At 43.6% G+C, this 138,412-nt stretch overlaps 1 protein-coding gene across 2 annotated transcripts; it reads right to left on the bottom strand.

Annotated features, from left to right (window-relative positions):
- Positions 1-30,991: 30,991 nt before the first annotated feature.
- On the bottom strand, positions 30,992-121,533 carry IL7 (interleukin 7). 2 transcript variants are annotated; one of them, XM_075583059.1, is made up of 6 exons: positions 121,269-121,533; positions 74,145-74,281; positions 54,706-54,795; positions 45,532-45,609; positions 44,268-44,405; positions 30,992-38,221 (listed from the first exon to the last, which is right to left on the bottom strand). In XM_075583059.1, exons 1-6 carry the CDS (start codon positions 121,276-121,278, stop codon positions 38,093-38,095), a joined length of 582 nt encoding a protein of 193 aa, XP_075439174.1. In that variant the 5' UTR covers positions 121,279-121,533; the 3' UTR covers positions 30,992-38,092. The 2 variants fall into 2 exon arrangements, with proteins under 2 accessions (XP_075439174.1, XP_075439175.1); XM_075583060.1 differs by lacking the exon at positions 121,269-121,533 and adding an exon at positions 57,896-58,053 and having other exon boundaries at positions 74,145-74,282.
- Between the last annotated feature and the right edge of the window lie 16,879 nt (positions 121,534-138,412).

Genomic DNA, 138,412 nt, shown 5'->3' with positions numbered 1-138,412 from the left:
TTGTTCCCTTTCTAAATCAATTAAGCAGTTTTATTGGGGGCAGTCATGTTACTGTTTAGGCGCATAAGACAGCAACTATGATGATGATAATAATAATAATAATAGCATGTTCTTTTATAGCGCTGCTAGTTTTTCGTAGCGCTTTACAGAGACATTTTCAGGCACAGGTCCCTGCTCCTTGGAGCTTACAATCTTTTTTTTTTTTTTTTTTTTTTTTTTTGCCTGTGGCACAGGGAGATAAAGTGACTTGCCCAAGGTAACAAGGAGCCAACACCAGGAATTGAACCAGGTTCCCCTGCTCAGTGCAAGTCAGTGTCTTTACTCACTGAGTCAAGAAAGCACAGGGAGGGATAGACCACCTTTAAAGTGGGTACATTTCAAAGGGAACATTTATAAGGGAGAATAAGAGTTGTACAGGAGTTTGTCAGGAGCTTGATCTGTGTTTTCTTTATTCAACAATTTGACATCAACTAGGCAACTTTACTGGCCGCTATGAAAGTCTATATTTCAACTCGAGTAAGCCTTTTTTTTATCCACCTTTCTGAAAATGGATGTTCTTTACTGTGGCCTCGTGTAAATGTTACTCTCTATCCACTACAACCTCCCTACTGGCCTACACCCAATGTAATTATACACCCTGGACTACTCAAAAGCCTTGCATTATCTGCTGAATGGTGAAGGAGAGCTCTGAAAACCAACACACCAAGCACCACTCAGTGTAAATTTCTAACGCTTCCAACGACAGCGCTACACATCAGAGACAACTCTTAACACCATTCTAGCCCCTGTCACTAGTTTTAAGTATCTGGGAATTTGGCTTGACTCCCACTTAACATTCGGCTGCATATTAATACTCTGACATCCAAAATTTATGCCAAACTAGGTATTCTTTATAGCAGGGGTGCACATAACTGGGAGGGGGAAGCCCTGCGCTCTTCCCCAAGGCATTTAAATTAAATGCTGTGAGAACGCGTGTGGCCTCTGCAACTTAACTTACCGAGATTCAGAGGCTTGGTGTGACATGTTGCCAAATGACGCCGCATGGCCATGTCACGTCACATGATGTCTGCAAAAAAGGTAAGGGTGCGAGCACTGGGGGGGAGCAGGCAGGACGGTGCAGCTCCAAAAGCTTGCGCGCACCTACTTTATAGGAACAAATCCTCCTAAGCCCGTTGGTCAGAAAGCGCATCGCATCGCAGCTGCTATATTTTACAGATTTTAATAACTGCTCTATACTGTAATATGTTTGCTTACATAACTTCAGTAATAACAGCATAGGTGTTTTGTAACTTGTATTTCATAACTGTTTCCTTGTGTGAAAAGTGCTAATGGTGTCTATAAATTAGATACATAGAGATGACTCATGGCAAAAAAATTCCTTTAGAGCTCCAAAGCTAAAACTAAATTAGCCACAAAAAGGCCCAAGGTTATTGTTGCATGTATTTTGCATAGATCAGTTTGTGTGCTGATTAAATTCTTAACCAATGAATTATATATACTGTACTGGTATCTGCATGTGCTCCTCCACAGGAAGTATAATTCCCCTATTAGGGTATGTGTAAGGATCAGCTCAGTGCTCTAGCCACCGTGGATATAATAGAACAATCTACAAAGCATAAAGCTTTGATTGTATTACAACAATTGGTATTTGGCAACCCACAAATAACATTTACATATTTCAAAAAGTTCTTAGTCCATAGATGAGGATTCAGCTCTCTTCCTAGGATCCAACCCAGAAGGTCCAACAACAAACTAGAAGAAATGAAGAGCGCAAGGCTCATAGTGAAGACTGTTTAATAATTACAGAAGAAAAATGGTTAAAAATCACTCAAACGTTCGTGGTAATTGGGCACACAAAAGTGTAAGAAGTCAGGCTGGAGAGTTCGGGAAGCGCAAGACCATGTAAAACAGAAGAAAATTCCCTGATGGTGCAGTATTGTGGTTATTGTGTAAATGAATATTCAAGGTGCAGTGTGCTAAATACTCACAAGTATAGGGTGAGTATTGTTCCCATAAAGGTATCTTTTTAAATGACAGCCCATCGGACCATCAGACAGGTGAGTAAGGAGTGGTAAGTGCTGGAGACCTTAAACGAATAACATAAGAACGGACATAGTGCAGACTGTATAAAAATCTCTTTAAAAGTAAGTGTATGTGCAATGCACTCACATGGTATAAAAAGAGTATAAGCGTTTAGATCACACAGGTCAGATCTCAGCAATGTTACAGCTGTTCTCTCAGTCCCCCCACAGCTGTTCTCTCAGTCCCCCCTCCGCCTCGGCGTGCGTGTCACTGGTGCGTCTCACCCAAACCGGAAACCGGAAGTGACGTCATCTGCTCTGGGGGACTCCGATCCTGTGGGAATCTTCACTCATCAGCATCACTCTACGCGTTTCTCCGTATTGCGGTTTCTTCAGGAGTGTTAACTGACAGGTTCTAAGAGGCTAATATACGCTACGCTAGAGTCCCATTGGTTGACAATTAAGTATGGTAATCATATCGCGTGATTAAAAAAGAGACTTAATTGGTTGATATACAATAGTTATAAGACTCACATCAGACATATGTGAGTCTTCCAAAAAATGATTTTAATAAAATGATCTTTAAAACTAAGTAACATACATAGATAATATAATAAAATAATTAAAATAAATTAACTTTCAACATGATATATGGTTAACCCCTAAATAGAATAGGCTAATCAGACATCTTTAGAGACACAATATTGCAGCAAATCTAGTGAAGAAAAGAGAAGGCACGTTAGAATCATTCACAAAAAGGGTTTAATGTCGAACTCTAGATTTAAACCCTGAGGGGAAATGGTTTTAAGCTCGAACATCCAGAATGATTCCCTCTTAATTAAATTTAAATCTCTATTGCCCCCCCCTCCAATGGGGGCAAGACCTGTTCAATGGCTTTAAATGAGAAGCTAGCAGGATTAGAACTGTGTCAATAAAAAGTGATTTGAAACACTATGGGTTGTGAGTTTGCGTTTGATATTGATTTGGATCAGAACAATCGTCTGCAGAGTATCTGTCCCCGTCCAGATTATTTTCCTACGTAGGTAATGCGTGCACTGAGAAAAGATCACGCTGACACACGTTCAGTATGATAATGTCTGACTTTATTCCTACACAGCCTGCGTTCATATACAGGGGCTGTAGGGGAGGGGGTTTGTATGCAAAAGAGCTAGACAGCTCAATGATTCTTTGTTAGGTCTCGTCCTTATATGGTCTTGTTGTTATGATTTATGGTCTTGTTATTGTAGGTTTTCTTGGACACATCAGCATTTGAGGGGAATTCCTCGGTGCCATCTTCTTTACTTGAAGGGAGGGGTAGCTGCGGTAGCCATTTTGAGTAAGGAATCATAGCAAAGTATTACAGATGAAGAAATAGGCATTTTATCCAATCCATCACAGTCCCCCCTTGAAATATCTATTTCTGAGTCTGTCCCTAGATGTATACTAACTCATCTGTCCAGATGTGCCTGGGAACTCTTTTGTGCTGTACGTTAGACGAGTCATGGCTTGTCCATGACCCCCCTTGCCACAGACTTTGCACATAAGGAAGTCAGATGCTGTCCCTATGGGTTTATACTATTGTACTTAACTGGGAGGGACTGTAACGGAGTAAATGGACCATCTTCCAAGAGTGGAGTATTATTATCTGACTGCAGAAAAAAGGTAGGAGTGCTATTGTCAACAGCTTTGGTCATGAACTTTTTAAAACATGGGAGAACACAGCAGACAATAATCACAAACAAAACAAAAATAATAACTATTGCGATGCCTATTTGGGCAAGAATCTTTTGCTATCCCGTCTTTCCTTGCTAGACCATTTTGTGGTCGGTATCCCCAATCTGTTTCCGTGTTCCATCCTACTGCTCCCCAGTAATCACATTCCTTTCCCCAGTAGGAATCCGTTACGCATATATAAGTAGACCTGAAACCGACATTGCTGTATCGATTATATTGCCAATGTGTTGAGGGGCAGCGGACTATATTACAATAATCAAAGGAGAAGGTAGCTACATGAGTATTGGATGAATTATACCAAAACGTGACTACCCCTTCATGTTGGGTGATAGCAATCTCTTGTGCCCCCCCCTAGACCCAACAAGCAAAGGATATATAGCATCATTTTCCTTCTGAGGTGTCCTCGTTGGGAGCTGGAACCTTCTTGCAATGAGAGGCGTGTATCCAGGTGTTCTTGCCAGCTAGTTTGACTGATGTCGCTGTGGTCAACAGAACTTGGAAAGGACCATCATATCGGCTCTAGGGAATGTTTCCTTACAAATTTCTTCACAAGCACCCAGTCTCCGGGCACGAGTTTATGAGTCCCGGTATCTAGATCTGGATCTGGAATAGAAGAAAACACTCGACCATGCATATTGGTTAGTCCTTGCGCTAGGGCAGTTACATATTTCGTCAAAACATCAGACTGCATCTGTAACTGCTGTGGGTAGTAACAACCAAGTTTGGGGGCAGTACCAAACAGTATCTCAAATGGGGATAGAGCATATTCCCCTCGTGGGGTATATCGAATACTGAACAAAGCAATGGGTAGACTATCTGGCCAGGGCATATTTGTTTCCAGGGCCATTTTCAGCATTCTAGTTTTCAGTGTGCCATTCATTCTTTCTACCTTTCCGCTACTCTGGGGATGGTATGGGGTGTGGAAAGCAAGGGTGGTCCCTAGCGCGGACCAAATTTCTTTAGCTAACGTAGCAGTGAAAGCGGGGCCTTGCAAGGTGTTTCTGCTGTGGTTTTTCCACACATCCTGGGTTACACTTTGCACAAATTGTACATAATTTGCAGAAATTAATAGTCATTGGGGTAATTCCAGGCGCCACATAGTATTTGTCGATCAGTGCATTCATAAGAGTCTTCGAGAGATGTGCTGCTCCATGTGCCCATTGTACCACAACAGGATACAGTGCCCATGGCAGACAAAGTTTCTTTTTGTACTCATAAATTCCTTCTTGGGGCGATGCACCTCTTTTCTTCCAGCTTTCCTTTTCTTCCTTTGTTGCAGATTCTTGCAACTTCTTCAGATATTCTCGATTCACTGGGAGGTTCTGCATTAACGGAACCATCCTTGTCGTGTCCACTCGATCTTCCACTTCTCGTATCCCGCTGGCAGCTTGTTTTGCCGCAGCATCCGCCAGATGGTTTCCTCTGGCTTCTTCTGTGTTCAGTTTCCCATGGGCTTTACCTTCAGGATGGCCACATGGCTTGGAAGGAGTAGGGCGTCCATCAAAGCTTGTATGGCTGAGCTGTGTTTCACTGGTGTTCCTGCTGCTGTCAGAAATCCCCTGGTTTGCCAAATGATGCCAAAATCGTGTGCTACACCAAAAGCATATCTAGAGTCAGTGTAGATATTCGCCGTTTGTCCTTCTGCCAGTTTACACGCTGCAGTGAGAGCTTGTAGTTCAGCCTCTTGTGCGGATGCTGTTGACGGTAGTGTGCTTGCCAGTAGGACCACAGTGTCTGTGGTGACAGCATAACCCGTATAGTAGGTGCCTTGTTGATCAGCATATCGAGAACCATCCACAAACAGGATTAGATCTGGGTTCTGTATCGGCGTTTCACTCACCGTGGGCAGATGAGCAGTTTCTAGCTTCATGAGTTCGAAGCAATCATGGGGTAGGTCGACTCCAGCTGTGCTTTATTCTTGTTCGTGTCCCTGCACATCTCCCCCCTCGGGAAGTGGAAGAAGAGTGGAGGGGTTAAGCACTTGGCACCGGAGAAGGGTGACATTGTCTGGAATGAGAAGCGAGCATTGCAACCTGAGGTGTCTGGCAGCGGACAGATGTTTTGGCTGTGTCTGATTGAGAATAGCAGCAATGTCATGTGGTGCCAGGAGAATGAGGTCATGCCCTAGAACGATATCCGAAGTTTTATCCAGCAGTGCTTGAGCAGCAAAGACAGCACGAAGACAGGACGGTCCACCACGAGCCACAGCATCGAGACGGCTGGAGTAACAACCAATAGGTCGACATCGGCCAGCGTGTGGCTGCGTTAACACTCCAGTTGCATGTCCATTTCGTTCTGATACGAAAAGCTTAAAGGGTAAATCATAGTCTGGGAGGCCCAAGGCAGGGGCAGAGGATATTACCTGTTTGAGAACAGTGAAATTCTTGGAAGCCTCTGGTGTCATCTGAAAGGGATTTGTTGTTAAGACATCGTACAATGGTTGCATCATTTACTGCTCGGAGATCTTGAACCATTCTATACTTATCAGGTTCACCCTTCACGGTGCGTTTCTTCACAGGGAAAAGAAGGGTATTGCAGTTTACGGGGAAGCGGGGCCCCTTATTTGAGCTGTACAACAATGGGCGGTACCCTTAGGTGCCCGTTATCCTCAGGGCCGGTGGATCATAATTTGGACGGGATCCTATCCATGACAGCGGGTGATATACTGGTGTCTGAGGGTTTGTCTGCTAATGCCAAAAGTATTGGAAGGGAACAAAGGGCAGAGACATCTGACTCCCAGAGCAGGGAGGTTACATCAATGGTGCCGTCCTCTGAGAATATTATGGAGGCCTGTAACCTGGACAAAACATCAGTGCCAAGCAGATTAAGCGGGCAAGTGGAGGAAACTACAAATCGTGCAAATAGTTCAGGGTAGGGACCTATCTGCAGGGGTCGTGTTAATGGGCTAGAGCGCGGTGTGCCACACATAAAACATCAATATCAGACAAATAGGAAGGGTCAGGTATGTCTGCAGCTCTAATTACACTCCTGGCTGCACCTGTGTCTACCAGGAAGGGGGTGAGGTGACATACATTATTGGGGCGCCTTCTACCTGCTTGGGCGTCTGCCCATATAACCTTGGGTAGCGGTCGGGTACTGGGGGGTGTCTGGGGTTAGTATTCCAGGTCATGTTTGCCTCCTGTGCAACGGCCTGTGACTCACTATCTGAGTCAAAACTACCAGGCGTACTATAGTGGACACTGCTGCTGGGTCTGTGTGCTATTGTTGTGTCAGGGTAGACTTGAATCCCTACCGCCGGGGCAGTGATTCTTTGGGGTGAAAGGACTGGCATCAGGGGCATTAGGGGCGCAGTCGGGGTGTAATAGGAACCGTCTGCCTGCAGCACAGGATATAGTTCTGCTGCATGAACAGTCAAGGTTTGTTTGTCATCTGTGGGCGGGGTAGTGGGTTGTATAGGTGGGGGTGCTGCTGGAGCTGGGAGCGAAGGTAACAAAGGAGTGAGTATAGATAAATCAGTCACACCACAATTAAAACAATCTTCCCTCCCTTTTCTATCTCCTGCTTGGTCCATTTTTCTCTGGACAGCCTTGGTAACATTAAACCAGGCTTCTGCTATCTTCAGCAGGTTGTTATCATTCAAAATTCCTCTCTTTTCTTTCAATATCTTTCGCCACACTTCTGGTTGTAACCTGCCTTCTGCTGCAGTAATACTACATACTTTAAACAGCCTACTGGCTTTGTTTTTTCACTTGTTATTATATTAACTTCTATCCTGGCAATGATAAAATAAATGCAGCGGTACCCTTCTGTCCCTCAACAGAATTATTTTGACTCATACTAACGTAAGGTATGTTTCCCTGTGGGATTCAAAAAACACACAAGACTGCGCTCCCTGAACTTCTCCCTCCCACAGAAAAAGACCCCTCTTTCTAGTTGCCATTAGAACAGAAGGAAAAAGAATATTTTCTGGTTTTAAAAGACCCATTCGTGTGGCCAGTACGAACAAAGCTTTCAAATAAATGTTACCAGGGCTGTCCCATTCTTTTCCGTTCTGTTCTCTCTCTCGGCCACTAGGTGGCAGGCTAAGACTCCTTTCCCTGTCTTACTTGCCTGTGCTCAAATGTTAAAACTGCACCTTTTTTTTTTTTTTTCAAGCTACACTGCAATTACTTGCAAAAATGTCCTGCGTTTTTTCACTTAGAACACTTTCTAATTGTATCCCAATTTCTGCATATAAACTTTTCATAAAAATAACCCTCAATACTTACTTTCACAACACAATCATATGCCTTTATTATCTATCAGCAAATTCACTTGCCTATTTCTTTCCTATTCACTTTCTTTCTTACTGCAAAGCGTACCTTAACACGGAAAAAACAGGAGTTCGGGCAGTTTAACGTCTAGGGGTTATCGCCCAATCACCTATGGGCTATCTCTTCTACTCTCAACAATCCCCACCCGTCCTCATGAATTCTCAACACTAATACACAAACACATTTTGGACATAACATACAACTTGATTACGAGAGAGAGGGAAAGGTTGTTCAGGGATCAATCGACAGGATTCCGCGCAGTTACCAACCGTAACGCGCCTTTAACACCCCTCCCTCTGCAACGCGCCAACCACGCAGTCACTCCAGGGATCATGTGTTCCTCTCTGAACCGACTATACCTTACTCCCCCTTTACCCCTCCTTCCACCAAGTTTACAACGTACAATGACACGACCTCTAGTCAGCCGACAAAAATCCCACTCCACTCCGGGCTCCCACTTGCGGCACTGACTAACATATACAACATGTAAACATATACTGAGTGACAGATAGTCTAGGTAACAGGTTTGAGTTTAAAACGGGCTCTGGGCAAGATATCTACCTGTCTTTAGGTGACCTTCGGAGAGCCGTATGAGACACAGAAATAGACCAACAGCGGAGACAGTGCGTATCGGTAGATAATAAATGTTATCTTACCGTACTCCAGAGGTGATCAGTCTCCTGCCGCGTCCGCACTTGGTCCACCCCGGTCCCTCTGCGCACGGCTGTCCGTTGGTTCAAAACCCAGAGCCCCACGTTGGGCGCCAACTGATTTGGATCAGAACAATCGTCTGCAGAGTATCTGTCCCTGTCCAGATTATTTTCCTACGTAGGTAATGCGTGCACTGAGAAAAGATCACGCTGACACACGTTCAGTATGATAATGTCTGACTTTATTCCTACACAGCCTGCGTTCATATACAGGGGCTGTAGGGGAGGGGGTTTGTATGCAAAAGAGCTAGACAGCTCAATGATTCTTTGTTAGGTCTCGTCCTTATATGGTCTTGTTGTTATGATTTATGGTCTTGTTATTGTAGGTTTTCTTGGACACATCAGCATTTGAGGGGAATTCCTCGGTGCCATCTTCTTTACTTGAAGGGAGGGGTAGCTGCGGTAGCCATTTTGAGTAAGGAATCATAGCAAAGTATTACAGATGAAGAAATAGGCATTTTATCCAATCCATCACAATATTACCCAGATGTTCTAATATACGCGTTCTAAGCAGGCGTATGGTCTTACCAATGTATTGTAAGCCACACTCACATTCCGCAAGGTAAATGACAAAACTGGATCTACAGTTCAAATGCTGTTTTATATTATAGGATTTTTGTGTTACATTAGATTTGAAACTGTGTGTTACTTTGGAACTATGCTGGCAGGCAGTGCACATTTTACATTCAAAGAATCCTTTAGGTGGATCTAGCCAGGTGTGCTTTTTAACTATAGTGTTTCTTATTATATTCTCTATGTATATTACTTAGTTTTAAAGATCATTTTATTAAAATCATTTTTTGGAAGACTCACATATGTCTGATGTGAGTATTATAACTATTGTATATCAACCAATCAAGTCTCTTTTTTAATCACGCGATATGATTACCATACTTAATTGTCAACCAATGGGACTCTAGCGTAGCGTATATTAGCCTCTTAGAACCTGTCAGTTAACACTCCTGAAGAAACCGCAATACGGAGAAACGCGTAGAGTGATGCTGATGAGTGAAGATTCCCACAGGATCGGAGTCCCCCAGAGCAGATGACGTCACTTCCGGTTTCTGGTTTGGGTGAGACGCACCAGTGACACGCACGCCGAGGCGGAGGGGGGACTGAGAGAACAGCTGTAACATTGCTGAGATCCGACCTGTGTGATCTAAACGCTTATACTCTTTTTATACCATGTGAGTGCATTGCACATACACTTACTTTTAAAGAGATTTGTATACAGTCTGCACTATGTCCGTTCTTATGTTATTTGTTTAAGGTCTCCAGCACTTACCACTCCACTCACCTGTCTGACGGTCCGATGGGCTGTCATTTAAAAAGATACCTTTATGGGAACAATACTCACCCTATACTTGTGAGTATTTAGCACACTGCACCTTGAATATTCATTTACACAATAACCACAATACTACACCATCAGGGAATTTTCTTCTGTTTTACATGGTCTTGCGCTTCCCGATGATCTTCACCCCTTCACTGTCCACGGGATCGAGAGAACGACCCCACACTGGGTTAAGCAGCATCCATTTATGTTTGTATTAAGTATTACAATTTATTACACTTGTTTACATAATTTTTGAGCGCCACGTTTTGATATATTTGCTTTTCACAGGCTGGAGAGTTCCACTGGATCCTCTGTGGCATCCACGGCAGTCTGCAGAGTTTCTCTCCTGTCTCCTTGTTTACCAGCCCACAGCGAGCGCGATCATCCTGCCGAATCACATGATCATGCAACATCAGTGTGGTATGCAGTCCTTGTGTCGTCCAGAGGGTGGGTCTTAGGCAGGTAGCGATTAGATTCTCACAAGCATCCGTGTGAGCTGTAGACATTCCAGGAATTACAGCTGATAGACCATACAGAGAGACAGCCCTACGCGTTTGTAGGAGACTATGCATGCATGCGGAACATGTACACAAGGCAAACAAGGCATGCAAAAGCACAATATTACTCTGACAAGCTCCACCAAAATACATCAAACCCAGCTAACTTCTGGAAGGTTATCAACAATATATTCCAGCCTCCTAACCATCAACAACCAAGTAATATCACCAAGGGGGATATTACTCTGACAAACCCCACTGACATTGCAAATGCATTCAATGATTACTTTGTGGGGTGTGCCACTAACTTATTAGCAAAACGCAGCACAAACCCCAAACATGAATCTTATCCTGGGAGTATCCCTACAGTCCCACCCCCTCCCAACACTGCCCACAATTTTCAATTTAGCCCAGTATCTGAAGAGGAGATTACACAAGCGCTCGTCAAACTAAAACTAAGCAGCCAATGTGGACCCAACTTACTACAATCTAGGTTCCTACGACTTGGTGCCCCAGCCATTGCCAAACCAATTACGTCCATAGTCAACTCTATCCTGTCTGCAGGCCATATCCCTAAGACCTGGAAAACTGCCAGAGTTGTCCCAATCTTCAAAAGTGGGGACAAAAACACTGTCTCAAACTACAGGCCAATCTCACTTCTCCCAATTCTATCCAAAGTCATGGGAAAATGTGTCCACTCCCAATTAAGCGATTTCTACACCAAGACAAATTTCCCTAGCCAATTCCAGTCTGGGTTTCGTCCCAAACACTCCACCGTAACTACCCTGCTAAAAGTTTGCAATGAAATCCAGTGTGGAATGGAACGGGGTCAACTTACTGGTGCAGTATTCCTAGATTTTGCAAAGGCTTTTGACACAGTTGATCATGTTATCCTGCTTAACAAACTCCAGAGCTCTGGAATAGGGAAACATGCTTTAAACTGGTTTCAGTCCTACCTATCAGGAAGATCCCAACATGTGTCCATCTCAGGCTCTAACTCCAACCCCCTGGATATCACCTGTGGTGTCCCGCAAGGCTCTGTTCTGGGGCCCCTACTCTTCTCAGTGTTCATTAATGATCTTCCCACAGCTTGTAAGGAAGCCTCAATACACATGTATGCAGATGACACAATCCTGTATGCACACAGCCATAGCCTCTCTGACCTTCAACACATACTTCAGTCTGACTTTTTGAGACTCGAAAACTGGATTTCCCAAAACAAACTGTTTTTAAACACTGACAAGACTGTAACAATGGTATTTGGGACCAAGACTAAATTTGAAAAGCTTCCAGTGACTGAGGTCCTGATTAGAACCAATGCTAACACCACCCTAACACCTGTCACTAGTTTTAAATACCTGGGCTTATGGTTTGACTCCCACTTAACATTCGGGATGCACATTGATACCCTGACAACCAAGACCTATGCCAAACTAGGGGTACTTTACAGGAACAAATCCTCCCTAAGTCTCCTGGTCAGAAAGCGTATTGCACAGCAGATGCTAATGCCAATTATTGACTATGGAGACATAGTATATGGCTCGGCTCCTCAAACCCACCTTAGCAAACTTGACACCCTCTACAATTCAATTTGTCGTTTTGTTCTCCAATGCAACTACAACACACATCACTGCGAAATGCTCAAAGAACTAGATTGGTCATCACTAGAGTCTAGGCGCAAAGTTCACCTTTCCTGTCTCACCCTCAAATACTTTCTGGGCAAGCTACCCAGCTACCTTAACAAGCTCCTCACCCCTACCACATGCAGCACCTATCACCTGAGATCAGACTCCAAAAGACTATTCATGGTCCCAAGGCTCAACAAAGTATCCGGACGTTCCTCCTTCTCCTTCCGTGCACCCCAACACTGGAACAACCTACCAGAGACTCTCACATCCACCACCAGCTTAAGTTCTTTCAAATCTAAGGCTGTCTCACACTTTAATCTGGTCTGTAACTGTTTCATAAACCCATAATATATATTTTCTTTAACTGTGCACGCAATGTCTTGTATATAATGTATACCCTGTTCATTTATGTAACTATACTTGTAACCATGTATTATTTGTTTTACTCTGTGCCCAGGACATACTTGAAAACGAGAGGTAACTCTCAATGTATTACTTCCTGGTAAAATATTTTATAAATAAATAAATAAATCCTCTTCGTCACGGGCTCTGTGGCCTCGTAACACATTCTGTAACCCTTGGCAACAATCAATTGGGGAGATATATTGAAATCATAATCATTGTAAAGCTGTTAACTAAAAAATTGATGCATACAGCACATTAATTAGGATAACGCAATAGACAAAATAAAAATTCTTTAAAACCCACTCCAAAGAAATGGGAAAGATGAGGGAGATGTTGATAAAATAACCAGACAGAGAAGCCCAATGCTACATCCAACATGACAGAAATACACAGTAAAATACTTATATATTCTCTTGAAAAAGGGTCCTTTAATTTAACCCTTTGGCCAAAGCGTTGTAAGCTTGCGAGCCACGACAAGGCAGACACCCGTTCGCAATAAAAATAACCAGCCAGGAAGTATATGTAAATATAAATGTAATTCTCCAAAAAATGGGTATGATCAATCATGATAGTGATATGTGATGGAAGGAATTTTTCAGTTTGAATCATACTTGCCAATTATTACAGAACATGACCTAAAATTAATGGTGATTATTTAAAAAATATATAAAAAGTATATTATTGCAGTATTAACGTTAACTTAATTATTATTTGGTTTGATAAAAGAATATATATTATTCATTATAGGATAAATACATTTGAAATTCATAAAATTATTTTTAAATAAGTACATATGCCAATATTAATATCATAATAAATTTAATTTAGAATTTTTAAATTAGAATTGGGAATTTTAAATTTAAAATCAGTATGATTTATCTAAAAATAATCGGAACATACTTTTGAAGGGCTAGACTTAAAAGGATCTACAAAGGTTGTGGAATCCAACAGTAGGGAATCAAATACAATAAACATCATATACAATGTCAAATATAATTATAAATGTATCCACTAGCTGTGTAACGCTGAGGCTTAACCATGGATTTGGCCTTTTTTTTTAATTTTTTTTTTTTATATAGAGTTCCTAACTTGTGTATCCAATATATCTCCTGTCTACGAAGTTCAAGGAACCTGTCAGTGCCCCCCCCCCCGTCCTCCCCCCGCCCCTTCTCATATATCTTGATCAATTCTATTCCTATCACATGCAGTCCTTGGGGGTCCATATTGTGCTTGAGTTTAAAATGTCTTGATACTCTGTGTCATAACTCCTTTGATGATATTCCCTCTATGTTCTAAAAATCTCTGTTTAAGACTTTGTTTGGTACGCCCTACATATTGCAGGCAACATCCGTTTTCTAATAAATATAGGAATATGTAAGTAGAATTGCAATTGATAAAACTTTTTATAGGCTAATGTAGTTGAATGCTTAGACTTAAATGAAGTGACACCATTGGAGACAAATGTAGTATCTGCCTCCAACTGAAAATTCCCCACAATATTACTCATAGTACTGTAGGTCTATTCCCAGTGGGGCCTGCAGAATTCCTAATCCTAGATGGTGCGAACGTATTTTTTTAATGTAGTTGCTCTCCTATACACAACTTTTGGTTTGTCAGCTAAAATATTATTTAAAATAGGATCACATTGTAGGATACCCCAATGCTTTTTTATAATTTGGTCTATGTGTTTTGATGCTGCATTACATTTTGTAATGAATAGTACCTCATCTTTCCAGTCACTTCTAATAGTTTTACCTGTCGGTACTGCTGCCCTGTCAAGATTAAGTGCTTTTTCTTATTCCTTATTGATGTTTGCTAGTTGATGCCCTTTAATCAGAAACTTTTCTTTGAAAGTATTTGACTGATTGACAAAGTCCTCATCTTTGCTGCAGTTTCTTCTTAATCTTTGGTATTGACTATACGGAATATTTGAAATCCATCTATGGTGATGGTTGCTTCTTGTATCTAAGTATTTGTTACAATCTACTACCTTATAGCAGCGGTGCGCAAACTTTTTGAGCTGGGGCCCCCTTCCTGGGAGCCGCAGAGTACGCGCCCCCCTCTCTCCCAATATCTCCATGTCAAATGAAGTAGCGGGTCATGTGACGTCACGTGACCCCACCGCGTAATTTGACGCCACGTTGCCATGGCCCTTTGCCGAAGACCCGGCTGGCAGCAGGTATGTGAGTTAGAGGCCTCACCGCACCCCCGGCATTTCATTTAAATGCCGTGTGGAAGAGTACGGGGCCACTGTAACCGCCTGCGCCCCCCCCCCTAGATTTTCTTCCCCCCCAGTTTGTGCACCGCTGCCTTATAGTATGTTTTGGTAGTGATCCTAGAATGAGCTCTAATGGTAAGACTGCTTGAAGTGTCAATTACAAGAGTGACTACAGTAGAGGCCCACTTTGTATTCAAGGTTTACATTCTGTTAGAATGTAAAATGTGTAAGTAATGAAATTCACTGTTGGCTCAGAAACCTATGATTCACCTAATATATACTGTATGAATTAGTATGGCGAAGTCTCAGAATAGTGCAGGTGAATTTTGGAATCTAACTTCTAAAGGAATAGTGTGGCGTGTTGCCAGCACAACTCAACCAGAGTAAGAGAATATCTGAGATGGTGCGATCTGCACACTTAACCCTTTCTCTGCCAAAGGGGCCAGTAAAGCATTGGTGAGAATATAAAGGCGCAAATAAGTTTATAAAGTGAAATCCAGTGCAGTGCTAACATAAGTGAAAAAAAGCACTCATAACTGGTTGTGTTGGTTTGTTAAACCAAAAATGCAGTCCTTAATGTTGACTGCACACTGTAGTCCTCCTCAAATGAAAACAGATAAGGAGAACATAGCATAATAAAGTTTATTATGCATTAACAGCAGGGAACGTACAAAGTGCACTCACATTTTCCCAGTCTGTCTTGCGCAGGGCCTGTGCAACAGTGCTGGCCAGTCAGCCCATTTGAGACACCGTAGGTGCGCGCGCAGGCGCGGAAGGACCGACGGGGCAAAAACATTGCCGATGGTGCTGTGCGTGACATCTGAGGCAAAACGCAGCGGTTTAGTTGACTTTGCAGAGTTGCTGGAGTGTGCCCTTATAACACATTGCCCAAGACAAACTGGGAAAATGTGAGTGCATTTTGTACGTTCCCTGCTCTGTTAATGCATATTAAACTTTATTATGCTATGTTCTCCTTATCTGTTTTCATTTGAGGAGGACTACAGTGTGCAGTGAACACCAAGGACTGCATTTTTGGTTTAACAACCAACACGAACCAGCTGTGAGTGCTTTTTTTCACCTATAAAGCACTGCACTGGATTTCACTTTTTAACTTATTTGCGCCTTCATATTCACACCATATTTCTGCACACGGTACTAGTGACCGTTTCTGTAGGCTGCACTAGGTTTTTTTGAAGACTTAGTTTAGTTTGCGCTTCTTATTTTTGCCATTAATGCATTGCTGGATCCTCTGGCAACAAAAGGTTTAAACTAAACTTGTTGGCACCATTTTTTAAATAAAATTTGTGCTGTGCGTGCTATTTCTTTTACAGTATGTGGTTTCTTGCCATCTCTTCTACACTATAGCACAGACAACAGTAGTTCCTTGTATTTTGTTATTTCTTGGATAGTGTTTGATGTAACTATTGTTTCATCTCTCTGAAGAAATGCTGCCAGTTTATTAATTGCCTACTGTATTTAATGATGGAGATTAAAAAAAACATGGGTATGTATCATTTTATTTATATAGCGCCAACCATGTGTGCAGCGCTTTACAACATTACAATAGGAGGTCAATAATGTACATTACAAAAATGGAAATAAGTGCTACAGGTAAATAACAAAAGGATAAATGAGACCCTGCCATGAAGAGATTACAATCTAAGTGTTATGTTGGGACGATTACAGACACATTAGGGGTAAAAAAAGGTGCATTGTTGGAAGTGTAGACATGGGAGGTCAAGTGCATCTGTAGTTCGTAGAGGAGGAATAACTGGTGGTGGATGTGAGAGTCTCTGGTAGGTTGTTCCAGTTTTGGGGTGCACGGAAGGAGAAGGAGGAACGTCCGGATACTTTGTTGAGCCTTGGGACCATGAATAGTCTTTTGGAGTCTGATCTCAGGTGATAAGTGCTGCAAGTGGTAGGGGTGAGGAGCTTGTTCAGGTAGCTGGGTAGCTTGCCCATGAAGAATTTAAAGGCAAGACAGGAAAGGTGAACTTTGCGCCTGGACTCTAGTGTTGACCAATCTAGTTCTTTGAGCATTTCGCAGTGATGTGTGTTGTAGTTGCATTGGAGAACAAAACGACAAATTGAATTGTAGAGGGTGTCAAGTTTGCTAAGGTGGGTTTGAGGAGCCGAGCCATATACTATGTCTCCATAGTCAATAATTGGCATTAGCATCTGCTGTGCGATACGCTTTCTGACCAGGAGACTTAGGGAGGATTTGTTCCTGTAAAGTACCCCTAGTTTGGCATAGGTCTTGGTTGTCAGGGTATCAATGTGCATCCCGAATGTTAAGTGGGAGTCAAACCATAAGCCCAGGTATTTAAAACTAGTGACAGGTGTTAGGGTGGTGTTAGCGTTGGTTCTAATCAGGAGCTCAGTCACTGGAAGCTTTACAAATTTAGCCTTCGTCCCAAATACCACTGTTACAGTCTTGTCAATGTTTAAAAACAGTTTGTTTTGGGAAATCCAGTTTTCGAGTCTCAAAAAGTCAGACTGAAGTATGTGTTGAAGGTCAGAGAGGCTATGGCTGTGTGCATATAGGATTGTGTCATCTGCATACATGTGTATTGAGGCTTCCATACAAGCTGTGGGAAGATCATTAATGAACACTGAAAAGAGTAGGGACCCCAGAACAGAGCCTTGCGGGATACCACAGGTGATATCCAGGGGGTTGGAGTTAGAGCAAAATCTAGGAATACTGCACCAGTGAGTTGTCCCCGTTCCATTCCACACTGGATTTCATTGCAAACTTTTAGCAGGGTAGTTACGGTGGAGTGTTTGGGACGAAATCCAGATTGGAATTGGCTAGGGAGATGATTCGGGCAGCAGCATTTTTAATAGACTGTAAAGGAGAGAGATGTGAGGCAGGGAGGCCAGATAGAGGAATGTTGCACTAATCAATACGGGAGAGAACAAAGGCATTCATTAGCGTTTTAGTGATAATGGAACCTTATTTGTTTCTTTGAGGAGGTAAGTAGGAATTTAGACCAGGGTAATGCAGTTGATGTGGTCTACTTAGATTTTGCAAAATCTTTTGATATAGTTCCACAAGAGGTTGGTGAACAAAATAAAGCAAATTGGACTCAGTCAAAATATATGCACCTGGATTGAAAACTGGTTGAAAGACAGACAACAGAGGGTTATCATAAATTGAACTTTTTCAGGTTGGGCTAAAGTCGTGAGTGGAGTACCTCAGGGATTGGTACTGGGACCCCTGCTTTTTAGCTTGTTTATTAATGACCTTGTGGTTGGCATCGAGAGCAAAGTCTCCATCTTTGCTGATGATAATAAATTGTGTACGGTAGTAGAATCAGAGCAGGATGTAATTTCTCTGCAGAAGGACTTGGAGAGACTGGAAACGTGGGCAGGTAAGTGGCAGATGAGGTTTAATACAGATAAATGTAAAGTTATGCATTTGGGATGCAAGAATAAACTGGCGATTTACACATTAAATTGGGATAAATTGGGGGGATCCTTGATGGAGAAGTATTTAGGAGTGCTTGTAGACAGCAGGCTTAGCAATAGTGCCGAAAGTCATGCAGTAGCTGCAAAGGCAAACAAGATCTTATCTTGCTTTAAACAGGCAATGGATGGAAGGGAAGTAAACATAATTATGCCCCTTTACAAAGCATTAGTGAGACCACACCTTGAATATGGAGTACAATTTTGGGCGCCACTCCTAAGAAAAGACATTCTGGAACTAGAGAGAGTGTAGAGAAGAGCCACCAAATTAATAAAGGGGATGGACAATCTATCTTATGAGGAGAGGTTAGCTAAATTAGAGGTTTTACATTAGAAAAGAGGCGTCTAAGAGGGGATATGATAACTATATACAAATACAGTATATTTGGGGACAGTACAAGGAGCTTTCAAAGAAACTATTCATCCCAAGGGCAGTACAAATGACTCTGGGGCTCCCTTTAGGTTGGAGGAAAGGAGATTTCACCAGCAAAAAAGGAAAGGGTTCTTTACAGTAAGGGCAGTTAAAATGTGGAATTCATTACCCATGGAGACTGATGGCAGATACAATACATTTGTTCAAAAAAAGGTTGGACATCTTTTTAGATGGGAAAGGTATACAGGAATATACCAAATAAGTAAACATGGGAAGGATGTTGATCCAATGATTAATCCGATTGCCAATTCTTGGAGTCAGGAAGGAATTTATTTTTCCCCTTAATGGGGTTTTTGTTTGCCTTCCTCTGGATCAATAAGTATAGATATAGGATAAAGTATCTGTTGTCTAAATTAAGCATAGGTTGAACTTGATGGACGTATGTCTTTTTTTAACCTCATCTACTATGTAACTATATGTAACTATGTAACATAGAAAGTGGTATCTCATCGGATGTATCAGTCTCTCGGCAGCCGGGCCGGCCTTAGGGCATGGCAAGTAATGCGGCTGCCGTGGGCCCTGTGCTCCCTCCTCTGGGGATTGGGATCCATCCCGACCAGAGGGGGGATCTGGAGGAGAAAGTGCGGAGCCCCCCTCTTGTCAGAAATTAGATCCCGACACGACGATGGAGGGTGGGGCCCTGGACCGGCAGAGAGAGGTAGGTGTGATAGGTGTGTTTCTTCTCTTATACTTTTCCGGAGCGGGACCCCTCCTGTAGCGTCGCCATGGTGACTGATGGCATGACGCAGCTACCCTGCTGGATGAGGGCTGCTCATCAAGATAAGTCTCCTTAACTTTTTTTGCAGTTCTGATAAATGTCCTTTGTGTCATTTGCTCAGGTTTTCCACTAGGTGACTTCTAAACAATGCCATAGTGCAGAACATTTTTATGGGTGCTTTGGGTGCTTGTCTTTATCTCAAAAAAGTATTAGTCTTAGTCTAGTTTAAAAAACACACCATTTATTTACCACTATAAGCGCAAACAAATGCCATGAGTATATTTAGCTGCATATTGGGAAGTACGAAGGCACTGAGTTTTGAACAAACTATCATTTGGATCACATGGCCTTTTGAAATCTTCCAGTACTTGTCAGTATTTTGTTAAATGTGTACAGTATGTGCAAATTTATTTGGGATCCTTTGTAACCCAATCTGACCATGGTATCTTTACAATTACATTTTATGTTGTGTATGAGCTCCTTATTATAAAACAAATTTGGGGGTGGACGGGTGCACTTCAGTTAAGGTTAAATTTGTAAAGCTACACTAATAAGCATACTCATTTCTTAGGTCCCTGACTCTCCCCTTCCCCTATATTCACACAGCATACAGTGCTTCTACTGCAGCCCTGGATTCTGGGTAATGAGCATGAATGAATGGGAGCTGAGGCGTGCTAACGTTTAGCACCCTTTTGTGGATCTGGGCTTTAGTGCAGGGATAGGGCTTCATGTGAGGCCCTTGAAGCAAGTGTAGGAAGGCATTCATAAGCTGAAGAAAAATGCTCCAAATGCGTCCCCCCCCCTGCTGTCACTCCAACTGCCCCCCCCTCGCTGTCACTCTAACTTCCCCCCACTCGCTGTCACTGCAACTGCCCCTCCCCTCGTGCCCCACTCGCTGTCACTCCAACTGCCTCCCCTCGCTGTCACTCCAACTGCCCCCCCCCCACTCGCTGTCACTCCAACTGCCCCCCCCCCCCGCTCGCTGTCACTCCAACTGCCCCCCCCACTTACTGTCACTCCTACTGTCCCCCCTCGCTGTCACTCCAACTGCCCCCCTCTATGTCACTCCAGCTGCCTGCCCTGTCACACCCTTGTGCCCCCTCCCTGTTGTACTTTGTGTCAGGTTATGCTGTGTCAGTGTATACAGGTATTAATTAGATTTTTTTAAAATTATTATTGTGGCCCTTTGACAATGACACTGGTAAATTCTGGCTTCAACTCCCAGTCATGTTGGCTTAGTGTGTCACTACTTGCTTTATATCCACTTTATCATGGACCCTTTATGTTTATGCCTTTGTTTTACGCAGCTTTTACAGTCAATCTACTGACAGACATCCTGTATCGACATGTTATCAGTGTCATGTTATAAGTGCAAGATTGTGTACCAGTATACCCTTCATACAAAGTAATATCTACCTTTATTTTGAGATGTCGATATAGACACTAATAAATCTATCTTAGACACACATATTTATGTGAAAATAAGTTAATAAATATTGGTTGCAAATCCATGTCTACACACTCCAATAGGGATTTTAAACAATATACATTGTAAATAAAAGCACAGAGTCACTTATAATTTGATGTAATAAAATGTTATTGTTTTCATTTTAATTCTGGGTTTCTGATTTTGTACCAACAATAAGCCAATGCATATTAATGGAAATATGCTAGAACAATAGTTCTAACAGATACCTTAATAAAGAAACATGCAATTAGTGGAGGATTCTTTCGGATCTTCTTTTTTGTTCTCACCCTGTATATCAATCATTTATCCTCATGCACCATGTTATACACATGTACAACAAGTGATTAGAATTGGGATGAGCGGTTTAATTATAAAACAGTTTTGTAATACCTTTATTTATGGCCTGGTTACCCCTTCACCGTCACATGCTGTCAGAATGGTCCTGCCCCGATGCAGTAAAGAGGCAGAGGACCGTAGAGTGCTGCGGCCTCCCGCCGCCCATATAGTGCGATTTTATCGAGAATGTCATCCAGAAGCTGATGCTCAAGCAATAGTCTATGCTTTAACCAAAGCTTACAACGTTCCGGACTACGCCATCTCGCTACTGGCTCGGTTCCACGCCCTTACCCAAGCTGAGGGAGAAGACGTGTCGGCATTCCTCCGATGGCTTCAGCTGGCTCTATGGACCCTGGTACTGTACATAAGAAGGTTATCCGTGCGTCCGATGTTTATGACTTCTGTATCAAACAACTCTTGCGAGGAGCGTTGTCCATGCACCCGGTCGCCATCTGAATCAGCTGCACCCTCTCTCCGGAACATCCTCTTCCTTTTGAAGACCTAATGGATAGAGAGCAAGCTCAAGAGACCATCTTGTGAGCGCATCCTCCCAGAACGCCTCGTGACTCTGCCAAAGGAGAGAGATCTGCAACTCCCTCAAAGGAGTCTCGAAAGGAAGAGTCCTGCAAGGAAAAGCCCAAATAGGCAGAAAGTGCAGAGGACAGCTCACCTGAGAGGGCGCCTGTCTCCACACCCAGGATGCCCCGGAGAAAGACTCCTACCTCCAGGACCGGTGCAAACCAAAATAACGTTTGCCCAACTGTGGACAGGAGGGTCACTACTCTCAGGACTGTCCAAAGCCCAGGAAATCCAACCCTAAGTCCATGACCTGCAAGGTACAATCGACTGAAATACTCTCCACGTCATTGGAGCACGCCCCAGTGCCTTGCCCCGATGAAACACACCAACCAGATGCCTACAGTCGAGTGGACCGGCGGCCATTATACTCGTCATCGTGGAAGGCATATATTCCTCTGCATTACTGGATACCAGGTCACAAGTGACCATCATATACCGACCCTTCTACGATCAATATCTGAAGCACCTGCCCATGCAGTCGGTGAACCCATGAATAGGTTAATATCTCTTCTCCTCCCTGCTGGTGGTGTTCTAAAACACCCCTTGTCTAATGCTCAGCTTGCCAGGAAGCTACCGTATTTCCTCAATTGTAAGACGCCATTGATTGTAAGATGCACCATCGATTTGGCACTTCCAATTGAGGAAAATTACTTTTTCACTATGTTTCAGTAGATGTCCCGTGTTAGTGGACGAAGAAGCTGGCAGTGGCTGCGGCAGGAGAGGTCCCACATCTGCAGATGGTTCAGGATGGAAAGCGGGTGGGTGGGAGTGCAGCGGCAGGACACATCCCAAGTCTGCAGGTGAATGAAGATAAGAAGACAGCGGGTGTGCCGTGGCAGCAGCAGCAGGAGATCATAATAGCATGTGAGCTGAGAATGAGCAGAGTGGCATAGGGGAACGGCTTGGGAGGTGCACACTTTAACCGGAAGTCAGACACCAGTCAACTTCCGGTGTTACAGTGTGCACCTCCCAAGCTGTTCCCCTATGCCGCTCTGCTCAGCTCTCCTGTTATTATGATCTCCTGCCGCCGCAGCCACCGCACGCCCGCCATCTTCTTATCTTCATTCACCTGCAGACTTGGGACCTGACCTGCCGCTGCCGAACTCCCACCCACTGTCCATCTTCAACCATCTGCAGACGTGGGACCTCTCCGGCCGCCGCCGCCTGCTTCATCCTCCGCTGACATGGGACCTCTCCTGAGACATGGTAAGTGAAAAGAGGTAGTTAGTACTGTAGACACTTAAAAAAATATATATTTTTTTTAATACATCGATTCTAAGACGCACCCCGATTTCAGACATGTGAAAATTGGAAAAAAGGTGCGTCTTAGAATCGAGGAAATAGGGTATATGCTGAGTCTTCTACAGCCGTAACAGGGAAGCACTAGCGGGTTGATTCGCATAGAAGCGCTCGAGAGTAGAGTTCCCTGTGCGTGCATGTGAATGTGCTGATTGCTGTCGACGTGCGTGTTTCGCGTGATGACACGCTTTCTCATGGTGTTTGGGGGGGGGGGGGGGGTCCCATTCAATGCCTGGGGACTTACAAAGCCGCGTCCAGTATCAGTATGCGTTGTTAACAAGTTAAGCCTTAAGATGCCTATTCCTACTTACATAATGTGCAATGCTATTCCTAATCAGTGTGAAGTTTCAGCAGAATTACATAAGGGGATAAGGGGACAGGCACAACTCCCTATTTTGTCCGTGTTGTAGTAAGCACAGATAGTATCTAAGATATTATTTTGCAAATTGTATTGTTTTGGTTGTCATGATATTAGCAACCACAATAAGAGTTACTTAAGTGAATCTTTGCAACTCTGTTCATTTGTTGCTAAAGTCACTTGGGTACTTTGTTGAATAATTGAAGGCTAAGATTTTAGTTCAATCTACAAATTATTTTATGTTTGAATGTCATTTTTTTTTCAACCAGTAAAATGATTTAAATATGTGAGTTGGTAAGCATTTTGAAGCATAGGATCTCTATCAATTTGGGGTTTTAAGTAAGGTAAGTATGTATGCCCAGAAGGGGAGATATGATACAATATGTCTTAGTCCCTTGTATTCAAATTCTTGAACAAATAGAATATTTATTGTACTGAATTTGTGACTGAGGCTTCTGAGAGAATATATCCAGAGAGAAAGATGCTGTTAAATAAAGTGTGAAAACACAAACCCTTCATTAAGGCCTCTAGGTGACAATGTGCCCAGCATGTAGATCCACCTAGACGCCTTCTTTAAAATTCCTTGTCCCAGTCCCCTCTACGACTGCCTGGGGAAAATATGTAATATAAGCCCATTTGGCTACCAGAATAATCATGGTGGGAGATCTTTATATCTCAAGTCCCGATATAAACTAAAGGGACATTTATTTTTCATTATTGATCACTGTACCAGAGGCTGTTTAGTATTTATAAATAATAACAACCCCATTGATTTACAAAATCCTAACATTCACTTTTCTGTATATTCCATTCCAGTAAATGCACATTACCAGGTCTGTGGCCCTACGTTTGTTCATCCCAAGCTCAGTCTCAATCTAGTTAACAGCTTTGTAGAGAGAATAGGGAAACATATAGATTAATTTCAAAAGTTGTAAAAAACGGAAATCACTTAATGTGAAATGCATGCCTTCCTCAATGTCTGTGCACTCAATTTATGGCAGGTATGATGTAGGAAGCAGGAGGGACAAACATTGTAACTGAAAAACTGTTTATTTAAATATTGCAGTTGGTTTGTTTCATTCAATTGTCATTAAGATAAAAGACAAGATAGCCCAGACTTGAATGCTTCTTTGAGAAATATTTTCAAAGTGATACACGAAAAAAAATTACAGAATTAGTGTCATGGGAGTCTAGGCAATTTACTCCTTTTTATCCTTATAACATTGAGCAAAACAAGATAGTGAAATAAATTCTAAATTTAGTCACAAGAAAAGGCATGCACACAATAATACACAAACTACAGGCAAAAAACACACTTACTTGGGACTGGGGTACAAAGCTAGACTGTGCTAGGTGCAGGGAATTCTCATAAGGATTTTCCGCCGATCACAGTTGCAAAAACAGGACAGAAAATATTCCAGGCAGCTTTAGGTGAAGCAGCCTTTTTCTTGTTGGAGACTTGAAATTTAGAATACTAGCATCTATAGAAAACTTTGAGAATCTTTAGAACCTTGAGAGAACACTTGGAAAACACACTGTAGAACATGATATAAAGTACACTTTAAAAATTATCTTAAAAGTCGGTGGGTTATGGGAAATAGAATAAGAAGCTGCACATTATTTCTTACTAGCCAAATTCCCCACACTCTATACAATAAACTTAGGACTGGACTTTTAAAAGTCCCCTCCAAACCTTATATATGATTGGAGTAGCCCCAGAACCTCTATACTGGTTCTGGGTTACCTGGGCATTTACTGGGTATCCCCATTAACCTGGGGACCCCTTGACTGTTTCAGGAACACCTCACATCCCTATGCCCCATTAACCTTTCTGGTCTGTGCTGAAGCATGGTTGGAGCACCTCATAACCCCTACACAGGTTCTGGGTGACCTGGGCCTTTACTGGGTATCCCCATTAACCTAGGGACCCCTCACACCCCTATGCCTCAGTTACCTTTCTAGCCTGTGCTGAACGAACAAACAAGGTTGCATGGTGCTCTAAGACAAAAAATGCAGCAAATGTTGTAATAACAGCTAAGATTTAAAGTGGAGTACCCCTCCAAAGAAAGCAATGAATAAGGCTAGGATATAATACTCCCACAGGCCTAGTAGATGTGTAACTGGAAATAAAGTCCCACAGGCAATGAGGTAAGGACAATATATACCTGCCGGTGTCCAGCATCAGAACAACATCATGGCAATAACATGGGGTATTTGAACAATAATCCTTGCAGCCACTTGTAGGAAAAGGAGAGTGGAAAGGACTCACATTGGAATATAACTCAGGTGGTTGAAGAGCCTTAGAGTCCACTTTTCCTGGGGTATACCGTGCCTCCGTTCATGTAGATCAATACAATGAAGCAGGGACCCCTAGTGGTGAGTCACATAATTACAGGTAATGTTTTTACAGCAGTTGGGTCCAAGCGCGGACACTCCTGAACCCCAAAACATGGATCAGAGGTAACCAAATTGGCTTAATCTTTATTAGTGAGACTGGCTACCTCTTTACCGTCACACCTGCCCCTTCAAGATTAAAGCTTTGTGGCAGTCATCTCGTCCGGTGGCTCCGCAAGCCTGGAGTCTCTTGAGGTTTTTGTCTCATTGGAAATATCCTGTCGGGAGAGTCCATCAGCATTACCATGCTCACTACCCTTCTTGTGCTGTATGGTAAAGTCAAATTCTTGAAGGGCAAGGCTCCAGTGTAGTAACTTGCCATTCTCCCCCGACACCATCTGTAGACAACTTAAAGGGTTGTGATCAGTGATCACAGTGAATGACCGGCCGTACAGATAGGGCTACAATTTTTTTAAAGACCATACTATGGCCAGGCATTCTTTCTCAATTGTGGCATAAGTCACTTCCCTGGGTAGGAGCTTCTTACTCAGGTACACAACGGGGTGTTCACCCTTTTCCTTGCCCACCTGGCTGAGTACAGCACTGATATCATAGTCAGAGGCATCGTTCTGCCCAAGAAACTGCTTGGTGTAGTCTGGTGCAGCAAGGATAGGAGCACTAGCCAGTGCTGTCTACAGTGCCTGAAAAGCTTTTTCACAGGCAGGAGACCAGGCTACCAGAACCGAGAGTCGTTTCTGAGTCAAGTCAGTGAAGGGTTTAGCAATGGCGCTGTACTAGGGGACAAACTTTACGTAATAGCCAGCGGTGCCTAAAAAAAGCCATGACCTAGGAACTGGCCACTGAACTATAGCTTCAACTTTAGCTGGTTCTGGCTTCAGATGCCCTCCACCCACTCTGTGCCCTAAGTATAACACTTCTGCCATGCCCACTAGACACTTTGTAGGCCTCAGTGTCCACCCTGCTTCCCTGATTATACTTAGCACCACTGCTACGTGAATCTCTCAAGTATTGCTAAACACAGCAATATCATCCAGGTATGCCCTTGCGTAACCCTACACTGGCGACACACTTTATTCGAGCTCGGCTAGTCCCACGAATTCGGGTATACCCGGGTGTATTGAGGTTTGTGACTGTTTTCTGCCCGAGTGCATTGAGTTATTTTCCAGGCAGGGATTGAAGCATTTTATTCCCTCTGGCTGCAATACTGCACAGTATATATATATATACTGCATTACAATTCATGAATTTATACCATCTGGTAGACACGCGAAGCATTGCAGCCTATTAAATCCTAATCATTATCATTTAACAGATCAGCCGCCCATCAGCCAGGCATGAACCCAGGCTGGGAAGGCAAATGCAACGGGGCTTGTCAGAGGTGAGGAGCGGCGCATTCCAGGTATCTGCCAGGTACATACCGGGTATTTGCTCGAATAAAGTGTGTCGGTGCAGTACATCCCTTCCAGTAACCCATTGACCAAGCGTTGGAAGGTAGCCGGGTCACTCTTCATACCAAATCTCATCACTAAAGATTAATAGAGGCCACTCGGAGTGATAAATGCTGACTTCTCCCTAGCCTCCTGGGTCAGAGGGATTTGCCAGTAACCTTTAGACAAACCCATAGTTGTCAGATACTTTGCCTGTGCAAGCTCATCTAGGAGCTCATCCATGCGGGGCATGGGATAAGCATCTGACACCGTCTGAGCATTGAGCTGCTGGTAATCCACACAGAACCGTGTGGTTCCGTCCTTCTTAGGTACCAGAACTACCGGACAAGTCTCTCTGACAGTACAATTACCCCTAGGGCCTGCATCTTCTCCAATTCCATCTCTATACTGCCCTTTACCTCTACTGATATCCAATAGGCATGCTTATGCAGAGGTCGATGATCACCAGTGTTCACTGGATGGTCAGTAATATGTGTCCTGCCCAACTTATCTGTGAACAACAACATATGCTGCACTAACATAGCCTTTGCCTGCACCCTCTGCTGTGCACTGAGCTGAGACCCTATCTCAACCTGTGCTCCCTGCCTAGATTCCCCTAGGAGGTCAAGCAGAGCATTGCTCGCTGGGCCCCTCATCGGTGGGCTACATATAGCCATCACTGATGCCACACTGTTGAAAATATTCCTTAAACATATAAATATGATAAGTCCTATTTCTACCTGTCTCTCCATCTATTGTAGCTGCACAACATATTTGCACTCATTCATCCTCTTGAGTACTGTATACGGCCCAGACAAGGCAGCCATTAGTTTGTTCTGACGAGTGGGCTTCAGAACAAGCACTTGCTGCCCAGGGAGGAATTCTCTGCTTTGGTCATTCATTCTGATCATACCAAGTCTTCTGCTTGGTCTGAGCCTCCCTAAGATTGTCTTGTGCCAACCCCATAAGCATTTCTAACCGGTCCTTGAGATCTACCTAATACAGATGCAGCGGCCGTTATTCGAACATTTCACGCATTGTATACCTTGAAATACCCATGTCATGGTGCGTGATTTCTTCCAACCTTACCGCTTTAAGACGCGAGTGCAGAAAATTGCATTTTAATGTTCAGATTGTTAAACACCTGAAATTGACACAGTAGCACAGCACTGTACATATTACAATTCATTCATTTCTGCCATGGATACGCGAAGAATTGCACCCAAAGAAACAGAATCCATGAAATTCAAACAAAGCAACTGCGATAAACATGTGTGCCTTGTGTGATTGTCCGTGTGAATGCCACGTGGAATACAGCAAAGCACACGAAAACGGCTCCGTGAAATGTTCGAATAACGGCTGCTGCATCTGTACTTCAGCACAGAAGCATCAGTATTGGTAGTCTCCCTTTCCCATCCCTCATGGAATAAGTCAAGGGGCTCCCGTATCCTGCGACTATATAGGAGCTCGAAGGTAGAGAAGCCAGTAGATTCTTGTGGTACACTGGCGACACACTTTATTCGAGCTCGGCTAGTCCCACGAATTCGGGTATACCCGGGTGTATTGAGGTTTGTGACTGTTTTCTGCCCGAGTGCATTGAGGTATTTTCTAGGCAGGGATTGAAGCATTTTATTCCCACTGGCTGCAATACTGCACAGTATATATATATATATATACTGCATTACAATTCATGAATTTATGCCATCTGGTAGACACGCGAAGCATTGCAGCCTATTAAATCCTAATCATTATCATTTAACAGATCAGCCGCCCGTCAGCCAGGCATGAACCCAGGCTGGGAAGGCAAACACAACGGGGCTTGTCAGAGGTGAGGAGCGGCGCATTCCAGGTATCTGCCAGGTACAAACTGGGCATTTGCTCGAATAAAGTGTGTCGGTGCAGTACCTGTCGGTATGCAAACAGCAAGTGCTGCAGGTGAATCTCCCACTCTTTTCCATCAGCCTCTATAAAAGCTTGAAGCATCTGCTTCAGAGTACCATTGAACCTCTCACATAGACCGTTGGCCTGGGGGTGGTAAGGGGTCGTTTGCTGGTGCTTCACCCTGCACGAATCCCAGAGACACTGTAGCATTTCACTTATGAATTGTGACCTTTAATCAGTAGAATCTAACTAAGGAAACCTACTCTAGTGAATATGACTATCAATGCTTTAGCTACTTCCCTAGGGTCGATGGTGGCTAGTGCTACAGCCTCAGGGTACCTGGTGGCAAAGTCCACGACGTGAGAATGTAATGCTTGCCAGACCAACTGAGGATCATGAGAGGTCCCACTATGCCCATAGCTACTCTCTGCAAGGGTTCCCCTATTACCAGTAGTGGATTCAGGGGCGCCTTCACACGATCACCCGCCTTACCTACTCGCTAGGAGTGGCAAAACTCTGCTGCTGCCCTGGATGCCCCCAGCTAGTAGAAATGCTGCAACAGCCGGGCCCTCTGCGAGTGACCCCCTGATGCCCCGCTAGTGGTATGGAGTGGGCTACCTGCAGTAACTGCTGCCTATACTCCCTGGGTACTACTAACTGTTGCCTACCAGTCCATACCCTGTCTGGGGCAGTATAATCCTACTCTCTATACAAGAGCCCATGGTGCTATAAAAACCGGGCTGACCCACTCTCAGAAGCAGACTCGGATGCCTGAAGTCTCATGCCCCCTAAGCTGGGATCAGTCCACACCGCATCCTTAAACTGTGTCCCTAACACCGGCCATTCTAGCTTATTCTCTAAATCAGGTGGGAGGGGAACAGGTAAAGTGGTAGGTAGGTCAGTACATTGTCTCGACTCTGTCTAGCCTACCTGCCTGGTCTCCTCAGATACCTCTGGAACTGTTGGTCCCAAATGAAATCCTTTGCTCTAGCTCCTAGTAATCATTGCAACAGGAGCCATTTATGCAGTAAATGCAGAAAAAAGCGGACCTAGGTAGTTATCGAGGAGCACCTCAGTATCCAAACCAGGCAACACCCCCACCTCCCTCATGCCTCAAACTGCATCCCAATCCAAAATGACCCGGGCCACCTGGATGGACCGTGGTCCACCATCTGGCATGGTGACCTGCATCCCTGAACCTGGGAGCAGAGCCTCTGGTCTCGCCATATCAGGACCCACCAGAGTAACAGTGACACTGGAATCGAGCAAGCCGACTGCTTGGCGATCCCTGATGGTCACATGGCGCAGATGCCTGCACCAGACATCATTAAATTGCAGCACGACTGGTGCAATCAGATGTCCCCCGTCTCTGCTGCTGTTCCATCAGCTGCAGGTGTAGATTTCTCCATCTGAGTCTTTGGCTTGGCTTGCTGGACAGCTGCACTCTGCTCCTCTGTTTGTGCTTGTTGCACGGCGGCGACTGGCCTCGCAGCTGGGGAGTGTTGCCCCTGCTGTGGATTACAGGACTTTGGCTTGTCCGGACAGTCAGGTCTGAGATGTTATATCTTATTACACTGGTAGCACCTCCGCTCATGCTTAAACTCTGAAGGCACCCCCTTCAGCAGCTGGTTTAGGCTTCCATTGCGGCGTGCTTTTGGTCACTTGAAATTTAGAATACTAGCATCTGTAGAAAACTTTGATAATCTTTAGAACTTTGAGAGAACACTTGGAAAACACACTGGAGAACACGATATGAAGTACACTTTAAAAATTATCCTAAAAGTCTGTGGGTTATGGGAAATAGAATAGCTAGCCATAATAGAATAGCTAGCCATATTCCCCACACTCTATACAATAAACTTAGGACTGGACTTTTAAAAGTCCCCTCACAACCTTACAGATGATTGGAGTACCCCCCAGAACCGCTATATTCTGGTTCTGGGTGACCTGGGCTTTTACTGGGTATCCCCATTAACCTAGGGACCCCTTGACTGTTTCAGGGACATCTCACATCCCTATGCCCCAGTTACCTGTCTGGGCTGTGCTGAAGCAGGGACCCCTAGTGATGAGTTGCATAATTACTGGTAATGCTTTTACAACAGAAGGGGCCAAGAGCTGAAACTTCTGAACCCCAAAACATGGAGGAGAGGTAACCAAACAGGCTTAACCTTTATTAGTGAGCCTGGCTACCTCTTCACCGTCACAATTAGTTTAATATTGGACTTTGATAAATTGCCTTAGACAAAAACATTAATTATATTCTCATATAAACAGGTGAAACAGGAGTATCCTGAAAGGGCAGTGCTGCAGAGGCAATGTAGAGGCAAAATCCATGCTATTGATAATTCAGCACTTCTTGATAGATGAATCAGAACACTATTATCACATACACCAACAGCGGATATAATTGATAAAGTGAGTACCCCTGATGGGTTAAAGTCATATGAGAGAATGAGCAAACCTGACAGTTGTAGACAGGCTGTAAAATCCCCTCTCAATAAACAGACTGGTGACCGCCTGTTCGACAGTGTGGTCAGTTTTGCAGATAAGATTGATGAAGTAAATGGGGTACTCACAGCTTGGTGGTGTAACACTCCGGAGCGTGCGTCCTGCTTCAAAGAGATCAGCAAAAGCAAAGAAAACATCCACTGGCATACGGACAAAACAAACGGGCAAAGACAAAGTGCACCAGCACGAAACGCGTTAGAGATTATTTTGCCCGTTTGTTCTGTTATTAATAAATAGTGGTTTTAACCTTTTTGTGCCTCGGGCCATTCCTGCAGTGCACTGCTATTTTTCATCATTGGATGTTTTCTTTGCCTTTGCTATTCTCATATAAAGTTAAATGCTTTGATAGCAAAACTACTCTATATTAAAGTGCTTCTAATATAGGCCTAGATCCACAAATCGTGGCTCATAACATGAAGTTACCTAAAACAAGACCAGACATTATGTTCTCTGAGGTAACATAGTATCCGCCAAGCTAATTATATACAAAACAATGGCTGAACTACATATCATTAGCATCCGCTTAATGTCACGTTATTGTACCATAATGTTGCATTGTCTTCCAATTACGTGATTTGAAGTACATCTTAGTGCTACTCCGATGCAGATCCGGAAACAGGTCTTTAGCTCAAGTTGAGAAATAGAGGCGAGGGAAATAATGCTATAGTATACCAGTTCAATCATACCCAACTGTGGTGTTACTCCCATCTAGACCCTGTAAGAGCCCTATTTCAGGGTCTGGATATGAGTGATGCCAAGTTCAGGTTTGACTTAACATTTGATCCCTGCGTTAACCTTAATGGACTTTAGTGGATATGCAATGTTATGATAACACATAATTTGCATATAATTTGCGTCTCATTATCACCAACAGCCGTTCTAATGAAAACAATGCACTTTTTGGGAGACAATATGCCTTAAAGTTATGTCATTGTAGTTTCCATTCACAATGTTAGTCTTAATGTGGCCTTATATTAATGTCACGTTAAGTGATAACAGAGATTCGTGGATTTGTGCTAGAATATTTATAAAAGTATTTATTTTAGTAAGGTTGGGAAATGTCTAATTATGGTTCTGTTAAGACCAAAATCAGAGCACCAGATTATTTCCTATGGTATAAAAAGATACTGTATCCTTAATAAAGTTCTATTATGCAGTGAAATCTGTGATGGATTGATTACAGAAAAGGGACCACATTTACAGAGGCGAGAAAAAGTTTGTGAACCCCAATGATAATTACGAACATTCCATAGTTTTTACCATGAGAAACCTTCTTGAATCAAAACCAGTCGTTTCTTGAATATCCACTAGGGTTTATATTAACCAATTCCATGTCTTTTGAAACAAAATTATCTATGAATTAGACAATGAGTAATTAAGAGTCAGGATATGTGCAAAAGTAAGTGAAACCCTTGTTTTATCAGCTAAATTAAAGGGAATAATTAGAATCAGGTGTTTCAGAATATTAGGCAGCTGTCTGTCCGATTTTATGTCTGAAAGTTTAAAAAAAGGGAAAAAATGATCCATTCCACAGTTTCACATTTGCTGAGACTGTGGAATAGAAACTCCAGGTCAGAGATTAATGGTGCTTGTTGGTGCTTGTTTCCGTCACCTGCTCTCCTAATTACTAGAATTAGTAGTATTTAGAGCAGAGATGGTTGCTTTTTCAGTCTCTCTCCTAGAGCCTGGAGGCTGGGAGGAAAACTGCTGCTCCCCAGTATCCAGTTCGGGGTAGACGCCCCCCCCCCCCACACATGTTGCAGCATCTGAGGATCTAATGGGACGCTGTCCCCATCTCACAGTTAAGGACTCAATTTTATCTCTGTGTGTTATTTTAAGATGGTAACTGGCTTAGTCAGCCAATATTGCAGATAGGGATATGCATGTGAGTTAGACTCCTGACAGGAGTAGATGTTATTTTTATGAGTTTGTTTTGACTTAAAGTGATGGTATTTAAAAATATGTAGTGTCACTAATGGAAGAATAAATTACTGAAGGTTGAGGGCTGAGTGCTCCTTGTGTGTGTATACACGTGTTTGTCCCCCTTTTATACAAACCAAACCCTAGAAGACTATGTCACAAAGTGCCTAGGCAAGCGGCCACATTACATAAAGGGAGCAGTTTGCCACACACACACCCTATATAAAATACAAAAACTTCGTGAGTTCAGTATTCACCATACAGTTGTGTGGAAACACTTCATGCCACGAGCAAAAGAAATCTCTGAGGACCTTAAAAAAACAGTTATTAATGCTCATCGGTCTAGAAAGGGTTACAAAACTATTTCTAAGGATTTGGGGCTCCACCAATCTACTGTCAGACAGATCCAGTCTACAAATGGAGAAAGTTCAAGACCACAGTCACTCTACCCAGGAGTGGTTGACCTACCAAAATCTCTCCAAGAACAAACCTGCAAATCATCCAGAGTAACATCAAAGGATGTGCAGGCCACTCTCGCCTTGACTAATGTGTGTATTCATGACACATATATCAGAAAAAGACTGAACAAAATGGTGTTCATGAAAGGATAGCCAGAAGGAAACCACTGGTCTCTAAAAAGAACATTACTGCCCATCTGAAGTTTGGAAAGAGCACATAGATGATCCACAAGTTCTCTGGACAGACGAGTCAAAGGTAGAAATGTTGGCATCAATGAGAAATGTTATGTTTGGTGAAACCTAAGCACTGTGTTTGAACAGAAGAATCTCATACTAACCGCCAAGCATGGTGGTCTGGGTGGGATGGTTTGGGGCTGCTTTGTATTGTATGTCTTTATTTGTATAGCGCCATTAATGTACATAGCGCTTCACAGTAGTAATACATGTGGCAATCATATAAATAACAAATAATATAATATAAATAACAGGTCATGGGAATAAGCGCTTCAGACAAACGTAACATTTAGGAAGAGGAGTCCCTGCTCCGAGGAGCTTACAATCTAATTGGTATGTAGAAGGAACTTACAGAAACAGTAGGAGGGCATTTTGGTAAGTGCTTCTACAGGGGGCCAAGCTTTATGCATCATGTGTCTAGTAATATCTACGGTGCTACTCATGCTTCATTAAGCAAGTGTGTCTTAAGGTGGGTCTTAAAGGTGGATAGAGTGGGTGCTAGTTGGGTATTGAGGGGAAGGGCATTCCAGAGGTGTGGGGCAGTCAGTGAGAAAGGTTTAAGGTGTGAGAGAGCTTTAGATACAAAGGGGTAGAGAGTAGACATCCTTGAGCAGAACGCAAGGATCGGGATGGTACATAGCGAGAAATTAGGGATGAGATGTAAGGAGAGGCAGAAGAGTATAAAGCTTTAAAAGTGAGGAGGAGAATTGCATGTGTGATACGGGATTTGATAGGAAGCCAGGAGAGCGATTTCAGCAGGGGAGACGCTGAGACAGATTTAGGAAAGAGTAGAGTGATTCTGGCAGCAGCGTTTAGGATAGATTGTAGGGGAGACAGGTGAGAGACAGGAAGGCCGGACAGCAGGAGGTTAAAGTAGTCAAGACAGGAGAGAATGAGGGCCTTGCTGCCTCAGGAGATGGACATCATGCCATGGACACAACCATGAATTTTGAATTCTATCAGAAGATTCTAGAGGAGAATTTCAGGCCATCCGTCCGTGAGCTGAAGCGAACGTGGGTCATGCAGCAAGACAATGATCCTAAATATACAAGCAGATCTACAAAAGAATGACTGCAGAAGAAGAAATTCAGTGTTTTAGAATGGCCTAGTCAAAGTCCGGATCTAAACCCCATCAAAATGTTGTGGCATGACCTGCTGCTCAAGGGGGTGCCACCAGGTATTGAATCTAAAGGTTTACATATTTTTTCACACATGGATTTTGAATGTTGCATCTTTTGTGGATAAATAAATGTTGAAAAAGTATCATGTTTTTGTGTAATTTGTTTGATCAGGTTATATTTATCTATTATTAGAACTTAAATTAAGATCTAATAACATTTTAGGTTTGAAATATGTGAAAATCCTAAGGGGTTCAAAACCTTTTTCTCTCCACTGTATTTGACCAGAAAAAAAAAAAATCAATGCGATGTGCATCTTTTTTTTGTAATATTTTTGCTTATAATGTAGCTCCCTCAACAGCTCCACAACTATGTATTTCGGAACTTTTTTTCCTAAGACAACAACCTCTCATTTGCAATCATATCCTAATGTGTTTTTCTCCCTGCCCAATTATTCACACTTTAATATGCACATTGTGCCCATCCATGGTTTAGCTGCTTATGAACTGCTGGGAGAAAGATGACGACATGCAACATTTTCCAGTTATGTTTGCAAATCAGGCGAAATTTTCCATTGTTTTCGCAAAAAAACGTCATGCCTTGAAAACCCTTTTTGCCAAACATTAAGTCATTGTGCAAGAAAGGACATGTGGACCTTATTATATATTTACTGCAACTTACTCAACATGAAGCTACATTCTTTTGAAATTGGCACAAATGGCAACATTCTTTAAAATGTTTGCACTGCCAGAATTGTGTGAATTTTGCAACATTTAGAAGACTGCAAAAAATTTTGGGAACCAACTTTGAAGATATTTGAACAATTGTAGAAGAGACTTAACTTTGGCTTTCCCGTGCACCAGTACAGTACTGTTACAGTACCTCTCTCTGGACAAAGCTTAAACATTACCCACAATTCCTTATAACTTCAGAAAATTTCAAACTGGGAGAATTATACTTCAAAACCATCAAGTCAGCCCACTCTGCCCAGCACCATACAAACTCCTGATCTTCCTTACCGTATCTATGTTTATTTTTATAGCACCAACCAGTGCAGTATGTAGCACAGCCTTTAACTGATATTTTACTGGTCTTTGGGGAGTTGCAATTTAGATCTATTCTCAGCTCTTTCTTGTCTGTGTTAATATAAACAGTCCTAGATTTAGAAGCTGTAATGTAGATTTTGTGCCTCTGAGTTGAAAGAGAAAATTGGCCTCCTTGTAACAACCATCTAATATACCATCTGATATTCCAAAACCAACCAATTTATAATGGCAGCATAGCTAGACTGCCACATATAAATTCAAACCCATTTTAAATAAATAATGCGGAAGACAAAATTGAGTTGGTCAAGTGTAATCAAACACAAAGAAAAACATTGCTCACCTCACTCAAAAGGATAAAGGCGGTGCAGAGGGAAAATATAAACGCAAAAACACACAAAGTGACCAAGAGAATAGCTACAGTTAAACTGGTAACATTTAATGAAAAACTGAATGATGCAGTTTTTCATTAAATGTTACCAGTTTAACAGTAGCTATTCTGTTTCTATGTGTTTTGTGTTGTTAGTGTTTGTTTGTTTGTTTGTTTGTTTGTTTGTTTTATCAGTCTGCATTCCAGTGTTGCACTATGATTTGTCTTTTTTATTCCCACATGTTCTGAGACACCAAGCAAGCTATTTCTGGATATTACTTGGACTGTGAGGGCTGGACTGTCATTGGGTAATGATATATGTTCTATCTAGGCGCCGTTATATTCTGTTTGTTGTGGTTCTGTTAGTGATCTGTATTGGTCATTTATTTCAGACTGCCTTGTTCTTTATTTAAGTTTTTTTGTAATTATTTTTAGTAGTTTTTCACTAATTATATTTAAGCATTAGCACTTTTTTCACACACTATTTCAACTTTTCAATAATTGTGACAAACAACAAACCAAAATGTACCCTAACTTTGGAAAACAATAATTTATAGGTCCTACAACCCTGCTCCATTTTATCCACATCTAGCTTTTCTTACTAACTTTAAAAGTTAAAGTGGCCATAACTCTTTATGTTCACACCTGCACACATACATAGGCATTGAACATACTGTACAAGGAATCTATGGACAAGAGTTCAGCTCTATTGCAATTAATGGACTAACGTCTTCTCCAGCACTGGGGTTACATCTTCACAGCCCATTCAATCAGGGTCATAAATGTACATATCAGGCAAATGGTAACGGGTAAAAAGTTAGTAGATATTCAACCTTGAAAATGAAACATAAATGCTTTGAAAAATATGTTATTAAGGTTGAATATATATATATATATTAAAAAAAAATATTTTCTAAAAAAACCACCATTGTTACACCACCCTTTTCTCAAAATGTTGTCTGTCATAAATTGTTATCACACATAAGTAACTGCTGTGCAAAACTTAGAAAAATATTGCCACTATTCAGCAACAAGTGATCATCTGTGGTAATGTATAGTTATTATACTGCTTCCTCCGAGACTGTGATTTGACTCCACCGGTGCTAGTCAGCGCTCACCGCCTCTTTCAATCCAATTTTTTATTCCAGGCTTCTTGGCCTCACTGGATTCATAAATAAGTTCAAGAGTGTCATTCTATACATGACAAGAGTTTCTAAACCTGGAGATGTCCATCCAAAATGCAGAACCAGTAATGTATATTCCACCGATTATTATGTCCTCGTTACATGGATCAGCATTTTATCTCAGGTTTTTTGCAAATGTGTTCCAGCAAACCCTTAACTTGGTAATTGTTTCCTTTATTTCACATATTTCCCTGGAGCATTTTTTCTTGGTTCTTCGTTTATTGTTTTGTTTGCATTCAATTATCTGTATAATACAAGGATGAATATAAGGTTATTAAGAAGACATTCTTTTGCACACAGTGTAGTGTAGTATAGTGTCCTCTTCCACATTATTATTCCATAACCCATAGCACATCTTAAAGCCCCTTAACCTTTACAATGCCAGAAGTTCGGCAGCACCCTCCCAAGCGCCCCTGGGCTTCCAGGATCGTGACTGATCACATGGTTGCAGAAACATAGAAAGCCAGGCAGCAGTACTAAGCAACAACTCTATTATCAATAGAGATGGTGCACAGGGGTAAGATAATCTCCCCTAATTCTCACAGAGTAATATAATGAAAGTGTATCCATCGCACTCTATGTTAATAACTTGCACACACAAGTATGGAGAAGAACAATTCTCTAGTTATCAACAGTGTAAAAACACCACAAAAATGCAGTGAACAGGGTGATACTTAAGAGCAGTGTCCCATAGACCCCACTCGGGTCTCAGCGCCCAAATACTGGGAAGAAGCAGGGAAACAGTGAGCACTAAAACATAAAACATTCAAATAAGAAACACCAACCATAAGACAAATGATGGTAAAGTGCATACAAAACACAAATGCCAGGACAGCTATAGAAAAATTGCCCAAGTAAAGGGGTGCTAAGGGCAATGTGGCCGTTCTTCAAGCCCATCCCCACCTATCAGTGGTACTTTCCTCAAAATAAGTCCTCTGGCTCATCCTGGGAAAAAAATAAGATAATACTCCGTGCCAGGGGTTCAAAGTGCTGTAATCTGGAATCCACTGCATCATTGCTTCTCAGCATCACCTTGAACGTGCGCCTTGTAACATTCATGAAGAACACTGGACCCAGGCGGACGTTTGTGGTGATGCTGAGAAGCAAGTTACATTATTTAAGTGATACTGTACCTAAACGTGCCGTTATTCCTATCATGGCACTGAAATAGGACTTTTGCAGTGTGTGAACAGGTGAAACGCTACAATTAGGCATAATTTAAATAAAATAGTGTTACTTCCTGGCATAATTTACCTCTCCTTTTTCTCTCCACTTCAGTAAAAGCCCTCTTTCGGGTTTAGATAGAAGCAACTTCAAGAAGTAACACTAACACTGGCATAACGTTAACGTTACAACACCATGACATTAAGCCTATACAAATAAATGTAGTTTGGCCTTTGTTTATGCATATAATTAACTTTGCACATACTTTATAAACACAGGGAACATTACGTCCATTCCTGTTTTACAGTATGTAAAGTCACGCTATGAGTCCTGATTTAAGCAAGCTTTGGGAATCTGAGATTCTAATTCAAATTGCTTCTCTCAGGACACTGTATATATACACTCCGCCCCTGCCTATCAGTACACAGTCTATGTGTGATGACTCATTGCCTGCAGCCTTCCCATTGGCTCTCTGTTCTTTATACTGTATGCTCAGTCAGCCTTTATGCAAATTGGTGGCGCATAAACTACTGTTTATGTTTCTAGTGCTTGCCTCAAGCATCCTGCTGCTGTGCATTCTGTCTTGTTTTCTGTTACCTGTGACCTCATCTTGTATCCAGGCCGGTGCCTTCTCTGATCCCTGACCTCAGCTTGTATTTGGACTCCCACCTTCTCTGACCCCTGGAACTCAGCTATGCATAACGGCCATTCTGACCTCTCTACTCCTGGTAACCACTGGATACAAACTGAGCAACACACTAAGGAAACTGTTCTTGAACAAGTTGTGTTGGAACAATTCCTACAAGTAATAACCCCTTCCTCACGCTCTTGGGTAAAACGCCATGCTGCAGATACCCTAGCTTTGGAGGTCCGACTCATTGAGAACTTCCTTGGGGCCGAGGACCAGACAAGTGTCTTGGACCCGACGGATCCAGCTTTACCGGCACTTGCGGATGGCCAAAGAGGGAGATCGGACCAAAGGGGAAACAACAGCCCCTCCATACGCAACCGCCAAGTGCCTCGAAAGGAGCAGTCCTTCCAACAAGGAAGAAGTCAAAACGCCGGGCACCGCTGAGACCCTCATCCCCTTCCTGATGTCGGCTTGTCGCCAAAGGAGAGGAACTTCCGAGGACGTCGCCCACAGGACCCACAAGATGCCTGGTCTTCAGTATCCGGTCCAGCGGAATGCTATCTGCGGCACCCTCCTGCGAGGAAACCCTCTCTACGTTCCACCTGCGGAGAAAAGGCCACGGCATGTGGACTGTCAACAGATGGATTGTTCCTTCAGCAGGACCATCGCCTCTGCCTTCACTGGAGAAAATTACAAGCCCTGGCTACTTCCAGCCCAGGTTGGGGGAAAAAACATCCAGGCCCTTGTAGATTCGGGCTCTGGGAAAACTCTGGTCTTCCAGGAACTGTTACCGCCTAACGTGTGTTCTTTTGACTCCCCATGGAGTATAGAATGTATACACGGCAATGTAAAATGGTATCCGACGGCCAAAATCCGGCTACAGGTAAATGGTCAGGAGGCCTACCTCGAAGTAGGAGTCGCTCCTTTACTCCCTGCCCCCGTTGTGCTCGGCCAGGACTGGCCTTTCTTTTCGGACCTAATGGCTACAGTCTCTCATGAGGAGCCTTATTCTATAGCTCAGGAGAACCCTGGCAAACTGTTCCCCATCTCGGCAGACCTTTTTCCCAGTAGACACCGGGTTCCAAAGACTTGTAAGCAAAGACGCTCTGACAAACAGGACTGGTTGCAGAAATCTGGGTCTCAAGGTGACCATTCTAGTAGCCAGAAGTCACAAGTGATGGCTGGGGGAGGCCAGAGGGAGGGGGATATGGGCCCTGGAGATTTACCAGACCTATACCTCCCTGATTTTCACCAGAGGCAAAGGGAAGACCCAGTCCTTGCTAGACAGTATGATAAGGTGGTCAAAATTGATGAGCAGATATTGAATGCACAGTGGGTGATAGTATTCCCCCATTTTGAATTATCAAATGATATCCTGTATAGGGTGAATAAGCAGACACAAACAGGGGAGGTCACCAGACAGATATTGGTTCCCAAGGCGTTTGTTAAATCTGTGTTCACTCTAGCCCATACTGTCCCTTGGGGTGGTCACCTGGGCAGGGATAAAACATTGGACCGTATTTCGTCCCGATTCTATTGGCCAGGGATGCATAGTGATATTGCTAAGTTATGTGCAGCATGTCCGGAGTGCCAGCTAACTAGTCCGAAGGGACAAAAATCAGCCCCTTTGGTTCCTCTACCCTTGGTGTCAGTTCCCTTTGAGAGGATTGGGGTAGACTTGGTAGGACCTCTAGAACCTTCTGCGAAAGGTCACAGGTTTATTCTTGTAATAGTTGACTATGCAACAAGATATCCTGAGGCGTTCCCCCTGAGAACAGCAACGGCGAAGCAAGTAGTCAACAAGTTGTTGGCGCTGTTCTCACAGGTTGGACTTCTCCAGGTTGTGTTGACAGACCAAGGTACAAATTTTATGGCTAAACTGATGCAGGATGTCTTAAAATTACTAGAGGTCAAGTCTGTTCGGTCTACCATCCACAGACTGACGGATTGGTGGAAAGATTTAACCGAACTCTAAAAGGGATGCTGAGAAAATTTGTAGATTCAGAGAAGAGAGCCTGGGATGAACTTCTCCCTTTTCTGCTGTTTGCAGTGCGGGAAGTTCCCCAGGCCTCCACGGGATTCTCTCCATTTGAATGGCTGTATGGTCACCAACCCCGGGGTATCCTAGACCTCCTAAAGGAGTCCTGGGAGGAACAGCGGTCCCCTTCTAAGAATACCCTGCAATATGTATTGGACCTTAGGAAGCGCCTAGATGTGGTCGGGCATTTTGCTAGGGAGAATCTTAGATCAGCCCAGGACAGTAAGGAGAGACATTACAATCAAAATGCTCGTATGGGAGTGTTTCACCCAGGAGATCAAGTGATGTTGTTGTTACCCAGTTGTGAGTGCAAACTCCTAGCCAAATGGCAGGGCCCATTCGAAGTACTCCGCCGCACGGGTGATGTGGATTACGAGATCACTCAACCAGGGTCCAGGAAGGGTAAACAAATTTACCATGTGAACTTGCTGAAACCCTGGAAGATGCAGCGGTCTCTATTCATCCACCCGATGGAGGAGGAAACGGACTTGGGTCCTCAGCCCCCCACGGGAGAACATCGTGGGTGATGATAAAATCCCAATGGGTAGACAGTTGTCCTCTGAACAAAAAGGGGACTTGTTAGAAATAATTACACAATTCCATGATGTTTTTTCTGATTTGCCTGGGCAAACTAATTTAATTTCACATGTGATCGAGACAGCACCTGGGGTAAAAGTACGTTCCCGTCCTTATAGGTTGCCTGAAAGTCGTAGGGCCCTGGTAGTGAAGGAGGTACAAAAAATGTTACACTTAGGAGTGATTGAGGAATCATGCAGTGAGTGGTGTAGTCCACTAGTTATGGTCCCTAAACCCGATGGGAAGGTAAAATTTTGTGTGGACCTCCGAAAGGTCAATGCGGTATCCAAGTTTGACGCATATCCAATGCCAAGGGTGGACGAGTTAATTGACGCCCTTGGTAACGCGGAAAATATATCCACGCCAGCTTTAACAAAAGGATACTGGCAAATACCTTTAGCGGAAAAGTCCAAGTGCAAAACAGCCTTTGCCACTCCCATGGGTTTATACCAGTTTGTGACAATGCCATTTGCACTTCATGGAGCCCCAGCCACATTTCAGAGACTCATGGTTAAAGTGCTGAGACCCCATAGGGCTTATGCCGCAGCCTACCTAGATGACATTGTCATTTATAGTAAACACTGGCGGGCCCATCTAAATAGGCTGAAAGCGGTCCTCAAATCTCTAAGAGAGGCCGGGCTCACAGCCAACCCTAAGAAATGTGCCTTAGGTAAGGCGGAAACCACATACTTAGGGTATGCAGTGGGAGGTGGAAAAGTAAGGCCACTAGCCGACAAGGTAGTTGCCTTGAAAGAAGTTCCAACCCCCCAAACAAAAACGCAGGTACGCTCTCTGCTGGGTTTAGCAGGGTACTATTGGCGGTTCATCCCCAACTACTCAAAAGTTGCAGCCCCATTAACGGACCTCACAAAAAAATGTTCCCCTACACAAGTGGTATGTTCAAGGGAGTGTCAGAGAGCCTTTAAGGACATAAAAAGGTGTCTGTCAGAGGGTCCCGTCCTTAGAAGCCCAGACTCCAACATGCCTTATGTAGTGCAAACCGGTGCATCAGAGATAGGGCTAGGGGCAGTGTTGTAACAACATTTTGAGGGAGTGGAACATCCGATCCTTTTTCTGAGTAGGAAATTGTTCCCGAGGGAAAAAAACTACTCAGTGACTGAGAAGGAGTGCCTCGCAGTAAAGTGGGCAATCGAGGCTTTGAGGCATTACCTGGCAGGAGTCCATTTTACTCTGGTGACGGACCATGCTCCATTAAAGTGGATAAATAGTATGAAGGACTCCAATGCAAGATTGACCAGGTGGTATATGGCCCTCCAACCCTTCTCATTTGAGATTCAGCACAGGCCTGGAAAAGAAAATGCAAAGGCTGACTTCTTTTCTAGAGAATGGGTGGATGATCGGGCTTCAGCCGTGCGAGGCCCCAGTCACACACTAACAGGGAAGGACTGTGACAGGGTGAATGAACGTCACCAGCCATATACCTGGCAAACCTATGTTTAGGCTTGCAGTGCAGCAGTGATAAGGTTAAGTTTCAGTTGAGAAGGACTGCTTAATTAGTCTGACCCCAGCTGCATAATCAAGGTGTTTTAAAACCCCCAGGCTGTACACACATGCAGGCTAGCTGGTCAGGAGACAGAACTGAAATACTGAAGAGATTACTGCTATAAGGTCTGTTTTCAAAGTACATGTGTGATGAACTGTCTGTGTCCTGCATGTTGAAGAGAAGCTACCTTGTTTTCTATGCTGAAGAGAAGCTATTTTGTTTTTGTCTGCTGAAGAGAAGCTATTTTGTTTTGTGTGCTGTATGTTTTAAGGCTCAATAAATAAGCCTAATCAAGAGACCCCGCGTGTGTGGTTGCATGTACTCTGCAACAGGTTCCATTTTAAACGTTACAGTCATAAATGCAGTATCTAACTCACCTTTTCATGTGTGCACCCTAGCGCAACTTCTGTGTATTGCGTAACTTGTGTTAATACGCATCTAAATTCTTTGTTGATCTTTGCCGCTTTTGTTTGTTGGTGAAGTAAACATCCCATGAAAAAAATATAATGCAATTCCTGTAGATATAAAAATAGGAAGGAAGAACAAAAACAGGTCTTAGAAACAGTTAATGAAGAATGAATCACTAGTTGGCCAATTTACATCCCTGGTATTTTCCTGTAAGTTATGAGTGAAATAATGCTTGACCACATTGCACATTGCTACTTGCATAGTTAGTTTTCTCTAAAATATGGAAGTTCCATGTATCAGACTTTCATCACAATTGCCATTTATAAAAGCCGGCTGATGCATAGGAAGTGGAGCAAAATAAAGCACGGGAGGGAAAGAACTTTCACATCAGTACTGTATATGAAAGAGAAAAAAAATAATACAATTGGATATTTTCACTGAAATGTTCAACATTTTTCTCCTCATTTTAATGAGTACATTGGGATATTTGCTCTGACGAATCTTTTTAAAGTTGGAGGTCAATATTGATAAATTAACCATTACATAGTTGATACAAATATCATGTGTTCGACAAACCTATACATTTGCACGCCCCGGGCGAGTGGATTTAACATCGTGGCGAGCTCCTGTTGGCCCAAGCAGCACACGTGTGGTACTAGGTGGCGAGTAGATTTTTTTGTTCGGCGAGTAGATTTTTTGGTGATTTGTCGACCACTGCAAATATCTATCTATGGGAGATCTTGAACACACAGTATGCTGACACTTCCTATGAGTACATATTTTCACCACCTACAATGTTGTGGGTTCTAGTGCAGATTTAGTGTCCTCTGCCAAACAATAAATGCAACAGCTGTGCAAAAATGTATACTTATGGAATAATAGTCTTTACGTATTTATACAGAAATGCAAACTTTCCTCATTAAAAACAAATATATAATAATAAATAATAGCAGCATGTTCTTGTTTAGAGCTGCTAGTTTTTTACGCAGCGCTTTACAGAGACATTTTGCAGGCACATGTCCCTGCCCATAGAGAATACAATCTATGTTTTTTTGGTGCCTGAGGCACATGGAGATAAAGTGATTTGCCCAAGGTCACAAGGAGCCGACTCTACGAATTGACCCTGCTTCAAACACTCACTGCCAGTCAGTGTTTTTACTCACTGAGCCGCTCCCTCTCCCAATATATCATTAAAACAACACGGTTATCAAAATGTATAAGATGTGTACTTACCATGCTATCGCTGCATGTATGAATATGTCCAGCAAAATGACAGCACCCATCATTAAAATTATGGTGAGTCACATTTTCCTAAAATAGCAAATATTTGATGTTAATACAGTACTACTTTTGGAAATGTCAGAGGTCCTGCGGCACTGTAAGGAGAAGACGGCTTTACTGCATATTAAATAGAGGTCAATGTATTATATGGAAGGTATTTGTCTTTATTGTTGCACATTGATTCAGTGGGACTTGTTCATTAAGCCGCAATACTGCTGATCACAGCGTAATCACGGGTACACTACCATTGACTTGAATACCAGTTTTCCTGCAATAGTGCTGTGATGGTCAGTATCGCAGCTTAATGAATAAGGCGCAATGAGTGCTTTGGGGAGCAGTTATGTGGTACAATAGGATGAGTTGGGGAGTGCACACGGTTTACTGGGACTTATCAAGTTCTGTGGTTAGAAAAACATAATTAATTTATGTATGAAGTGTAAGAAGTGTATATACAATATATATTGTATATTGTAACATCGCCGGAAGAAGAGATCAGTGTATCTCGAAAGCTCGCACAAATAAAAGCATTTCGTTAGCCACAGAACGGTATCATCTATTTATTTTTTGATTATTGAAGCTCGGCTAACACGGTACTGATACCTCTACATGTATATATATATATATATGTTACACAAAGAAAAAGAAAAAGAAGGGTCAAAAAGGTGCACTCAAACAATATATAATGACTATGCTGCACACATGTCTGTATTGCGGGACTTCCTCATTGCCCTGTTCACTACCCATCTGTAGTGCTCCCTGTCCCTGGGCTGCTCTAGCATAACCTCTGCTCATTATTATTGAGCTTTTACCTCTGGGGACTTGTGATGAGTGCTACCAGTGCACTATTTGGACTCCCTTCTCTTGCTGCTTATCTCATGTGTGCAGCATAGCTTTGGCATCAGCTTTTCACAGTCCGTTTCCAGCACATTATAGGGTCACATTTTTATTCACCTTCAGCTGTGTGTTATACCATTTCTCACCATTTCTAAGAGGTCAATTTATTTTTTCTGTGTTCTGGTTTGTTTTACCAATTCCATTTATATATTTTTTTGCTATAGATCGGCCAATCTTAGTTACACTACTGGGGGAATTTTCTTTCCCCTGGTTCTGTTATGGTATATCTGTACTTTTTTGTTTTGGTTCCTACCAGATTTCATGTGCCTCTTTGGTGTATAATTTTCCATCATTGTGTCACACAGCAATTTATTATATGATTTGTGTGGGTCTGTCTTGTGTGTTTTTTATACTCTTTGCTAATAAAGTCCATTTTTTCCATTATATATTGTTTGAGTGCACCTTTTTGACCCTTCTTTTTCTTTTTCTTTGTGTAACATATTCCCCATGGGTCGGTAGCACCACCAGAGGGTCATTTTCTACCCTGACCTTTGGTTATCTTTGATTATTTAGTCATCCAAGGGTGATTTGATTGCGGCATCTATTTTGTGTTTAATATATATATATATATATATATATATATATATATATATTTATATATATATATATATATATATATATATATATAAATATATATATATATATATGCAAATATAGCTGTATGCTCATCTGCATGTCTTAGGCAGGTCTGCAACCCCGCCTTTCCCCATTATCACCCAGCATACAGCACTTCCACTGCAGCAAGGGATTCTGGGAAATGACATGCAAATGAGCACACAGTGTCACTTTTTGCCTCAATAACCATTTTTAACATGGTTCCCTATAGGCTTAAGCTTGCTGCATGGTCACAGCTTTGAGCACAGCCAGGGTTAAGGTGCATACCCAGAAAACCACCCACAGACAGCTGTTTCGACCTTGATGGGTCTCATCAGTGTGGGGTTGATTTTACTGGGAATGCAAGAAAGGCTATGGGATAGGCTAAACCATAATACTTAGTTAAGTTATGGTGAGTAAAAAAAGTGACAAAAACCCTCCACAGGAAAGCAAATATGCAAATATAGCTGTATGCTCATCTGCATGTCTTAGGCAGGTCTGCAACCCCGCCTTTCCCCATTATCACCAAGCATACAGCACTTCCACTGCAGCAAGGGATTCTGGGAAATGACATGCAAATGAGCACACAGTGTCACTTTTTGCCTCATATATATATATATATATATACCCCGTGTAGAGGTATCAGTACCGTGTTAGCCGAGCTTCAATAATCAAAAAATAAATAGACGCACAACAGAACGGTATCGTCTATTTATTTTTTGATTATATATATATATATATTTTTTTTTTTTTACGATTTGATACAAATAGGCTGATTGTATGCAGTATGTGCCAAAGCAGCCAATAGGGCTGTTTTTGATCAAAATTCCCTATTGATTTACATTGGTAATTTCAGCTCAAAATGGTCCGATTGGACACTTCCGCAAATATAGATTCTGTACCAAAACCCTTAAAGCTTCATCCAAAAATATAAACATGTTCCTTACACTGACATGCATGTTCTTGCCCACTATACCTTAAAATCAAATCTGGTACAGTATATGTTGTATTAAAAAATATATATAGTATAACAATCAACCTGCTAGCACATTAAAAAGGCAAATGTGAATTATTACACAGCACCTTTCATGTTGGTATACACATCATTACAAAATAAATATATCTGGCACAGTACATAATGTGCATATACCACGAAAAGGGGACAAAAGTATTAATACATCTCCAGTGAGACATTTATTCCAGAGATCCCCTTTTTTTCTCAGGAAACAGATGGCCATAATAAATTATTTACTGTAAGAAGCGAGCTGACAGGGTGTGTTAGCAACAAGAAAATATGTGCAATACTTCTTCCAGTATACAGTATATTTGTGAGATCACATACAATTGAGGAAATGAAACTGCTCTAAATTATTTATTGCAATACAGTAATCTATAAATCCTAAAATGACATTGAGTGGCTGCACTTATTGATGTAACAATAATGTAATAGAGAGTGTATTTCAGTAAATAACTATATTCACATATAAGCATAAAAAAGAGAACCTGTTTCTAATTACAATATACCAACTACTCTATAGAATATATCGGCATGCTAGCCATATCCTTTGCATAAATAAATATCCAAAAATATTCAAAAGTGGTAATAGAGGTAAATGAGAATTTTAATCCTAATAGAGGTATATTAGTATTTTATTCGGTAGTGTTAGGACTTGCGAACAGGGTCTGCCTTGTCGGGGCTCCCAAGCTTACAAAGTTTTGGCCAAAGGGTTAAACTAAATGACTCTTTTTGAAGAGAATACAGTATATAAGTATTTTACTGTGTATTTTTGTCATGTTGGATGTAGCATTGGGCTTCTCTGTTGTCTGTTGTATACATATGCCACACTCAATAGCACTCATTTGTGATACTTATATACATATATATATTTTGTGGGGGCTCAGGGGTTCCCAAAAAGAGCTTGTTGGGGTTTTGTGTTTTATATTCACATATAAGCATAAAAAAAGAGAACTTGTTTCTAATTAAAATATACCAACTACTCTATAGAATATATCGGCATGCTAGCCATATCCTCTGCATAAATAAATATCCAAAAATATCCAAATGCAAAAAGGAAAATAAAGATATTAAGTGGCTGATATTACACATATGTTGAGTCACACTTTCACTATTACATTAGTGTAAATTAAATATATTATTTAATCAATTAAAAGCAACCTAAAAAAAAATTAATATACCATATAAATAAAAATCAATTCAATACAAGCAAATAAGATAGTACAATCCTTGGCTGAGACTCGGCTCCAGACATATTACACAGTCACAGGTAAAAACCACATGGTCTGGTGAAACTGCTGTGACACACTTGGCTTTATCCATTTACATGACCATGCTTCGAGACAAGTGCAGTGGATGAGATACTTCCATTACATTCTGTGCTTCAAGAGATTGCCTTTGGAATTTACTATGAAGTCACAATAGGATTCATCTTTTCCTTACCTATTAGTTTCACAAAGTGCTTTGTAACATCATACATACATCAATTTAAAACGTTTCAGGACGAGACTATTTACTATGAACTGTTGTCATGGTTGCACATTATTTCATCAGTACCTACAGTAGATCTCATTTTACACCGTTTTGTACTTGGTAGTGTGTCATTTGTTAGGCTAAAGCTGGGACTGTGCAATACATCCTTGATTGTTATGAATTGACTTTTTTTCAATGTGGTAAACACATTTTGTAGTTAACTTTTAATTGATTAAATAAATAATACATTTTATTTACATTTATGTAGTAACACTTTCTCTGTCACATTGCTACATCCCTAAGTGCAACCTCCTGATGTCATATACAGATACAATAATAGCTTTTCATACGGAGTTTTGTATATCATTGTTGTATCTGTGTGTGTGTGTGTGTGTGTCCATATACATATATATATATATATATACATGACTCATGTGGTAACATTGCCAATTACACTTGTTGGGGCATCCATTTTACTAATACTGTATGTCATTGTAAGAACAGAGAGAAAAAGAACCTGGTATACAGAAAGGACTCGAGTACCTATATGTATTGATTATAGTATTAAAAATAATTTTTTATTACTAATCTTTATTAAAATAACAGGGTATACTGTAAATAGAAACATGATAAAGGGCTGAATAGTATAGGTCAGTAGTATAGATACTGTACAAAACAAAGAGTGATGTTTCGCCTGGGTAGTAATCAAGGGTGAATATCAGTCACAATGGACTGGTATCCTCTTGACTGGAACTGAAATTTGTTTCTATATAGAGATGTGTTGTGCTTTGTTTGCACCACTCAAATTACATGATCATATGGCAAGTTCACGGTCATGATCTTACCCATATATTGCTGCTTGAGCAGCTAGGGTGGTTTTACTCAATGTAAAGAGAGTAATTAAAGTTAACTCCTGACCTTAATACATGTACAGTACTACAATATAATTAAAAGAGTTAGGGGTGTGACCACAGTTAGTGTTCACTGTGGTCAACGTATAATATTACCAATTGTTTAAAAGAGTGGAATTAGTGGAGTCTCAGATCCCTATTACACTCGTCGTACTCAGTCAGAATATGCTGGCCCATTGAATGTCTGATCAGGACATAAAAGTATGAATCGCTATAAGTTTGAGCTACAAACTTTGTAGCCAGTTAACACTCTGCTGATATAAGTCAATACCTTGCAACCAGCTACTACTAGAAGGTGATTATACCAAGGATCGTTTAGACTCTAGTCTCATTAAGAGATGCAGAATTATATATATATATTTAAGGGTAGACTTTACTTCTTTGGTTACTTGAAAATGGGAGGTAACTCTCAATGTATTACTTCCTGGTAAAATATTTTATAAATAAATAAACTATCTGTGATCAATCTGTAAGATCTGAGGGCATTATTTGTGCGTTAGATCTGACAGCCTCACAGCTGACAGCAAACCTCCTCTCCTCTCTCTCAATGCTATGGCTGCACACACTGTAGCAAGCAACAGCTGGCAGTTCAAACAGCTTGAGACAAATATTCTCTTCCAACATTGTAGCTACAAACTTTGTAGCCAGTTAACACTGCTGATATATGTCTATACGATAAGAAAGTTATTATACCAAGGATTGAAAATATATTCAGCTGCTGGCAATTTATCTATTTGCTGAATATGTTAACAACTATATCCTAACTCTATTAAGGAAGGACATGTGGGAATAGACCAAGAATTACATTAGGAGGTAGTTCTGGGACGCAAACTCTCAGACAGCAGTAATGATCTACACTACTAGCCATGCTTATCAAGTCTAACATCTAGCTATTCTAGCTAACATTTACTATATAGCGGTTCATACTTTTACGTCCTGATCAGACATTCAATGGGCCAGTGTAAGAGACATGTTCAGAGGTAAGCACTGGAGACTGTTTTAAGGTGAAATTAAAATAAGGCTTTATTGCGCCTGTCACTTTAAACACAGCAAACATGTAAATCAGCAAACAAAATCCGCTCCACTTTGGAGTATATATACTGTACACTTGTAGTCCAGCTCTCTTTAACTGCGTGGTTACGATTCACCGGCCCAAATCATAGGGCCATTTATATATATATACAAAGACATAGATAACAGTCTTAGGCCCAGGGCATGGTTACTGCTTGCTTGCTCTCGCTTGCTCTCGCTTGCTGCTGCTTGCCACTGAGCCCCTACAGTCGCAATTAAAGCGGCTTTAGTAGGGGCTCGCGCATGCTTTCCGTTGCTTGCTGAGGCGCGCTTGAACAGAGCCGACAGTGAAATTTTAAATTCACGCGCTGAGTCCGCTCACGTGACGCCTCAGCAACCAATGGAAGGAGAGCAGGGAAATGTGAACGGGGTCTGGCGCCAGCGGAGTGAGTGTACCTTCTGCCCGATTCCTGTGGCTGTCAGCCTGCGGGAGATGGAGGGGGCTTGCGCTGCCGGGGGTGAGCGGGTGATGTGCCTCCATCTGCCCGATCCCTGTGGCTGTCAGCCTGCGGGAGATGGAGGGGGCTTGCGCTGCCGGGGGTGAGCGGGTGATGTGCCTCCATCTGCCCGATCCCTGTGGCTGTCAGCCTGCGGGAGATGGAGGGGGCTTGCGCTGCCGGGGGGGAGCGGGTGATGTGCCTCCATCTGCCCGATCCCTGTGGCTGTCAGCCTGCGGGAGATGGAGGGGGCTTGCGCTGCCGGGGGGGAGCGGGTGATGTGCCTCCATCTGCCCGATCCCTGTGGCTGTCAGCCTGCGGGAGATGGAGGGGGCTTGCGCTGCCGGGGGTGAGCGGGTGATGTGCCTCCATCTGCCCGATCCCTGTGGCTGTCAGCCTGCGGGAGATGGAGGGGGCTTGCGCTGCCGGGGGGGAGCGGGTGATGTGCCTCCATCTGCCCGATCCCTGTGGCTGTCAGCCTGCGGGAGATGGAGGGGGCTTGCGCTGCCGGGGGGGAGCGGGTGATGTGCCTCCATCTGCCCGATCCCTGTGGCTGTCAGCCTGCGGGAGATGGAGGGGGCTTGCGCTGCCGGGGGTGAGCGGGTGATGTGCCTCCATCTGCCCGATCCCTGTGGCTGTCAGCCTGCGGGAGATGGAGGGGGCTTGCGTTGCCGGGGGGGAGCGGGTGATGTGCCTCCATCTGCCCGATCCCTGTGGCTGTCAGCCTGCGGGAGATGGAGGGGGCTTGCGCTGCCGGGGGGGAGCGGGTGATGTGCCTCCATCTGCCCGATCCCTGTGGCTGTCAGCCTGCGGGAGATGGAGGGGGCTTGCGCTGCCGGGGGGGAGCGGGTGATGTGCCCCCTTCTGCCCCGTGTGTCTGTGTGTGTGTGCATGTATGTGTGTGTGTGCATGTATGTGTGTGTGTGTGTGTGTGTGCATGTGCATGTGCATGCATGTGTGTGTGTGTGTGTGTGTGTGTATGTATGTATGTGTGTGTGTATGTATGTGTGTGTGCATGTGTGTGTGTGTGTGTGCATGTATGTGTGTGTGTCCATGTGTGAGTGTGTGTATGTGTGTGTGTGTGTGTACCAGTGTGTATGTGTGCGTGTATGTGTGTATGTGTGTGCATGTGTGTGTGCATGTGTGTGTATGTGTACCAGTGTGTATGTGTATGTGTGGTGTGTGATGTGTGTGCGCGAATATATTTATCAAAGTTGCACAATGTTAATAAATAATTTACTCTCACATGTCTTTTTTTAAATTTTTTAAATATTATATAATATACACACACACACACACACACACACACACACACACACACACACACACACACACACACACACACACACACACACACACACACACACACACACACACACACACACACACACACACGTTCCCCAGTGACACACAAACACACAGATCACTTCAAAGTGACACACACACACAGTGATACCCGCCTCCCAAGCGCTTGCTGTCTCCTCTGCAAGGACAGCAAAAAGCTCCTGGTAGAGCGAGTGGCAGCAAGCGAGAGCGAGCGGCAGCACCTAAGCGCTTACTATGTCCAAGGCCTTATAAGAAAAGTCTTATCTGTCATCTGTGAGACTCAGGAACCTCTCCTCTGTCTGTCTCCTTGTTCAGCTCACATGTGTGCTCAGGAGTCTCCCTTCCTGTCTCAAAGGCAGGATTTTCTAACCAACCTCTAATCAGCCAGGTGGTGTTGGTTAATTGACTACCAGCAGTTAACCACCACACTGCTGGATTAGAGACACCTTTTTGAACAGGGACAAACCCCTGTTACAGCCAGCATATTCTGACTGAGTACGAGTGTAATAGGGATCTCAGATTTCACTAATTCCACCCTTTTAAACAATTGGTAATATTATAAGTTGACCACAGTGAACACTAACTGTGGTCACACCACCAACCTTTTTTAATTATATTGTAGTACAGGTGTTAAGGTCAGTAGTTAACTTTAATTGCTCTCTTTACATTGAGTAAAACCACCCTAGCTGCTCAAGCAGCAATATACGGGTAAGATCATGATCGTGAATTTGCCATTCATATGATCATCTATTTTTAGTGGTGCAAACAAAGCACAACACATCTCTATATAGAAACTAAGTTAGTTACAGTCAAGAGGATGCCATTCCATTGTGACTGATATTAACCCTTGATTACTACCCAGGCGAAACATCATTCTTTGTTTTGTATATCTATACTTATGACCTATATTATTCAGCACTTATCATGTTTCTATTTATACCCTGTTATTTTAATAAAGATTAGTAATAAAAATTATTTTTAATATTATAATCAATACATATAGGTACTCGAGTCCTTTCTGTATACCAGGTTCTTTTTCTCTTTGTTAGCATTGTACTATCCTGGGAATAGCACCGTACCAATATTGGTATCAGCTGCGCAGGGGTAACATCCCTTCCCCACCCACCCCCAGGTTATCATGTATGTCATTGTAGCATCTATGTGAGATAGTGTGAGGCTTCCAACTACTGTATTAGCATATTAGCTTTTATCACTAAAATGATAATATATTTGTGAAGTTCTAGTGTGCCCTGTTTATTTGCTTATTTTTTATTTTATTTTTCTATTCATGTATAAAAGTTGGATCACGGCCATTATCTGTGGTCATATAGAACTTTTTTTTAACTTGGTGGAGACTTGAGTGGAACCTATATGTCTGTTTGGTTGCGTATAACACGATAGTTACCATTGAATTGTTGCACGGATACATTGTTGAGTTTATATTTTCATCCTTTTGGCAACATTCCCCACTGAAGTCACGTTTAGATAGACCTTCCTGAAATAATAAACGGTTTGTGTTAACATGTGTATGCTCATAACAGTGAAGTGGTTAGCACATTTCAAAACTGAAGGAAGTATAAACAATAAGAAATACAATAAAACGACTGTATCTAAACTGTTTGGTTTCAAAATCATAGCTAGGAATTATTGAATAAGTCTATGCATCAATTTCAATGACTGTATTTTTGCTGTAATAGTGTTTTCTTTATAGATGGGAGCTCGGATTTCCCCCCTAATTTCCACTTCTAACTCATGCAGAGAGACAAAGGCCTGAGAGGGGAAGGAAACAGTTTAGCTAACCAAAAGTGTAGGTGAAAAAGGGGAGGGGATGACTGAGCTTGCTATGAGGTCAGGGGAAAGAGGGGAACGGAGGAGGTTGGCTGCTGACAACTCACCAGGAGGGAAAGGGGCAGGGCGGGCGATAATATATTTAAGACATAAAATATATATACAGTGTATTGTAGAAAGAAAGAAGTACACATTTATATATTTACTTTTATCACATATTATTAAGAGTTATGCGCCGATAACGTTTCTTGGTTTTTGTGTGTGTGTGCGTATAAAAAAATATATATATCTATATATTTTTTTTATGCAGCACCTTTTCCCCCACCCTAAGTGAGATTTGTGTGGCTACCAATGTATTCTAGTGCTGGTGCATACCTGTGGGGTGGAACAGAAGGCCTGAGATCTCTGTGGTGGTATAGCGGGACATCAGGACAGGCTATCAGGGATGGTTCGTCGGTCAGTGGCAGCACCTCCAGCCCAAGAGTATCCTGGCGCAGCCAGGATGGACCTCAGGGGCAACTCTTCTTAGGTTGTTCAAAGCATCACACCAGAGAGGGTATAACTGGAGTTTATTGAATTATGGCAATACAGGTTACAGTCCCTGAAGGCAAGATAGGAGAAAGGAAGAGGCACACAAATTGTGGTGGAATCAAATGATTTCAAATGTATTATTGCATCAGAGCTAACAATGGTAACGTTTCAGGACAAGCAGTCCCCTCCTCAGACCAAACACCTTGTCCTGAAACGTTACCATTGTTAGCTCTGATGCATTAATACATTTGAAATCATTTGATTCCACCACAATTTGTGTGCCTCTTCCTTTCTCCTATCTTGCTATTACTTTGGATCCAGCTTTGGGACGCCAGGATCAACGGAAGGTGAGCACCAAATATAAACACCTTGAAAAATTATTTCTTTAAACAGTGGTGTGCCACTTATAATCTCTTTTGTATTGCTGTTTGATAGTCCCTGAAGGCAGCACCCAGGCTCGAGGTCTTGAATACCCCTCATCAGCAAGCCTAAGGCTAAGGCCCCGTTGCACGCATCCGCACGGCTGTCTTGCTTGCCGGCGGCGCGTGAAACTCACTGTACCGCGATCTGCGGTCTGCAGGAAACTTTTTTTGGAGCGGGAGTGCGCGACCAAAACGGGTCGGGTGGGCGGGTGTCATGACGTGGGGGCCGGGGCCATTACACACAGGCACACACATGGAGACCCCTCTGCCGTGTTGCTTCTCTGCCTTTCCCCCCCTTCCCTCCCCTTGCACCACCAAATATGCTGCTGCTGCTGCCTCTGCCTCTCCTCCCCGGGAAGAAGACGAGCTCAGCAGCCGGAGCTGGCTGCAACCTCCCCAGCATGCACAGTCTGAAACGGGCACCGGAGGGAGGGGAGGCAGGGGGGGGGGGAATGTTGCCATGCTGCACAGAGGACTGTGCAGATTTCGAACAAACCCCCATAGCTCGAGACAGCTCCCCTCCGCCCCTCCACATTGGCTCCCTGCATCACCACGTGATGCGTCACCACTTGGGATCACGATCCTCGTGTATCCCCTGCTGGCTGACGCGTCACAGTGTGCAGCGAGCCTTGCAACGTGGAGGGACTGGGGCCAGCTCAAGAGGAACACATGTCTCGTGAGTGACGCGCAAGCGACCGCGTGCGCCGCCGGATGCAGCGGTACCCAGGCCTTACCCCCTAACAGGGCAAGGCCTCAGCCTACTCCTTTCCAGGAGATGCTCACAGCTGCATCCTCATAGCATGGAGGGCAGCCCAGAACTAACTCCCAGAACACTTACTCTAACGCTAGAGAGCAAACCCCCTCCTTCCCAGGGGAGTGGCTTGTAAGCCAGCCTCCTATAGTCATAGGCCCCACAAGTATTACCAGGCTACTCCTGAACTTTATTGATAACGCACACACATAATAACATAACCAGGCCCTGCAGGATTTGCTCCCAACACTGCCCACTCTTTACTGGGACTTACAGTGCTTGAACGGCCAGAGAATTAGTAGTCCAAGGGGACTTGGCTACACCTAAAAAACAAGAAAAGATGTCGGCACTTAGCTCTTAATGTACCAATAATATGGGATAACAGTAGATATATAAATTTGGAAATATAATAATTCATATTATGTTAAAACAAAATAATCTAATATACAATAAATGTTTTGAGTGAAAAGTGACAGTGAGTAAATAGCAAAATATTATTATATGAAATACAAATAAAGTAGGTCCATACAGTTTCACTGGAGTAGTTAAAAAAAAGTGATATGCAGGATAAAAACTGTACAGGCATACCCCGCATTAACGTACGCAATGGGTCCAGAGCATGTATGTAAAGCGAAAATGTAAAGTGAAGCACTACCTTTTCCCCACTAATCGATGCATGTACTGTACTGCAATCGTCATATATGTGCATAACTGATGTAAATAAAGCATTTGTAACAGGCTCTATAGTCTCCCCACATGCGCACAGCTTCGGTACAGGTAGGTATTGCTGTTCAGGACGTGCTGACAGTTGCATGCGTGAGCTGCTGTTTGCCTATTGGGCGATATGTCCTTACTCGCTAGTGTACTTAAAGTGAGTGTCCTTAAACTGGGGTATGCCTGTATTCCGGAGTCTAGGGCAGCTCCTCAGATGATCTATCGCATCAACGATGAATTTCTAAAACAACAAAAAAGAGAAGCTCATGGTCCATAGCATTATATGGTTACAAAATTAATATTTATATATTAATAGACAACAGCAGATCAATTGCTCACTTACAACAAGATATAAACTCGCAGTGGATATATGATATCAGGGAGATTACCGGAGATGCAGCTGATCCAAGACAGCGGAGGTGCAGGAAAGCCATAATCAACCCTCTTTATCAGTTGGTTACTCAGTGCTTTGGTTTGCAGACAGGTCTGTTGTCCCAGCCACAGACGGTTTCTGATGAAAGGCCGATAATACGGCCGAAAAGTCCCTCTGCAAAGAGGTGCAGAAAGAAAACAGTCAGTCTACAGTCAGAAAGGTGAAACAGCCTGTTGAAATCAGAGGACACCGGTATGCTGCTCAGGAGCCTGTCTCCTCACATGGGGAAGTTAAAAGTCCCGCCAGCTGGTAAACGCTGAGTCCTGACACCAGTAACAAAGTCGTTGCTGATTCACAAATCACGTGACCCAATGCGTTTTGTTACGTAGAATGTAACTTCATCTGGGGTAGTATGTGAAGAACCAGTGGCAACTGAGTATACTGTATATACATATATTGTTTAAAATAGTAAAAATAAAAACCTAAAAATAGACATAATAATTACACAATACTGCTTGTATCAATACATTCATTTAAGCCATCTGGTGTCAAACAATTTAATTAAAAAATTCAGCAGGTCTCTCTGTGACAGAGAGATCTATACTTAACGCCACCTAATAGGGATGATGGTATAAATTACAATCATATAACAGATAAACCATCCATATTCTTGTTCTGGCAAATAGAAAAATGTTTAACCACACTGGGAGGTAACACTATTCAAGATCTTCCTCCTATGTTCCGAAAATCTAGTGGCTATGGGGCGAATAGTGCACCCTACAGTACATACTGGAATCCACAGTTGCAGGTTAAGAGATACACCACATAAGTGGTTAAACAGTTAATAAAAACCTTAACATGAAATGCCTTACTATTAGAAAATGAAGTAAATACATTCTTATTGTCTACAAATGTGCAAGTGAGGAATTTACTCCTAAGGAATTTAAAATTACCAGACGGTTTAGTGGTATTCATAAATGAATTAGGTGCATGTGACAATCTCAGTTTATTAGTTGCCATTGCAACTAAGGGCTCTTCTATACACCAGCGATGGTAGAACAGTCTTTTTGTATGTTCTATGCACGTATACAACAATTGAACATCGCAAGTAGCCCACAGATATGAATCCTGGCATTTAATCACAAGCTGGAGTCGATAACACGCAAAGTGTCCCTAATATGGGACCTCAAAGGGACAACCTTCTTCTGTAAATAGAAGTCCACATACAGTAGAGGCAACTCTTATTCTAACAAAAACCAGTGGCAATTCCCCAAAAGACCCAGGTACACCCAGGTACATTCTGAATACATGCCTTAAACTTTCCTTAAACTAGCCCAAGCATTTCTGCATTGATTAATGGTCTATCAGATTAACAGCGGGGGTCCCTGGCAGTCCCATTCAAACTGAATTGGACTGCCAGGGATCCCTGCTGTGTTAATCCTATGGGTCGTTAGTCAATGCAGAAATGCCTTAAACGTGCCTCAAACTAGCCCAGAACATACCCAGCACATACCCAGAATGTAACCCGGCTAGTTTACGGCAGATGTTAGAATAAACGTTGCCTCTACTGTACTGGGACAGGTTCAATACCAATTCCTTTGAACTTTGTGTTACCGTAATAGCTTTATACATACGGTAACACGTAAGAGGCACTTTTTAATGAAAGCAGCAAAGGGAGAAAGCTCTTTATTGTTTGATCTTAAGGATCAGGAACATTTTGACAATCTGGTATCACATTTAGTAGAATCAGATGGTGTATCTGATATTTTTAATAATATGCAGGAATCCAATTTGATGGTATCAATGAAGTCCAAGTCAGGCCTATGACTAGTACAAAACATGTGTTACTTCTTTCTATTCATGGTACGCCTGGCAGTTCTATTGTCCACTCCCCGTTTAGACCTGCCGCTTTTTTTCCCCTATCAGTCAAAAGGTAATTTTATTGATACATTTTACACCCTTATTTGAATGATTTTCAGTCACTTTGAATGAATGACAATCATTACAGATCTAATTTGACTGAAGGGGGGGAAAATCGGCGCTTAAAGAATGACAGAATTTGGATGAACTGGTCTTTAGACAGGCGGATAAGGGAGGTTCTTTCATTGTTCAAGATAGATACTGTATATGTCAGAGAAGAAATGGCTGAACAATATTCCATTTAGCCAACTCAATCGATTGAGGTTGCTCTACCGATGTGGGAGGAGAATTTTCAAGCAAAGGGTTATGATCCAGCTAATATTGAAGAAGCCTTTCGGAAAACGTATGTTTGGATAGGGATGCTCTATTTGAGTAATCAAGAATTACAAGATTAAACCAAGCGAGGAAGCATAATCCTGACAGTAATGATGATACTTCTTCTACGACAAGATTAAATCAATCGGCTGCCAAGATTGGCTGGATTTTGGCCATGCATTGGAAAGTCTTGACTAGTGACCCTGTATTGAAAGGACACCTGAATACTAAACCATCAGTGGGGTATAGAAGAGCCGTTAGTTGCAGTGGCAACTAATAAACTGAGATTGTCACATGCACCCAATTCATTTATGAATACCACTAAACCGTCTGCTAATTTTAAATGCCACAGGAATAGATGCCTCACTTGCAATTTTTTACACAATAAAAATGCATTTTCTTCCTTTTCTATTTGACCACATATGTGGTGTATCTCTTAACATGCACCTGTGGAATCCAGTACATAGGGTGCACAATTCGGCCCATAGCCACTAGATTTCCGGGAACATAGGAGGAAGATCTTGAATAGTGTAACCTCCCATAGTGTACTTAAACATTTTTCCATTTGCCATAACAAGAATACGAATGGTTTATCTGTTATGAAATTGAAATGTATAACATTATCCTTATTAGGTGGTGTTAAGTATAGATCTCTCTGTCACAGAGAGACCTACTGGATTTTTTAATTAAATTGTTTGACACCAGATGGGTTAAATTAATGTATTAATACCAGCACCATTGTGTAAGTTATGCCTATTTTTTGTTTTTCATGTTGCATTTCTTTTTAATTTTGCTGGTTTGGTATTCATTGTAGCATTTTAATATATTGAGCTATTTTGGTAACTCTTTTATCTATCTATATTCTTAAACCATTTGTTCCTGAGCTTTCTCCCTTAGTTTGTTTATCTTAATGTTTTTTTATCACATTATGTACATAGTCATTTATTGGTATCAGTTATATTGTTATGAACTTATCGTGTTTGTTTCTTTATATAGTTGCCTTTTGTATCCTAATTGGTTTTTATTATGCCGATTAGTTGCCTAGCAATAATATATGTATATACAGTATACTTTGTTGCCACTAGTTCTTCCCATACTCACCCTGAGGATGTTACATTTTACGTAACGAAACACGTTGGGACACATGGTTTGTGAATCTGCAGGGAACATTGGCACTAGCATTCGGACTCACAGCATTTACCAGCTGGTGGAACTTTTAACTTCCCTGTATGAGGAGATAGGCTGCTGATGAGCAGCATACAGGTGTACTTTGATTTCAACTGGCTGCTTCACCTTTCTGACTCGAGGTTCCTCTTTGCGGGGGAACTTTTTGTCTGTATAATTTGTCTTTCATCAGAGAAAACGGACCCGTCTGAATACCAAAGCACTGCTAATAACCAGCTGATAGAGAGGGTTGATTTTGTATTTCCTGCATCTCTGCTGTCTTGGATCAGCTGGATCTGTCCCCGGAGGAAGTTCCTACGGAACGAAACGCGTATGGCAGTGGAGCAGGACAAGGACCAGACTAGCAAGTAAAGCACAAGTTGCAGGATCCCCACCCGATTCCTCTGTTTCCCAGGGACAGTGACGCCTCTGGAAGTGACGTCATCCCAACGGATAGGAGCCAAGGAAGAGTGATGCTGGTGTGCGCCGTCTGTGTTGGTTTCTGGACCCAGGGTGGTCTTAATGCTTAAGACAGAGCGCCCTTTGTGAGTGCATTGTCGTTTTCTTTTTTTGTTTGTTTTAGTAAATTGCATACCTGTTCTATGAGGGGAGGATCTGAGGTCTAATATTACACTCCAGTCACCACCTTAAGCTCTTCATTGCCTTAGTCTAATGCATAGCATGTGAGGGCTTTTCTGCCTCTATATTTAGAAGCTTTTTGCTGTGTTGCACTATTTGTTTCCCCCTTTTTTATGCTTGATTATACCTGGGAGTATTTGCGCTCCATATCCTGCACTAAACAGTTTTAAATATGATTGGAAAAAGTATTTTTCCATCGGAGCTGCACTACCCCCTATGGTTTTTGAATTGTAACGTATATTATTCTTATTACATTCATTTTTCACATGTCACTGGTTTGGTTGAATAGTACCTTAATTTACAAGTGAAATTTGCGCTTTAACCTCTTCACTTCAGATCTGGTAATCTCCCTGATATTACTTATCCACTGCGAATTTATATCTAGTCGTGAACATTTGTCTGCGTTTGTCTATGAAATATACATTTTGTAACAGTATCATGATGTGGAACGTTAGCTTCTCTTTTTTATTGTTATGTATATAATATATATATATATATATATATATATATATATATATATATATATATATGTCTGTGTGTGTGTGTGTATGTGTGTGTGTATATATATATATATATATATATATATATATATATATCAAATGGAAATATTACAGTGTGCTCATTTGCATGTCTTAGACAGGTCTGCAACCCTACCTTTCACCATTATCACCCAGCATACAGTACTTCCACTGCAGCAAGGGATTCTGGGAAATGACATGCAAATAAGCACACAGTGCCACTTTTTGGTTCAAATCCATTTTGACATGGACCCCTATAAGCTTATGCTTGCTGCATTGCACAGCTTTTCAGCACAGCCTGGGTTAAGATATTATTTATATATACTGTATACAGTAAGAAAAAAATATATATATATATATATATATATATATACAGTTGTAAAAGAAAATACCAGAATGGTCTAATTATCTGCACCAGACAAAATGAATGCAAAATAGAAGGTGTTAATTGACCTATAACACAGGACCTCCATTATTTATGGGTCAATAAACACACTTGCCCTTTGTCAAGGTGTAGCCCGAAACGCGTAAGAGGTTCCTCTCACAGTTCCATGTGAGTGTTTTGTTCGGATGTCCCAATAAAGAGCTTATATTTTATACTACTGTAATTCTTGGTCCAGCCACCGTCTTTTTTCCGGTTCAACAAGCTGTGCACTGTTTGTACTTTCCTGCATGGGACACCATCTTACTGATTCAAATGGAACAGCAGCATGCTGATTACAGGATAAAACTCTATCAAGTGTGAGTACTTCAAACTTCAAGTTGTTTATATCTCACAAGTGCTTTCAAGCATATCTAGTCTAGCACCAGGCGAGTGAATTCTATATAAGTTTATTTGTGGGGTCCGGTTGTTCATTCATTTTGGTAGGCGCGGTCATCCCACTACACTGACTTTACCTCTGTCGTTCCTTCCCCTAATTTGGAGCATCATATATGACTAGTCACACAAGCAAGAACCTTATTCACAAGAAGCCTGCACTTGTTGTTGATCCTTTGTTAATACATATAGCTACTTAATGATCACCTGAAATTGCTACATTCTTTTTGCGTCAGGGTGCTTTATGCTCACTTTTGAGCAAGGATATGAGAGCTATGCTCTAATTTCTTCAACCTATGTCCACTAGCATATATAAAATACATATAAAACATATACTTAAAGAAATATCAGTGTAACAACAGATCAAGTTGTGATCTGCACATTGGGAGGAGGAGAACAAGAATTGCCTGGAGAGCTTAAATAAGTCTCTAAAGCTGAAATTAGCGTTAGTGTGACTGGCTGGCACAAACACCAGCAGGGTGTGATACGTATTACATTAAAACGGAGTCCTGTGACACTACTAGTGGTCAAATACAAAGCAATTTAATTCAAGTAGAGCAAACAAGTCTCATAAACAGAGCATATCACACAGGGCACTATCAAGATGCAGCTACCCAGACAAATATTCACCCAGAGAGGGGTATACCCAGGAGGAAGGGGGACAAGGAAGACCAACAACACACAAATCTACATACTGTACTACAAATATATCAATAAAGTAAAAAAAAAAAAGGTGCTACAAACTGCCAAAATGGCGACAACACAAAAAAAAGAAGGAAAACACAATCCAAAAACTCATTACCCCACCATCCAGCATGCAAGAGGAGTGTGTCGTGGGTGGGTGGTACTGGTAGCATGGGTGCTACATAATACAACTGTGGTGACATGAGGGAAGCCGCAGGGCAGTGGCCATGCAAACTCAAGCCACAGCAACCAGTTATGTATAGGTGCATTGTTTATACATTAAAAAAAACAAACAAATGGGATGAAATCTCTGGTTGAATTGTTCTCAGGCAAGGGTACACATGGAGGGTTACAATAATTTAATTTACTTGGTGCTTTGATTTATCTTGGGGTTATCCTCAGGGCTGGATTACCAATTAGGCACATGCCTAGAGGTCCCCAAAGTTAGAGGGCCACTGGTAGGGGAGGAGCACCAGGACTGTCCATGGCTGGAGGCAGAGCATTGTGTTAAAGGCTTCCTTACACATGACTCCGCCCCTCATTCCTACACCTGCAGGGGTTTATGGGAGTTGTAGTTCAGCTCCAGATCCAATGTTTGAACAGCTTAAGATAGCAGGACCACAAATCCCACAATCCCTTGTATAACCCCAAGAAAGAAAAGATCACATGACAGGCATCCGCCAGTCAGTACAGATGCTCCCAGTGATGTACTAGTTCCTACAGTGAGGTAGGATCTGTATCTGCTGCCCTCCTCTCCTACATCCCCTGCTTATCTCTGCCTCTTTCACCCCCTACCCTTATCTCTATTCCTCCTGCCACAATGCTTCCCCCTGTCTCTGCCTCCTGTATCCCCTTCCTCACTCTCCCTTCTTACTGAACACCCTATCCCTCCCCCTCCCACCTGCACCTGCTGCACCTCTCCATCCCACCTGGATCCACTACCTCTCTCCCTCCTTCCTCCACCCACTGCCCCTCTGTCTAACTCTCCTGCACACACTTTTTGCAGGAACAGTATAAGTTATACAGTGCAGGAGACACAACAATCATTAAAAAAAAAATATATAAATGTAACCGAGTCCCCTCTTACCTCCTGACCAGGAGGGGGACAGCTGCCGAGGTGCCCGGGTGCTGCCGGCTGCTGCAGGCGGACCCAGCTAGGTGCAGAGTGGCGATCAGGTTGCCAGAGCTCCGTACGGACTGGCGGCGCAGGCTGTGGCCATCTTGGAATCCTCGCGCATGCGCAGAAGACGCGTTGCGCATGCACAGTTAAGGAGAGTTGCGGTGGCCATTACCAAAGCTCTGCAAGGGACAACATGTCCTAGTATATTCAAGGGCTGCTTACCGGGTGGGGGAGCACAGCCAATAGGGCTACTAGATCCACATGATGGCACGAATGGAGGGACCACGCCAGTTGGAGCAGGGACAGCAAGGGGTGAGGATGTGTTCAGGGTGACAGTGGCCCTGAACTAGGCCAGATGTTCTCCATAGATTCCAGCTATGCCCCGACTCACTTCAGTTTGTGGCTGCTGCAGGGAAGGCCCATAGATAGGGACACTTCCCCTCAGCACTTAGGTGAGAAAGGGTTAGCACACCGGTGACGGACGCCACGCGGTGTGCTCGACCTGCGGTCTGGGACCAGACCTCAGGTATAGCCTTAAGAGACATTAAGGGACACACTCCAGCTGGTGCACCCTCAAGAGGCGGACACCAATGGACAGGAGAGAATCCGGTAGACCGTGTCGTAGAACCACGCTGAGGTTCGGCGGATCCACCATCCAAGTCAGCCTGGTCTGGACCTAAGACCAGGAAGGTACTCAATGGGCACCAACAGCCATACACAGTGGGTAGCGCTACTCCACACACACTTCGGGTGGGCTGACACTGTGGACACCGGAGTGGTTAGGTGCCCAGGGCACAATCAGTACTTTGGCGGTTTCACCGGGGTGGTATATATACAGTCATGTGAAAAAGAAAGTACACCCTCTTTGAATTCTATGGTTTTACTAATCATGACATAATAACAATCATCTGTTCCTTAGCAGGTCTAAAAATTAGGTAAATACAACCTCAGATGAACAACAACACATGACATATTTCACCGTGTCATGATTTATTTAACAAAAATAAAGCCAAAATGGAGAAGCTATGTGTGAAAAACTAAGTACACCCTTACTGCTTCCATAGGAATTAAGACGCTAAGTAGCAGACAGGTGCTGCTAATCAAATGCCCTTGATTAATTGATTATCAGCAAGTGTGACCACCTCTATAAAAGTAGATGTTTTAGCAGTTTGCTGATCTGGAGCATTCAGGTGTGTGTTAATACAATACAAAGGAGGAAAGACATTAGCAATGATCGTAGAGAAGCAATTGTTGCTGCCCATCAATTTGGAAAGGGTTATAAGGCCATTTCCAAACAATTTAAAGTCCATCATTCTACAGTGAGAATGATTATTCAAAAGTGGAAAACATTCAAGACAATTGCCAATCTTCCCAGGAGTGGATGACCCAGGAAATTCACCACAAGGTCAGAGAAACGCAATGCTCAGAGAAATTGCAAAATACCCAAGAGTTACATCTCAGACTCTACAGGCCTCAGTTAGCATGTTAAATGTTAAAGTTCATGACAGTACCATTAGAAAAAGACTGAACAAGTATGGTTTGTTTGGAAGGGTTGCCAGGAGAAAGCCTCTTCTCTCTAAACAGAACATGGCAGCATGGCTTAGGTTTGCAAAGTTGCATCTGAACAAACCACAAGACTTCTGTAACTTTGGACAGACGAGACCAAAGTGGAGATGTTTGGCCATAATGCACAGCGCCACGTTTGGCAAAAACCAAACACAGCATATCAGCACAACCACCTCATACCAACTGTCAAGCACGGTGGTGGAGGGGTGATGATTTGGGCTTGTGTTTGCAGCCACAGGACCTGGGAACCTTGCAATCATTGAGTCAACCATGAACTCCTCTGTATAGAGTCAAATGTGAGGCCATCTGTCCGACAGCTAAAGCTTGGCCGAAATTGGGTCATGCAACAGGACAATGATCCCAAGCACACCAGCAAATCTACAACAGAATGGCTGAAAAAGAAAAGAATCAAGGTGTTGCAATGGCCCAGTCAAAGTCCAGATCTCAACCCGATTGAAATGCTGTGGCTGGACCTTAAGAGAGCTATTCATAAACAAATGCCCACAAACCTCAATGAACTGAAGCAGCGTTGTAATGAAGAGTGGGCCAAAATTCCTTCACAACAAGGTGAGAGACTGATAAAGTCATACAGAAAGCGATTACTTGAAGTTATTGCTGCTAAAGGTGGTTCTACAAGCTATTGAATCATAAGGTGTACTTAGTTTTTCACACATGGCTTCTCCATTTTGGCTTTATTTTAAGACCTGCTAAGGAACAGATGATTGTTAATATGTCCTGATATGTAAAACCATAGAATTCAACGCGGGTGTACTTTCTTTTTCACACAACTGTGTGTATGTGTATATATATATGGATATATATATATATATATATATATATATATATATATACACAGTGGTCGACAAATCACCAAAAAATCTACTCACCAAACAAAAAAATCTACTCGCCACCTAGTACCACACGTGTGCTGCTTGGGCCAATAGGAGCTCGCCACGATGTTAAATTCACTCGCCCGGGGCGTGCAAATGTATAGGTTTGTCGAACACTGTATATATATATATATATATATATATATATATATATAAAGCAGAAAATAGCCGTGTTAGTCCAGTTGCGATAGTGCAGAATAAATGAGTTCTTCAGTATTCGGTGATACCTTTTTTATTGGACTAACAATTTATGTCATAGGACAAGCTTTCGAGAGTTATCCTCTCTTCTTCAGGTCAGGCAATACTCAGTATTGGAATACTGAGTATTGCCTGACTTGAAGAAGAGAGGATAACTCTCGAAAGCTTGTCCTATGACATAAATTGTTAGTCCAATAAAAAAGGTATCACCGAATACTGAAGAACTCATTTATTCTGCACTATCGCAACTGGACTAACACGGCTATTTTCTGCTTTATATATATATATATATATATATATATATATATATATATAAAGCAGAAACAACTGGACTAACACGGCTATTTTCTGCTTTATATATATAAAGCAGAAAATAGCCGTGTTAGTCCAGTTGCGATAGTGCAGAATAAATGCATATATAAATGCATATATATATGTATACACTCCATATCCATGCACACACATATACAAGTGCCACAGTTATGATGACAGCGTATACAGGTAACCCCCTGCTTCTGGCATACAAATAAATATTGAGAGTATGAGGTATTATTCTGCTTAGATCCTTAACTTCCAGGTGCAGAAAGGAGTAGATACTCAAAGCTCTGTTACATTTTGCCTACTAACATGACATTAGTTTAATTGGTAACGTCCGTTATTTTTCCTCAGTTTAATTGGTATCTACAAAGCTAATTAAATGCAAAAATAGCGGTGTCACAGGAGACAAGGTACTTTTAACACCATTTATATATTACCGGGATCATACATGAGGCAAAACAAGGTAGTAAAAACAAATTGCATTTATTTTGGTAAACCCACGTACAACAAGAAGAATTACACAAGAAACAGTTAAAAATACACTTTCTGGGGAACTGGGGGAAAGTCTAGGCTTTCCTAGGTGCAGGGCGCCCGCTTGGATGAGCTTACCCTGACCGGTTCTCCTGGTCCTCTTTTCGGCTTCAATTCCTAGCCGCGACCGATCTGTCTGATTCTCAGAACTTGGGCACAAAAGACAGGACTTAGTCTCTGCGAGGCAGACTTTCCTAGCTTCCAAACGAAGCCGGGTGCTCTGTAAGTCGCAACAGAACAACTTTGAAAAGCCTGCCTTAGTTTCATCGACACAAGTCACTAGATGGTCTGGTTCTCTGCCTCGGCCGTCTCCTTACATACCCTCTGCTAAGCTATCCTTAGCATGGAGGTAGGAGGTGAGACCAATCAGAGCATGGGAACCCTATCCCAGTAGCCAATAGAAACAGGGGCCGTCCCTTGGCTGACGTCAGAGGAGGGGGCGTGTCAAGCTGGCTCGGGATGCCCCATGGGTGGGACACATGAATCGACCAATGGGAAACGTTCTGACATTCTGCCGTTTCCCATGGTCAACCCATTGCCACCTACTGGGCAGGCTCCACTAAGTCTGGCAGACCAGAGGGTCCTCCCAGCAGGGGTCTCTGTTCTCCACACTCAGTACTCTGCCATGCCCCGTCCACTTAGCAGCCCGACACCTCTCAACATCCCGTCTCCTCTTTGAACTACGGAGTATGCAGACTTGCTGGCACCTTAAGCAGATGCCCGGGCTGACTGCATAGAGACTTATAATTAATGTATAAAGTACACAAAACATATTTTAATACACGTGAGACCTTGAGGAGACTCATGACTGTAAGGGATATAGGACTGAGATATCGGGGCTCGAAAACCCGGGGCACAGGGCAGCCCTGGTGTAATTCCACCCGCGTACCGGCAAATCATGCCTGCTCGCTGGTTAGAATTAAGGTACTACCAGTAGCTCCTGTCCCCGAACTCCTGCAAACAAAATAATTGCAATCTTACCAAAATATCCCACCTAAAACTTACACACAGCAAGTTTGATGAGTCTGGAGTAAAGGGAACATGGAAAGTGGAAAATCAGGGGGCACTTTAACTTTGCATGTAATGATACCTTGCCCCTGGCTTATAGTGCTAGGTAGCTGCCAGGGATCCACGGAACCCAAAGGCGACCAGAGGGCTTAACCTTTATATTATAGCCTGGTTACCCTTGCCAGTCACAAGCGGCCGTTAGTAAAAGTAGCAGTGGTATTAAGTGATTTTTTTTTGTGCAGAGATGCATTCACCAGTACACTTCACATGCACATTAGCAACACTTTAACACGTGTTAAAGGCACTATACACATAAAAGTGTAGGTAGGAAGGATACAGAGGGCTTACGTGCTCCCTGGCATTTTATTTAAATACCCCCCCAGAAAATGTTGTACACCCCTGGTCTAGATTAAAATAGGTTTGACCTAATTATTGTAGCATTATTTCCATGCGCTAACATTAACAGAGGTTAGAGGACATGCGATATTATGGTAATGGCTCATTAGCATATCATTTGCATAGGAGTGAGCCTGACTGTCGTTCATTTATCGATGCATTTTTTCCCCTTAATGAGAGGGCAACGTAACTGAAATAACCTTTGTGGACATGTGTTACGGCTATCAATACGTTGAATCGTGGCAACGTAGCGATAAAACATTTAACCGCCTTCTGAGCATCTACTCCATACTGTATAAACGTATCCTGTCTTCAAATGCCAAACATTACAGAAAATACCCCGGAAGCAGTTTGGAGCAAACATTCCCAATCTTTATATATTTTGACTAATGCACTTACTCCTTTTTTGTATTAGTATAAATAAAGGAAATAATAAAAATAAATATAATAAAGCAAATACATAAACAAATAATAATAATACAATGGTGCAATTACTAAAGAGTGCTTGTCATGGGAGACAAGCACTTTTAACACCTTGATACCCGGGAATCATACGATTGAGCAAAGCGAAGAGATAAAATAAATAGTAATTTATTTCCACAAATGACATACACACTATGTTACAAAATCATACTGAAAATACACGTACTGGGACTGGGGCAAACGAAATAAATAGTTTCCAAAAGAAAATCTTGAGTGTCAAAGTCTCTAGGAGCAATTTCCCAGGAGCGGGAGTTGCTTGCAAACAGAGCTGGAAACAGTCTTTGGTCAGTGGCACCGCTCGCAACCACTGGTACTCCGCCGGAGCTGCTTCCTTCGTTCTGCCGCTGTAGTATTGGTACTTGGAACCTTAGTTCTTACGAACTCTTGACTCTTGTTATGAAGTTTTAAAATGAAGCTTAGATGAATCTTAGGTGAATCTGGTTCTCGATGGGCTGCACAGATTGTTATAGGGTTAAAGTAGAAATGAGATGATAGGCGGTCACTGCAAAATGGAACTCGGCCAAACTTGAAGTAATAAAATCAGCTTTATTAAGACAAAATGCTGCACATCACAGAGAAAGGAACTCTGACGCGTTTCATCCCGACATGGGACTTTATCAAAGAGTAAAGAACTCTGCACACACAAACGACCTAAATAGGTAGTGGCTCATCCCAATTGGGCTGAATGAAACAGAGCCCAGCAGCTATCAATCAATGAAATTAACTGAGAGCAAGGGGCTGAGTCAAACTAGTCTAAATAAAGTAGCCTGTGTGCGACAAAGGGAAAATTAAAATCACAATACTATCACATATATATATACACACAAAAACAAAAAAACATTAAAAATAATGTTAAAAACAATGGAGAATGTAATGTGAAGCATAAGTATAAATAAACTAATGAAGAAAAACACATATACAGTATGGTTTAAACCAAGTGGAAGTACACAATATACAGTACAATAGAATAACTAATAATTAAGTTAATAAAATAGTATAAATTTAAAGATAATAACAGAAGAAAATACATATATAATATAGAACAAGTGGAGACACAAGATATACAGTATCAGAGTAGCTGAACATGATAGTAGGATATAGATAATAAAGTTTATAGGTTACTAAACAATGATAATGTAATGCATTACAACACACTCCCCAAACTCTCCCAAACCAACAGCCCTAAAGGAAGTGTTTCAACTCCCAGTCAAAATTCATGCCAAGTGGGTGGAGAGTATTGAGAGTGTATATCCAATACATCTCTTGTTTGTTGAGAGTGTTTTCTCTATTGCCCCCCCTAGGGTGGCAAGATATGTGTTCTATGGCGGAGAATGAAAAATTACTAATACCACCACTTGAACACTGAGAGAAATGTCTAGCCACAGGGTGGATCAAATCTCCCTTTCTGATTAGACATACATGTTCAGCTATTCTGGTTTTTAAGGGTCTCATAGTACGACCTACATATCTGTGTCCACAGCCGCAATAGAGAACATAAATAACAAAACTAATATTAAAATTGAGAAAAATTCTTAATGTAATATTTTCTAAGATTGTCATTATATGTGATGAATTTAGTAGGAAATGCATACTGGCACATCGAGCATTTGCCGCACTTGAAGAAACCTTTGGGTATGCCTCTGACATTGGAGAAACTGGATCTAGAATCAAAAATGCTTGGTGACAAATGGAAAGCCAATGTTTTGGCCTTATGGTAAGTAAATCTAGGTCCACTTTGAACCATAGTACGAATGTCCTTATCCAACAGCAGAGTGTGCCAATGTTTGGATGCAATATTACAAATCTGTTGAGATTGTTGGTTATATGTTGTAATAAAAAATGGACTCTGTATGTGATTAGAATATGAAGATTTGGCTCTCTCTCTGTTGGATAAAGGCTTTTTCTTATGAATGAGAGCATCCCTATCCATAGTTATGGAAAAATGTGTCCACTCCCAATTAAGCGATTTCTACACCAAGACAAATTTCCCTAGCCAATTCCAGTCTGGGTTTCGTCCCAAACACTCCACCGTAACTACCCTGCTAAAAGTTTGCAATGAAATCCAGTGTGGAATGGAACGGGGACAACTCACTGGTGCAGTATTCCTAGATTTTGCAAAGGCTTTTGACACAGTTGATCATGTTATCCTGCTTAACAAACTCCAGAGCTCTGGAATAGGGAAACATGCTTTAAACTGGTTTCAGTCCTACCTATCAGGAAGATCCCAACATGTGTCCATCTCAGGCTCTAACTCCAACCCCCTGGATATCACCTGTGGTGAACCGCAAGGCTCTGTTCTGGGGCCCCTACTCTTCTCAGTGTTCATTAATGATCTTCCCACAGCTTGTAAGGAAGCCTCAATACACATGTATGCAGATGACACAATCCTGTATGCACACAGCCATAGCCTCTCTGACCTTCAACACATACTTCAGTCTGACTTTTTGAGACTCGAAAACTGGATTTCCCAAAACAAACTGTTTTTAAACACTGACAAGACTGTAACAATGGTATTTGGGACCAAGACTAAATTTGTAAAGCTTCCAGTGACTGAGCTCCTGATTAGAACCAACGCTACCACCACCCTAACACCTGTCACTAGTTTTAAATACCTGGGCTTATGGTTTGACTCCCACTTAACATTCGGGATGCACATTGATACCGTGACAACCAAGACCTATGCCAAACTAGGGGTACTTTACAGGAACAAATCCTCCCTAAGTCTCCTGGTCAGAAAGCGTATTGCACAGCAGATGCTAATACCAATTATTGACTATGGAGACATAGTATATGGCTCGGCTCCTCAAACCCACCTTAGCAAACTTGACACCCTCTACAATTCAATTTGTCGTTTTGTTCTCCAATGCAACTACAACACACATCACTGCGAAATGCTCAAAGAACTAGATTGGTCATCACTAGAGTCTAGGCGCAAAGTTCACCTTTCCTGTCTCACCCTCAAATACTTTCTGGGCAAGCTACCCAGCTACCTGAACAAGCTCCTCACCCCTACCACATGCAGTACCTATCACCTGAGATCAGACTCCAAAAGACTATTCATGGTCCCAAGACTCAACAAAGTATCCGGACGTTCCTCCTTCTCCTTCCGTGCACCCCAAAACTGGAACAACCTACCAGAGACTCTCATATCCACCACCAGCTTAAGTTCTTTCAAATCTAAGGCTGTCTCACACTTTAACCTGGTCTGTAACTGTTTCATACGCTCATAATATATATTTTCTTTAACTGTGCATGCAATGTCTTGTATATAATGTATACCTTGTTCATTTATGTAACTGTATTTGTAACCATGTATTATTTTGTTTTACTCTGTGCCCAGGACATACTTGAAAACGAGAGGTAACTCTCAATGTATTACTTCCTGGTAAAATATTTTATAAATAAATAAATAAATAAATAGCATCTGCTTTAACAAAGGCAGCTGATACATCCTTTGCAGAATAACCCCTGGCCAAAAATCTATCAGACATGTCCTTTGATCGGGACAAGAAGACTTCATTATCTGAACAAAGAATGCAATTAGATTTTAATAGCTGCTTAGTGGAATCTAAACAGTCAATAGTCAAAAATATATTGTGAAGGAAAACGACATTCCTGTCATGGTTATTTTGTATTTAGTCACGATATCTACGGTTATTGAACACATTTGAAAATGAGAAACTGTAATGTATACATACCGCAGTACTCATGTGGGAATGCAGGACATATTTATAAGTTTCCAATACTAAAGTCATGTTGTTTTCACAAGCAGATGAGGCAACTGGCATCAGAAATATGATCACGAGTGGAATGGCAATAATATATTTGAGGAAAACTGGAGAAAAAAAAACACAAAGAAAAATAAAACAAGTTTTATATTGTTAAAAACAAAAATGTGATTAGGTAATATAAAGAAATGGATGTTTACAGCATATTAGTTGTAGTGTAACATTTATGCGCCACTGTAGTGCATTAACCCCTTGATGGAGATTGCTAAATATGTTTTTGATGTAATGACATACTGAAGTGAACTGAATCATGGGAAATAGTGATCTATAATAAGGAATTACAACAATATAGCCAGTTCATTCCAAACATAGAGTGCGATATTAACTAAGTGGTGCTTCAGTTTTCCACAAGACACCTTTCAGCACCAGAAGGGCCCCTTACAGCCCACTGATTTGAATGAGTTGTAAGGTGTCTTCCAGCAACGCTTATTAAATATGATCCTTACACCGAGAGGCATAACCACGCACACCAGGGCAACTACCCTCTTCACTCACAAACTAATTTTTGCCTTAGACAATTTACTGTGAATTTTACAAACAGATCAAGCCAATATTATTGTAACAAAATATCTGTGAGATTGAAGAAGCCAAAATACTTTTGCAAGTGGAGAAAGCAGCAAAACGATATCACATTTTAATAATGGGTGATTTTAATTATCCGGATAGACTGAAGCAATTACATTAGCATTACAATCAAAAGAAACAGGGTTTTGGGGGTGCTAAAAGACAATTACATGACCCAAATTATTGAGGAACCAACCAAGTGGGGGGCATTACTGGATTTGGTAATATCAAATAATGTAGAAGTAATAACAAATATTTAAGTTAGGGAACATTTGTGAAACAGTGATCATAACATGGTCTCAATTTAAATAAATTATCAAAAATCATGCTCAACAAAGACTTTACATTTTAGCAAGGCATATTTTCACAATGGGAAAAAACAAACAGCGCACAACTCTCATAGTGTAGTATATTCAAATATATTAAGCAAATGTGAAAAATGGTGAGTGTCACACATACATTAGATCAAAACAAGCATTACATGTATAGGCACGTGTTACCACAACGGTGCTCTGCTGGTCACCTCATCCGACAAACATCACGGCGGTACACTTCCAGGAAAAGGTGTAATCAGCGTCACTCTCGGTAACCGGGTGCTGCTGTGTCCTGGTCTGTCCTGGTGGTCACGGTCCGTGGTTCCAGATAACTCCGTGTTGGACTAGCGCTAGTAGTAAACTAATAGCTGGGGAGGCTTCTGTACAAGTCCGATTGTATGCCGAAAGGAACACCAACTGTGTCTCAAAGCAGCAGCCGCTAATGTCACCAGACTCTCGTCACTAGTTGACACATTGTGGTGAGTATTGGATCTTTGGGAGATGGGCTTTCACGATTTGTTGATGTATATTTACAACTGATGGTACAATCTTTGCCGTCGTTTTTGACGGATACCAATCAATTATCGTTTGATATACAGAATATAGAATGGCGTACCAGCTATAGATGGGTAACCATGGATGTTACATCGCTTTATAACATAATAAAACACGAGCAGAGTATTACTGCCATACAACATTTTCTTAATTTATCTCACTTGGCACCAGCACTTTGCACTTTTTTACTTGATTCAGTTACTTTTTTACTCTTTTACTCACACATAATTATTTTAGTTTTGATTCACAATTTTATTTACAACTTAGAGGCACCGCCATTGGCACATCTTTCGCACCCTCGTATGCTAATCTTTTTATGGGGTTGTGGGAGTCTATCTTTATTTATAGTAATCGAAATCCTTTTAGGCACCATATTCTATTCTACAAACGATATATAGATGACCTATTTATCTGGGATGGTGATTTTCTTTCACTTCAATCATTTATTCACTAACTTAATATTAATGAGTATAATCTTATATTCACATTTCAACACAATATTAATCACATTTATTTTCTAGATTTAATGTTGTATGTTGATATACAAGGGAATATCCAAACAGATATATACAGAAAGCCCAATGCAAGAAATTCATATCTCATGGCTGATAGCAATCATTCCAAATTCCTAAAGAAAGGAATTTTAAAAGGTCAATTTGTATGATTAAAGAGACTATGTATGCTCCACAGATGAGGCCTTTGAGGCCTAATCTAAAGATTCGGTCTCTAGATTTGCTACCAGAGGTTATAGGGAGTTCCATATCAGTGAGGCACTCAATGCTATCAAATCAATGAACAGAAGGGATATTTTGCTGAAGTGTTGTAAGACATTTAAACAAAAGCCATTAAATGGTGAGATGTCTACACCCTTGTTTATAAAACAACAAAGTAGACAATCGGATCATATACGGACCATTATTAATAAACACTGGAATACGTTAAAATTGGACAGGGATTTAAATTTGATCCTCAAAGATAGACCTCAATTTGTATTCAGAAAGGCCAAGTCTCTAGCATCATTCCTTTCTCCAAGTTTATTTGACTCTAGAGAGAACTCCAATAGGATGAAAAAGGTCCCAAAGGGTTTCCATATATGTGGTCATTGTGTGGTATGTAAAAATGCCAATCAAATAAAGAAAGTCAAATGTGTTAACCCAAAAATTGAGCGATCTATTCAAACTTTCATTAATTTTAACTCCAGTTATCTCTTAAGATGTGGATGTGGCATGGGCTATGTTGGACGAACCAATAGGCCTCTTAAAAAGAGGATAATGGAGCACGTCCGTGCCGTGACAAAAAAATACCTATCACATCCCGTATCGAGACATTTTGCCAACTGCCCACAGGGTAGTATTAAGAATTTTTCCTTTTCTGGTATTGAACATGTCCATGTGCCCCCTCGGAGAGGGGATTGAATGGGCATGCTGAATAGACGGGAGATGTATTGGATTTACAGTTTAGATACATCACATTCTCTAGGCATTAATAGTGACTGGGAGTTAAACATTTTTTATGATTTTTTCCATTTTCCTTTTTATAAATGATCTTTTCCTAACTTTTTTTATTATTTACAGTTATGTAGATTTTGTACTTTATGATCTTTCTAGACGTTGGTCTCTGTGGAGATTGTCTACATATTATTTTCATTTTTATTTAAAAATATATCTTTTTATATTTCATATATTTTTTTCATTTTGTTATCATATTTTATGCAATATATGTTTTGCTGATATTTTCAATATTCTGTTATAGATTTTGTTCTATCTCTCCTCAAATAGAATTGCACTTCCCCTATTCCGGTTTAGTTCTCTCAAACTAATAGTTTTTGTCTGTTCCTTTGATATACAAAAGGGGATTGACATTATAAGTATCTTCTCATATGGTGATTTATGTGAATTTGATAGCTATAATATTTATTTGACTATAGGTTGATATGTTATATACATTTATGGTTAATATATATTTACGGTATATTTTATACTTTGCATTAACTAAATATATATGTATGTTAGATTATATCAACTTTACTATCATATACTATTATATATTATTCATGCATTGAAACTAAACCCTTATGAAGCAGCAGAAGCAGATATATGGCTGCTTCATAAGGGTTTAGTTTTATTTTACCTTTTACCCATACACATTGTATTTTTCTTATTTTATGGATACAATCTACTTTGTATCTTTATCTATTTCACTTTGTCTTATTAGTAGTTCATGTTACATTTATATGCTAGCATTGATGTTTTGTATATTTATACTATCTCTCAATTAGATGGTATACAGTATTGTTTTGTATTAGGTGTTTTTTTTAGTATTATACTCATTAAACTCTGCAGGGATGGTTAGCTGTGTTAATGAAGACTTATCCAATAGACTTTCATCTTTTACATTTGTAAGAGCATGTATGCATAACTAATTAATTATCTCTAGGGCGTGATCCCTCTACTGACCAGCACTTAAACAGTGTTTGTGTGAGAATAGGTTACTCTTTGATAAAGCACCTCCACGGTGGGAAACGCGTCAGAGAATTTTTAAAATGTGAGTCTTTATTTTGGGCATATATGCCCAATAAATAGTCAAATGTTTTTTGCCTCCAGCCCTTGTTTACCATTGCAGTGCTCTACCTTCCATTCCTTCTATTTTTGTATACCTATTGGTATTGAAGCACGCCATCTGGTTTGCTCGGCATACAGCTGCCTATCCATCGTGAGGATTTCCTCCACAGCAGCGGTTCGGTCCTTGCTTTGCCAGTGTGGTTACAGTATTCCAATCACCAGCAGCGACACCTTGTGAGGAGACACAGGCGCCTGGTGAGAGAGGGGGATCTGTTTATGTAGGACTCTGACCACGAGGGTGCGGATCATATGTTTTTTCTCCACGGGCTGCTACCTCAGCACGGAGTTTAGCAATGACACCGCGTGAGGAGACACAGGCGCCCAGTGAGAGAGGGGGATCTGTTCAATGCACGACTTTGACCACGAGGCTGCGGATCATATGGTTGTTCCCCACGGGCTGCTACCTCAGCACGGAGTTTAGCAATGACACCGCGGGAGGAGACACAGGCGCCCAGTGAGAGAGGAGGATCTGTTCAATGCAGGACTTTGACCACGAGGCTGCGGATCATATGGTTGTTCCCAACGGGCTGCTACCTCCGCACGGAGCTCAGGTGAGGTGGTTGCTGCATCAGTCCACACGTACTTGGCTTAGTGAATGGACCAAAAGCCTTAATTATTCCGATACGACAACAGTTCTACAGTTTCATAGTTATCACTAGACACATTCATGTTTGCAGCATCAATTTGGGTTTACCAAATTTTTTCTATGTGACTCGTATATACTTTTTTGGTAGCTCATACTAGTGGTGATAATTCATCTCAAGCAGTGATACAGTATGAACTGACTATTTTGCCTTCATTAAAAGAGCTGGTTTGGCTTATTTATTTTTTGGGGGTTCTATTACATGTTGAAGTGTCACACATCATACCCTTTGAAAACTATTTTTTAAATATTTTTCCAATCACCATAATGGAGGATACTGAACAGAATGACACCCAAGATGTAAGAAGTAATATATATGTGTGCAGCTGCAGTGACAATACAAAACGAAAAAATCGTGCTGAACATGTTTTTGAAAATACCACTGACTTTATATGTGAAGAAACTGCAGATCTTACTGCACATTTTCTAAAGTTTGAGAAATTACTGACACAGAACATTAGACTGTGATGGGATGTCACGACATTAGAGAACTACACCAAAGTTAAGAGAATACCAAGAGGGTTAAGGATAAAAAAAAAGTCTCCTACCTTTGAATTTAGTAGGCTGGACATACCCCCCAGTTTAGCCAATTACGGACACCCGTGGGGTTTATAAACTGTTTGTCTGCAGTGGGTGAGATCATCTCTGAAGAAGTCGTTTCAAACTACGAAACACGTAGGATATTCGTAAGCCACTACTGGCTAAAAGACTGATTTTTGCACAAGTTTGACTCCCTGTGCTAGAAAGCTCTGCTTCTGACTACATCCAGACAGTCGCTTACTAGTGACGAGAGTGTGGTGACGTCAGCAGCTGCCACTTTGAGACAGTTGGTGTCCCCTCCGTCATAAAACCGGTCTTGTGCAGGAGCTTCCCCAGCTATTAGTTTACCACAAGCACCAGTCCAAAACTGAGTTATCTGGAACCACAAACAATGACCACCAGGACACACAAGCACCTGTTACCGAGAGTAACCTGATTACACCTTGATTACTGATTACACCTTCTCCTGGTAGTGGACCGTCGTGATGTTTGTCGGAGGCGAGGACCAGCAGAGTGCAGTTGTGGTAACATATGCCTATAAATGTAATGCTTGTTTTGATCTAATCTGATGTACGTGCGATACTCACCATTTTTCACATTTGCTTAATATATTTTAATATACTACACTGAGAGTTGTGCGCTGTTTGTTTTTTCCCTTTACTAGTTCTACTTGATGCTGAGCCATCTTGATTGAATAGCAGCAGACTCTGATTATTATCACAAGGTAATTTGTTGATTTTCTTTGTATTTTTTTTTCTCTACACTGAAGTGTATTGAACACTCTACTGTATATCACAGACAAACATATATTTATCACTGTATCCTAATTATTGGTTGCACATATTTTCACAATTTTTCCCCCATATTTGAACAAAAACTGAGGAATAATCAACAAGGAATACATTGGGGTGACATTTTTGCAGGAACAAATGTGGAAGATAAGTGGCAGTCTTGAAACATTGTTAGAAAAGAACACTTATCAGTGTATACCCTTGGTTAATAAATATAAAAGAAACAAGTCTAAACCAATGTGGCTAAATAATCAGGTAGGGGAGGAAATGGAAAAGAAGATACAGGCATTTAGATTCTTAAAGTCAGAAGGGACGGAGGCATCGTATCAGCATTATAAGGAATTTAACAAAAGTTGCAAAAGGGCAAACAGATTAGCAAAAATGAAAAAAGGATTGCAATAGACAGTAATATCAATCCTAAAAGTTCATACCTTACTAACAGACAGATTAGAAAAGAGAATACAGACCCTTTCACTGTAAGGTGGGTAAGCAAACTATTGGACATACGGAAAAGGCAGAGGTATTAAATCAATTAATTGCATGTGTATTTGAGTCATTTGCAGAAATATTGCAACAGGAGGAAGATAGCCTCTATATAAACAAACAATTGGTTAATAGAGGAAGAAGTGCATAGGCGTTTGGATAAAATTAAAGTAAATAAAGCACCTGGCCCGATGGCATGCATCCAAGAGTTCTTAAAGAGCGAAATTCAGTAATAGCCAAACCAATATAGATAATATTCAAGGACTGAATTTCCACAGGCTCAGTACACAAGACTGACGTACAAGAAGGGAAGCAGGTGGTCTCCGGACCTGAAAATAATGTGGTTCGGCTCCGGACACCCCCTGCTTCCATCCTACGCACTAAAAATTAAATAAAAGCAGAGCCTCATTACCTTAGTGGCTATCAGCTAAGGTAATGAAGGGGTTAAACACCAGTACCCAGTTTGTTGGTGGGTGAAGGGTGTAGTTGCCTAAGGGTGGGTGGGAGCCGAAGAGAGAGGAACCGCTTCTCTCTGATCAGCTCTGCCAGACTGGTGTGGCCCGGTAGGATTAACGCAGTGGGAGTCCCATTCAGAAGCAGAGACCCCCGCTGTGTTATTCCTTATGGGAAATTAGTCTACTGTATTTTTGGCCGGAAGGAAGCCGGGATCAGGCCACGGTCAAGCTCCGTTCAGCTGCAATTTCCTTGCGGCCAAATTTGAAGTAAAATTTACTTCATCTATAAAGTAGATGTGGTGCCTATATTTAAAAAGGGAGCTAGATCACTACCCTACAGGGTAATTCGTGAATGTGGGATACTATTCAGGATTACGTACACTGGCGACACACTTTATTCGAGCTCGGCTAGTCCCACGAATTCGGGTATACCCGGGTGTATTGAGGTTTGTGACTGTTTTCTGCCCGAGTGCATTGAGTTATTTTCCGGCAGGGATTGAAGCATTTTATTCCCGCTGGCTGCAATACTGCACAGTACATATATATATACTGCATTACAATTCATGAATTTATGCCATCTGGTAGACACGCGAAGCATTGCAGCCTATTAAATCCTAATCATTATCATTTAACTGATCAGCCGCCCATCAGCCAGGCATGAACCCAGGCTGGGAAGGCAAATGCAACGGGGCTTGTCAGAGGTGAGGAGCGGCGCATTCCAGGTATCTGCCAGGTACATACCGGGTATTTGCTCGAATAAAGTGTGTCGGTGCAGTAATGGATAACAAACTTTTTAGTAATAGGCAGCATGGATTTATGAAGGATAGGTCGTGCTGCCAAATTGACCTTATTAATTTCTTTGACGAGATAAGTAGATATTCAGACCAGGTTAATGCAGTTGATGTGGTTTACTTAGATTTTGCTACGGCTTTATAGATGGGCTACATAAGGCTTTATATGTGCACCTGGATTGAAAATTGGTTGAAGGATAGACAATAGAGAGTTGTTAGAAATGGAACCTTGTCAGGTTGGGCTAAAGTTTTAAGTGGCTTTTAATGCTATAGTTTCTCAAATACATACATTCTATGTGCAGATTCTACATACGAATTTCTCATAGAGGTACAAATTGTAGTAGAGAACACACTGTGAACAGCAGCATTAGAGAAAGGAAGAACTATCACCTCACCTTTGAAAAAGCGCAGTATACTTGAAACATCACATGCTAGTGTTAACTCGGTGAGGTGGCGGAATGCAGTGAACCTTGAACCCGTGATTCAAGAAGACTATGCTTTTTTTCTGTGTTTTCTTTCTGAGTACATGCAACAAGGGCATTCACACTAACCCCATCTCTCTGGGGCTAGTGGCTAGTGTTTTGTTTTGTTCATGAATGACCTTGAGGGTGGCATCGAGAGCAAAGTTTACATCTTTGCTGATGACACTAAATTGTGTAACGAACGACTTGGATAGACTAGAAACTTGGGCAGGTAAATACAGTGACGGCCAATTAATTTTTTGGCAAATGCTTGTTTTTAATTGTTGTGTTTTGTATTTTTGTTTCGTGTTTTTAATTAATTGTTATGTATTTGTATTGCTTGTTTATATTTAATGTTTGTGTTGTTTAGGTGCTTGGTTTATTTAATAGTTGTGTTGTTTAGGTAAATGGTTTATTTAATTGTTGTGTTGTATAGGTGAATGGTTTATTTCATTATTGCGTTGTTTAGGTGCTTGTTTTTTTTTACTGTTGTGTTTTTTTAGTGCTGTATTTTTTTTAAATTACCCATTGACTGCCATAGTGGATAACCATGCCCATATTATATGGGCATGATGTACTACTGTGCCAATCAATAGGTAGAGAGTTGGGTAGTTGCCCCGGGGAGGGTGGTTAGGCCTCACGGGTGGGTAGCAGGGGAGGGTGGGTTAACCCCTTAATCACAATAGTGGTTACTAACCACTAAGTTGATTAAGGGGTTAGTGGCCATTAGTTTGTTTTTTGATTGTTCTATTGCTGCCATGGAGGACATGGACACTGAGGACGGTGATGAGGATGGCCTTCATCCTGGCAGGGGTTAGTAGAAATTGTATTTACTTTATGCTGGCTGGATAAAGTTTTATTTTAAATGAGCAAATGAGCTATTATCCATATCTGGATCATAGTAATTTTGCCCATTACTGTACTTTTATGTTATGATTGTTGAGGGTAGAGAGGGTGCCCTTCATTCCCATTGGGGTTATCTTTGCTCCCATTGAGGTCCATAGGTAACCAAACTGGCAATGAATGGGTGTATTGGCTAGTATTTTGTTTTAATATTTATTGTGGGTAGCGGGGGTGGGTGAAGGTGGTATTTGGCCTGTGGTGGGTATTTATGCCTATCGGGTGGGTAACAGGAGGGGTCATCCCTTCATTACCTTAGCGGTAGTAACCTCTAAGGTAATGAAGGAGTTAACTCCTCCCGCAACCCCCCCCCCCCACAAGGTTTAAAACCCCACCACGGGCCAAATAACACCTTCTCCCACCCCTGCTACCCACAATAAACCGGGCACTGGTGGTTAACCCCTTAATTGTCTTAGCGGTTAGCCGCTAAGATAATGAAGCTGCCTGTAAATATATTTTTATTGCATAGGATTGAAGCCGGGGTTCTTCGGAGCGGGTATTAATGTGTGTCAGCTACAGGGACTCCCGGCTTCAATCAAATGCAGCAAAAATGTATTCCAAACATTGCTGCTAAAACCCTTGCATATGAATCCCTTTCCCAACAGAGTCTTGAGACCCCCAGCCTCCGCTAAAGTCCAAGGATCTCAAGGAATTTGAAGTACAGGCCATCTGTGATTCAAACTGAGTCAAGAGACGCCTATTTTATTTGGTGGACTGGAAGGGAGATGGTCCCAAGGAGCGGTTATGGGAGCCGGAAACTCTGGTCATGTTCCTCAGTTAGTTCAAAGATTTCATGCCCGCTATCCACAAAAAAACAGGCAACGCCTACCCCCTTCAAGAGGGGAGGGTAATGTAAGAAATCACGTGCGGAGTTGGCATCAGGTAATGTTACCTAAATAGGGGTATGGGGGAAATCAGAATCATAGTGCACCTATAGATTCTGCAGAAAACAGTGGAAACCCTGAGGACATTAATCAATGGACCATGCAGGTGCCAACCAATAGAACATTGATAAATGGCATTACAAGGGTTAATTACTGATGCTTGACTTACTGTATTGCACTTTAATGTCAAATTAGAGCATATAATAAAGTTTGATGAGCTTTATTTTCTGGTTTAAATAAATATTATACAAAGATAATAATTTCACTTCTTTCCAATGAATGTACAATTAACATTTGACCATTATAAAATATATTATAAAGATTTACAATAATTCCTTACATTTTTACAATCTGGTTGAAACCAGCATATTTGAAAAAAAGTGTGTGCCATGCTTCACTGAATAATATACAAAAAGCACAAGTTTTGCCTAATATGTACTTAAATATATGCATTTTATAGTATATCAACTTAAAAATGCATTAAAAGCTACAATACAAACAAAAATGTATATAACATATACTCTTGACATACACAGCTCTACCTTATTTAATCTAAAGGATAATTAGGAAAAATCTTTCCGATACCCTGGACTTGCTCAAGGCAGCAGTCCTTAGAGCAGACCCGTCAAACTCAGAATAGCATAGGCCAATTCTTAAGTCTGACTGTAAGACGAGCAGCATTAGGAAAAAATACAATAAATTGCACTCTTCCCCTCCCCCTCTCTCTATCACTGTTCTCCCTCTCTCTTGTCCAATTTCCCACTGTCTTACTCTCTCCACCTTTCTTCCTTCCTCCTCCACCAACACCCCGTGGACCACATGCAGGCCACGAGTTTGACCGCCCTGCCTAAGAGGGATCCCACTAGGTCTATACCCCATCTGTACAGGACCACAGTGGTTAGGTCCAACTTCCTGTCTAGGCCAGTTAAGCCCCCAGCCAGGTCTGGGACGTTTTCTTGCCCCCCCCCCCACATATATATAATGCAGTATGCAAATTGCATTCAAACTCAGTGGTCAGGAGGATGTACAAATAAAATAAAAAATAAAAATACTTGTATCAAATAAATACAAAAATTCAGGGAAAATCATAACATTTTCAGAATATCAGGACTTTAGTAGATGTCCAGTCTCTAAAATATTAAAACACTGTATTGGTGACGTAATTCTGGTGCTGCTCCTTCAAAGATTATTAAATTTTTATCCCATTATCTTTTAATAAAACTGTCTACACTATGAGGAGTGTTTCAGCATACTCAATTTTTTTGTGATACACACACACACATACGCATATACGCGCACACACACATACGCATATACGCGCACACACACATACGCATATACGCGCGCGCGCACACACACACACACACACACACACACACACACACACACACACACACACACACACACACACACACACACACACACACACACACACACACACACGTATGTGCCCCTGCCAGACATCTCTGATTCCTCCTAACTCAACTCACTTTCCCCCCACTCCCTCTCATTCCCCTTACCCCCTCACTCACTCCCCCTACCGCTGACCCCCATGTACAATTAAAAAATTCCCCAACACCTACAACTGTAATCCCCCCTCAGAACCACTTTATTAGGGCACAAGGCGTTAATTTATAGAGTGGCAGTTTCCTCCTCTCCCCCTGCCCACCAATAATGTCCAATGCCACCCTCAAGCCACCTAAGGGCCATTGGACATAATTGGGGGTTCATGGGGAGAAGATGGATCTCCAATCAAAAAATTGTGTGTTACAGTATATAACCCCAAAAAATAAAGTTTGTAAATGGTGGGTCCCTCCTCCTCTCTCCCTTCAACTCCAACCCCCCTCCCCTGTGGCTTGGGGGGAGATCCACAAATGTTGAGAGGTCAAGGGGCTGGGAAGGACCCTCCATAGAAAATGAACCCTTTGTGGGTTTAAACATTTTTTTTAATCTCCTTAAAATGCATTCAAAGAAAAGCTGCCTTTTCAATGCTTTCTTCCTCATCTGTCATGGTCCAGTCAGGGGGGCGATCACTGACCTTTAGTGTAACGGTTATGGGAAGCAGTCTTTGTGCTACCTCCCCTAGGATACTGCTGCTTCATCTCTCTTCCAGAGTCCAACGTCACCCTTGTGATGTCAGATGCTGGTGACGTCAGACCCAGTAAGACAGACGAAGGACCACAGGGGAGGCAGCACATAGGCTGCTCCCCACCACCGCTCCACTAAAGGCCAATGATTGCCTCCATGACTGGACTCTGATTACAGAGGAGGTAGGGAGGTGTTTAAATAAGTTGATTGGGTGCATTTTTTATGGAGGGTCCCTTCGCCCCATTTAATCCCCCAAATGACCACTGATCTCCCCCCACATTGCTACAGTGGGGAGAGGAAGATCGGAGTTCAAGGAGGAGAGGAGGGACCCTCCATTCAGAAACAAAAATTGTAATAACCCAGATCACTTTTATAGATGTAGCCCTCTTTCCCTCTGACTAGACAGGTCTACTGGTGCTATCTTTGCCTGCTGGCTCACAGAAATCTGAGCCTCCGCTACTGGGAGACTGGGGTAACAATATAAGGACTGGCAGCGCATCCACTTGCCCAGGATCCCCAATATGTGAGATTCCCCTGAACAAGAACAACAATAACAGCTCGCATATATATATATATGATAGGAGAGAGAGTGAACCCTGCATCCACACGACTATATAAAGGTAACAAAAAAACTGACAACATAAATATATACTTAATAGTATGTTAGTGGTGCTACATGGGCCAGTGAATATGTAAGCAAAGAGAAAAAGAAGCCCAAAAATATAGCACTCTAGTTTACCATATGAGATATCAAAAGTACAAGTTTATTAACTACGGTCACAAAACACAATAAACGATAGCATAGAATATTTAAAATAAGGCATGAATCCCCTGTACGTAAACCACAGCAATAGCTCACTAGCAAGTGAGTCAAATAAGATACAGTATCTCAAATGAGAAATCACAGACAATTCAAGTCTGAAGCAAAAAGGAAAGTAACCATGCATATACCTCCCACAAAGCAGTATAAAGAAAAGGACTGGGACCAAAGTTACTCTATACAGTCAGCCTCTAAACTAGGAGTAGGGGTAATGGTCCCCTAGTGCAGCGGTGCGCAAACTGTGGGGCGCGACCCCCAGGGGGGGCGCGAGACTGCCGACGGGGGGCGCGGGGTTTACAGAGGCCCCGCGCGCTTCCCGAAGGCACTTAAATTAAGTGCCGGGGGAGCTGCAGGGCCTCTGTAAACCATACATACCCGTGGCTCCGGCGGCTTCCCCCCGGCGTCGCCATGGCAACGCGGCGTCAAAATGACGCTGCGAGGTCATGTGACGTCACGTTGCTATGGCAACGTGACGTCATTACGCTGGAGCGAGGGTAAGTTGGGGTTAGGGGGGGGGGGGGTCGCGGGAGTGAGGGGACAGCCGGCAGGGGGGCGCAGGGAAAAAAGTTTGCGCCCCCCAGCCCTAGTGTACTCAACCAGACTATACAAAAATTCAATGCTGGAGGAAACAAAGTAACTAAATATCGGTCCAGATATATAAGTAACACAGTCCTGAAGCTAGTAGGGTGTGCAGTACTATCCTATAATGCATAACAGCAGTGTCACAAAAAAAAATACATGGAGGAGCAGCAGCACTAGCTATGATTACGTGTCCCAGAGAGGGGACAAACCAGGGGATCCTGCTACTGCACCCACTCCACTCCAGGAGTGCTGCTCCTAGTGCTGCTGCTCCATGCATTTTTTTTGTGACACTGCTATAAACTTGTACTTTTGATATCTCATATGGTAAACTAGAGTGTTATATGTTTGGGCTTCTTTTTCTCTTTGCTTATATATATATATATCTAATTTATACAGACAAAAAAGACTGCGCTCACCAGGTATTAATCCTATACAAATTGCCAATGATCCTAATGGTGTCTACGTAGTCGGTATTATAGTACCAAACCAATTATTGTATAAATATATACATACACACAAAAATGCAATGGAACTTACATTCCTAAAATGCAATATCGTAATTAACAATTTTAAACTCACAAACGAACGTGAAATAAAAGCATGTAATGAGTATACTCATTCGCCAACTGCACGATAAAGCTGCTCCGTTTCCACGCCTCTCCTCCGTGAAGTCTCAGCTCCTCTGAGCCACCGTCCAGCAGGGCCTTGGAGGTTGCACTCTTCTCCCGATGTGACCCGGAAGTCCACCGCTCTCACCGTAGCACCCGGATGGGAGGAAATGGCTCTGTGACCCCGCCGAGGTGAAGACAGGCGTAACTCATACACAGGTAGGTGTTAAAGTTCGTAGAGTCCCGGCAGATAGTGCAGTGGAGTTACTCAATACCAATAGCTCACACTCTCTTCCCAACGCGTTTCATCACACACACGGTGATTTCATCAGGGGATATACAGAGGAGCTGAGACTTCACGAAGGAGAGGAGAGGCGTGGAAACGGAGCAGCATTATCGTGCAGCTGGCGAATGAGTATACTCATTACATGCTTTTATTTCACGTTCGTTTGTGAGTTTAAAATTGTTGGACCTAGGAATTGTATTAAAAGTGTATTTTTCATATTACACTAGGATCGGGCGCTTTCTTTTCTTGTTATTTATATATATATAATGTAATCCTTTACTATATAGAGCAGCGTTTCCCAAATGGTGGGTCGCGACCCGGCACCGGGCCACGGCACCAAAATTTCCGGGTCGCAGCGAGGCGGGCCGCGCGGTTTCTCCCGTCCCCCCTGCTCAATTTTAAAAAAATGGCGGCGATTTCCCCCTGCGGTCCCGCGCGCTTACGCAGGGCAAGCAGGGCCTGCTCCCTTCCTCCCCCCCGCTGCCAATGTGGGACGGAGGAGGAAGTACCAGCTCCTCTGCGGCCCGCACGTTACGTGGGACGGAGGGGGAAGTTCAAGCTCCTACTGTGGCCTGCTTCCCCCCGCAGCCAGCTTCCCGAGCCCACCTCCCGTGGCACCCCCTCCCGAGCCCACCTCCCGTCCCCCCAAGCCCACCTCCCGTCCCCCCAAGCCCACCTCCCGTCCCGGGCAGCAGGGGATATCGGGGGCAGCAGGGGAAAGCGTCCGGTGGCAAGGTAAGTCACCCCACCCAGTCACTGCCTCCCACCCAAGCGCCCCTGGCAAAGCACCCCTGGCCCCCTCCCTCCCACCCAAGCGCCCCTGGCCCCCTCCCTCCCACCCAAGCGCCCCTGGTCCCCTCCCTCCCTCCCACCGAAGTGCCCCTGGCCCCCTCCCTCTCACCCAAGTGCCCCTGGCCCCCTCCCTCCCTCCCACCCAAGTGCCCCTGGCCCCTCCCTCCCTTCCACCCAAGTGCCCCTGACCCCTTCCCTCCCTCCCACCCAAGTGCCCCTGACCCCTTCCCTCCCTCCCACCCAAGTGCCCCTGGCCCCCTCTCCAGTCACTCACATCCGTCGTTGCCTGTAATTCACTGTTTGTGTCTGTGTGGGTATAGCGGAGAGCGAGTGTGTGTGGGTATAGGGGAGAGCGAGTGTGTGTGTGTGTATCTGTATCAGTGTGTGTGTGTGTATCAGTGTGTGTGTGTATCTGTGTGGCTGCGTGTGTGTCAGTGGCTGCGTGTGTGTGTCAGTGGCTGCGTGTGTGTGTGTCAGTGGCTGTGTGTGTGTGTCAGTGGCTGCGTGTGTGTATCAGAGGCTGTGTGTATGTATCAGTGTGTGTGTCAGTGGCTGCGTGTGTCAGTGGCTGCGTGTCTGTCAGTGGCTGTGTGTGTGTGTATCAGTGGCTGTGTGTGTGTGTGTATCAGTGGCTGTGTGTGTGTCTGTGCAGGCCCTATAGGCCAGTATTGGCGATAAAAATTTTAGTGGGTCACGAAGGAGAAGTTCAAAAATAACTGGGTCACGGAAAAAAAAGTTTGGGAAACCCTGATATAGAGTATATGCACAAATATGAATAACCTTGATATACCAGTGGCCCCTGCCACACGTCACTGTGCAGCAGTGTCCCCCCACCACCGTGTATCTCCCACACCATGTCCAGCGTACCTGACTAGTCCCTTGGTCACTTAACCCCTGAGTGTCCCCAAGGAACCCACCCCCAAGGCGGGACCAGCACCTGTAAGGTACCGGGATGTTGGTGCACTTGTGAAATACCTGCCGGGCGTTCCAACACCCGGTCGCCGATTCTTCAAAAAGGATCCACAGACCCAGCGTAGTCTCTCGCGAGGAGACCCCACTGCAGGAAATGCCTCCACGTGCCGTGACGTCCAATAGCCTGAGCCCAGACTAATAATGACAGGCTCCTCACTGCAGCACTAAGTCTCTGACTAGCTCTATACACTAATCAGGCAAAGTCCCTGTCTAATGGATGTTCCCTGCAGAAACCACAAACTAATGATGTCTCAGGGCCTGCACTGGGGCCTAGGGGGAATACTGGCCTATGCAGTGGGTCACTGACCCCTGCACTCATGCACCTCCTCCCCCCTTGCTCTCCCAGCCTCCTCTGACTAGCGTGGTCCCGGCTGCCCACTTTCCTATCCTGTCAGCAGCAATCTCCCAACCCTATTGGCTCTCCAGGAACAGGTGACTACTCAGAGGCTCATGGGAATCGTAGTCCAAGCTGAGATCCTCCTCCTGATTGGTCCCGCTTCGTGTGCTTTCCACTGCGCATGTGCCAGCTCTCTGCAAGGACCGCCGCAGCTCTCGAGCCCCTGCGCATGCGTAAACCGAAGCAGCATGGCGGAGCCCTGCATCTGCAGTCCCCAGGTCCCCCCGGCGACACAGCCACCCGCACACGCGCGGAGGTGAGAAAGGGTCACCGGAACCTCAGGGCTACATAGAGATCTGTTATTTTATCTGATCTACAATTCTTTGAATAAGATAAGATGCTCCAACAAGCAGGACCTGATTTAAGACCCTGCCTGGTGGAGCAGGGGAGGAAGAAGTGCAGGATGTACAATGCAACATATGTCATAAGGTCCTCCAAGGTGCAGTCTGTTATGACATACGTTATATGACCATATGGCAATGAAATTGTTAAATCTCCTTCACTTCATGGATATTTCCGAATTTGCCATTCAAAATCTGTTTCGCCTTGGAAAATCAATTGACTGATTGTTAAAGTTTCAATCCACATAGATAAACCCAAAACCACCATTGGAATGCAATCCGGATTCCGCAATCCGCTGACTGATTTTAAGAATCCAGATTCGATTCTTAAAATCTGTCAGCGGTTTGCGGGATTCATGGATGGATTATCGGTGTTAAAAAAACATAAAACAAAAAACGCAAAAGTCAAATCGCCATTTTTGAGACTGATCCGCTGGAATCTGCAAACCAAAGGAACCGGCAGATCCAAATCCGCCCCCCAAAATTGTCCATCTTTACCTACCAGGAGCAATAACCTTTGCCCCATCTGTACGTAGATTTGAGAAAAGAGGCTTCTTGAAAAGGCGTTGCTGAGAAATATATACTGTATATACTGATTACACACAGGAAAAGACCTAAGGACCTGCTGAAAGCAGTCTCAGAGCCTCTAGAAACAAATAAAGCGCAGGAGTATAGTTGTCTCCCAACAATATCAAATCTAAATGATATAATTTGAGACTCTTATGCCGTACATACTGGTAAAAGGTGAATACATCCAGAATATCCAGGGTTGAATTAAAACTTTACATATATTAATATATACAATAACTAAAACATAAATATTGAAAATAAAATCTGTAACCAATGGCAAAATAAAAATAATAAAGCATAAGAAATCCTAGTGAAGTGAAAAATCCGTGAAAAAAAGCGCTAATAATATAAATTTGTGAACAATGTATTGATACAATCCCTATAGTCCTTGAAGTCCAATAGGCTGCCTAACGAGTCTAGCTGATTGTCTTCACAACCAGATTGGATATTGTAACAAAAAAGACCTGTACTGTATGGCACTAATGATGACAACCCAAGATATACCGCACACAGATAGTTCCTCTGTGGATTCTTCACCACCTGTTATGCTGATGTGTAGCTCTCAAATGTTCTTTCAGAACTCCAGCATATATGTGAAAGATAAAGACAAGAAACAGGGCACTTATTAGCGCCATACAGGTCTTTTTTTCTTACCATAAGAAATCCTAGAGCAGAACACCATGTAATTACAAATGTACCTACCTTCACTTGACCCATTATTTGCCCCATACATTTCTTTATACGCTGTCCTGCCAAGAAATCCAACCTTATTCACATTCCTTGCTTCCTTTCCCTTTCATTTTCCTGCTCACTATACTGTGTCTGCAATAAACTTAATGCAGCTCATTACCCTTTTCTCTCTAAGAAAGGCATTCTTCGGATGATATATGAAATATCAGGGGGTGTGGCCAAGATGAAAGCACAAAGGTTTGGGTAAAGTTATTAAATATGGAAACCTGGGCCTGACAGCAAGTCGCAGGAATAACAAATAGATATTTGTAAACATTGTGTTTACCCAAATCAAATGATACAGCATCCCCCCCCCTCAGGGTTTTCCATGTAAGTATGTATGTCTTTATTTATATAGCGCCATCCAGGTACATAGCACTTTACAATACCCATGGCATAATATTACAACATAATGGCAATACGTGCTTTAGACAAAACCATAGGAAAGAGATTTCCTGTCCGGAAGAGCTTACAATCTAATTTATTATATCTGTTTCTCATGCAAAAATAGAAGTTATATTGTCATATTTCATATCCAGGCATATATATTAAGTACACAGATGCAACAGTAAAGGTAGCATTTATCTAAGTGTAGCCATGCTGTAAAATGGACTGCAGTCATCTCTCCTGCTGGCAGTAAGGCCTGGTAAGTTATGGGAATGCCAGCAGTAATTATGGAGGTTTGCCCTCATACCCTGGTGAGGTGCCATATGTATGGATGGGAGTGGCCACATACTCTGAATCCATAATTAGTGATGTCAGAGTTGTGCCTGCCCCCAGAGGATACATAAGGCACAGCACTGCTCAAAAGTTGGGTTAGTTGTAGTAGTTGGAGTAAAGAGCAAGTCTGAGTACAGACTTGGGAGGAGGGACCTGGCACAGGGAATATCTCCCTGAGGGGAGATAGGGAATCCACCAGATTGGGAAGACATACCTTTCAGAGGGCAGTGTAGTGAGCATGAGCGGCTGAGCACAACCACTGTGAGGGGCAGCTGGCCCACCTCACTTCAATAAAGATGACCTTGTTCAATCATACCCTTGTGTGTAAGTGTGGAGTGATTACACAGAGGGATGCACCACAGAGGAGTTCCTCACCAGGACCATCCACAAGCGGACACTGGGATCCTGATGAGGTGGAGGCGCTGCACTGGATCTAGGTAGGACTCAAGTACACTACCTCAGCTACCTGTCTGGGTTGGCAATCCCCATACATCATCATGCGGGAGACTCAGGAGTTCTGTTGCCAACAGGTGCACCACCAGACACCACACTGTAATGGGGGCTGGTTAGACCACAGGGGCCAATGTGAGATTGGGTGGGTCAGGCTAGGCCAGAAAATCCGTTACATAAGTATTATGGAAACAAAGTTATGAAGCCTTTTATATATTGAGGCAACGTTTAAACATCAAAACAAAGTTTTTTTTATTCAGTCTTAAAACTGTCATGGTGGCCTGATGCACACTAAGAAAGCATGTTTTCAGTTTCAGTGAACAAGGTTTGTAGAATATAAACCCTGTAGCTGAGATTATGAATCAGAATTCCACAGAGGTGTGTTTTGGGGGTCAGACGTGAATACTCATCTTTCCTGCTCCAGTGAACTGTCTGGGAAGAACCTGATGCATGTGGTACAGTAACTTATAGGGATTCCTGTTTATTTGTATCTTTTGATTTTAAGAGACTGGCTGCATTTTATACTGTATGCTTCTTGTAATAATCTTTTTCTGTAACCTAGCCACTGTACATTTTGTATATTAAAGCTAAGTTTTAATAAATAATTATTTGAGCTCTGATTGAACTGTTGCACACATTGTAGAGAGTAAATTAAAATTTTCCGACACATTTTGCTATAACAGATTTTTGTGTGTTAAGTGCATAGTTTTCATAATAAAGTACATATTTGATATTTCTTTGGTGGCGGTGGTGGATTAAAGATAGATATTGTGATGGATTAAGGGCATATATAATTAATTCGAGGGACCTTTGCACAGGTGAAAGTAAGTCAGCTAGTTAGCTGTGTGTGTTAACCCTTGTCACATATGTAAGTCACATACAGTACTCACAACTTTGCCTCTCGTGACAGATGGTATATTGGGACGGATTGAGGGTATATAATAGCCACTTGAGGGACCTTTGCGGAAGGTGAAAAGTGGGTCAGCTAAATAGTTGTGTATTAACCCTTGTCACATATACAAGTCACATGCTCACAGGTGTGCCGTACGTGACAGCCCCAATCATGAAACGTGCTGAAACTAGGCACCCTGTTTTTTGCTCCTCAACGTACTAACCAACAAATTCCCTTTGTCCTCACATTTAATTTTCCTCCTTTGAAATACACACCATTTACAGTATATTTTTTGCCCTGCCTCTCTTCATGTTGTAGTCATCAATCATCCCCATATACCTACAGTACCTCCCCGTTCCTGGACTGTTTGGCTTCCTGACTCCCACACTCTTCTTCTAGGGAACTTTATTATTCCTATTAATAACCCTAATATCCCAGCTGCCTCTCTTATATCTCCTCTCTTTAACCTCTAACTTTGGTCTCACCCAGTGGACCAGCTCTCCTATGCATCATGATGGTCACTTACTTGATCTTTTATTATCTTATCTCTGTTCTCTCTATTTTCTCTAACTCACCATCTCCTCTTTTCATCACACTACTTCCTGTCTTCTCACCCCCACAAATCTTTTCTCTTATCTATCTGAACACAAAATGGGCCATACTGAGCTCTACCTCTCTTCTTTCACCACCACCTCCTGCCCAATAGTTATCTCTCATCTACCATTGACTCAATTGTTTCTGCCACAACTTGTTACGTTCCATCAAGCCTCAACCAAGAAACACCAACAAAACACGATACCTCTCGAGGTGCTCCCACAGTGCTGAACATCAATGGAGGAAATCTTAAATAGGTTTAGCATTATAAATTAATTCTCTCTCCTTCCTATATATTGTAACTGTATGTTTATTTTGTAATACGTTTTCTGTAATCTAAGCACTGTATTTTTATATATTAAAACATTTAATAAGTAATGCTTTGGGCTCTGAATGAACTGGTGTACACTCTGGAGAGAATGATTTTCTAATTCGGACACATGTTGCTACAACTGATTTTGGTGTGTTAAAGTGCATAGTTTTTCCTATAATAAACAGGGACCTGAGGCTCTGCCAAATTTTTTAGTGTAGCCATGCATAATAATGACTGCATACATCTTCCCTGTTGGCAGTAAGTCCTGGTAAGTACAGGCCTGCCAGCAGTAGTTATGGAGGTTTTCCCTCACACCCTGGTGTGGTGCCCTGTGTAAGGAAGGGAGTGTCTGTATGTTCTGAGTCCCTGGATAGTGACATCAGAGATGCGCCTGCCCCCTGAGGTATAAAGGGCACAACACTGTCAGTTAGTGTTGGTGTAAAAAGGTTGCAAGGTTGGCAGAGAAGCATCTGGTAGAATGTATCTTCCTGCATAAGGGATTGGAGGAATACTTTTGTGACCCTAGTGCTGTAACTAGCGGTATCAAAGTGACCAATCAAGTCTGTCTAAGCCACACTGTGTCCAGGGACCTGGCGCAGTGGTGATCTCCCTAGGAGAAAGGGAATCCCACTTCAATACGGGAGGGCATACCTGGCAAAGGGACAGCACGGAAAGATGTGTGGCTAGAGCCGGCAGCTGCATGGGGCAGTCTGCTACATCCAAGCATATAATAAAGATGCCTTGTTCAAAGAAACCCCCACTGTGTGAGTGTGAGATTACTCTGCAGTGGCGGTCACCACCAAGAAGGAGTTCCTCACCAGGACCATCTCCCTGCGGAAGCATAGACCCTGATGAGGTGGAGGCGCTGCACATGAAGTAAGTTGGACTCGTACCCACTACCTCAGCTACCTGTCCTGATGACATCCCCTAATAACACCAAGCGGGAGACTCAGGAGTCCTGTTACTTGCAGGTGCACCACCACACACGACCTTGTAATGGGGACCGGTTAGACCACACGGGCCAATGTGAGATTGGGTGGGTCAGACAAGGGGGGTCCAGCCGTTACATTTGGAGGCGCTGCTGAGATACCTGTTAACAGGACAGGCTTTTGCTAGGCACACGCTAGGAAACAGAGAGACTGTCTGCTGCCACTTTGTGCTGCGTGGGACGGAGCCAGGGGTAGTCAGGGAGATGCTGGAGCTGCATGCCGCAAAGACGCCTTGGGATCCGTTAGGGGTTAGTGACTCTGGAGCAGGGGGCTATTGCTGTTCTAGTCGCCTTGAGGTAGCGCTAGCGGGGGACGCCTGAAGGGGTAAACTGGTAACTTAGGGCAGGAATTCTGGAAGGGTCCGCACTAGGCTAGCCAAAAGTAGGTCGACGCCCAAAGTACTGCATGGAAGAGCCAGAGTACTCTAGTCTCCATTCCAGATCACTTACCAAGGAGCACAGACTGGAGGAACGTGTTACAGTAGACACAGAAAGAGTGAGCCTAGCCTGAGGTAGTGCAAACACGAGTCAGATCTACATTAGGTACATAAGGTGGTGCACAAGGCATGTTTATTGTACGGATGTGGTACAGCAGCGGCAGCTCTTATTCGAGCAAAAGCCGCTGGCTGTATGTGGCTGGGAAGCGGGTAGCCGCGGCGCGTGGCGGCGCACTGTGACGTCACAGTCACAGGCGCGCCCGGCTTCCCCGTCTTCCCCGGCTTCCCCAGGCTTCCCCGACACCCCTGGAGATGAAATTAAGGTAAGCGGGGGTTCGGGGAAGCAGAGTGGCAGAGCAGATGGGGTACAGGGGTCCGGAAGGGTGTGTAAATTGCGCGCGATGGAGGAGGGGGGGTGAGTGGGGGAACGCGGCGGCGCGCGTGCATTACTGGCGGCAGCTGGGGCAGATCCCGGCATGCCGCCGGTATTTAGTGCAATAAGATATGTCGCTACTGTAGCTGCCCCGCAGAGCGGAGCTCCATGTACAGGAAATCGGTGTTCAACGATCAAGAGAGAACCGTCAGAATGGAGGATCTGCACAGAGTAGAAGGTCCAGGATGGCGGGGAGAGAGAACCACAAGAATGGAGGATCTGCACAAAGCAGAAGGTCCAGGATTGCGGTCAGAGGAAGAACACGCATATGAACTGTGCGTGGACGAAGAACAAGCTACAGAAGAGACTTTTGTGAGTTTGTTGTGGAATGGCGTGAAAGCCGTGGCTGCGCCGTGTTTATCATGTTTTTGTTCTCGGGATGATACCCCTGAGAATAATGAGCATGACAGTGTGATCCGAAGGGAGGAACGAAATGGACTTTGTTATACCCCAATTAACAAACAGCCAGACGCTGCCTTCAATGAAACAAAAGACAATACTTACCAAGATGGCGGTTCCCGCGTTCCCGGGACATCGCGTGGGCATGCTGCAGAAAGTCTTGCAACTTTGCAGTTTGCTAATTGTTGGCCAGGATTGGCGCCAACGAGAAAACTCCACCCCGATGGGGAGTTTGGCGCGAAAGCTGGAGCCGCGCCCTCATGGACTATGACTCACTCCGCACCTGTGCTGGGTCCGCCTACAAGTCTACGAGACATCCCCCTAGTTTCAACCAGGGGGAGTGGTTTGCGGTTCCACCGGATGTCGACAGAGAAGATGGGAGGAAGGGTTGCTATATCAGCCCATGCCTTTCAGTTGCGAAGAGCCATTGACCAATATAGACCTCTGAGACGAGTGCCTCCATTGGTAAAGATGGCTGAAGCTGCTGACAAAGTGGACCAGGGTCCGGTGATATCCACTCACCCTTATTCGGCTCCAGGAGGCTTCCTGGTAATCTGTGTGGAGGGTGTGGAGACTGTGGCGTGTCTTTGCCTGCAGTGCAGACTGCCGGGCGGAGCCGTGGGCAGCGAGGCCCGATGCCCCCACTGTGGACTGCAGTATATGTGGCCCATGACCACGTTCGTACCGGTGCAGGCGGTGGGAGTGGCCGGAAATGTCCCGATGCCGATAGAGGAGCAGCCGGGAGCCCTCTGGAATAAAAGTGCAAGTCCCGCAGAGTCGGAGTCAGCTCTGGTGCATCCGACAGAGAAACCCAGCCATCGGAGAGGTGATCACCGAGGAGCCCATCGCCGGTCTCCTACTGGGATGCCTCGGCCGAATTGCAGGCTAGAATCCTCGGACGAGGAGTGCGCAAGGCTGGCGAGTAAGACAGTCATAAGACGAGACTGTCATACCATTGGTACGCCATGGAGGGATGAGATTCCTCGTGGTGTGGAGACACGGAGTCGAGTGTCTCCAGTACCGCGACCACCCGATCGCCAGAGTCCCACTGCCGTGGTGACTAGTGGATCGGACGCAGGTCGATCCACCCCGATCCTGCGAGGTACTAAGACACCGTGCCTGTTGCAGAACCAAGGGATGGAAGAGCCGGAGGAGCGAGTCCAGAGCCAGACTGGATCGCGCAGCAGACGGGCGTTGGCGGATGTCCTTGTAGAGGAAGAGATCCCGATTGGGGATCCACCCCAAGATGGCGTCGCAGCACGTGCGTGTGCGGAGGTGGTTCCGGAGAACCAGAGCGGCATCGAGTGGGAGATGGTGGCGCCTCTGCGGTCGAGCAGCGGGAAACGATCCCCTATTACAAGGGGGAACGGGCGTTCGAGTTGCAGAACCAGAAGCCCCGCTGCTGGAGACAAGAACGGACTTTGTGGTGACGATAAGGCAGGTATCGCTGGAGAGCAGGTCGTAACCCTGTCAATGCCTACTGTTCGGTCCCGTCCCCAAACCCCGTCCACACCCAAGGTTAGCCCCAAGGCCCTAGCTAAAGCCCCTGTACCCGTCACTATTTTATTTGGGTCCAGTTCCAGCTTAGGGTTGTCCGGGGAGTCACGGGGATGATCGGACTGGAAGCCTGGACTTGGGGACTTCGGATGATGGGTCGGAGGGAGGATGTCCCGACAAGTGTCGGTATCTAGTAATTGCCCCAGTGTACTAAGTATTACTGTTAGAAACACTGCACCGTACAAAGGGGTTGTTGAGCGATCTGAGGGTACGTCCGGGGTATCTTCTGGGGGGCCTGATGAGGAGTCCCTAGAAGAATCTATAGACCACAGCTCCGAAGAACGGAAGGAGACTAGATGGTGGGCCCCATTGTATGAGGGGTATGTATCCTGGTTCGACCGCACCCGCTTTATCTTAGAGAGGGTGGGGGTGGTTGATCACTGGTGGGCTGTTGGTGACTTCGACGACGAGGCATACCTTAGGGCCCTAAGAGTAAGGTGGGATCGTATCCAGGCAGGCCTTATTATTCCTAAGGGGTCCGCAGGGTTGGATGACCCGGTAGAAACCGATGAGCCCCTGTCATGGGTGTTGCCCGGGGCAGCTGGCCAAAGTAGCTTGACCAGGGTGTGCCGAGCTGAACGGGCTATTGCGGCAAAATATAGGAAGTCACATGGGCTTGATTACCCGTATGTCCCAGAACCTCTAATGAGAGAGATAGAGGAGAATAGGGAGAGGTGGCTTAAGACTGATATACAATACTATATCGTAGAGAAAGGGGGAGCCATTAAAGGGATGCAGGCCGAGCAGAGGGTAGCTCAACTGATGCGGGTCTGGAAGATAGGACGCAGTGTGTATATGCACAAAGTGGTGTATTGCAATGAGCGAGGGGTACCACGAGAATACAGCGTGACTGTGCATGATGCCGCGGGGCGGGAGGTGAAGAAGCCAGATCCTCGGCACTATTATTGATTAACCAATAGAGTGGTCTGTTGTTTTCTTTAGCGCTCCCTGCTGGTCAGTGAGTGTGATGGGCTGGCATTATTATGTCCATGTAATGATGTTTGCTATGTAATTTGTGTGTTCTTTTGCAGTGTTTCCTGGCGCAAGGTACACCAAATTTAGGTCCCAGCCGGGACGGTGGGTATTAACCAGGGGGAGTATGTAGCCATGCATAATAATGACTGCATACATCTTCCCTGTTGGCAGTAAGTCCTGGTAAGTACAGGCCTGCCAGCAGTAGTTATGGAGGTTTTCCCTCACACCCTGGTGTGGTGCCCTGTGTAAGGAAGGGAGTGTCTGTATGTTCTGAGTCCCTGGATAGTGACATCAGAGATGCGCCTGCCCCCTGAGGTATAAAGGGCACAACACTGTCAGTTAGTGTTGGTGTAAAAAGGTTGCAAGGTTGGCAGAGAAGCATCTGGTAGAATGTATCTTCCTGCATAAGGGATTGGAGGAATACTTTTGTGACCCTAGTGCTGTAACTAGCGGTATCAAAGTGACCAATCAAGTCTGTCTAAGCCACACTGTGTCCAGGGACCTGGCGCAGTGGTGATCTCCCTAGGAGAAAGGGAATCCCACTTCAATACGGGAGGGCGTACCTGGCAAAGGGACAGCACGGAAAGATGTGCGGCTAGAGCCGGCAGCTGCATGGGGCAGTCTGCTACATCCAAGCATATAATAAAGATGCCTTGTTCAAAGAAACCCCCACTGTGTGAGTGTGAGATTACTCTGCAGTGGCGGTCACCACCAAGAAGGAGTTCCTCACCAGGACCATCTCCCTGCGGAAGCATAGACCCTGATGAGGTGGAGGCGCTGCACATGAAGTAAGTTGGACTCGTACCCACTACCTCAGCTACCTGTCCTGATGACATCCCCTAATAACACCAAGCGGGAGACTCAGGAGTCCTGTTACTTGCAGGTGCACCACCACACACGACCTTGTAATGGGGACCGGTTAGACCACACGGGCCAATGTGAGATTGGGTGGGTCAGACAAGGGGGGTCCAGCCGTTACATTAGTCTGAGATCTTTTATCATATTTACATCCCCTCAGGTGGTGGCAGTGGATAGTTATGATTTGCAATTGAGTAGTGGTTAATACTAACTTGCTGGTTCCTTGCAGAGGAGAAAGGGGGGTTGGCTAGAATAGCCATGTGTATTAACCCTGGTTGTATTTCTAAGTCACGTGCCCACTAGGGTGCTGTTTGTGGCAGTTGTATATTGGGACGACTTGAGGAGAGATGCAAGTCATTTGAGGGAACTTCGCGGAGGTGAAGAGTGGAGCAGCTTGCGGGTTGTGAAAATCCTTGATCCTGTAGTGGAGATATTGTTCATTTGACGGACCTTTTGCGGAGGTGAAGAGTGGGTGTGCTTGCGAGCGTCAGTATTAACCCTTGCCCATATGCAGGTTGCGTGCTAGGAAAATTACTTGTAATCCCTCATTGTAGGGATTTATTCTTTTCGGAAACGGGGCAAGCTGCAGGACCACTGCTTCTCTGGTGCTGGAGGATTGTCACTCTGGAGGATCTGATTGGAAACATTGACTAATGGCAGCGATGATGCAGCAGCACTATCGCCTAGCTTTGGATTCAAGATCTCAGCCAATGCTACGTAGAATGTAAATCACGCTACATCTGTATCTACTCTGCCCTCAATCTACAGCATCTATTTTCAACTTTCAAGTCTCCTTCTCCAACCCACACCAGCTCCCCCTACTGTCCTTACGACTCAAGAAGAACTATTTTAAAGATAAATTCAATGCTATTCGTCATGACATTGCACTGTATCAAGCCCTATTCACCCTAGTAACACATATTGAGTGGCCCAAAGTTAATAGCTAAACCAATGTTAAGGAACTTCCCACACACACAAACCTACTCACTATTCCTTATGTCTCTACTCCCCACCTTTGTAGACTATAAGCTCCTCTGATCAGTCACCTTGTTCCTATTGTCTCAGTTTGTCTTAACTTGGATGTACTATTTTTGTTAAACATTGTTATGGTCCTACCTCCTACATTATACTGTGCTGAGAATATGTTTGTGCCATATATAAAACTAATAATAATAACAATATAAAGTCTTAACTAGCATACTGTATAGTCACAGAATATGTGCAATTGTCATAACATGCATATTTATTTATTTCAACCTTAACTTTCCCCACGTTCACAAAACATATACGAGGATAACGATAAAATGTTAAAAGATTCATGCAAATTGTATGTATAAAATGATAACTTTATCAAGGGTAGCCAGGTTTGTTTCCTTGGTTACTAAGTGTGTCCTCCTTGGCAGTAAGCCCTGGTAAGAGCAGGCCTGCCAGGAGTTATCATGGGTTTTCCCCACTCACAGTAGCTTCTTGAGTGACATGGGAGGCTGTGGGACTCGGCCTGTGTGTTACAATCATGGATTCAGACCTGATACTGCTGGGAATCATAACACCTGCTGGACCCTCCATTTTATACCAGGAGGCATCCTTAGAAGAGCCCAAATATTGGGTCTTACCAGGGCAAGCTTGTGGCAAAAAGTTAACCCAGCTAAGCAGGGCAGACAGGGCCATTGTAGCTAGATAAAGGCAATCTCATGGGTATGAGTACCCCATATGTTGCCGAGCCAATCATAAGGGAGATTGAAGCTAACAGAGAATCTTGTCTTAGAGAGGCTATTCTGGACTATCTGCGATCCAAGACCAGTTATTCTGCCTAGCACACTGACGAGAGGATATGTGATCTCATGAGAGTATGGAGTATAGGCCGTGGGATCCACATGGATCGGGTGGAATGTAGCCCTGAGAATGGTCCTGTAAAAACCTATTTTGACAAAGTAGCCGACCATGAGGGTAGAATTGTGAAGAAATCTGATCCCAGGCATTACAATTATAAAGGGATTTTCCATGTTGGGAGTACCCCAAGTTATTGCTTATCACCATTAAAAGTGGGTGGGTATAACCTACTCTGTGACTATAACGGTATCATTAACGGTATATCCATGTTATTGGTTGTTAATGTCATGTTGTATTGTTTCAGGTAACTCACCTACTGGATGGTACCCGTAAATTTGGCTCCAAGTGGGGGCCATTGGATTCCACCAGAGGGAGAGTGTAGCCAGGCTGGTTTCCTTGGCTACTAAGTCTGCCCTCCCTGGCAGTAAGCCATGGAAAGAGCAGGCCTGCCAGGAGTTATCATGGGCTTTCCCCACTCACAGTAGCTTCTTGAGTGACATGGGCGGCGGTGGGACTCGGCCTGTGTGTTACAATCATGGATTCAGACCTGGTACCTACTTCCTTGTACTTAAGGAGCTGCACTGCTAAATGCAGTCAGTGCCACTACCTCTTTGAGAGAGGCTGGTCTACCCTAACAACTGTGGAGGGCTCTGCCAAATTTGTACTCCTTCCCCTAGGGGAGTGTGGGGCGGGGGGGGGAGGGAGAGAGACTATACCATTTACTCCACTAGGGAGTAAGGGAAGAGCATTGACTGCTTTGGGTGCCCTTGGCCTGGAGTGGAGGTCCAGGGTACATCCTGAGGGTGAAGGCCTAAGGAGTGAGCTGTGCATGCTCTAACATCTGCCAGTGCACAAAATAAAGTGATCCTGTTTGAAATATATCCTCCTGCCTGAGACTACAATCTATCAGGGGGAGTGGAAATGAGTTCTCCTGCAGAAATTGTCTCCACATCCCTGGAGCCTGCAAGTGAAGAGAATCAGATCCTGTCCCAGAAGCCTGCCCTGTTCTCTTCCACAACACCGTGGGAGACTAAGATCTACTGTAAGCCAGCAGGTATGCACCACACCACACCATGTAGTAGAGAAAACTCCCAGAGAGGCGGGGGGGGGGGGAGGGGGGGTGGTGGTTGGAAACACTGCTACACAAGTAAAAAAAAAGGGACAGAGTAGAGGTGCAGATATTCTCCAAAGTGGAGTAGGCCTTTATTTTGTTTATTTTGAGTGTTTTTGCCATGTTAAAGGAACTGGCGCAATAAAGCCTCATTTTAGTTTCACCTTTAAATGGTCTCCATTGCCTACCTCTGCACACATCTCTTACACCCCCCCCCCCTTTTTTATGTATACAGAAAGTTTCAAGATTGGTCACCCCTGCCTGAGAGGTACTAGATATTCTTCTTATCCCTATTATTATATATTCTCTCTGCATTAGTGGTATGTATATATTTTAGGTTTACATCATTATGTATAAATATATTTTTGCTTAATTGTATGTTTATGATATTTTCCTTTCTCTTCCCCTTTTCCTCATTAGTCTGCCATTATTGTAATTGCTGATCCGATTGGATCCTTCATACCAAGTGGCTAGCCCACTTGGTATGCAGACCACTAGGTGCAATGGTATCCCGTATTACTTGCAATGGTATCCCGTATTACTGACCAGAAAGGTAAGTAAAAAGCTTGCCCTACGTACATAACCCTTCAATTAATGGAAGGTAGGTGTCATTCTGACGTCACGCATTACGCAACATACACTCCGTCCACCACAGATACTGGTAGCCGGCTGCTTTTCACGGGGTCTTACCACAGTACCCCCGTTTCTGATTCCACGCAACTGCAGCACTAAAACGCTTTGTGGCGTCAGGACCACACCTGGGGACAGATCAGCATAAGCTGTCAGACTTTCCTTCCCTTGATTGTAGGGTTATGTACTGTATGTAGGGCAAGCATTTTACTTACCTTTCTGGACAGTACTTGACATTCACTTGAGTCGACCCTCAAAGGTATACTGTGTTGCGGTAACCATCAATGTAAATTATGCACACACTGAGGGCACTTCATACAGTAATTACGGATACCACTTCATCTAATGGTCTGCATACCAATCAGATCAGCAGATCAGCCGTGTATGGCGTGTGCATCACTAGAAGATATTAGTGACGATACCGGGACCCCCCTGAGCAGCATCTCTCTCCTCTCTCTCCCCATCTGGGGAGGAGTTAAGTGAACTAGCCACTAATTCAGTGGCACTTCATAAAACGCAATGACCCAGCATGGATTAGCATATACAGGCATTGACCCTTTTAGCTGTACTGTGGATTATGTATCCCACTTGGGTTTATATTTACTGCGGACTGTCCCCAATTTATTTTATCTTTCATTTTCATTAAAATTCTGGTGTTATCAGCGTTCATATATTCAATTACCAAACACAGGGGATAGTCTTGCTCTCAAGTCCTAGGGCTATCATGATTCGGCATAGCCTCATACAGTATATGATACCTAAACTCAGCCTATTGTATCTACTGTATAACTGATTTTAATAGTGTCAACGGTTGGGTATCCATGCACGCAAAGCTGGGGCCTTTCTGCCATCTCCTCACCTCAGGAGATACTGTACTTATCTGACAGGGTTTTGCTTTTTTGTTCTAACTGTATTCAACCTAGTGTACCGACCTAACCACCATTTATTCATCAAAGGTCCAGTACAGTGGGTACCACACCTTTTGGTTTTTCTGTTTGTAAAAAAAAAAAAAGAAAGAACAGAAAAGCATCCCTCACTGTCAGCAATCTGCATTCCCATTTACTGCACCTGATAAGGTGCTAACATATTACAAAATGCACTACAATTGAGGTGTAAAAGGCAATAACAATAAGACATACAGCAAATAATACAACATTGACATATACTTGGACAATGGGTACAATTGATGCTGTTGTGAGAAGACTATAAAAAAAAGGAAAAATGTAGAAAAAAGGTATAGCGTGTGTGAAAGAGATTAAGATTCAGAGACTGCTTGCCATGAAGCAGGTATCAGGAAACGTTACCGGACGATGCTGTAGGTGCCTTGGTTGAGGTAAGAGAAATTGGAATGGGGGATGTACCCTGTAAATAGGTTCAAACAGAAAACAACACCTGACTCTGCAACTACGTGTAGCCAATTTCATTGTTCCTAGTGCTAAGACAACATATCCTGTTAAAGCAAGACCAAAAAAAGTACAGAATTTCTAAAGGTTTGAATGGCAGTGATAACAACATATCCCACTAAAACTCAGATCCACAAGAAAGTGCTAAGTTTTAGCACGCCATTCACTCCCATTCATATGCATGACAAAAGACAGCATGGAGCCTTAGGCAAAGTGTGGCATGACCGCAAGGCCCTGGCTCACCACACCCCCACCTCTCACCACACCCCCACCTTTTTCTCCTGCCCCCTTTATCCCCTCTTGGTCACTGGCGAGACCCTGGAGGGGGGGGCAGCTGGAATTAAAGACAGGCAGTGAGGGGTCATGGAGACAAAAACACAGCGCACAACGCAAATAGTGAATTATGAAAGTAACAAGTGTATATTAAAATAGGGGATAAATATTCTGCGTACATCAAGGTATTAGGACATAAACATTGAGTGTGTTAAACACACAAGTTACCATTCGGCAGCCGCTCATACAGGAGTCAGGAGTATGTTTCCCTTGGCAGGCGTCTGGGACAGCAGCTGCGATGCTTTTCCTTCCTAGGAACACCTCTGCATTCGGTCACCGTCTCTGTGGGAAACTCCCCTCTGGTCAGCTGGGTTCCAGACGGATCGAGCAATCTGCAGCCTGCAGACGCACTGGGGGGGTCCCCGGATTGGTCAGTGAGGACCTGGGTGGTTCGCAGAGCTCTCCGTTTAGTGCAGCCACAAGCAGGGGTGAATTGGCTGCGAAGTGACGTCACAGTGGCGATTTCAAAAGTACACAGCAAAAGCGGAAAAAAGTCTCTAAAGTGCCCAAATTGCACACATAGGATAGAGTAGCAATAAAACACTTGGCCAATTACATCCTACATGTTTCGTAGTCACAACTACTTCATCAGGGGTAGGTGTTTTATTGCTACTCTATCCTATGTGTGCAATTTGGGCACTTTAGAGACTTTTTTCCACTTTTTCTGTGTACTTTTGAAATCGCCACTGTGACGTCACTTCGCAGCCAGTTCACCCCTGCTTGTGGCTGCACTAAACGGAGAGCTCTGCAAACCACCCAGGTCCTCACTGACCAATCCGGGGACCCTCCCAGTGCGTCTGCAGGCTGCAGATTGCTTGATCCGTCTGGAGCCCAGCTGACCAGAGGGGAGTTTCCCACAGAGACGGTGACCGAATGCAGAGGTGTTCCTAGGAAGGAAAAGCATCGCAGCTGCTGTCCCAGACGCCTGCCAAGGGAAACATACTCCTGACTCCTGTATGAGCGGCCGCCGAGTGGTAACTTGTGTGTTTAACACACTCAATGTTTATGTCCTAATACCTTGATGTACGCAGAATATTTATCCCCTATTTTAATATACACTTGTTACTTTCATACTTCACTATTCGCGTTGTGCGCTGTTTTTTTGTCTCCATATCTTCAGTGTTTGGGGGGTGCCGAGCCACCCCCTGTTTAATAGCAGCAGACGCTTTCTACATCACATTACACGGTTATGTAATTTTTTTTTTATTTTTTCACACTGTGGTTTTTTTGTGGTTTTACCAGTTGAGTAAAAATTAGAAGGGTATATGTTAATACACATTGTATCACTGATTATATTAGAGGTTTATTAGTTGCGCACGATATATTTTGTTTATCAGTGAGGGGTCATGCCGTGCCCCTCACTGTGTTTTTCCCTCCCTTCCCTTTGTCATTCAATTCTGTTCTGTGTGAGTTATACTTGTAATTAATATATTTATATTGGAGGTGTCTGTTGGGGTTATATTGCCGCGGTGGGTGTTTGGGGATAAGTGCAGGGTAACCTTGCCAGATGGGGCTCAGTTACAGTAATGCCTGGTGGTGGCATGGTTGTGGAGTGGGCAGAGCTCATCGTGCTTTGAGTACCTGGGGCCCACCTTGAGGCTGATGTGGGGTCAGCAAACGGGCCATGATTTAAGCGTCATTGGCCTTACCTGTGGGTGGAGCACTCTGGCAGGGTTAGCACCTTCCCTTTTGCTGTATGTGAATAAAAGTCGCGGCCATTTACCTTCAGACATCTGTGTTTGTGCTTTATGTGCGGGATGTTGGGGGGGAAACAGCATCACAGCCTCTGAAGTCAAGAAGCTGGCTACATCTGCACTTCTTAAATGATCCCTTTTTGTTAACAAATCATAACATAATGTTAACATTCACAAGCCACCCGGTGTTTGCCTCACAAATGCCCCTATTCAATATGCCGTGCAGCAGCTTCCTCCTACTAGACAATAGATCAGCTTTATAAAAATAAAAAATAAGTAAGAGCAAAATGTTACTCTGGGAAATCTGTTCATAGCATATTCAACAGGCTCAACAATTCAGAATGTGATCGCTCCATAACAGCAGAAATCAAACAAAACCAGAAATGCAACATAATCCTAGTGTACCTTACAACAAAGTCTCAACAGAATGCAAATGAATTCAGTGAAACCGTGCATTTTATTGATTTTGGCTTGCAATGCATTTCTGAAAGATCACCACATAGTCAATAATCCTGACAAGTTTTTCCTGCTTTTTAAAAAGAGCACATGCTATCAGTTGAAATAAGAATCTCATTTAACATCAGCACGCCTGCATGATTAATTATTGTCTAAAGACAAGGAGAAATCCTGTTGCAGCATTGCAAACTGTTTCATTCTTATAGTAAAAAAGAAAACTACAAAAGCTGTTGATACATAATTAATAAGAACACTTTCGAGCTATGAGTGCGTCACTTACCAAGATATCATGAATGCTGCAATAATGTTTCTACTTATCTACACAAAGGAGGTGCCCTGAGTGAGACAGCTCCCTGCTTGTCTGAATGAACTGATATAAATATATATATAATATTTTACCAGGGAAAAAATATATTGTTGCCTCTCGTTCTCAAGTATGTCCTGATTACAACAAAGGCCGTGCTTATACCCAATGCGGTCAGGCACGCGATGGCGCGCGCCGCCAAAGCAAATGCATGTTTTGCACTAAGTGTGTGCGACCGCGCGCGAGGCAGCCAAGCGCGCAAATTTAGAGCAGATCCAAGAAATTGATTTTCTGAAGCGGCGCCCGCATCACGTGAGCAGTTCAGCCAATGAGGGTGAATCACTCATGTGACATCATGGCCACGCCTCCCAATGTCGCCTGTCTGCAGTGCAGGTTTCGGGCACGCGCATCGTCCTGAGGGAGCAGGTGCGCCCTGCCGGAGCGGGTATAATCGCAGTCTATCAGAGCATTCCTTTTGTTCCCAGAGCTGATCGCAATGTAGTTTTCTCTAGAATCTACAGTAACTCCAAGCTGCCTCCATATATATCTTTCCAGCGCTGAACCTTTTGCTCTCTGAGGCTGTCCTGGAACTAGATTCCATATTCCTCTGTCTTCCCCTTTAGTTATGGGATTCATTTCTCCCTTCTTTAGTTGCCTGTCAGTTTCCCCTGTCCCAGCAGCAACGCTGTATGTAAAATGCAACATTATTGCAACATGTCGTTTACACAGCCTGTGTTGGTTGCCTGCAGCTCATATTCTCCTAGCTGAGAGTGGGCTATTCCTACCCCCCTGTCCTTGCTGACAGTTAGTATAGTCCCACTTCCTATCTAGTGTGACCCTTACTCCTCATTTCCTTTTGACCCTGGACTCTGAGTGAGTAACTGCCTGCTATCACCCCAGCAAGGCCTTTTTGTTTTACACTGTCTCATTATTGATACACTGCACATCAGACAGAGAAGCCCTCTCTCCCCACACTCCATCTACAAGCACCTATCTCCCTGTGTTTTCCCTCAATAAAACCAAGAAAGAGAAAAGGACTTGTTTGTGCTTTGGAAGAGGTGAGACACGAGTTAAGCTACCTGGAGTCATTCATACACCATTCGTGACCCTGGCTTCAGGATAGTAAAACAAAGACCTGTGTTGGGGAATCACACAGCAGCTACTACTCAAAGACTTTATGCTATACAGAATAGTCCCTGCACACAAGGCAGCAGCTTTGCAAACAGACTGTACACACAAACCTAACTGCCTTTTTCTCTGTCTGAGTCCACCCGCTGCTCAGCCCCACAGTGAGGAGCCTACGGACACCTGTAAGTACAGCTACCCCAACGCTGCACGCTGCAGGACACCGCTCGGCACCATCTGAGACAGACGCCCTACGCTGACAAGGTAAAAGACCGCACGCCACACGCACTGGCAAAAGGCCTACACACACCTACAGCATGGCAGAACTCAGAGCCTCACCAGACATCACGCAGGAAAGCGATCTCTCAGACACAGAGACCGCTGCGCATCTGCAACAGGCGCAGGCAGGCGCAAGGCCCAAACGGACAGTCACACTGACACAAAAGGGCCGCGAAAAATATGAGAGCGACATTGAAGCGCACCGCGCTAAATTAGAGTTGGCCTGGGAAACAACCGCATTGGAGTTACGCAATGTCGTTAGTATTGGCGATAATGCACAACAGCTCGCGCAGGCAATTATTCAAATAAAGTCTGATCACTCGTGCTACCAAGGGCTGTCAGAAACATACATCACCTACTTGACCAGAACCAACACCGGCGAAAGCCTGCAAGAAAGAGACTTACAAAATAACATTGATCTTGCACGTGACAGCCGCGTGCGGGCCGCCATCACAGACGCTCAAAGCGTGAGAAAAGAGCTCCTCCTGGAGACTGCATCGCAGCGCTCAAGCATATCCAGGCACTTATCTAGATCAGCAAGATCAGCGCAGTCTAACGCGTCCAGTGCAAGCACAAACGCTACCAAGGCGCGAGCCGCCGCAGAGGCCGCACGTGCCAGGGCTGAATATAGTCGCAGAGAGGCAGCCGTAAGGACAGAAAGAGCGCGCATAGAAGAGGAGGAGCAGAATGCCGCTGCCAACGCCGCCGCCGCTGCCACTGCCGCCGCTGCCAATGCCGCCGCTGCAGCTACCGCCGCCGCTGCAAATGCCGCCGCTGCCGCGGCGCGTAAAAAGGCCGAATTGGACGCGGATCTAGAGGCACTAAATCAAGAGAAGGAAGCCGCCGCCGCTATAGCCCAAGCCGAAGTCCTAGAAGCAGCCGCGCAACAGGACGGCGGGGAGCAACCGTACAGACGGATTGCCTCAGAGGATCCGGCCCGACGCACTGAAGACTACGTAAGGAGCCTCTTCAGTGTAAACACCAGCGCACCATCTCAACACGGATGGAGCGACTCCACAGATACCGAAGACCTGCTAGGTCCACGAGGAGAAGACGCTGCTCCGTCAATGGTACATGCTGCCTGGGATAGCCACAGCCACAAGAGTGATCCACACGCCAGCGCGCACACGGATGCACCACAACAGGCTCGCAATCCAGGTACACCCACGCGGGAGAAAACAGCCCCTCACACTGGCCAGCAGCCATCACGCATCCACGCCAAGGAAGAGGCGACCGCACAGACTGTCCCAGCAACTACCTCAGAACGGGGCAAACGCGCCGACGTCTCAGGTCTGACAGACATAGCCAAGTACATGATCCGGCGCGACTTGGTGCACGCAGGACTCATCAGCTTCGACGACCGCCCTGAGAACTACCGGACGTGGAAGTTCGCGTTCAAAGACGCAATCGACAGCTTGGACTTCTCAGCAAGGGAAGAGCTCAACCTGTTAGTTAAGTTCTTGGGGAACGTATCCAGGGAGCAAGCGCAGAGACTTCGGACGGCAAACGCACATCAACCCCAAGTAGGTCTGGACCTAGTGTGGGAAAGGCTAGAAGAGACCTATGGCAGCCCTGAAGCAGTCGAGGATTCACTCTTCAAAAGAATCGAGAGCTTCCCCAAGATCACGAGTAAAGACTACTCGAAGTTACGAGATCTTGGAGACCTGCTGCAAGAACTGGAGTTCGCAAGGAAAGACCATTCCTTAATAGGTCTCAACGCCCTAGATTCAGCTCGTGGAGTGAGACCCATCCTGGAGAAGCTACCCTTCAACCTCCAAGAAAGGTGGCTTTCACAAGGTTCCAAATACAAAAGGGAGAAGCAGGTTGTCTTCCCCCCATTCTCATTCTTCGTGAGCTTCATCTGCGAAGCGGCAAAGACAAGAAACGACCCCAGCTTCGTCTTAGGGGCGCAAACCACATCCAGCGTTAGCCACCCGAGGAACGAAAGGTCAACAGCAAGGTGCAAGGACTCCAGAACACCCATCTCGGTCCACAGGACGGACGTGCCCCCTACGACCCACGCGAGTCCCAGCCAGACGGCCGACAGGGACAAAAAAACAAGGGACCTTAACAAAGAATGCCCTATCCACAAAAAGCCGCATCCACTTAACAAGTGCTTCGGATTCAGGATGAAACCCATAGAGGAGCGAAAGAACCTACTCAGGGAATGGGGAGCCTGTTTCAAATGTTGTGCTTCCACAACTCATTTATTCAAGGACTGCAAAGAAGCTATGAAATGCACAGAGTGCGATAGCGACAGGCACATAGCCGCTCTACACCCGGAAGCTATGAAGCCCAAAGCAAGCAAAGCCCCTAACCCTCCGACAAAGCAGGGCGGGGAGGAAGAAGTGGGAGACACACCCCCCCCGACGTCAGTAGCATCCAAATGCACAGAAGTATGCGGAGGAGGAGACGACGGTAGATCTTGCTCTAAAATATGTCTGGTAGCAGTGCACCCAGAGGGACAACCCCAAAGAGCCAAACGGATGTATGCAATCATCGACGACCAGAGCAACCGATCGCTGGTCAGGTCAGAATTCTTCGATATGTTCGGCATACAAGACAGTACTTCTCCTTACACTCTCAGAACGTGCGCAGGGCGAATGGAGACTACAGGGAGAAGAGTGAATGGCTACACCATATGCTCAATAGACGGCAAAGTGAGCATGCCCCTTCCCACACTCATCGAGTGCAATCACATGGCGGAAGATAGGACTGAGATCCCCACGCCAGACGTGGCGCGACACCATCCCCATCTAAAAACCATTGCCGATCATATCCCACCACTAGACGAAGATGCCCAGATCCTGCTGCTACTTGGCAGAGACATCATGAGAGCACACAAGATCCGCGAACAGCGAAATGGGGACCACAACGGCCCAAGCGCCCAAAGGCTCGATCTAGGATGGGTGGTAGTTGGAGAAGTATGCATAGACAGGATACGAGGACCCGACAACGTAGGCGCCCTACAGACGAACTTGTTGGAGAACGGTCGTATATCCCACTTCAAACCTTGTCTGAACCACTTTCAGGTCCACGAGAAGCTCGAGACCAAAAGGAACTACGGAGACGCGCCTGTGGCAAGAAAATACCCCAATGACCTAGGGAGTACAGTGTTCCAGACAACAAAGGACGACGACAAACAGGCGCCATCAATGGAAGACAAAGAATTCTTGAGGTTAATGGATAAGGAGCTCTTCAAGGACGAATTGGGCAGTTGGGTGGCCCCACTACCTTTCCGCTCGCCAAGAAGACGCCTCCCAAACAACAGAGACCATGCTATGTCTAGGCTCGCTTCGCTCCGCCGTAACCTACAAAGGAAACCGGAGACCAAGGAACACTTTGTGGCCTTCATGCAAAAAATCTTCCACAGTGGCCATGCAGAGTCGGCGCCCCCAATGAAAGAAGGCGAAGAATGCTGGTACCTCCCGTCGTTTGGCGTCTACCACCCCCAGAAACCTGGCCAAATCCGAGTGGTATTCGACTCCAGCGCTCAGCATCAGGGAGTCTCCCTAAACGATGTTCTCCTCACCGGGCCGGATCTGACGAACAGTCTTCTGGGAGTGCTGATCCGCTTCCGCAAGGAACCTATCGCCGTAACCGCAGACATTCAACAGATGTTCCACTGCTTCCTTGTGCGAGAAGACAACCGTAACTACCTAAGATTCCTGTGGTACCAAGATGACGACGTAGAAAAAGAAATCACGGAGTACCGCATGAAAGTACATGTCTTCGGGAACAGCCCATCACCTGCAGTGGCAGCCTACGGCCTCAGAAGAACGGCCCAAGACGGAGAAGCAGAGTTCGGGAAAGACGCCAGGAGCTTCGTCGAAAGAGACTTCTATGTGGACGACGGATTAAAATCAGTTCCCACCGAAGAAGAAGCCGTAGATCTACTCAAGAGGACACAAAAGATGTTAGCGAAGGCCAACCTAAGGTTGCACAAAATAGCTTCCAATAGTGCCACAGTGATGAAGGTGTTTCACGCAGATGATCAAGCACCAGATCTCAAGAATTTGGATCTGGGGACCGACACGCCTCCCATTCAGCGGAGCCTAGGGATAAGCTGGAATCTTAAAACAGACACCTTTACGTTCCAGGTAGCCATCGAAGAAAAACCCTTCACACGTCGCGGAGTCCTGTCCACCGTTAACAGTCTCTACGACCCGCTAGGATTCGTGGCTCCTGTCACTATACAAGGGAAGTCCCTCCTCAGAGAAATGTCCTTCGAAAAACAGGAATGGGACACCCCACTACCTCCAGAAAAACGGAAAGAGTGGGAAACGTGGAAACACTCCCTGAAGGCCCTCGAGCAACTTCAAATCCCACGCCCCTATTCACCTATATCTCTCACCGCCGCACACAGCAAAGAGCTTTGCGTGTTCTCAGATGCCTCCACCAAAGCTATAGCAGCCGTGGCCTACCTAAAAACCACGGACGTGGATGGAAGTTGCCACATCAGGTTCATCCTTGGCAAAGCTAAGCTGGCGCCACAACCTGACCATACTATACCCAGACTCGAGCTGTGTGGTGCAGTGCTAGCAGTAGAACTGGCGGAGCTTATCGAGAATGAGATGGACAGCAAACCAGATGCCGTCAAACTCTACACAGATAGCAAGGTGGTACTGGGATACATCTACAATAAGAAAAGGAGATTCTACGTATACGTAGCTAACCGCGTAGAAAGAATCAGGAAGTCAACCCAACCAGAACAATGGCACCACGTGCCCACAGAGCAAAATCCCGCAGATCACGCCACCAGATCAGTACCCGCATCTCAACTGCAGAATACGTCGTGGCTCACAGGACCAATGTTTCTTGCGCAGCCTGCGGAAACGCTACCAACCCCAGTTGACGATTTTGAACTCGTGGATCCCGAAAAGGATACGGAGATAAGGCCCCCACAAGTATCCGTGGTACTCACCAATGTATCGCACAAAAACGCATTCGGATCACATCGATTCCAACGCTTCTCAAAGTGGACGGCCCTTCTGCGAACAGTAGCCCATCTCGGGCATATAGCCTCCTCCTTCCGCCAGACACCAGACGGTAAAACTACCGGTTGCCACGGCTGGCACATCTGCAAAGAGCTGCGCACCGTAGAGGAAATTACAAAGGCTAAGGAAACTGTTCTCAGTCATGTTCAAAGGGAAACATATGCGGAAGAGATCAATTGCATTCGCGGAAAGAAGAGTGTTAACAAAAAGAGTCCACTTTGGAAGTTGAATCCCTTCATCGACAACGACGGCCTCATGAGAGTAGGAGGCCGCCTCAATAAGTCCCAACTGAGCAGGGAGGAAAGCAACCCTCTTATCATCCCTGGCCGGCATCACATCGCCACTTTGTTGGTGCGCCACTACCACGAACAAGTCATGCATCAGGGACGACACTTCACCGAAGGCGCCATTAGGGCGGCGGGCATTTGGGTCGTTGGCATGAAAAGGTGCGTGGCCAGTAATCTCCACAAATGTGTTAGGTGCCGAATGCTGAGAGGCAAAAGCCAAGACCAAAGGATGGCGGATCTACCTGTCGACAGACTTAATACAGAACCCCCCTTTACCTATGTAGGACTTGATGTATTTGGGCCCTGGATGGTCATCTCGCGTAGAACTAGGGGCGGACTAGCAAACAGCAAACGATTGGCGGTACTCTTCACCTGCATGAGTATGCGAGCGATACACATCGAGGTTATAGAATCTATGGATGCTTCAAGCTTCATAAATGCCCTCAGAAGGTTCTTTGCAGTCAGAGGACCAGTTAAACAAATACGCTCCGATTGTGGTACCAATTTCGTTGGAGCATGTAAGGAATTACAAATAGACACTAAAGATAATAGAGACAATAGTATCAAAAGATACTTGCGCGACCAAGAGTGCACGTGGACATTCAACCCTCCTCACTCCTCTCACATGGGCGGAGCATGGGAACGCATGATCGGGGTAGTCCGGCGTATCTTGGACTCTATGATGCTAAAAAGCAACCTGACTCGACTCACTCACGAAGTGTTAACCACATTCATGGCCGAAATATCAGCGATAATCAATGCTAGGCCTTTGATTCCAGTGTCAACGGATCCAGAATCGCCAAGTATTTTGACGCCAGCAATGCTGCTAACCCAGAAAGTAGGGAACATCCCCACCCCAGTCGAAGGCTTCCACTCTAAAGATATGTACAAGCGACAGTGGAGACAGGTGCAGCACTTGGCTAACACATTTTGGGATCGCTGGAGACGCGAGTATCTAATGACACTCCAAGAACGCCATAAATGGCAAACGGTTAAACCGGACATCCAAGTAGGAGACGTGGTTTTGTTGAAAGACAAACAGGTAACAAGAAACGAGTGGCCCATGGGACTTATAATCAAAACCTTCCCAAGCGAAGATGAAAGGGTCCGCAAAGTGGAAGTTCGGGTGACCCAGAATGGGGTCGTTAAGACTTTTTTGAGACCTATCACAGAGACTATCCTCCTAATGCCAAAATCGGACTATCACAAAGAAGAACTGGCTACCAGTTCTATGGACTCTGAGAGACATTGTGGTGCATCAAGCTAACCTAGAGCTGTGCATTCACCTACCTTACCGAGATGGCAAGGACTTAAGCTGGTGGTACCGGACGGTATCCCATCGTTATGTGGACATGAGTTTTGCATGTTATGTTGTATTGCACATATGTTCCACACATACCTAAAATAGTGGTATCTCCAGATACCAGACGGGGAGTGTCCTGGAACTAGATTCCATATTCCTCTGTCTTCCCCTTTAGTTATGGGATTCATTTCTCCCTTCTTTAGTTGCCTGTCAGTTTCCCCTGTCCCAGCAGCAACGCTGTATGTAAAATGCAACATTATTGCAACATGTCGTTTACACAGCCTGTGTTGGTTGCCTGCAGCTCATATTCTCCTAGCTGAGAGTGGGCTATTCCTACCCCCCTGTCCTTGCTGACAGTTAGTATAGTCCCACTTCCTATCTAGTGTGACCCTTACTCCTCATTTCCTTTTGACCCTGGACTCTGAGTGAGTAACTGCCTGCTATCACCCCAGCAAGGCCTTTTTGTTTTACACTGTCTCATTATTGATACACTGCACATCAGACAGAGAAGCCCTCTCTCCCCACACTCCATCTACAAGCACCTATCTCCCTGTGTTTTCCCTCAATAAAACCAAGAAAGAGAAAAGGACTTGTTTGTGCTTTGGAAGAGGTGAGACACGAGTTAAGCTACCTGGAGTCATTCATACACCATTCGTGACCCTGGCTTCAGGATAGAGGCACAGACTATAAATGCCAATGACCATAAAATGCTAGTTAGCAATATATTTAGAATATCCAAACCAATGTCATTTTGTTAACTACTGTACGTTTAATAACACTACTGAATATGTTTTTTTCAGAAATACTTGCACAGCATACAGTAAATGACACAAATGTAATCTCCTTCCCATTGCTGTTTGATAGAAGAAACCTAAATCTCTTGGATTGTAATCACTGTGCTTGCTTCTTATATTCCCAGAAACCCTAGTGAGTAACAATAAAATTGTGGAACTTAAAGATTCACTAGGTAAAAAGAAGGAATGTCCCCAATTTACACTGGGATTCAGTCACCGTAATAGGGAATAAGATCTCTAGAGCAAAGCTTTACTACATTAGCACTCAACTCCAGTCCTCAAAGGGCCATCAACACATTTAGGTTTTAAGGATATCGCTGCTTCAGCACAGGTGGCTCAATCAGTAGCGTTTCATCACATGTCTTTGCTCTGAATGAGCAACCTGTGCTGAAGCAGGGATATCCATTGAGGACCAGAATTGGCTATCCCTGCAATAGTCCAATGTCCGCTTTGAATTTCCCTCCAGTATTTCTCCAAAATCACATTGCTTTACTGGAAGAAAGGTACCAGAAAGTTGTGGGTAATTCCCAAACGCTTACCGAAAACATAAACATGCAAGTAAACTAAATGCACCCTATGCCAAAACATGTTAGCAGAACACAAACAACACTTATTCTGAGTAAATGTATTCTTCCAAAGCATTTGGGTTGATTTAATTTAGACAGCTTTTCCAGGAGGAGGAAGAGAGGAGAGCCGCTCTACATTCACTTCTACACTCATGCAAACGTTAGAGGACACCGCTCTATACGGCCAGAGCCTGGTAACTGTGTGATATTAGTTTCTAGTACACTGTATAATAATAATAAGGGTTATAATAAATAGTTTCTGGTAGTACTACTGTATGAACGTACATTGCTTCTTAAAAGGAAACTTATTTTTTAAAGCAGCACCCCCGCCCCTTTTCTAAATTGATTAAATGGTATTTGAACGGGGGGGGGGGGGGGGGGGGAGGTGGTGGGGGATCCCTTGGATTTAGCTGCGGGATCCCCTGGTTCTAGAGATACATTCTAGTGAAGTTCCAGAGCTGGGATTCCAGAGCTGGCAGTCTAATGAGAAGCTGCAGTGGGTGCGATGTGGTTTCCTATTGGCCCCAATGACCTGCAACACTTGAACGGGCGTTTTGTTTCCCCTGAGTGAGCGGATGGCTTCAGCACCTCTAACTGCCCTGGTACGTATCCCGAGAGCAGTTTGAATCATGTTAAAAAAAAAAAAAACACACAGCAGCAGGGATTGCTGCAATTCTCACAGCCTATAGTAAAAAGAAGACTAATAGCATAGATACAGCCGTTTTAAGCAAGATTCTGCACTTTGCTCTATGCTAGGCACTGAAAATCACCCCATTTATTGAACACAATATATTTAAGACACATTACAACATTCAACAAAGTGCCAAGTGTCGCTATATCTAAAATGGCACAAATTGTGAATATTTTCTTCATGAAAAAAGTGCATGCAATCCGGGTGTGAAATGTAGCATTCGAGGGAGTACACAAAGAATTTGATACATCTACTGCTAATGGGGCTAATGTATTTGAGAAATTCTGCAAAAGCCACAAAATACTGCATAATAGAATCATTTGTAATGTCTGCAGCACTTCTCCTCCTGACTTTATAAAGGGGTTTCTTCTGTATAAGGATCCATACTCAGAGCACCTGTTTCTATTGATCATAGACAATAGCAGGTGTCTCAATGATAGATCTCCTTATCTCATTAAACAGCAGGGTTGCAATAAACACATTTCCACTAACAGGACATATGTTTTACTCCCAGAATTGATCACAATACTGCAAATATTTTCACCGTACACATCTGCCCAGCTCTTTTTCCCATGTCTACACCACAGTGGTTATTCATTAAACTGCGATACTGCCGATCGGGATAACCCTGGACTTCTACCCAGCCCCAATGCCTTCTGATTTCCCAGAAACACCGGAGGGTTACAATAAAAGTCACGTAGGTGTAAGTTTCGTTATGAAAATGTGGGAATTTCCCTTTGTTAGAAGGAATAAAAGAGCGAGAGAGAGAAGCAGCTAGTACTTTCACAGGAGCTGCGGAGGGAACAGGATCTGCGAGCACCGTGGGGAGAGGAGACAAGCAGGGGGACACGGCCAGGGGAGAGGAGACAAGCAGGGGGACACGGCCAGGGGAGAGGAGACAAGCAGGGGGACACGGCCAGGGGAGAGGAGACAAGCAGGGGGACACGGCCAGGGGAGAGGAGACAAGCAGGGGGACACGGCCAGGGGAGAGGAGACAAGCAGGGGGACACGGCCAGGGGAGAGGAGACAAGCAGGGGGACACGGCCAGGGGAGAGGAGACAAGCAGGGGGACACGGCCAGGGGAGAGGAGACAAGCAGGGGGACACGGCCAGGGGAGAGGAGACAAGCAGGGGGACACGGCCAGGGGAGAGGAGACAAGCAGGGGGACACGGCCAGGGGAGAGGAGACAAGCAGGGGGACACGGCCAGGGGAGAGGAGACAAGCAGGGGGACACGGCCAGGGGAGAGGAGACAAGCAGGGGGACACAGCCAGGGGAGAGGAGACAAGCAGGGGAGAGGAGACAAGCAGGGGAGAGGAGACAAGCAGGGGGACACGGCCAGGGGAGAGGAGACAAGCAGGGGAGAGGAGACAAGCAGGGGGACACGGCCAGGGGAGAGGAGACAAGCAGGGGGACACGGCCAGAGGAAAAGACACAGGCAGGGGAGAGGAGACAAGCAGGGGGACACGGCCAGGGGAGAGGAGACAAGCAGGGGGACACGGCCAAGAGGAAAAGACCCAGACAGGTGAGACTCCCAGACAGGGGAGACTCACTCTCTGACAGGAGAGACTCTCAGACAGGTCACTATGGGAAGCACAGATGCAGGTAAGGGGTTGCACGGCAAGCTTAGCACTCATGCACCGAGAAGTATGAGGAGCTTTCCCACTTGAATCGCTTCACAAATGCATGGAAATATATATGCTTCAGACCGCAATCAAAGTCATTACCAAGTGGCATAACATCGAACGGCTTCCCACGTGTGGACCTTTGCCTAATGCCCCCATGAGCCTCCTAAAACAAACAATTGCAAGCTGCACAGGAGAGCCCCTGCACAGGAGAGCCCCTGCACAGGAGAGTGTACAGGAGAGTGCCTGCACAGGAGAGTGCACAGGAGAGCCTCTGAACAGGAGAGTGCACAGGAGAGCCCCTGCACAGGAGAGTGCCTGCACAGGAGAGCCCCTGCAGAGGAGAGTGCACAGGAGAGCCCCTGCACAGGATAGTGTACAGGAGAGTCCCTGCACAGGAGAGTGCCTGCACAGGAGAGAGCACAGGAGAGCCCCTGAACAGGAGAGTGCACAGGAGAGCCTCTGAACAGGAGAGCCCCTGTACAGGAGAGTGCACAGGAGAGTGCCTGCACAGAAGAGCCCCTGCAGAGGAGAGTGCACAGGAGAGTGCCTGCACAGGAGAGTGCCTGCACAGGAGAGCCCCTGCACATTAGAGCCCCTGCACAGGAGAGCGCCTGCAGAGGAGAGTGCACAGGAGAGCGCCTGCAGAGGAGAGTGCACAGGAGAGTGCCTGCACAGGAGAGTGCACAGGAGAGCCCCTGCACAGGAGAGCCCCTGCACAGGAGAGCCCCTGCACATTAGAGCCCCTGCACAGGTGCCCATGGAGGTTTTGGCACAGACCTATCTGTGTTACGGCCCTGCTTACCATTTAACATTGTCTGGGAGGTGATTCTAAGAGACGGTGGATTTTAGTCATGTTGAAATATCCCTGAGACGTTGCTTCCTTCTCGCTGAATCCGTCTCTGTAGGAAGAAGAAAGTGTCCCAGCCAGAGGTGCTGTGGGCGCCTGTGATCTGTCTGCTCTCCTATCTCTGCACACACGCCATGGGCGAGCACTACTTGTCAAAAACTAACCCTGTCCCTCCTATGGGCTTTTCTTTTTCCCATGTGAACTTCCGTCTGCTCAGAGAGTACTTTCACTTTCATGCTTTGTTGGCTCTGAAATTAATGATGCCTTTGCTGACACATTTCCACACATGATATCCAGTAATAATAGTTGTATCAGATCAACCTTACACTTTCACGCCTCCCAACCAAGCTTTTCTGCTGTTTTGTGACAAGTGAGAGTGCATTTTCCACCATGTTAATGACATCAGATGAGCACTGTGCCAGGTTACTTTTATCATTGCACACAACAGGTATCTTACATATTGGACACGTGAAAAGCTCCTATTGTTAGGGGGATCTCATAATACTCAGCTGACTTGGACTGGGCTGTGACAACACTTTTCATGGAGAAGGCAGAAAATAATTCACATTTTAGCTGAAAATCATGGAATCTCTGATTCATTATGTCTGCATTTTTAATTCTGGCTTAAATAAATAAATTATGGTGGATAAAAAAAGTGACAAAAGCCCACCATAGCTGCATGGGAAGCACTGTAGCAGACCTCTTTGAGACATATGAATGTGCTCACACGGAGTGCCGGATTAAGGGGTGGTCTGGCCCGAGGTACCAGAAAGGGATGCCCTCCAACCTCACGGCAGGCCATCCCTAAATGTCCTTACCGCTCAAATCCCCAGGTGCAAGGGCACACCGAGCGGCAGCCGCCCTGATGGCACCTGTGAGCGCATGCACAGGAGGCTTCGCCGCCAGCAGCCAGGACACACCACCAAACCTCCTGCGCATTACGGGAAATGTAAAAAGGTGTCCTGGCTGCTGGCGGCCAAGCAAAGCGTGCCACGCTCGCCCACAGTGTTTTTAATTATTTTGACTATGCATGTATGCTTAAATGTGTGTTTAAAGTCTTTAAAAATTAGATAGATGTAATCGTTGCTATTGTATGTTGTTTTAGAGGTCAGGGGTAGCCTTTGTTGTTAATTGTTTATGCTTCTTGGTACTTATATATTTTCAGAGCCAACATTGCTGAGTTGCAGGTTTGAATTAGTTAATTGTTTAATTGCTAAGGATTGAATGTCAATTGTTTAGGGATGCAATGTTAATTGTTTAGGGATGTCATTATTGAATGGTAATTGATTTATGTTTACCGGATTGGTTACAATAGTATATTTGTTTGGAGTTATCTGTATTTATATTGAAATGTTATTAACATTCATTAGCAGAATGTATATGGTGCATAGATTGTATGCATCATATATTCAATGTTAATGCAATGTGTTGATTGTGATTAGAGGTTTTTGATTGGCATTTTATCTTTCTGATTGTAATATCAGTTAGGATTATGACAGGAAATTACTTGTATTGTAGTGTGTATTAATGGAGAACTGTTATTTTGAGTACTGCATGTTTTTGATAACCCTTCTACATTTATTTGTGTATTGGTTCATCATGTGTGTGTATATATATATATATGTCTCTCTCTCTGTATGTATATATATATATATATATATATATATATATATATATATATATATATATATATATTTGCATGATGAAGGCAATGTACAAATTCATGGGTGAAGGGTGGGTATTGGGCCACTGTGGCATAACCCCTTAATTACCTTGTCAGTTATTATCCAAAATGATATTTAAGGGGTTAATTGATATCTCAATGTAATTGCAATGTATTGGCATTTGTATTGGCGATGTTTTTTGTGGGCAAGACAAAGATGTTGCTGGCAAATGAGACTTCTTGTTGATAAGGTCAGTAGTACTTAATTTATTTGAATATGCTAGTTAATGTTTTTAATAATGGCCAAATAATCTATTATCCCTATCTGGATAATAGTTATTTTGGACATTATTGTACTGTAGGTGTTGGGGGGGGGGGGGGAAGGAATGTATTGAATGTATAGGCCAGGTTTATTTTTTTTACATTCAGGGTTTGTTCCGTGGTTCCGCGTGAGACCTATGGAGACCACCTGCGGGTCTCCTCGGGTATCTCACGGGTATCAGGCTGGTGGTTCCACGGGTGACACATGCGGGGATGAAGCGGTGGCCTCACATCTGTGGGGGCACCGTGGACCCATAGTCTGCGGGGATGAAGCGGTGGTCCCACTTCTGTGGGGGCACCGCCGACCCGTAGGTGCGGGGATGAAGATGTGTGGTCCCACTTCTGTGGGGGCACCGTGGACCCGTAGTGAGCACCCGTGAGTTCCCCAGACCCCCATGGGAACCACCCGAGGCCCCGCAGACACCTGTGGGTCTGACCCGGGGCTCCCAGACATCCTTGGGCCTACCGTGGGGACCCAATTGTGGCCCACGGTGACCCAAGGAGACCACCTGGGGGCCATGGTGCTGGCGGTACTCACCAGCAGGCCTCCAGAACCTGTTTGAAAAGGGCTGCTTGTACCCTGTAGGTCTGCCAGGTGCCCCGCCAGCCCACCGGGGACTCGCGTGGGGCTGCGTTATGAACCCTGTATGTAAAAGGATAAATCTTTTATTTATGGGGGGGCACAGGGGGTGGGTAATGTATTTATTAAATATAATGATGTTTATTGTGGGTCACTGTATTGTTTTTATTGTGGGTACTGGGGTTGGGGGGGTCCCAACGGTATGTGGGTAGGCCTCCCTTGTGGGTAGTGGGTGAGGGGGGTTAGACCTCACTGGGTGAGGGGTTAGTGTGTGAGGGTATGTAGGCGTCCCGAGTGGTGGGTGAGGGTGGGTTAACCCCTTAATGACTGTAGCGGTTAATAACCGCTACGGTGATTAAGGGGTTAGGGGACATTACTTTGGATGTTTTCATTCTTGTGTCTGTTTTGCAGCAGCGGAGGGGGCATGGACAGGATGAAGATGAGGATGGCCTTCATCGTGGCAACCGGTAATGGGTAAGTGCTATATGTATTTAATGTCTTTATTCTTGTTTTTGTATTTTAAATACACAGGGGGTGTATGTTGTTTATTGCCATGTTTATTGGGGGCAATTGTCCCAAATAAACATGCTATTCTGCCTTAACCCTTCTTTGCCTTAGCGGCTATACGCTATGGTAATGAAGCAGCATTTCTGTATTTAAATAATATTGTGCAGGATCAGGGGGTCCCCTGAGCTTTGATTAGTGGCTCAGAGACCCTCTGCTCACTGTACAATATTATTAAAAATACATTGATGCTGCTTCGTTAACGTAGCACATAGCCGCTAAGGTAAAGAACGAGTGTTTATTGATATGTGTGTTTTATTCATACTGTAGATGTGCAGAGGGTCTCCGGAGCTGAAGCGCTTTAGTTTTAGGTCTGGGGACCCCCTGCTTCCCGAGATACAGGCCCCTTTATGGGGTGCCGGTATCCCTCTGCTTGGTTTACATGCCGCGGTCACGTGATCGGGACCTTTAAATGCAGAGGGATACCGGCACCTCATAAAGGGGCCTGTATCTCGGGAAGCAGGGGGTCCCCCGACCTGAAAACAATGCGGTTCAGCTCCGGAGACCCCCTGCACATGTACACTATCAATAAAAATGGTTTTTCAATAATTATTAATGTGCCGATGTTTGCGCAGAGAGAGCAGCGGATCTCTCTCTGCTGCAGACATAACTCGCCAGGGGACGGCTTCTCGGCAGTTTCTCGCCAGGCAGCCGTTTCGCCACCGCTTAATAGCCATTATTTCAAATGGTGGTGGCGCATTCATTCTCCAGGGATTCGGCCCTCCCTGCATACAGCGAGGTTAACACGCCAAAAACCTGGCGAATTGAAACCCTGGCGAATGCAATTTTTCGGCCCTTTCTGCATAGACCCCCTAAGTCTTTGTTCATGCAAGTGCATTATGTCATGGATACACATGCTTTAGAAGGGAAGGGGTTAAATGTATACAGTTATTTTTGAGTCTGCAGCTGTCTAAATTTTTTTATTGGATTTGAATGTTTTTGTAACAAGCCAAAGTGTTTGTTTTGTTTTTTTAAAGTGTAAATGACCAATAATAAAATATAGAATTGTATGGAGGTTGTGAACACTGTATATAGACATTCTATTTTTAGTTCTGGATAATTTTAACATGCTGGCAAAAGATATGTTTGTGAAATCCTTGGTCATTAGGGATGTGTCATTAAGTCTGTGGTCATTAGGTATGTTTGAATTACCTGTACATAAAGCCCACAGTGTGAGATAATGTGGTATCTAGACTAGGGGTTCTCAACTCCAGTCCTCAAGACTGGATACAATCCCCAAATCACATTGAAACCAATAAGGTTGTGTTTCTTTGATACATCTGGAGCACCTTTTGCCTCTGAATTGCACTTTCAGCCTCTGATTGAGCCACCTGTGCTGAAGCTGGGATATCCTTAAAACCTGACCTGTTCCCCTCCCCCACCCCCCCCCCCCCCCCCCAAAAAAAATTGCTCTCTACGGGACAAATAAGGTTGGGGGAACAGGTCAGGTTTTAAGGATATCCCAGCTTCAGCACAGGTGGCTCAATCAGAGACTGAAAGTGCAATTCAGAGGCAAAAGGTGCTCCATATGTATCAAAGAAACAAAACCTTATTGCTTTCAGTGTGATTTTGGGATTTTATCCTGGGATACTGTATATATTGTACAGTGAAGATGTATTGCCCAAGAATGGTACCACTTTTTCTATGAAGCATAAGTCTCATAGACAGACCCCTGTGGTAAAGTTTCCTGGCTGCAAAAGTGGGCTAAAAAATGGCACCTTATTTGTCCCGTAGAGAGCAATTATTTTTTTTGGGGGGGGGGGGGAACAGGTCAAGAGTAACAAGAGAAAAGCACAGATTATGGGGTCTTGTTAGTCAGTATATAACATTCTGACTTAGATATTTACTGGGTAGGGGAATTAAAATGCCCAGAAGCATACATGGTGTATAAAGTCTCTGTTTACATGGAGATACATTAGTCATTGTCAAAGGGAAAGTAGCATAGGAAACAAGGACAGTAATGGAGACTGAACCAAATATTTACTAAATGGTGCTATGGTACTATCCCTTGAAACACCTTCAATTCAACAGGCTGTAAGGTGTCTACAGGGGACCCGAAGGTGTTTTTTGGCAAAGATACACTTAGTAAATATGGACCTATATTTAATGTATAATACGGTTATTTTAGGTAAATTAACATGGCTTAACATACTGTAGTATAACTCTGACCTATTGTCCAATATTTTTGTAGGAAACAGTTAAAATATGCAGTATTGGCTTCCACCCATAAATAAAGTTGTTAAATACATCTCCCTGAATTTAATACTCTCCCCCCTGTTTACACCCATGTCTGAAACAAATGTTCCTGGAATATTTTTTTCAAGTTATTTATTACGGTCATTTACAGGTGAGTATTGACATACAGTGCACCAGACTAATGTTACAGGTATGTCAGCATTCTACAAATATTTGATACAAGTTTCCATCACACATAAGAGCATATAAACTAACATGACCTTTACGATTTATTTATTTTGCATCAAGGATGTAGGGTTAAAATGTAATACTAATCTTTAAAAAAATGTTTGTGTGCGGAGCACGCGCATTTTAAGAGAAACTTCTTTGTCTTTTGTCACTATTTTGTCACAGAAATTGTATTTGTGATGGTAATGTTTTTAATTAAAAATCAAAACACAACTTCAGTGCCAAAATGCAAAGAAGTTTGACTTAGACCTCGTGTTTTAGCTATTTGCGCTTCTATATTTATAGTAACTGTGAATTCCTTGTCTGTGTGTGTGTAAGTCAGTGTGTGTGTCAGCTTAAGCTTATAGGGAGCCATGTTAAAAATGGTTTTGAAGCAAAAAGTGGCACTGTGTGCTCATTTGCATGTCATTTCCCAGAATCCCTTGCTGAAGTGGAAGTGCTGGGTGATAATGGTGAAAGGCGGAGTTGCAGCATACAGCATGAGCATACAGTAATATTTCCATTATATATATATACATTACCATATATTTTTTTTTAATTATATAGCTATTATTAGCACACATTTAATTTTAGTTTCTGAATATTTTATTGCAACCATACCGTGAACATATATCATTTGGTAATGCATATAAGGAAGCACCCATGCTGCATCAATGCTTTTTTTCATGATACAGTACATAGCAATTGACTTCTAAATATGTGCCCCAAGCAAGATGTGGAAAATGTACTGTAGAGAGCAAGACACATTTACAATGATGCACAAAAATGCCACTTTACATTTTGGAGAAAAAAATGAGAAACATTACATTGGGGTTTATTGTAGAATAATGACCAACAAAATCTGTAAAACTATTGGCATCAAATGAATTGCATTTAAAAAATAAGCTGTATGAGACAATAAAGGTATTACAGCTGCTGCTTTAGAGCATTGTGGAGGGCATACAAACACAACATGTATATACATAATAATAATCATAATCATTATAATAATAATAGTACAGAATAGTATGTTCATACTTGGTGGTATAAACAAATGTTGCAACTCTAAACCCTTACTGTATGTATTGTTGTTTCTTCTGGCATTGAATGTGATTTCAAATGTAAGGGTGGGGACTAGAGGCAAAGATATACTGTATATTGCTATAAAAACTATATTTGGACCCATCTAACTCTCCATTTAGAGAACGTGCATTCGTGACAATGTTTCAGTTAATCTACCTATCTTTCACACGAATCACTTTGACTCACTTTTAAATCCTGTCCAATATTTATATAGCATATTTGCTGTGGACGCACAAATTCGAAAGCTTGAAGACTACAGTTAAGGTTTATATTACCACTTAATATGCCAATTTGCCCTATTTAACATGAAACATTAGACCTTTCTTGATATCAGGTTTCCTAACTATATCCAATTCCACCACTCCACCAGCATATACTCACTCTTTACCAGCCAACTTCTAGCTTCAGGGTATGACCCCTTGTGGAAATCCATTCTACTGTTTTCTAAAATCAATCTTTGCTACGTTTTGAAAAGCCAGCCTCCAAGTTGGAGAAAGTTACTCCGAAAATACCTGCTGCTTGAGATAGAACAGTATACAGTAGAAGAGATTCCCCAAGCACTCCTGCTAAAAAAAAAAACCCCGAATATTAACAATGGCGAATGCACCAGCTCAAAAAAGACCTTCCCTGTCGGTCCAATAAAGCATGATAGTGGCAAAAGCAGTGAGGAGGGCACAAACAGGCTTATGCAAATAAGTTTAATTGCCACAATCCGATGTTTCGGTTGATCCACACAAACGTTTATCCAAGTTTGGGCCTTGGGGGTAGAATAACATAAGAGATACCGTAGCTTCAGTATATGTTTTAATTCCAGTTTGATCTTGTCCTTGTTTGGAAAGGAGAAACAATGAACAGTGTGGATGAGACAAACTGAAAATTCTGGGAGAAGATACAGCAAACAAAGTCTCCCTGATACAAATCCTGAAGATGGAATTGTTTATGTCAATATTTTTAGATATCATTTTTTTTACAAATAGCATAGTACTTGTTAGTGGCTACTCTCCCATGTTAATTTATTTTTGAGCGGAATTGCATCTTTAAAGTTTGGCCTCTTGTACTGGTGTTCCAACCTTGGTAAATAATATTTACCTTATTTATAGCATTGTGGTATCTGACAACCTTTCTGACATCTCATCTCCTTAATTTTATTTCCAGGTTTGTTTAGGCCTTTATAATACAATTTTTAAGGTCCTTTTCTTGTAGCTCCTAAGTGTGTCAATCTGCTTCTAAAGAGCCCATTCCGATCGGATTGGCATGCTTTGCGATTCTGTAAATCCTTATCACGTCCAATCGGTTTGGCAAAGGCTTTTTAGAAGCGGTTTCACTCTGGCTCTGCCAATCCGATCGGTTTATCAAAAAAGCCTCCCACGCAATTTTTGACGACAACTGCAATTCGCGTAGCTCCGTTATGCAAACCTCTTCTAAAAACTCGCGTTCTTTTTGCGTCACTTCAAGAGTAGCGCGATTGGTATTACGCGTTATATCCAGAGCCTGAAATATGGACGTGCGGTTTGGCACTGACCACTTCAGAGCTACTAAAATAGGCCCCATAGTCTTTTTTTAAAAGGAGAAATGGACAGTTTACAGTGGGCCAGTAGCTTTGCTTCCACCTAAAAGGTATATTCATCAAGGGATTCAATGTTGTTTCTCTTTTAGAGGAGCCGTTTACCCTACAGAAAAAATGTACTCCTGTTTTTCTAACATGGGTCGGGAGCAGGGGGGGATTCCAGATCTGAACCATGTTAATTTCAGCTCCGGAGACCTTTTGGTTCCAGAGATTCTTACCGGGAAAGAGGCCTCTGGTTCTTTTGCTCCAGGGTAAACAAAATGGAGGTTTATTCTCCTGTGTTACATGCTTAAATAGGAAGCAGCAATGCTGTCCAACACAGCTTCCTATTGACGCACGTGATGCGGGAGATTTTAAACAACCAGAAAGTACGATAGGACCTTTCCTGGTAATTATATGTGGGACCCAGGAAATCCCATGAGCTTTAATTAATGCGGTTCTGTTCCAGAGACCCCCTGCTTCTCTCCCTCCCCCCCTCACATGTGAAAAAATGAACTGCAAGAAAATTGGAATGACCTTCAAATTAAACTGTAGCATTTTGAACATGAATGTCAATGCCAGTGTAACAAAGCTGTTTGCTCATGTTTTTCTCTGTTTGTGTGGGTTTATTGTTTGCCTTCCTCTGGATCAATATACTGCAAGTACAGATATAGGGTAAAGTATCTGCCGTCTAATTTTAGCACAAGTTAAACTTGATGGAGTTATGTTTTTTTTCAACCTCATCTATTATGTAACTATGTGTTGGCTTGCGATTTGGAGAGTGCCAGTAGGAGAGTAGTAGTTAAGTAAAAGTTAAGGGACACACATGACAATGATTTACTGTACTGTACATGTTCAAGTATCAATAGTAAAGCTAGTTTCAGTTAATTTCCAGCAAATAAAAATATCACTTGTGAGCAAATTCACATGTCTCAGAGAGGTCTGTAACCCTTATCTTCCTCATTATCTCCTAGCATACAAGGCTTCCACTGCAGCCAGGTGTTCTGGGAAATGACATGGAAATGAGCACAGTGTCACCTTTTGCGTCTTATCCATTTTTACATGGGGCCCTATAAACTTATGCCTGCCGTATTACACAGCTTTTCAGCACAGCCTGGGTTAAATAAGTGCATAGCCAGTAATACCTACTCACAGACGGCTGTTTCAACCTTTTGACTCATCAGTGGGAGGATGGTTATATTGGCCTTTCATTATGTAACTGGGATAGGTTTCAACCACACATTAAATAAGGTAGGTTATCTGTGGGTTTGTCTTCAACTCTAGTGTCTGAGGTGACTATAATAAACTTTAGATTGCACTGGGCTCTCGGGAGAGCTCCATTTTAACCCCGTGGACACTTATCTCCTGAACAAAGCGTCAGATATAAAAATAAAACCAATGATGGAAAGGGTAAGAAAAGATCTCTTTAAGTAAAATAAAATGCAAAAATCCTCGACCACGATGTACAAGATCTACTGTAACTATTTGATTTTGGATTCATAGACAAAAAAAAAGTCAGTTTCATGGCAAGTTTCTTCGGTACAACAGTGGTGCCATACAAACAAATCAACAAGCAACCTACACATTGAAAGCAAGAGGTTTTTGAAGTGAAACTTCTTTGTGTGCACCTTCCACACGAGAAAATGTCACTGGCAGCAAATGGACTTCATGGTAACGGAAGTGACGTCGCTGCTGGCACAAGAGGCTACCAGCGACATCAGTGTTGCCAGCTTGAAGAGGAGAGGAAGAAGGCAGCGCTGGATTCCACAGAAAGCTCCCGCGCATGGCGTGCATGTGTAGAGGCATCCGGTGCTCGGTGCGCATGCGCAGAGGCCTCCCGCGTGCGGTGTGCAGGGCGCGCATGTGCAGAGGCCTCTGGCGCACATGTGTAGAGGCCTCCCGCACTCGGCACACATGCACAGAGGCCTCTGGCACTAGGCACGCATGCGCAGAAGCCTCTGGCACAAGGCGCACATGCGCAGAGGCCCCGGTGCTCAGTACGCACAGCAAGCATGCGCAGAGGACTCCACAGCAGCAGCATAGGGACACAAAGAGACACGCGCACAGAGACAGACACGCACACACACACAGAGACACACACACAAGGAATTCACTCTATAGTATAAATATAGAAGTGCAAATAGCTAAAAAGGGGGGGTGGGGTTGCCGAGCACACGCATTCTAAGGCCTTGTCCAGGGTAAAGGCTCGCTCGCTTGCGTGCTCGTGCATTTGGCTTTATTTTTGTTAAATAAATCATGACACGGTGTAATATGTCCCGTGTTGTTGTTCATCTGAGGTTATATTTACCTAATTTTAAGACCTGCTAAGGAACAGCTGATGGTTATTATGTCCTGATACAGTATGTAAAACCATAGAATTCAAAGAGGGTGTACTTTCTTTTTCACACCACTGTACAGTGGTTCAAAAAAGTCTGTTAATGCTGATACCAAACCATTTTAATGTGCTGCAAAGCCGTCATTCCCTTACTCTGGAAGAGTTAAGCTCTATTAGTACTCAAAATAGCATCTACTACAATACATACAGACGTAGCAAGAATGACTTCATTAACGCTGTGGGAGATCCCATTCAGAAGCTTGGACTCCCTGCAGTTGCATCCCTGGCGATGCAGCCTTTAGCTTGTTCGTTTGCGAAGCCGAGGACGGAAAGCCTTGCTACGTCTATAGGTTGCCCAAGATTTTTCCAGCTTCTAATATATGATGAAGTATTTGAGCTGCATACAGTATATTCCGAGTTGACGTGTAAATGAGCACATATAATTTGTTGCTTCCAAAATCACATTTAAGCAGCAGTTTAACAAAAAGCAACTAGCTGTTTGTGTTCATTTTCATTTCCTTTCACAGAATCAAAATATTTACAGTTTAAAACTTTAAACAGTGATGCTTTAGATAAAAAAAAAAACATTTTTTAACATCTTGTTGTGTCTATGAATGGACAATGTCAAAATCTATGTGGAACAAGCTTTGGTATCTTGATTGTGAAACATCAAGCTACATTTTTATTTTTCAAATTTCAAGTGCCTGTAATTTGTACTGGAAAGGGTGGGTTTTCTTACCTTTTTTTACCTACTTTATACATTCATAATTATTTCAAATGTTATTGTGTTTGTAGACATTCCTGACAATTTGTATCCCAATATTTGTTTCCTTAAATTGCAAGGCAGCATTCACCTTCTCCTAAGTTTTGATGTAAACTATTTACTTTCAGTTTAGTTTCATATCGAATTCTGTTGCGTGATCTGTTGTCAAAATACGATAATTTCCTTGATTGTATTTTATCAGATGTAGTACTGTATGTTGTAACCTTCAATACTATTATTTATTACATTTTTTAGCAATTTAGAATGAACAAGGAATGATTCTGATTTTATCTATGGATTTATTTTGGCTTATTTTTTCAATGTAGTAAATTATTTAGTATTTAATTGAGTAATTCACAATTGACAATCAATCATTCTGACTTTATTTATTGTATTGCATATTGTAAATTTATTGTATATTTTTGTCAATATAGCGAAGAAGGAATTAATGATGCATTGAGGACATGTGCTCTAACATATAGTAATATTTATCAAATTGTGTTCTAGAATTTGGCAATCACAAAAATGTCCCATGATAATATTGAAAAAAGTATTGTAAGAACAATATTATTGGCAATATGTAGCTGTTTGATAAAAAAAAAAAAAAAAAAGACGGTTTAATTCATTCAAAAACATGTTTTCACAGAAAATGTTTAAAATAACTAATGGGAAGTTCTTTATTTATTTAGTTAGCAATTAAATGTGATTTTAAATAAATTTACATTTTGTTAGAAGTCAAAAGATCATACTCTGAATATCAGAGAAGGGATGAGGAATGGATTAAGAACACGTAGTCCAGCACAGGTAAAAGGAAGGAGATATCCCATTCTGCAGTGGTCATGTCTTAAATTACACTGTATGTTTAAACATCTATCATTTCCATGCCTGGATGATAGCAACACAACAACAACACAACCTTTCACTTGGCATCACTTTTTATTATCATGACATTACTATATATCATATCAAAAGACAAAAAGGCCTTGTGCTACATCCAACTTGACAAAGTATATAGTTGAATACTATGTAGAGGTGTCCTGGTTTCCCTCTCACCTTTTTGCAGGGCGCATGTTGAGGGAGCGTTTTGAGGTTCCGCGGGGGCCTGGTAGCCCAGGGCACCGCCATGTTGTGGGCATTGCGCAATAGTCAGGCGCGACGGAGCGGAGAGAGAGAGTCGCGCATGCGCAGTGTAAAGCGCGCGAATGGCTGGCCAATCATTAGGAGGCTCTGGGGTAAACTACAATTCCCAGGAGCCTCAGCAGAGCCACCTGACACCAGGGAACCAATGGGAGTGCAGAATTGCTGGCAGGCAGGAAAGGGAAGCGTGGGGTAGAGACCACGCTAGCCAGAGGGCACCGGAGGAGCAAGGGGAGAGGTTGTGTGTGCGCAGGGGGTCAGTGACCCTCCTGCGTAGGCTAGATTTCCCCTCAGGCCCAAGTGAATACCCTGAGTCACCATAAGCTTGTGGTGCTGCAGGGACGCCCTATAGAGATAGACATCTATTCCCTAACTGTAGCAACAGATAGGGACACAGTGTCGTGTAGCTGTGGTGTGTGTGAACAGTGGTTTGGGCTCAAGCTGCTGGACATCACCAACTCGTGAGAGACTGCGCTGGATCGGCGGATCCTTTTTGAAGTCTGTTGCCGGCTGCAGGAGTAGCCGGAAGGTATTTAATAAGTACACCAACACCGGTACCATCAAGCGCTGATCCCGCCTTGGGGGAGGACTCTTTGGGGACACTGGGTTGAGTGACCAAGGGTCTGCGCATATATATATATTGGACACGGTGGGGGGTGAACGCGGTGGTGGGGAAGTGACATTACTCTATAGGAGAGTGGCCGAGCCACAGATATATGTTGTTGCATGTCTGCCATTCATATGTGTTATTATAAGTGTATTATCATTAACAAATATAAGATAAGGTTCTGCTATTACATATTAATAAACGGTTATCAAGTGGAAATGTGTTATTGTTATTCTTACCTAGGGGAATCTCACTTATTGGGGATCCTGGGTAAGTGGAGGCGCTGCCAAGACCCTAATATTACACCAGGCTCCCAGTTAGTGGAGGCCCAGATCTCGCTGAGCCAGCAGGTACATGCAGCACTAGTAGTCGCTCTCGATCAGCAGGAAAGAGGGCTACAACTATATCTGTATATCTTCTCAAAAGCAAGGGTCATTTAGCTCAATAATTTGTCCAAAGTATTGTAAGTCTACAACCACGTCACGGTGTGGCCCATCTGTAGGTCCTAACAATGCTGCACCTGCAAAAAGCGCTCATAACCAAGTTGGATATAGCAATAGACTTTTCTTTGTTTGTTAATTTCAGCAGTTCAAGGGTTCCTATAACCAGTGAAGGCTGGTTTTTGGTTTATGGTTTAGTATTTTTTAAATACAGTATGTTCCATATAAATCTAGCAATGAACAGAGCTAAGTGTACATACAGATGTAGCAAGACTTACTATTTTCGGCATCGAGGCAAGCTGCGGGACCATGACTGTCCCGGTGCCGGTGGGGGGAGTGGGGTTTGTTATCACTGCAGGGGGTCTGATCAGGAAACATAGATCCCCACATCTAGACCCTGGCAGTTGTTCCGGAGACAGTTAGTCTTGCTACATCTCCAAAAGGTTATTAACTTTAAATTGGACAACCACGTGGAAAAGTTTGAAAACCATTGCTATACATTATGGTAGCCCAGAGAGGTCACCGAGAGGGCATCTTCACCTCTTCGGAGCCTCTGTCCCTTCTAGGATGTGTTGTTAGCCTGTGATTGGCTGCAATTGTAAGGTAGAATAGCTATCCTGCGCAGTGCGAAAGCTGATTCACTGTTCTTTTTAGCAGGCTTGTGAGTGGGGGCGTATAAAGGCAAGTGCCTCGGACCTGTTTTTACCTGTTTTTTACTGTTTTACCTTATCTGTTTTGTCACTGGTAACAACCAAACATCTGCCCAACCCCTACCCTCCTATATGTTTAATGGAAGATCTTAGAATAGTGGCTGCTGTTATGATGATTTGGGGTATGGTTTGGAGTGACCATTCAATATATTGTTAATTGTAAGTTATTTTATAAAAAATAAAAAAGCAATTCATTAAATAAAATTGTGAATCAAGCATGTCACAGCAGGCATGGGAACCTTGCCAGGGTTGGGTTTGGGGAGCAAAGTTTTTTGTGTAAACAATTTGCTTTCAGTTAAGCTTCATATCGAATTCTGTTACGTGATCTGCAGATATACAGATAAAATCCTTGTTTGACTTTTACCGGCTAAAGTTAATACCTTAAGTAATATTTTTATTTAATCCCTTTAACCTTGCCAGGGTTGGGTTTGGGGAACAAAAGGATATTGGTCCCTTGACTTTGTGGGGGGGGGGGGGGGGGAAGTAGTTTTTCAGGGCTTACAAGGTTCAGGTCTTTTGATTTAATATACAGCTCAACCCCGTTATAATGCGATCCGTTACAACGCGTATCTTAAATAATTTATTGTACAATGCATACAATTGTACATTATTTCTATCGCGATCCGCTTATAGCACGATGTGATTCTTTGGACCCCAAGCACAGCGTTATAAGGGGGTTGAGCTGTATATAGGAACGTTTACCTCCAACAAGGTGTTGTGGGATATTTTATTTAGGTGGAGGGGAAAATGTGGGCCTTGTGCAATTATTACAAAGAGAACAGGGAAATCTTGCATTGTGAAAATCTAGAAAGAAACAAACATCATAAATGGGGTACTGAAAATAAAAAAAAATTTACAACATGAAAAAATGACTTGGTCACATGAAAACAATCTAAAGTTCGGACACAGAAAATGACCAACATATTTTATCATTGAACTATTACTCATACTACTATAGCCTCCAGCATGTACATACTTGTTTATAAATGTTTGCCAAAATGTCACACACTGATTTGTTGTATATTGACATTTGTTGGCTCGTACTATATAACAGACCTGGCTTTTCATGGCACGCTAGAGCAAATAGCATATCAAGATATATCTGTTATCCCTAAGAAAATAATTCCACTGAAGCACAAGGAAGTATTTTCTTAAAGGAAGAGCTCATATTTCTTAGATTTAACTATGCATGTATAAAACAAAAAAAGTATAATTGATAGACAGCACCTAAGTGGAATCAATCTATGACAAAAGTAGTGCAACGGGAACCAGGAGAACCGTATAGCCTCCGCAAACTAAATCTACAAACAAATGAAGTTCCCCGCACTCAGGGAATAAAAAAAAAAAAATCGAGGTTAAGCCAAACTGAATTTAATATAGCAAAAGTCTTGAACACTGTATACTTAATGCAAGATATACGTGAGGTATATGCCGTGAGAATAACAACTATGCAGACAACAAAGGTAAAACTATACGGAATGCAACACAATGGCAGAGTGGGCAAGACGGGGTGAAGGGAAGGGGGAAAGGAAAGACAAGGAACACAGGGTACAAGGGAATAAGGGGGGCAACGTTTTTGGGAGGTGGGGTGAGCCCCTTCTTTGGGACCATTCCCCCAGAGCAAAAAAGATCAAAGATACTTCCCTTAACACCTATGGTAAAAAGCCTTCCTCAGTGGCAGGATATTGGAGTGGTCCCTATTGGGTACACATCCTAGAAAACACAAAAAGAGGGAGAGGGAGTGGCTCAGTGAGTAATGACACTGACTGGCACTGAGAGTTTGAAGCAGGGTAGCCTGGTTCAATTCCCGGTGTCGGCTCCTTGTGACCTTGGGCAAGTCACTTTATCTCCCTGTTCCTCAGGCACCAAAAACATAGATTGTAAGCTCAACGGGGCAGAAAAATGTGCCTGAAAAATGTCTCTGTAAAGCGCTGCGTATAACTAGCAGCGCTATACAAGAACATTCTATTATTATTATAAAAAGGGGGCAACTCAGTATAGCACTATGAATAATTCAAAAACAGTATGTAAGGGCAATGTATTCATACCAACCAAACTCAATACACTGCATAAAATCACTGTTCCTATTGTCTAATGTGAAATGTCACAATAGGGATCAGTCTGTGGCAGTCCCAGTGAATACCCAATAGGAGCAATGTAACTTTTTGGATGAAAGTCCCTGGCATGGTTATCCCTGGTCAGCAATTGGTGTCTGGTGTACAGCTGGAGACCGGGTGCCTGTATGCTCGGCTGTAGAATGGAGTTTAAAACGCTGTTGGTGTTACGCCGGTGCTGCCCGCAGACCAGACCCGTCCCCTGTGCTGAGGTGGGACGTAGGGATACACGCACCCACAGCAAAGGGAGCGCATCCGGAGTGTGGTGTTAGTGTTGCCAGGCCAGGTATAGTAAGGAAGACAATACTTGCCGGTACCAGTAGTAGAGGAAGAGTAGTTATTGCCGTTGCCAAGGTCAGGGATTGGAGAGTTGCGGAAGGTCGAAGGTATAAGCCGTGTATCAAGGATGCCAGAAGTCACGAAGTCCAAGTAGAGCCGAAGTCGAGAGCCAGAGGGGGTAGTCGTCCAATCCGCGTCAATACCTGAGGAGTCACTGAGAGAGTAGTCAAATGCTTCCATACAGAACTATGTCGAGTGACGAGTGATGGGAAGCACAGGCATAATAAGGCTGGGCAGGCCAATGGGAAAAGGGGGCAGGCCTGGAGGACTGCAAGGAGTCCTCCCTGATAGGAGGGAGGTTTTACATCCCAGCTGAGTGTAGTCATTGATTTGCATGGAACCGTGTGATGCTTGGGGGCGACGCCTCACTGCAGGAGCAGTGGTTAAAAGTGCTCTGTTAGGTGTGTGCTCTGTAAGCTGGGAATGTCTGGGGCTGGCGTGCGTGTGTGCGTGGATTCGGTGACTGACGCGCGTACGTGCATGGGGTCAGTGAC

This window comes from Ascaphus truei, chromosome 2 (genome assembly GCF_040206685.1).
Source record: "Ascaphus truei isolate aAscTru1 chromosome 2, aAscTru1.hap1, whole genome shotgun sequence".
Classification (NCBI taxonomy): Eukaryota; Metazoa; Chordata; class Amphibia; order Anura; family Ascaphidae; genus Ascaphus; species Ascaphus truei.
Note: the sequence above shows the minus strand (reverse complement) of the source record. Positions and strands in the feature narration are given on the sequence as shown.

What these genes read in the sequence shown, in the direction of transcription:
- IL7 (XM_075583059.1), bottom strand. An exon ending in ATTCCCACATGAGTACTGCG is followed by an intron (nt 54,796 to 74,144) that starts GTATGTATACAT and finishes TTATTATTTCAG; the next exon opens with GAAGGTCTATCTAAACGTGA. An exon ending in TAGGGTGCACACATGAAAAG is followed by an intron (nt 38,222 to 44,267) that starts GTGAGTTAGATA and finishes TGTATTATACAG; the next exon opens with ATAATTGAATGCAAACAAAA.